Here is a 144,179-nt window from a genome sequence, read left to right as displayed (position 1 = left end):
TACAATGGCGTTTACCTTCCCCCCGTTTTAAAAACCCATCCATCATCCTCATCTTCATTCCACTTCTTCCTTCCCAATATAATTTACAGGTTTCACTTCCAATCTTGCGTGGTTAACATTTCATAATCAACAAAGGTTTCTATCACCGATATCTGTCATCACACAGGGTAAAAGTTAGATTACATAAAGCAAACGACGCTATGCCGCAACGTAGATACGCCATCGGGAGAGCCGATGAAGCCACACACCCAGACTCCGCTCGCGCCACCTTGTCAGAGTTCCTTTCCACCTTCGTCTTCGTCTTCGCCGCTGAAGGCTCCGTCCTAGCTCTCGGTAACTAACAACTTCTATCATTTCCGGTCATCATTGAAAGTTCAAATTTTTAGTGTTAATTTTGATTCGAGTTTGAATGCAGATAGGATGTACGGTCGTGACCATGCACTGGGAGGAGCCGGGCTGCTGCTGGTGGCGCTGGCTCATGCTCTGTCATTTTTCGCCGCCGTGGCCTCGAGTTTGAACGTGTCAGGTGGACACTTAAATCCTGCGGTCACTTTCGGTACTCTGGTTGCCGGAAGGGTTTCTGTGGTTCGAGCGTTGTACTACTGGGTGGCGCAACTCCTCGGCGCCGTCGTTGCCTCATTGTTACTTCGTCTAGCCACCGACGGCATGGTATTAATTCCATTAATTAAACCCGAGTTTCTTGATTACAATTGCTTCTCTAAAAACTATACAAACTGAATCTTCTTTCGGAGTCTGAAGAATCAAAAGCTAGCTGACAAAATGATCGGAATTGATTTTTTGCAGAGACCGATTGGGTTTTCAGTGGCGACTGGTGTGGGAAACTTGAATGCGTTATTAATGGAGATCATTCTAACATTCGGGTTGGTGTACACCGTATTTGCGACGGCGATAGACCATAAGAGAGGAACGTTGGGGACGATTGCACCACTGGCAATAGCGTTTATACTGGGAGCCAATATTCTGGTGGGAGGGCCGTTCTCGGGGGCGGCGATGAATCCGGCAAGGGCTTTTGGGCCTGCGTTGGTTGGGTGGCGGTGGAACAACCATTGGGTGTACTGGCTGGGACCGTTCATTGGGGCGGCGATTGCAGGTTTGATCTACGAGTTTGGGATAATCCAGCCGGAGGCGCCGGTGCATACACACCACCAGCCATTGGCTCCAGAAGATTACTAGGAGGTGGTGATCGTGGTTTTGGCTTCTGAGCCATGTGTTATGATGCTATATATTAGTGTATAAGTAATAAAAAAGGGGGTTGCGTTTAATTTACTTTTGTGTATTTTGTGGTGTTTTCCGACGTTGGTTTTATGTGAGTTTTTTTTTTCTTTTTTTTTTTTTAATGTTTTCTTTTTGATGTGTTGGAGTTTGAAGAAGACAAATAATGCCGCTCACCCTTTCCCCTGGTTTTGTTGAAGTATGTTCGATGTTCACATTTGCATAGGAAATTACATACACGTGTAAAGATTATGATATATTTTACATATATATACGTATCTAATGCATGCATATTAATTTGGCTGTTCGGCATTAACATATCGAATATGTTTCATATCAACAAGTTATAATTTGTTTGTAGAGGTATCAAATTATTTGTGGTAATTCAAGTATTAAATATGCTGTATATAAAATTTAGAAATATATTGTGGCTTACCCCTATTTATGGCCAAGTTGTGCGTGAGCCGTGTGGCCATCACTTCACTTGTTCACTTTTCTGAACGACTTCTCTTTTGGCTTCCCGAACTCGTGGCCAACTTGCACAGAGCTTACACGGCCTCATCGGCTCATCGCAGCTCTTTTTGATGATTAAACCTTATTTCGACAGCTTTTTATTAAAAAATGACTTTTCTTTTGCTGTCTAGATCTGTCAGTTTAGGGGGATGAATCAATCGTCCTTCATTTTTTCCTTGTTTTATGAAGCATGTTGTAGATTAGTAGTTGGTACTTTTGCAACTTAAATATTAGATGTAATGCCTATTTAAGGTGTATATTTCCTTTGATTTAGTAATGAAATCGATCAGCAGTAAATTTTTCCTTTTATAATTAAGACTATATTTTTTCTATCGACAATAGCTAGCTAGCTATTATGTCTCCTGTTTTTCCCATGTCTTTCTCAGCAAATCTGCATTTTTGCTCACTGATTGGAGACCACCGACATACTTTTAACTTTTTACTTCCGAGTGGTATCCGAGTCTAGTTATTGTATTCCCAAGTATATGCCAAAAATGGCTGATTGGCCACACTTGAAGGTGAGGGTTCCCAAAGGAGGGTATTGTTATCGCACTGTCCACTTAGGTGAGGGTGCCCAAAGGAGGGTAGTGTTATTTTGCAGTGTCTAATGCTCATGAAGATGAACTGTTCAGTGTGTGCTATAAAAATACGGGTGAATTTGCAATTTGGGAGTAAGAATGTTGGATGCAATTCAAAACATGGAAGTGGAGGGACGGAAAGATTGGATGGCGCTTGTGGCCGTTGACCAAGCAATTCCGAAGGACGTTCTTCTAAAGATAATTGAGAAGGACACGACTAAGGAAGCATGAGAAACGTTTCAGATGATTCGTATGTGAGCCGATCGGGTAAAGGAGGCTAAAGTACAAACTTTGTAAAGTGACTTTGAGATGATCCGGATGAAAGATGGTGAATTGGTGTAAGATATTGCTATGAGATTGAATACTATTATGACCTATTGTGATCGTTATTCAATATCTAGATGAAAATATCGAGGAGGTTAAGATGGTGAAAAAATGTCTTCGAGCCATCCTGATGTAAATAATGCAAATCCAGATGTGGTTCTTATTGGTGTCCCACACTGGCACTGGCAAGGCCTCACTTCCGTGTATGCAACGCAAAAAAATTTGAATTTTTTTCTACTATTGTGTCACTACTTAAAAAAATGTGCAACTACGTAATACAAAATGTGCCACTATAGGCGATTTTTTTCCGTGTCATACCTAATATGAAATCATGTGTCCACCTCTATGCAAATCGGAAATCGTAGCATCGATCGAGTAATTTGTGGACTTGAAAACATGATGGTGGAAGAAGTTGTGTGTCGTCTCAAGACCCACGAAGAGAGATTTCAACGTTATGGAGAACGAGAGGGTAAACCTTCTCTATTGCTTACACATGCCAAGTGGCATTTCAATCTAAGCAACCCGACGAGGGACACTTGTGATCAAGGGAGAGGAGGACATAAAGGACGATGTCAGGGATGAGGTCGAGGTCGAGGTCAAGGTATGGTTTAGGAGGTGGCCATGAGATGCAAACCAAAATAACCATATGTAACATCCAAAATTTTGGTAAGTCTTAGAACCCTAAGGATTATATTATTTACATAAATGGTCCCTTAAGTACGTTGGGCGTACTTAAGTGTACGCTTAGCGTACTGCATGGATGTGGTCGCGGAGGAATCAAGGTACGCTGGGCGTACCTTGAGTTACGCGGGGCGTACGCGCTAGGGTTGCAAAACCCTAATTATCTGGACTTTAGGCCTATTTAAGCAACCTTATGTTCCTTGGACTAAAACCTAGAGAGCCTCCACAGCCTTCGAACGTCCATATACTCCTGGAAACCTTGTGAGATCATTCTTAAGCCTTAAAGTGTGCATTTGTGGCCTTTTGTGTGTATTTCAAGAAGAAGGGGTGGTCAAGCAAGCTTGGATCAAGTGGGTGCTTCAAGATCCTGCATTAAAAGCATCTTGCAAAACTTCTGGAGCTCGGGAGGCTGGGAATTACTAGGAGGGCAGTATTCGTATTCATCGGACGGAGGTGAGTCTTCTCACCATACCTATGGGTCTACGGCACCAAGGTCGGCCCATTATGTGTACATGTTGTATGTGTGTTATTCATTTATGAATTGTTATGTTATGTGATATTATGTTGGTATGGAAGACCCCGGGGGGAGCCCGTGACATTGGATATAAGACCATGTGGGGTATCCCATGGCATTCCTAGGTAAAGACCATGTGGGGTAGCCCATGGCATTGGATGTAAGGTCATGTGAGGTAGCCCATGTCAGTCCTAGGTAAAGACCATGTGGGGTAGCCCATGGCATTCTTGTTGATTGTATTGCATGGTTTATGTGGCATGTTTGTAGCTTTAATTAGCTATCAGGATATGTATATGTGTTTGCATGTGGTATGCTCTGGAAAACTCGCTAAGCATTTCGCTTACAGGTTGTTGATTTGTTTCAGGTACTTCTGAGCCCAAGGGCAAGGGCCCAGCGTGATGACGTGGCGCGCACTCTATCTCTCTTTGTTTTAAAAAGGAAAACAAAGATGTAATGAATATTAATTTGAAAATATATGTTTGGGAATCTGTGGTTTATGAGATTGTTTTGATTAACTCAAAAGTGAAAAATTTTCTTTGTAAAATTTGGTCGTTACACCATAATGCTCCCTGAAATTATAAAGATAAAATAAAATGTTTTACTTGTAACAAATCCAGTTTTTTCATTAATTATACGTTGGAGTGCTCAAACAAGAATCGAGGTAAGCATGCGAATCCCACTCAAACCAATGAAGAAGAGCCCATTTCGAGGAGAGGAGGCAAATGCGACATCCCCATTTTTCATGGTTAGAAAAGACATTTTATTTATGCTCATTTTAAATTTTATTTGCGGAATTGGCCCCATAAAAGTATTTCCAAAGAAATGTTTTTTTCATTGCTTTATTAAACGTGTGATGTCATAATTGATACAGAAACATAAGCATAAGCTTTGACAAGCCTTACAGTAATTACACTAGTGGCCTACAAACTCTTTTAATCCCTTAGTATATGATTACACTATTATCGAAGTATCTTCGTATCGCCACTAGTGATACAAAGAAACTGAGTGGGTCAGATTGAAAAATCTGGTGAGTACAGAGGTTTTCAACTTACAGTAATTAACCCGAATTACCTATTCCTTTTATTCTCACTTCCTGATCCTAAAACGTTATTAGCAAGGGAATCTATCCTAAAGGATCCCTGAGTGAACAACATTTACTTGGGGATTCCTTGGCAATATATGTTAAACACCCGAACGTCAGGTATTTTCCATTTTGACCTTAAGTATGAAAACGTATTACAAAGTTGGTCCTTACACCATGCGTACTTGGGCGTACGCATGGTGTAGCTCATTAAAAGGGAGTCATGTGCTCATGTGAGTATGATAGGCATACTCATGAGTACGTTGGGCTTATGTGACAAATGAAACCCTAATTTTGGGTTTTGAGCATTATTTAAACATCCTTATCCCCTCAAAACTCTTTCCTTCATCAGTCTCCACCTCCTAAAACGTCCCTTGCTAACCCTAATCCATTGTGTGAGAATTTTTTAGCTTGAGAGTGTGTATTTGTGTTATTAAAGAGAAAAGAAAATAGTGGGATCATCTTTGAAGCTTTAAGAAATTGTAGATCCGAAACTTCCACCTTGCAAGCAACCTCCAAAAGGTATAAAGCTAGAAACTTGATGAATGTTTTCATTGGATCTTACTAGCTCTTAAGTTTTATGCATTTTGGTCCCTTAGTCTTGGTGCTCATGAGTATGGATTACTCTAACCATAAGAGCTATCATTTTCAGACGATTTTAGGTGCTAAGAACCATAAAATGTGATCTTGGTTCTTTTCTTCCCTCCATGCAAGAGTTATGGTGTTTTGGTTTGAGTACTAAGTTAGGGTTTTGGTTTTAGACCACTTCTATCCAAGGAAAGTCCACTACAAGAAAAAGACCCTTTTACGACGCGCAAATCACGACGCTCACTAATTTATGTTACGCAAAAGAGAGTGACAATAAAAACGTGTCGTCTGTTCAAAAAATTTGAGGATTTAGATCACGCATTATTGCGTGCCCTTAAATTAGTGTCTAATGTAAAAAAAAAACACGGAGGGCACTTTATCTAAAACGTGCGTCCTCTGTGATTGTCGCTTTATGATTTTTACTAAAACGCGCGTTCTTGAAAGGGGGAAATGAAATCCCCTCAAAATTCTTAAAATTTTTAATACCCCGCTTCAAGATCCCCTTCGTTCTATTCTTCCCTTTTCTCTACAAACCCTAATCACGATGCCATCTCTGTTGTATACCTCAACAATTCATATATTTGAAAATCATTGGGATAATTTCTAGGGCTTTTTTAAACACTCATTCGACTCTTTTCTCTCCTGCCTCCCCTGTCTCTCTATTTTGTGCTCTGATATCCCCCTTCCATTTATGCCCCGTCTCCGTCGCCATCAAAACGAGGATATGAGACAGTGCTTGATCTACGATCGTCCAGTCGTCGATGCCCGGTTAATAGGAGTTGAAAACATCATAACATAAAAACTGTTCTTAACCTTGCCGGACTCAGAAAAGCCGATGTGGCACATCCACGAGTATGAGGTGAAGAGCGACGTCCTTTTCCTCCCCGGCGTCCCTGGTCCGGTTGAGCGGCAAGATCGGGAGAAAGCGCCGAAAACTTACGGGAAGACGATTCACTTTTTTGGCAGGTGGATAGAGGCGATCAACTTCCCCTAGGTCTCCCAAAGGTAATGATGGCTCTAATTCGTGATGGCTTTACCCTAATCTCGCTAAAGGTACAATTTACATTTCCTGATTTCCGCCATTTTTGATCACCTGCAACTTATGTAGAAACTCTATCGATCGATTATTATTACATATTTGGAGTCTCGCTATGGTGTTTTGTTCAAAAAGGAAAGGGATAACAGGGCGTATATGGAAGGTTTATCCCAAGGAATTCACTCAAAAGCACACGCTGATGGAGTTGGACTCAAAACTATTGTACGAGATATCAATTTGCATTGCTTGGAGACCTGGAAAGGGTAATTTGGGAATATAGTCATCCAATTTCATTACGTCTAGTTGTTAACAATGGTTTATGTTAACTATATATTAACTTTTTTTGGTGTTTTTTGTTTATTAGGTTTGTCCAACTCATTTGCACCCACGCCTAGCTGAGTTTCTTGAGGTTGTTGCTAAGTAACTGGTATGGCGACAAGTATCAGTTATCTTTTTTATAAGTGTCAAATGTCCTTTATTTATTTATTTGTTTTTTTGTTTATCATCTGAATCATCTAGTATTTTTTGATGTTATTTGTGAAGGGCTTAATAAGTCACTGAAAATAGTGCAATCACCCTATGTAGACTTGCATGAGTTTGTCCTCAGCTTGTATCACCTCACACGGAGCATTTTATGCAAGCATGGCATATTGCTTTAGCCATGTAAGTCCCAAAATTTTTACAACTTCAACCTCATTTCCTTTTTCTTAGAATTTTTACTTAAAACATCATTTGACAATACTTAAATTTCTTAATGTCAACAAAATTCGGGATGATATTCAAAAGGAGGATGCTTTTCGAGGTCTCTGTGAAATGGTATGCATCTGCTTTTGTTTGGTTTTGACTTTTGATTTGATTTGAAGTAGAAACTTACTTATGTTTTTTTGGTTTGTAGGTGAAAGTGAACACATCAGTGGATTTAAGTTCACTTGTTTTCTTATGTAGAGCCATTTCTAGTTGGCATGTAAGTTTTTCATTTCAACTATTCTTCAACACACACACACAATATATACATGTGTCAACACCATTTCAGCATGCACACCTGATTTTTAGAGGCTAGTCAATAGTCATGGTCTGTGGTAAAATTGAAGAAATCAAATAAAACGCCATCACCATTCAGCTCTATAACGACACCTCTCTCACAATCAGCTCATACCACAGAGATGCATCCTTTCATTCTCTGATAAGGTTTTCTCTCCTTCTCAGTTCTCGCTGCAAATTCGCTATGTCACTATCTGCGTTTATGATTTTGGTGAGTTCATCATGTATCTATATCCCTTTCCAGCAATCTACGCATACTTTTGTTTAACTTGCCTTTATTTTGTGTTCATACAGCTGAAATTTGCTTTAATGTGTGATTTCACTACATAATTTGGTTATGTAATTATTATACGATGATTTAGATCTCCGATTGAAGTTTGGGCACACCGATTAATGTTTTGGAACGCTGATTTGAACATCATTTGTGCGTTGGGTGCGTCGACTCAATATATGGTAACAAAATCTCACATTTTCCAGCAATTAATTGTGTATATCTTAATTGTAAGGGGTAGCATGTCTTTGACTAAGAATTGGAATCACAATGTTACATGCTGCTAGTGTTAGAAAAAACTCATGAGCAGAAATTCTTTCATTCCCATTTAACCCTTTATGAAGCAACCCCATGAGATCAGGATCCACAGTAATATCAGATTTTATCTTTTTTTCCTTTCATGTCTGCTTCTGTTGAAACAAGAATGTTATAAAATGAAAAAAAGAATGTTATAAAATAAAACTACTAAAAGAAAGTCAAATGTCAAAAAGTCAAACCTGGATTCTCTTTATCCAGAATTGGTGGATTATGATAATGCTTCCTGAAAATAGAAGCTTTTCTGAATTCCATTTTGTTTTCAGTAAGTGTTCTAGTTTGATCAGAAAACACATAACAAATTTGACCTAAATCTTCATTTATACTTAAGGATCTGCATTGAAACCTTGAGTTTGTACTGATATCATACATGTGTTTGTCTTCTATCATGAAATAAGATTGACCTAATCGAACCAATTCCATGGTGATGTATAAAGATATCGGAATCATGATCTGAAACACAATAATAGAACTCAAAAACGCAAAAAACGTCTCCATTGGAATCCCATAGTATTTATACGATTTTCCTGGAAACTTTCCCTTTATAAGATAGCTCTTTCTGTAATAAGGAATCGTATCAATTGCATCCTGATGACTCATCAGCCATAAACACATCCCAATAGCAACAACAAGACACAATATGAATAGAAAAACAGATAACCAGATAGTTTCTGAGTTCATTGCTTGTTCAAGTCTGCTTCTTTTTGAAGGGGAAATTGCACTATTTAGCATAGATTTTGTCTCTTGTTCAGCATACACAACAACACCTATAACCCATTTTGTGTTTTTCACCTGACACCCACGTAAGATAATGTTTGATTGACTAAGGGAAACTTTATGACCATTTAACTCTATTAGCTGTGAACTCATATATGTTTCTATTAGGTTGTTCGCATCTAATTACCCCTGATATTGACCCTAATGGCATTAAGGATGTTTCTTGTCTAGCATAACGTGTCTTTAAATTCGACTCTCCATCTAAATTCATGGCTTGTATGTAAGCAATGCCACTAGGATCACTTGTCCACATCAGCACCATGTCACAAGAGATTCTTTGTTGTTCTCATTTCTGTCTGATCTGTGTCTTCTCTAATCCTCGTATCCATCTTTTATAGCAGTTGCTATGAGAATAAAAAGGAGAGGGAAGAGAGAGACTGTTCTTCCAAAGACTACAAGAGGAGGAAGCTGATTGAGAGTTGCAATGGATAAAAAGTATATGTAAGCCACTTGATGAAACTGAATGAAGAGATTCTTGGGTAGGAAGTTTATAAGTGTGTATTTGCTAGTGGTGATCTTGTTTCCTGCTGAAAGTGGGTTGGTCTCCAAATGGCGGCCTAAGGACCGGGTAATCTGTTATTTCTTGCATTTACCCTGTCACACCCCCAAACCAGAACGGCGAAAACGTTCGGGGGCGGAGGACGTCATATTCAGTATCATAACAGTTCATAGAAAGGAAAGTACACACCACCATACATATATAAAGGTTTTAAAAATGTTTACATCATTGTATTCATTACATGTTCAAAAGATAAATGCATAAACATCTTTCAAAAGAAGTAATTAACGCCAACGCGTTAATCCCAAAAGTTGATTTCCAAACCTGCTTAGCGGTTCCCTGAGAATACAAGTTATTTCAAAGAGAAAGTGTCAACAATTAAGTTGGTGAGTTCGTAAGTGGTTTAGAAACATTGAATGTCATTCCAAAATGAGTGTATGTTTTCCAAGAAAATCCCTTATTTTCTTATAAAAGTATGAAATGCATGAGAGTATTTGTGTTGAAAATGTAGATAGTTGAACCAAGAAAATCCCCTATTTTCCTAATAGTTATTTGGTTTGTATACAGGAAAATCCCATATTTTCCTAAAGTAATAGTTTGTTTATTGTCCAAGACTGAAAATCTGAAAGCAAACCACATGCTTTAGAAGATTTTAAACATAGATTTATATAATAAACCTATCAGAAGATTCCTGTTTGTTAGATAAAGAATAGTTTTATTAGCTACTCGTTCATCAATCAGAAGTACTATAATAATTGTGTATCCGATGAGTTTTATAACCATACTAAACATAATATGCCTGTAGCGACGTTCTTCAGGCGTCGTAGCGTTATGACAAACTGTCACCCCAAAGGACGGACTGTAGCTAACAGTCAGGGCGCGGGATCATGACTTCCCGTATAGATCTATACACATTTGACACGTTCTCCTAACGAGAGACTCTGGTTATAGACAGGACTTGTAGTATTACCTTCTAACAAGAAGGTAGTATTTGAAGATATACACGTCTCATGGATTCTCAACTAAGTCTGTATTAAAGTAATAGTTTTGTATGCAAAGTTTATCCTTTTTCACAATGTTTGACAAAGCATAAATCATGAGTTTTTAGAATGTATAAAACGGATTAGCAACAAAAGATACTTTGAAATCACTAAATACTTTGTATAAGTCTAGTGCATGCAAAGTATGTCAAGAGTTTTCCATAGTAGTAATGAATTCCAAGTGATTCATTTGATAAAAACGAGTGAAGTGAAGCTTTATAAAATACACGATAATAACCGTATGTTTACTTGTATCCCCCCCCCCCTAAAAGAGTATAAAAAGCATTTAAAATGTATTTAAAGTGTGTTTGTAGGGGTATGAACTCACTTGATAGATTGAAGAAGGTGTGACGAAAACCGAGCAGAACTTTGGCTTGAAAAGGCGGATTTTCTCGGGATTCTCGGGAATCTCGGGAGTACAAACGACCTTCGGAACTTGAGCTAAGCGACCAGGGCTTCGGGTTTGCACGGGCACGGAAAACGAGGCAAAACGCAAGAAAAACGATAGGAAATGAGCAAGTTTTCCCGGAACCCTCGCATCCCTTTTATAGGGGCTGGGAGGCCTTGGTACGCGGGGCGTACCCGTGCGTCATGCATGACCGAGTCCTCGACTGCCCCGGAGTTCGGATGTGACGGGGCGTAGCTCGCATAGGGGGCGATGTAGACGAACCGGGGCCAAGGCCTTGAGTACGCTGGGCGTACTCGGGTACGCAGGGCGTACTCGCGTGACTCAGACTTCGGATAATACCGAAGTTTTCAATTAAAAATATATATTAATTATTTATTAAACTTCAAAAATTCATATCTCCTTCATACGAACTCCGTTTTCGACGTTCTTTATATCCACGCGTAGGTGAGACTAAGATATACAACTTTCGTTTAGATTCCGTCGGCAAATTCCGAAATTATTTTTATTATTTATTTTTAAAAGGTCGGGGTAAGAAATTTCGTTAATAATTCATAACTTTTTCATACGATGTCCGTTTTGGGCGTTCTTTTTATGTACGTTTGCAGTTTAACGATATCTATGACTTTCATTTAGTCACCTAAGGTCAAAAAGTATTTTATTGAAACTTTGCGTTTTTACGTAACTTCGTATTGCCGGTTTTTGTCGGAAAACTTAGAATGGTCATAACTTCTTCGTTATAACTCGGATTTTAGTGTTCTTTATATGCTTGGAAACCTTAACACGATATCTACTACATAGCGTACTCCAAACAGAGCTTTTGAATACTTCATTTTTCGATGATATTCTAATAACTTTTTCAAAGAGGTTACAAGACTCGATTTTCAATGACCTGAAATGACGGGTTGTTACATACCCTTTCATCATTTTCGATTTCCTTTTGCATTTTATATGCTTATGAGATAATCTGCTATCAGACAAGGTGTATGCCTTGTTTCTGTTGGACCTATTAGTTTCCCACTATTACTGATTAGATGAGTAGGGTAACCTGTAATCATGTATGCTTGCCACATAAAGCTGTATTTTGCCATACTTGGCTTACTTGCACCAACAGTTATTAAGCAAAAAGCTTGTAGTGGGTGGTTTAGTTTTGTTAGTTGGAGTTCACATGATCATCAAAGTAATTTACTTTAGAGATTTGCTGGAGGCTTCTGTTGCTATATGTTAAACCCAACATGCTATTAGTGTTGTTGTTCTTGTAATTGTGATCATTCGTTGCTAATATAGCTATGCATTTGAAATAAGAAGCTATGATTTGTTGGGTTGTTATTGGTAGTGTATTTCTTTATAGTTAGCTCTAAAATGATGTTTTTTTTAACTGCAGATGAAAACAGGATGTGTTGCTCTTGTTTTATGTTTGAATATCAGTGTAGACCCACCCGATGTTATAAAGATTTCACCTTGTGTCAAATAAAAATAATTATTCCAATAGTGGAATAATTATTTGCATTTGAAATCAGAGGCTATGATGTTTTATGTTCAAATTCATCAAGTCCTTGGCATGAAGTCTTAGATAGAATCTTAACTGCAATCCCCAATCCTTCTAGCAGACCCTAAATATCATTATTGGCCATGTACCAGGATCAACTTGCAATCTAGATAATGAAATTGTATATAAATGAGTTCATTTTTTTTATATACAATTGCATTTGAAATACAAATAATTATTCCAGTTGGCACATAGTAAGATAGATAATGCAATTGTATATAAATGAGTTCATTTTTTTTATAACATTTACTCATTATTGGAATAATTATTTGTATTTGACATATTAGTGAAATGAATTATCTTTGTTATTTATGGTATTTTATTTTGTATTATGAGATTTTTAATGTATTATTTAATTTGACAATTAGTAAATCTATAAATAATACTTTTTTTAAACATTTAAAATTATGATACGCAAAAATGTGTGTCATCTTCATTTATGACATGGCCTTTCTTGACAGGGGCTTTCTTGATACGCATTGCGTGTCATTAACACGCGCGTCATAAGGTTACGACACGCGAATGCGTGTCGTCTTCCTTTATGACAAGGCCTTCCTTGATACGCATTGCGTGTCGTAAATGCGCGTCGTAATTGAGCGTCGTAAATGCGTGTCGTCTATAGACGACGCGCAAAAGTGTGTCGTCTTTCTTTATGACACGGCCTTCCTTGACGCGCATTTGTGCGTCGTCTGAGCCTTCTACGACACGCAATGAGCGTCGTAAAAGGCTGTTTTTCTAGTAGTGGTCATAAAGGTGGAAAATTTATGACTTAGAATGATATTTGGGTCGAGATCTGAACATTGAATGTGAAATCTTAATAGATTAATCACTTAAAGAGAAAAGTAGATTCAGCTTGAGTACGTTGGACGTACCAAGTGGTACTATGTGAGTATTAGCCAAGGGCCCCGTAATTTGGATGGATCGCGACTACGCCCAACGTAGTGACTGGGTACAAGGGGTATATTCAGTCTGTGTTGACTATGACTTTCTGACTTTTGACCTTTGAGCAGGGGTTTGACCAAGTTTGATTTAGGGGTATTTTAGGTATTTTGAGTAGTAGTTTGAGTTTAGCTCATTGTTTATTATATAGGTGACTGGTAGAGACAACAGTTGGAGCAGTGATCTGTTTAGTTACATTTCAGACTGTGAGGTGAGTTCTCCTCACTATAATTGTGGGTCGAAGGCACCAATGTTGGCATGCTAGGTTATCTATCCTAGTATGTAGGATGTTGATATGTTGTAGTGATCTGTGAATCTGTGTGATTGTCTGTGTTGTTATTTGATTTATCGGTTGCATATGTCTACATAGCACGGTATGGGTTGATGCTTTACTTTTATATGCGTAAGACAACAGACCGGGGCATTCTAGTTCAATGACTGATTGGGCCGAGGCAATCCAATCTGATGACTATGGTCCGGGGGTAATCCAACCTGATGATTGTGGAGCCGAGTGTGATCCAGTCCGATGAATGTTGACCCAACATGCATATTTGTATATGTTTTGTTATGTGGGGTATTTTTGGAGAACTCACTAAGCTTTGCCTTACAGTTTAAGTGTTATGTTTTAGGTACTTCTAATGATCGGGGCAAGGCGAAGGTGTGATCGTACACATACTTCGGTTATATGTTTTGGATATTTTATGATACTTTGATTCTAGGGTAGTTGTATTTGATACTTGGTTTATGACTTGAGTTTTTATTGGAAACAATGATTTTACTTAAATTCAAAAATGAAAAATTTTATCGTGATTTTTGGGATGTTATAGCATCCATGGAAGTGAATAGAATCCCCAATGTATAGTTAATTTATACTTGCAGGTCGTAGTCATGTCCGTATGTGGTATTTGAACATCTTCAAGTCAGAGACATGTCCATGTATGTGTTGTTAGCACTTGCATGTCATAGACCTGCTCGCGTTAGATTCCTTAACACATGTAAGTTGTAAACATATCCGTGTAATACTGATAAACATCTACAGGATTCCAAGCATGTCCATGTTCGCCAAGATTTTCTAGTATAGTTTGTGGTTGTCACCTAAATTCTACTAGATGATTATTCCCTAGTACAATAAACTTCAATGTTTGTTATGGCCTCACAATGTATTTTACTTTCCTCAACCCTTTACTACCTAATATAATTTAGGTCAAATAAGTAATTCAATATTTTATAAGGTTTAACCAAGTAAGTGACATTGAGCACAAATATTACAAAATATAGGAAATAGACGCACATAGCATCTAAGCATTTAATATACTTCATATCTATGTGTAAGCTAAAAATAACTATGCTCCCACTTGTTAAAATAGGATGTCTCATAATTTGAGCAGCATTTCGCCTTAGCACTTTGACATTTCCCTTAACGTGACCTAGGTATGATTATCATTAAGTCACAGTCTGATATTCCTTACGATTAATGATAGTCTAGATTCCTCAACAATCCTAATGTCTACATCAAGATCTATCAAATAAGGAATAACCATGTAGGATCATATCGAAGGTATGGTCCTTTTGGTATACAGAGTATAATCTACAATGTTTGGAAATCCCACTTTGAACACCTCACTAAATCCAACCTAGACATTATTTTCATAAGTAGATCAATCAGTATAATTGTAACTCCTGGTTTTAGGTCATTTCTTAATTCAGGGTTGTGGACCGTAATTCAATCATGTAGAGGCTTTAGGCCTTAAGGAAGTTAATTTTAGACCTTATTTAAGGTTGATAATGTTGGCTATGAGATCTAAACCCTTGATTTATGTGTTGGATTGAAGGGTATAAAGGAAAAAAGCTATATGTCACATTTCTTGCATGGACTACGGTTTTAGTTCGACATGTGTTAAGAAAAATGTAATTAGATAGGATTGTGGGGATCTTCAATACCTTTACGTGCATGTAAAGAGCACCAAAAATGAAGTTGAAATGAAGAACTTATGGTTGCTTGAAGTTAAGCTGGAAAGAGGAGTTTGACACTATGCAGGGCGTACACTTGGTACGCAGGGCATAGTGGCTGAAGGGTGGGACAAGTTTTTAGTAGGCTACGCAAGGCGTAGCCTATGTTATGCAGGGCATAACTACGGATAGTAAAAACCCTAATTTTGTGGTTTTAATCCCTATTTATAGACTCTAACCCCTTGAGGTCCTTCTTATCATCAACCTCTACCCTTTTGATCCTCTAACTCGAAACCCTAGCCATCTTGTGAGGATTTTGGAGCATTTGAGGGTTTCCATGTGTGTTTTGAGAAAAAAGAGATCATTGAAGGTGTGTTTGGGAAGTCCAAGTGTAACACTTGATCGAGTATGTTCATATTCAACCCTTATTATTTTAAAACTATTGCATTTTGGTCCTTGTGGCTAGTACGTGGGGCGTACCATAGGGTACGCTTGGCGTACTTGCTGATTTATGATCGCGGGCATCGGCTTCGTACGTTGGGCAGATGCTGGCCAGGGGCAAACCCTAAGTCTTAGGGTTTGTTCCCTATTTAAGCCTCATTAACTCACCTCCTGGGCATTTTAGACTAGCCTCCACCCTTTGAAAACTCTAATGCATTCGTTTGGCTTGTGTGGTGCTCTTGTGCTCTTGTTTTGAACTTTGGAGGGTTTTGTGCATCTTGAAGTGGTAGAAGAAGAAGTTTGAAGACTCATTCTTTGGAGGGGAGCTTAGAGATCCAGCTTTAGTACCTTCGTTTTGTGGCTTTGAGGTATAAAGTTCAAAACTTGTCATCTCATTTCATAGATCTATTCCTTGGCTTGTTTTTAGCTATTTTGGTCCCTTTTTGGTTGGTTTTGTGAGCTAAGGCTGTTTTAAGAGCTAAACCTTGTAGGCATTGACGTTTTAAGGGTTCCTTTAGCATAAAAATGCAAATTTTATGGTATTTATGGACCCATTGTAACATCCATAAAAACTCATAAAATTTAAACTTTTCAAAACAACTCTTTTTCTAAGGAAGTGTTTACAAAAACCATTGTTCCTAAAACATTATTTAAAAATCAGAATCGCTTTCAACATAGTTTCAAAATATATACATTATCAAAGTTTCTCCGAAATCATTTCTTGGAACATAAAAGTGACCCTCTTAAACTTGATCAGACCGCAGCTGACTCTGATCCAAAATCAATCTCATCCGCAGTGAAGTACCGGAACCACAGCCACCGTCATCAGTTATTAGTTCTTAGTTTTAGTTTTTATTTGTTTTATTAGAATACTTACTTTTGTCCAGTGTGCCTTGCATGACCACAGTAGAACAAATAGAACTTGTAATCCTCGAGACTCTATGAATAGAGCTCTCTTTCTGAGTGAAAAATATCTCTAGAATCTCACATCTCACCTTACTCACTTCTTACTCACTTATCTTCATATATCGTCTGAACTTAATTGATCGCAATCTCTCCTCAGAGCAAGTCATTCTTGACTTCATCACTAAGTTTGATTTCACTCACTAACTTGGATTGACTGCAATTCTTGTTAAGAATCAACTTATGTGTATACTTGATATAATACTTGTTGGCATTTATATTTCCTTATATTTTCACATCTAATCATCTAGCTATCTAACTCTAACTTATTATTTTTGTTGAGATTTATGATCCACTTAGTTAAACTTCATTCTGCATTATTATTTGTTCTAACGTTTGTTCAAGTGTGTTACTCAAGTTTTTCTCTCAACATCATAAGTCCTAAACGCGAGGATGTGTACGGTTACGCTTTCACCCTGACAAGATTCGTTGAAGTACCTGAAATCATAAACCAAAACTGTAAGCACAAAGCTTAGTAAATTTCCCCCAAAGTACCAACACCCAAACAGATAATACATACAAATAACATCATGCTCAAATACTCGAGATGGAATACCAGGCATGTCTACAATGGGCCCAATCAGCCTCAAGCTGGAATACCAAGCATGTCTATGATGGGACCAGTTATCCACGGGATGGAATACCCTCGTATCATAAGCAATTTGGTCCAATCAACCATTGGGTTGGAATACCAAACATGTCGGGTCCATTCAACCATCTAGTTGGAATACCCCATACCCATTGACTGACGCACAAAGCAGTCCAGTCTCACCATAATCCATACAATCATATCGGGTCCAATCAACCATCGGGTTGGAATACCCCAGGCCCAATCAACCATCGGGTTGGAATGCCAATAGACAACGGGTCCAATCATCCTCGGGATGGAATACTCTCAAGCCCTCAATACGAGTCTAGCATACTGCCCGGTCCTCAGTTCATATCTGGAATGCTCCTAGGTTTGTTGGCTACTTCACGGAGTAGTACAACCTCAACCTAACACAACATGCCGGCATATAACAGATAAACATATAAACGGTCTACAGGCACACATGCAGATCTACAGATCACTACTCATAGCATCATCCTATAAACCAGTATATTGATCTAACAGATCATTACTGAACAATATCATACTATCACATAACAGGATATCTAATCCAATGGGTCGGCCTTGGTGCCTTCGACCCAAAAGTACAGTGAGGAAAACTCACCTCGAATGAAGCTCCTCGAAAGAAATCCCTAGTTGCCAGCTTCCCGAGCTATCAATACTAACAACACACACAATTAGCAATTAGGTTCCATGATATAATCCATAATCCTTACTTGGGATAAAATGACCATTTTACCCCTGACCCAACATGGACCAAAACCGAGGCCTAAAACCCAAAAGATCCATAAAGGCCTATTAATGGCCCAATTTTCCAAATTAGACCCAACCCCCATATGGGCCTTATCCTAAGCCCATAATTTTCCAAATTACTATTTTGATTACCTCAAGTACCCACTTAGAACAACTTGGTCAAAGACACGGTTAAAAGTCAAGGTCAACAGCCTGAGTTGACCCAACTCGTCGAGTTGTCCATCAACTTGCCGAGTTCCACCATCAACTGCACAAATTGGGAAAAACCAAGTCAGCTCACGGAGTTGACCAAAAAACTCACCGACTTCCTCTATAAATTTGAAAATGTCAAGGAAAACCGAGCCAACTCGTCGAGTTTCTCCATAAACTCGCCGAGTTCGCCAAAAACCCACATCTTAATACATTAAGCACTTAATCCATAAGGACATGACTCCGAAACATAGACCTGACTTCCTTGAGCTGGAAAAACCACGTAAAGTTGCCAACTTTATGTTCATGCATGTCTAAATGAAGCTCTTAAGCTTAGAATGGACTTAATAATTGACTGAATGCATGCATAACACCAAAATCCTCATAAAGTTTGCACCTTTAAGCTCAAGGGTACCATAACCAACACAAATATGAAAGAGAAACCCCTTAAATGAATTTTTTCCATCATCATCCCAAAAAGAGGCCAAAACACAACAAAACCCAAAATGAGAAACTCTAATCATCTACAAATCAAGGTATGAACTTGATACCTTAAAGTGACTGTAACAAAATGGAGTGATTATGGATCCAAGACTTCCTTCTCCAAGCAAGAAACATCAAGATCTTCTAATTCCTTCATAATGCACAAAATGAACACCAAACTTCCTTCCAAGGCTCAAAAACTTGACAATGGATGCTACAAATTGTTTTAGGGTTTTGATAACAGTGGAAGCTGATAAGGAGGCCAGGAAAGGACTTAAGGCCTTTAAATAAGGCGCAAGACCCTAAAAATTAGGGTTTCCTTCCCAGCTGCCAACTCACCGAGTTGAGGCTCCTCAACTTGTCGAGTTGGTTCATTTAATTCCCACGATTCTTCAATCTTTAGCACATCGAGTTGGTCCCTCCAACTCGTCAAGTTGACTTAGAAATAGGGTTATTCTCAACAATTTATTTTCAAGAGTTCGGATGTTAGACCCATGCATGTATTAAGTAATTTGTTAAGCTCTTTTGAGCTCTAAGAGCCTCATTAAGTCATGCATGCACGTAAAGTTGGCAACTTTACGTGATAAACCACCTTAAGGAAGTCATATATGAGTGTTGGATGAAGTCTTAATCGATTAAGAGCTGAATAATGGAAGTTGGCCAAGTTGGTGGAGTACGTTGGGCGTACAAGCAGGTACGATGTGTGTACAAGTCCTAAAGCGAGTACGCTTAGCGTATGAGCTGAGTACGCCCCACGTACTCAACAGATTGGGCTTCATAATTTTTGGGCTCTCGGTCTTGGGCTATATTTGGACTTAGGTGTTTAGAGCTTTATTGGGCCATCAAATTTTATTTGGGCTGGTGTTTCATGTTGGGTTTGATGGGTTTTGAGCACTACAACATTCATATGGTGTACATGCAACCCTAATGCTTTGGATCTCGGTTTTTCTCAAGTTATACATGCAAATTAATTTTCCAAAGCAAGAAACCTAATCTAGCATACATAAAAACCGAAATCTAATCATTTTAGGGTTTAGAAGAATACCTTTCTTGTTGATCAATTTTTATATTCCAAAACTTGAGGGCAAAATTTGAAAATTTTCAAAACTTCTAGATCAAATTTTAAATAATTAAACTAATCATATAATTTGAACATTATCTTAAAATTTGACCATTATCTTTCAGTTAGATGAGGATATCCATTACCATAACAGAATAATCATTTTTAATCAGTTAAAACAATTTAAGGTAATGATGCTTATCTAAATTAGGCTTGAAATCCGAAACTTCTGCCAACTGACAAACCAACTCATCGAGTCAAGACATGGTGGAACGACCGAAAAATTTCAACCAATTTAAAATTTTCAAAAACAATCCGATTTCATTAAATTATTACAAAAAGGTTTTCAATACAATTCATTTAAAGTATTCCCAGAATCACATCACAACATAAACATGAGGAGCGGTACGATCACGCCTTCGCCTTGCCACGGTCTCCTGAAGAACCTGAAAAACAGTAAACCACAACTGTAAGCCCGAAATGTAACGCCGAAAATTTCAAAACAATTTTTCATTTAAAATAATCGTTTAATTCTTAAAAACACTTTATTTAAAGTCTCATTCATAATCGAATTACAAAACATAACTCCATTTCCATTTGCATGATAAACCAGGATCCTCAAAACATGACTCTTTCTCTGGTGTGTACAATCGAGCCGGTGCCGTCCCGTGACACTGTAATAACCTGAAACACACAACACAAACACTGTAAGCACGAAGCTTAGTGAGTTCCCCAAACTACCGCATACAACACATACGCCACTCGAGGCTACTGTATGACCCTCCGGTCGGTGTGTCTCAGCGGGACCTTCCAGTCCCGTAGCTCGTTGGACCCTTTGGTCCGGTCATAGCTCGTTGGGCCCTCTGGCCCGGTCTGAATCGTTAGACCCACCAGTCCGGTCTGTATCGTTGGACCCTCCGGTCCGGTCTATAACTCCGCATAGCATAAATCACAAAGACATCATGCATAGCATGTCACATACAATAGGATAACATAATACTCAATGTAAGCACATACGACCTTCCGGTCACACAATACTACCACTCAAGGTAACGTAGAGTGAGAAGACTCACCTCGCGTATCTCGATAACTCGCAAATCCCGGAAATCACTCGCGCTCGATCCTCCGAGCTATAATCCCCCTATAACACCATAGATCTCTAATTAACACTTTCTCAACTAAGGTTGACTACCCATATCAAGTCAACACTAGTCAACTCTAGTCAACTCCCGCGCGCCTCGCTGACCCTCCCGACAGAGACGGAGACCCCAGTTTCGCCTCGGTTTTAACCACCAGGCTCCAAAAACTCAACACTAAGGCTACTCAAGCCTAAAACTGCTCTGCATCATGCACTTACCAGAGAACACTCCATCATCACACTCTCTTGCCATCTAGTGGGTACTATGGCTTCCCACAACATTACGACAGCCTCTGACTAGTAAGTACTATGGCTCCCCGTAGTATCACAACGCCAACTAACTAGTGAGTACTACGGCTCCCCGTGGTACCACGACTCCCTCCCTCTGACTTGTGAGTACTACGGCTCCCCGTAGCATCACAAAACCCTCTGACTGGCAAATACTACGGCTCCCCGTAGCATCACGACTCTCTCTCTCTCTCTCTCTCTCTGACTTGTGAGTACTACGGCTCCCCGTAGCATCACAACACCCTCTGACTGGTGAATACTACGGCTCCCCGTAGCTTCACCTTATACTCTCATTCTCATTACAACGCCACACTATGTTCACTAACTCATGCACCGAAGACTATCATAGATAGCTACACACACACTTGCCCCGATATGCATTACGGACTCTGGTGGCAACCGCCATAACACAGAACCTCCCTCTGCAGAGATCCACTTCCTTAAATAATCCCTCTTGATGACAATACACGAAGGGCTCCCACTGAAACCGTGGATACATGATACATCACTGGTCATCTTAAGCCCAAGACTCTAAATAACTCTGAAATCGGGACGCTATACGCGGAAACCACAGAACACCCTAACAGAGCATCACAATGTCCTGTCTCTACCACTAATTCCCTTACTCCCAACACCATACACATACAACAATACATTTCCTCTGAATCCCATAACAATTTCCTATATCACTCGATGCGCAACTTCAGTGCATTCAAACACTCAATTGGAATACAAGGAAGGCGCTAACCCTTCAGAACACACTGATGATCTTCCGAAACCCTTTCCACTACTGCTCAAAATCCAAGCAAGAATACACATCCCAGCCCGGGAGTTGGCTACTCGAGAATCTTCTACCCATATTTCAACCCAGAAGTTCTCAACTGCCCATACCATCATTACGAGCCTTCCACTTGAGACGACTCTGACCACCACCAGATTCCTGACCATTGACCACCCGCCGTGAAGACACCCATCCTTCTCTCAGACATATACCACATGCATTATCTCTCCCTGCACCTTTCCTTGATCACCAATGACCCTGATCTCATGAATTCAAGCCGCAGGTTTCTGTATCCAACCCCTAACCGCTCTTGCACAAATCTCCGGGTCTCTCAATAAACCACCCGGTTCTCCCACACTTACGGTTCGAACCATCACTATCTGACACATCAACAACCTCACGAACTATTTTCACCAGCAACAACGCACCTGCCCCTGGAAAGTGCTACGCAACGCCCGATAATCCCCTTTAAGGAAATCAATCGATCTCATAACTCTGAACCTCAGGTGAAATCCTCAAGAACTTCTCGTCACGACTGCCTCTAGTCGTTCCAAGTCTCGTACCAATCCAATACCAAGCAACTCAACTGTCCAATAACATCACTGACTCATAAACTGGACCACGAAATCATCATATTCCCCCACCTCGACTCATCAACCGACGTTCCAACACATGGATCATCCCGAGAACAGGGACCCACTCCCATATTCAATACCCAACATAAATAGGAAAACCACTGCGCTGATTAACTCGATTGGACTCCCCCACTAATACCTCTACAATACTCCCTACTATACTAAAATAGGTGTAACGTGGTCCTCGACTATCTCAGTCCCATCTGACTATCTGCTCATGGTAAATCACTGTCTCGCAGCACACATGCTACCTGATACTCTGATGAAAAATCATCATCAATGACAACCTGCAGGGTTTTACCCCCAAACCCGAAACTTAAACATCAGGCCTCTCATGTTCCGCACACGAACATAAACAGCACCACTCAGGTCATAGAAGGTGACATATCCTCTATCGATTGATTGCTCAACTCAGACCGAAATTCTCCCCTCCCTCTAAATCCTTACCAAAAATACTCTGATAGGCTCTCGACCTCCCTCTCAAGGGATGCCTCTTCGAACTCAATCATGGCCCACGTGCCTAAAACCCATAGTGTCCAATCTCTACCTCATCAATCGTGACCGGATAACCGGAGAACCACAAGCATCATTCACTACGAACCATGGTACTCATCCCATGACATCTCTTCTCAATATGCTCCGGTGTATGGTACTCGAACCATAACATCACTCCTCCATCTGTTCCGATGTATGGTACTCGAACCATAACATCATTCCTTCATCCGCTCTGATGTATGGTACTCGAACCATAACATCACTTCTCAATCCGCTCCGATGTATGGTACTCGAACCATAACATCACTCCTCAATCCGCTCCGATGTGTGGTACTCAAACCATAACATCACTCCTCAACCTGCTCCGATGTCTGGTACTCGAACCATAACATCACTTCTCAATCCGCTCCTTAGAACCTTTAGAATACTCCCTGTATCAAGTATGGGTCCTCTGCTTTCAGTAGTACGGGCCCATACTACCTGCCACATTTACCCATACTTTCCACACGGACTATCCCGGAGCTCCTAAGTAGCTGTTCGACCTTCTCGTTCACCAATCCCATCGCGCGCTCGCTCCCCAGCGAAATTCTTTACTCTGCCAGCGCACTCATCTGGCTAAGGTTATTCTCTAGGCTCTTCCTAGATTCCAACACTTCTCTGCCATCAGCTGCTGAAGAGCTCCTAATGATGCCAGCCATCTACCTCCTGAATATCGTCATATTCGCTTGGTAGCTGACTCCCATCATCGAGAGTTCCATAAAGCACGAAGCAAGCAGCATTCGAGCATCGAATAATATATATGACTCACTCTGGGTGATAACTCCGCTTGCTCTGCTCATCCTCGAAAGTACCACCGAACTCTGCAACTCTTCCCCTCGCGGGTTCTAACTATTCTTTCTCTAAGTACCACGGTACTTATCTAGGCATCTCCCCTAGATTACTCCTCTACTCAAATCCCCTAAAGGATTCCAACTAAATATTCTCACTCATCACATACTCAAAAGCACATCGCATATAACAGCAATCCCTAGGCTAAGGCATCACAAATCAGGCCACTCTAGTCCTAAGATATGAAATACCTAGCCTGTCTCTAGCATACAATAATATCTCATAAATTGCATCATAAATATCTCATGTCACAAAAGTAAGGGTATTTTGGGAAATCACCGTTCGGGCTCTGGCTGATTGTACACACTACTCTTTCTCGCTTTCTCTTTGAACTCTTATTCGCTTTAGAAAATTATTTCTTTGAAAACTTTTCTTACTTCCTCAGTTTGAATCCAGATTTACCCGAAGGCGCATCCGAATCCCTCAAACCAAGGCTCTGATACCAACTTGTAACGCCGAAAATTTCAAAACAATTTTTCATTTAAAATAATCGTTTAATTCTTAAAAACACTTTATTTAAAGTCTCATTCATAATCGAATTACAAAACATAACTCCATTTCCACTTGCATGATAAACCAAGATCCTCAAAACATGACTCTTTCTCTGGCGTGTACAATCGAGTCGGCGCCGTCCCGTGATACTGTAATAACCTGAAACACACAACACAAACACTGTAAGCACGAAGCTTAGTGAGTTCCCCAAACTACCGCATACAACACATACGCCACTCGAGGCTACTGTACGACCCTCCGGTCGGTGTGTCTCAGCGGGACCCTCCAGTCCCGTAGCTCGTTGGACCCTCTGGTCCGGTCATAGCTCGTTGGGCCCTCTGGCCCGGTCTGAATCGTTGGACCCACCGGTCCGGTCTGTATCGTTGGACCCTCCGGTCCGGTCTATAACTCCGCATAGCATAAATCACAAAGACATCATGCATAGCATGTCACATACAATAGGATAACATAATACTCAATGTAAGCACATACGACCTTCCGGTCACACAATACTACCACTCAAGGTAACGTAGAGTGAGAAGGCTCACCTCGCGTATCTCGATAACTCGCAAATCCCGGAAATCACTCGCGCTCGATCCTCCAAGCTATAATCCCCCTATAACACCATAGATCTCTAATTAACACTTTCTCAACTAAGGTTGACTACCCATATCAAGTCAACACTGGTCAACTCTGGTCAACGGTCAACGGTTGACCCAACTCGCCGAGTATGGTGTGGACTCGCCGAGTCCCTACGGGAACCCGATCCCTCTGAATCTCTTCCGACTCACCGAGTCACTCACCCGACTCGGTTACTCAACCCCTGGTTCGTAATCACTGAACAACCCGCACCAACTCGCCGAGTCTGGGAATGGACTCGGCGAGTGCATTCCATGCACAACCCCAAACGACCTTCTGAGGTCAGATCCGCTTCACTAACTCATAGATCCAATCTCCTTAAGCTTATTGACCACGTAAAGTTCAAGTCTTGGTGCTTATTAAGCACCGAATAGCTCATGAATGGTGTTTTAGCCTCAAATACATTGATCCCAAGCCAAAACCTCCATGGATGCATATAAAGCTTTGGTAAAGAGGTGCTCTGGACCTCTATGGGTCCAGATCCAGGACCTTAACTCGCTAAGGGACCATGAGGACACTAGATCTAGCCACAAATGGGTTTAGAAGCCCTAAATCTACATGAACATCACAATAACAGAGAATGATTCATAATGGTACCTCAGTTATGATGTCCTGGACCTCAGTTCTTCAAGAATCCACCCCTCTCTTGCTTCCTCTTGGCTAGATCTCCTCTTTCCTTGCTAGGCAATAGCTCCAAGATCAATAATGGCTCCTTCCCTCACTTGAATCGCTCAAATGCTCTAGGGTTTCACTCTGGGGACTGATGAGCGCAAATGACGGCCATAAGGCCCTTTAAATATGCCTCAAACCCGAGAAATTAGGGTTTCATTAAACAGTGCAGGCTCGCCGAGTCTACCAAGGCGACTCGCCGAGTCCGGTCATCAATCCGGGTGAGAAATCGCGTCTCAACTCGGCGAGTCTACGCACCAACTCGCCGAGTTCTTCCACAGAACTCAAAATAAAAAGAATAATTAATATTCCTGAAATCCCAGATGTTACACGAAAGCTTAGTGAGATATCCCCAAAATACCAACCACACATACGCCCTTCCAGGCTACGACCTTCCGGTCCAAATCATAATGCCTTCCGGCCCATAACATAGTGTCTTCCGGCCCATATCATACATAGCATACATAACATAACAGAACACAGAACAACCATGCACTTCGGGTCTACTGTGAGACTGGTCTGCCGCACCGGCCAACAGTCCACCTGGTCCACCCTCCGAGTCAAGCCATATGCATCGAGTCTACAGTGTGATTGGTCCGCCCGCATCGGGCCTACAACCTACCTGGTCCACTCTCTGAGTCTACAGTATGACTGGTCCGCCCGCACCGGGCCTTCAGTCGGCCTGGTCCACTCTCCGAGCCTCGGCACGTCTAGTCCGCCCTCTTGGGGCCTACAGCCTATCCGGACTGCTCGCTGGGCCTTCGGGTCAACCGGTCCGCCCTGGGTATCTTGGCCTACATCACAAAGCAGGACCCGCCTCAACCCAACTCCAGTCCAAACAACCATGTGCATATAAACATACAATCATATAAGAATTCACAGTCAACAAGCCGATCAAATAGATCACATAACATATCATCATCCTAACCAGGATACCGACCTAACTGGTCACTAGCATAGCATCACCCTACATATCAGGGAACCGACCTTAACCAGGTCTCTAACATATACCATCCTAGCTACCAGGATGCAAACATATCAAAGCAACAACATAACAACAAATACCTGGATCTCAATCCGATAAAGGGCCGACCTTGGTGCCTTAGACCCTGTCGATATAGTGAGGATAACTCACCTCGCACTGCCGAAACTCTGAACTGAAGAGCAGATTCTCGAATCACCAACTCACCGCAAATCCCGAACTAGCCAACATAGCACAAATAAACATTAGGCCAAGCACAATACTCTTCTAAGGGTAAATTGACCATTTTACCCCTAACTCAATCCGACCCAACACTAGGTAAGCTCCCAAACCCACCAATGGCCCAAAGTCCAGAAGTCCAAAACAAATCCCATTATTGGCCCAATTTATTAAATTGGGCCCACCTCACCAAATGGGCCTAAACTCATGATCCTTAACAACCAATGGGCCCAAAATACTCTAACCATAATATCCAATCACGGCCCAAAATCCAGCAGCCCAAATAACAGCCCAAACCCTAAGGCCCAAAATGAAAACCCAACAAAGGGAGTACGTTGCGCGTACCCTCCTTGGTACGTTGGGCATACACGTTGATTCGCAATAGGGGATCGGGGCTCTGACTCGCTACGCGGGGCGTACTCATATGTTACGCGGGGCGTAACTTCGCTACTCATTAAGTCCTTATAACTTCTTAATGGCTTAAGCTCCTAAGCCCAAACTTCAGATCCCTAGGCCAAACATGCCTAAGATTCATAAAGTCTCAACCTTTATCACTTGGGACGTCCAAAAGCTCTTAATCTAAGGTCTTAATCCATTAAGACCTATATATCTCACACATGGAACAACTACAGCCCTTGGGACCTCATTTTTCTCACTCAAGACCTCTCTAAAGGTCTGAAAGGACAGATAATCTCGGCCAACACAAAGCATGAATCAAGATGAGAACTTTGGGACAAGAAAGATGCTAAAACTTCACAACACTTTAGATCTATGCAAAATAAATGGCAAGCAAGAAGCTTTATACCTCAAATAAGCTCCAAAGGATGATATCTCTTCAGATCTACAAGCTCCAATCGCTCCTTTCCTTCTTTGACAACTTCTCCTTTCTTCTTCTAGCTTTTCTTTTGCCAAAATGAGCTTTCCAAGGCCAAACACACCCAACAATGGAGGGAATGCGGGTTTCTAGGGTTTCTGAGGTTAAGGGAGAGCTTATGGAGGCTAGGGTATGCACCAACATGTTCTTTATATAGTGGCTGACCCTAAATTTAGGGTTTTAGAACTCTGAGAGTACGATGGGCGTACTCAACCTTGCACCCGCGTCACTTACCCAATTACGCTGGGCGTAATCCCAGCTTACACTGGGCGTACTCGGCGAGTTCCCAAACTTCATACTTGGCCCTTATTATTCCATTTTTCCCACAAGAAGATCAAAATACCACTTCTCTTAAATCCCGGGGACTCACAATTAGGTACTCTTAGGAACGGAGCGTTACACATGGACTCGTCGAGTTCATCAGACAGTGAACAAAAATCGATTTTGTTTTAGCTTTGGCAAAACACAATAGCATCATATATAACAGAAAACACCCTAAGCTTTAATACCACTGATGGGTTTTGAGCACTACAACATTCCTATGGTGTACATGCAACCCTAATGCTTTGGATCCAGTTTTTTCTCAAGTTATACATGCAAATTAATTTTCCAAAGCAAGAACCCTAATCTAGCATACATGAAAACAGAAATCTAATCATGTTAGGGTTTAGAAGAATACCTTTCTTATTGATTGCTTGATCTTGACCTTCAAGAGCTTCGTGCCTCAGGTGTTGCACTTCTAATGGAGTCACAAACACTACTTAGCAATGGATGAACAAGAGAGAGGAGGAGGCTATAGAAATCGGCCAGGGTTTCTTCTAGGGAATCAAGTGGCCAAATTTAGGAGCCTTGGGGTTCCTTTTATAGTTAAGGCTGGTAGGATTTTTCAACTGGAAACCCTAATTTCCTTGTTTAGGCCCTAAGCAATCCACATACCCCCACATGATAGGCCTTGGCCGAAAACTCTATGGGTTTCCCATAAATTTTCGTCCACCTTTTATCAATAGGGTCTATTAGCCCAAACTTCAATTATTACTGATTTACATAATCAATCCCCGTTCTTTTAATCAGTCTCTTTTGATCACTAAATTAATTCCAAATTAATTTATGATCAATACTAATTAAATAATATGATTTCTCAATTAATATATTATTCTTATAATATATTAATAAATCATTAATTAACCTCTTTCTCCAAAATTCATCCTATCAAATTGCTATGGTGAAGGCAACCCAAAAGGACCATGCTACTATCGGTTCAAGTACATACTAATTAAAGTTATGGGCTTAAACACCTAATCCAACAGGGTTCACGTGGTTGACGGCCCAAAAAAAGGACTTGGGCCCAATTTGGAAAATTAGGCCATAATTGGGCTTTAAGGTGACCAATTAGGTATTAGGCCTCTTAGTGTAGCTGGGTTGGGCCTTGGTCTTGGACCAAGCTAGATAAAGGGCAAAATGGTCTTGAAGGAAACCCAGACAAAGTAGTCACCAGCACAATGGGCTACTTCTACGCCCCTTGATAGCCCTCAGACTGTTGGGCGTCATCATCGGGTATCACCACTACCCCGCCTGGATCGAAAGAGATCGAGGAAATCAAGCGTGCGAATCCACGCCTTTGCATGACACACCTCCCGATCTGGCTAGACCCATTCCCCGGGGAAGGCTCACCCATAACCTGGACAGCTTTCCGCCTCGCCTTAGCACGGCGAACACTCGAAACGATTCCCTCTTTGCTATCTTCCACCATTTCACTTGAGGGGTCCTCAGAAGGTCGAGCGACTAGAGCAGTTAACAAAGGGATGTTCGGAGCTAGCCCATTTTCCGTTGTAGAAGAGCTCCCCAATGGCCACGCCACCAAAGTCAGCGGCTGATTGAGACGACGGCTGGAGGAAGGGTCTCATGTAGATCCACCACACGATGCTCCAACTTCCCTTGGTACCGTTTCCGGAGAACAACATCCAGAGAAACAGATTACTTAGTACCTGCAACCATGATAGCCGTACATGCGCTTATTGTAAAAAAATGGGGGGGAGGAGATAGGGAGTACGGAAATAACAACACTAATGTTGGAGACGGTGAAGAAAACTGGCATTTTACCACAGGTATGCCAACTCTGGCAAGCAACACCTCTGAGTATTCGTCGGCATCCACTTGAAGAGTCTTCAAGAAGTCAGCAGTGGCTTAATTGTGGGGAAAATGTGTATTTGTCACCTGTGGCCCCAAATCGGAAAAAGTACTTGAAGACGAAGAAGTCCGAGATGATACCATTGCCCTGACAGATCATCTCGAAAGCCACCTTTTTGTGAACCATGTTGGGGGTCAACATTTGGATGCTACACCCATTGCGATGGAGGAGCTCCTTCTGAAAGTCAGTCAAAGGGAGGCGGAGACCAGCGTCAAACATTTTCAGGTAAACGTCGATCTTCCCAAAAGGAGGAGAAGTGGTCACGACACCAGAAGTCGGGAACTTCACTCTGTCAGTCGGAGACAAACCGTACGTTTCTTGCAAGGTCTCGAACTCAGAATGATTTGGAATAAGACCCGTCGAAGTCGCCATAGCAGAAAACTACCGGAAAAAGAGAAAGAAGATGAAGTGCAGAAAAAAAAAAGTAGGAAAGGTGGAAGGGTTTTTCCAAGATATAAGGAAGGAGATAAGAGGCAGGACTTTTCAAAACCCTGACACAAGTGAGGTAACCGCCAGAGAGGATGAGTGGTCACATCGCCGAAATCGAAGCACCAGACGAACAAGGCTTTGACGCATGTAGTGGTAGTTAAGTCCAAAACATCATTGCTAGCTAGCAAATGCTATGACTACTGGACTAGGGGACTTGATGACGTGCCCCCTAATGCGGGCCAAGAGTAGAGCCCCCGAGCTGGAGGACCCTTCAGCTAGCTTGGCTAGGCCCAGCATGGTCGCTCCAGCAGGGCTCCAGCCCCCAGGCATCCCTTTAGGGTGGGAAGTCCGTACGAAAGGTCCGAATCCGCCAAGGGGACTCTCCGTGACACGACAAGCATAACGGATCCAGGCGACAAGGAGTATGCTCGGAGCATTATCGCTTGAGCCAATCGTTGGCCCCGACACAACAAGGGACACGCTTAACCAATCCAGATAACAGATCCTGTCGGAATTACAATCCTTGTCTCTCATATGGACCAACGAGGATCCTCAGTATAAAAGGACCTCTAGCCTAATTCTCACCACTCTCACTCGGATATCCCTTACTGACTTGACCGTCGGAGCGTTTCCCGGGACCTCCTCCCAAAGAATGGCCGACGGCCTTGTTTGTTGTGACCTCGCAGATCCCCTCCAACGCAGGAGCGCATCCTTAGAGCAGGTGGTCGGAGCCAAGGTCGCATCAATGGGTAAAGGATATTTTGCCCTTAATACAAACATGGTGTGATGTGAATGTAACTCATGCCACATCAATTGAAGATTTTCTCTCAAGAAAATGCAATTACTTTCAAGTGGCATCCCACCAAAAGGTCTTGCATGCTATCTTTCTAACTGCCTTGCCCTATAAGGAATATAAAGAGCAGGGAATAATTTGATATTCAACAAACTATACTCATCTCTATCTAAGGTCTTTGAAGACATAAAAACATTGGCTTTCTTATGGATTAAAAATAGAGGGAATGGTTTTCTCTTGAACCGAGAATCCTGACGTATTTTTTCTTTGTCACACATGTAATCTGGTTTTATCTCGTTCTGTTTCTTGTTTCTCTGTTCCTCTAGCTTCTTGCTAACGGTTTAATAAATATTTTGTCATTCAAAAAAATTATGACCATGTTTTTGTGACATCTTTAAACCTCTATTTTATCATTTCCAAAAATTCATTTCAAAAGCTTTTTTTCCAAACATCTTATTATTGGCTTTTTCAAAAAGTAAATAATTTAATATTTCAATTTAAAAAGCAATCTTAAACACCTAACTAATCAGCAAACAAACAACTTTGTTGTCTTCATAAACGTTCTAAGTAGAACCTTTTCAGTGATTTGATTGCCTTTATAAAAATAACATATTTCACTTGGTATTTGACCTCCTACTCAGGAAGATATTGAACATATACGAATTAAACCCGATACAAATAATTCACTCACCAATTTCGAAATCGATATTACGAAAACATTAAACGAATTTAGATTGATTCAGAAATGCACAAAACCTCTGATGTAACAATATTATTTTGATTAACAAATGACACAGTTTGAATATAACAAAAAATAATAAATAAAAAACAGAAAACAAAATATACCCAAGAAGAGCTGGTTTTACAAAATTACGATTCTGCCCCAACGCTCTAATATAGTCGAGGCTTTTTGTTCTTTAATCTTTTTTTCCCTTTTCAATTTTCAATTTTTTAATCAAACAAAACACAAAAATGAACAAAAAATCAAAACGCATCCGAAAATAAATTTCCAAGAATCCGTCCGTCTCCGTCGTCTTCAATTGGTCTTTTTGTTTCCCGGTGGCTGTTTTCCGGCCTCTTCCGGCACGAACCGCGGCAAAGTTAACAATGTGTTGACACGTGCCACGCCTTCAAGGGCAGACCAGTCAATTCCACCTTCCGTCTCCATCGTCGACTGGTCCTCGTCTAGCGTTCCCGCCAGCTCGTCATCCGCCAACTCCTCATCTGCATCGGCTCCTTCTTCCGCCGCCGCTGGCGCCAATGCCTCATTCGGTTTCGATTTCAAAGAGATCGGCTCCTTTTTATCCACCAGATCAGCGGCGGAAGCCGTCGAGATATTATTGTTCGAATGCGGGGAAAGAAAAAGGCAAACGACTGCACAATCATCCACTTTAGAAGTCGGATACCTGTACTTCCATGCCCGCACCGCCGCCTCAACCACCGCCCTAGCCGCACATGAACGTGATTCAGCAGAAGCTACAATGTCCACAACGTCTTTATTCGTAAGCACATCCCAGATCTGTCATTTGTTTTCAAATAAGAACATGAAAAACTGATTGAAAATGGTGAGAAATTAAGAAGCTGTAAATTGTACCCCGTCTGATGCTAAGACGACGAATTGATCGTTTTGTGTTAAACGGCGATAGAAGATATCGGGAACGGAGATGAGGCCGAAATCCTTGAGGCAAAAGTCGCCGAATGCACGCGCCATGGCTAGACCTGGTGAATCGTTATTGGGTAGCCAAACCCTAGTCACCTCCGGTTCATCTTGAAGAGCGAAAACACGACCTTTGCATCTACGGATTCGTTCTGCTTCAGCTGAAACAATCAATCAATCATTTTGATTTAAGCTCTCATCAAATTAGCAACTCCAAATGCATTTGATTCTGAATCAAAAACAGAGAAAAGAGAAAGGAACCTGGAAGATTTGGTTTCAAATCCACAGTCAACTGAACAGCAACAAGAGAATTACTTTTATTATCTCTTGTACACAATATCGCTCTTGAGTCTCCAACATTTCCAATTACAAGATCATGACCCTACAACAACAAACAAAAAATCATTCACTATCAATTTCAAATCCAACAAAAAAACTATAAACTTTTTCATATCATACCTGTTTAATCAAAGTCACTGCAGTTGTCCCACTACAGAAGCAATCGATATTTGCATACATTCTGAGTTCCCTATCCATGACTTTAAACGCCTTCAAAAACGTGTCCTTCAAGGCCTGTAATTTCTCAGGATTCTTATTGATTTCAAGATCCATGAGAAGCCTGGAATCATCATCACCAGTTAATGGAGTTTCTACTTCATGATTAAGGTTGACTTCTCGTAGGACATCATTACTTCCCTTTATATTCAGTTCCCAATGTGCACTCAGCTTTAAAGGAAGAGAGTCCCTCACTCTTTTTGCAACCATATGACCAAAAGGCCCATGCCCATCAAAAACACCACAGAACACCGTGTCTGTTCTTGATCCAAAATTCTTTACAAGAAAAAAACAATCAGAATCATATAATCAAAGAAGAATCATGGAAGAGAATCAGAGATAGATAGGGGCAAACCTCCCAAACAATCATGGCGTCCTGATTGGTACCCTTTTTGCCTTGTTGGGTGAAGAGTGATGCGGCCTGACTAGATCCGTTTAAGAACATTCTTCCGGGAATCCGGTGGAGGTGCTCCTCCCTCTGGGAATTGAAAGAAGAGCTCCGGGAGGTTTTTTTCTTAGCGTTTTTCCTCTTTCTGATACTGAAAGTCGGTGATGGAGAGCTTGGGTGAGGGCTCCTGCTTTCTCCGGATAAGCAGGACCCCATCCTTAGGGCCCTGATAATACTCAATATGCACTCCAGAACAGCCGTGCAACCAAACCCCCTATTTTCAGTTGATGGATCCGTTACAGATCCTTTTACAGACACGAAACCCTTCGTGTTTGCGTCGTTCCTCTGAATCAACAATTCATCTACAGATTCCCGTGCATTAAGATACGGATGATTCTTTGGATTTCGAAGATGATACTCATTTGATATCAACAACAAATCAGATGTATGATGAAGAAGGAAGATATATATCGAGAGAAAAGGAGTGTACCGATTCAATCTACCAAGAGAGAAACAGATCCAACATGCAAACAAATCAAATCAAATCAAAACAAATCACCTTTCTCTCCCAAAACCAAAACCATGAGAGATGCAGAAAGAAATGGAATCGATCAATTTAGGTATTCAATCAACAATTCACGGGATAATCTGATTTGTTGGAATTTTGGGTTTGGAGCAATTGGAAGTGATTGAAAACAAGTCGAATTGAAATGAAAGCAGTGTGTACCTCAGATCAAAGGATTGAGAGAAGGTAATATAATGAAATAGATAGATAGATATAAATTACTGGTATGCAGATACAACACAGGTATGCATCTATAATTAATGAGATGAGTGGTCAAATGAGGAAAGTATGTATGTATGTGGATTGTGGATTACATACATATATATAATTTAATGTATAAAGAAAGAAAGAAAGAAAGAGAAAGAAGGAAGGAAAGAGGGCCGGGATATGATTGAATATATGAAGAAGTAAATGTTTGGAAAAGGATAAAATTTGAAGAAAGATCCAAAAATGGGGGTGGGGGTGGGGGTGGGGGTGAGATAGAATCGCAATCGCAGGGAGGGAGGGAGGGAGGGAAGGAAGGAGAGAATTAAGATCGGAAAAAACGCACTGTCATCAATGAGTGAGTGAGAGATCAGAGATGTAAAAAAAGACGAGAATCCTTTGTGAATACGTAGACCGTGTCTCATGGCCGCTAGATGGACTGGATGATGGATCTATCATCTTCATCTATCTAACCCAAAATCCATATATTTATCCTTTATGTAAAAATTATAGGGGGGCATTTCACATTTGTATTGAAAAAGAAAAAAAATCTGTTTAAATCTAAAAAAAAATTCATAAAAAACCATTATATATATATATATATATATATATATATATATATATATATATATATATATATATATATATATATATATATATATATTCCACTATTTTAGCAAGTTTATCATTAATATTATGATGTATATATTTTTCAGTAAAACTCTTAATTTTTATTTTTTGTTTTAAAAAAACTCTTACATATAACACTTTTTCGCCCAATCTCATAACTTTTTTTTGTATTTTTATGGTGTTTTTGATGATTTTTAATATTAAAATTTGATGAAAACATCTGATTTTTTCAAAACAAAAAAAAGGATATCGGAAAATACATATTAAATTTTATTTGCAGAATGTTTGATGATTATAACACGTGAGAAACAACGGTTTAAGTTGGATTGATATTTTAGAATATTTTTGGGATCAAACACAATGACAACTTCCAAACATTGATCTATGTATAATCTTTGTTAGAAATATTTTCAATCTCAAAAATAATTTAATCCATAATAATCTCATTAGATTCATTTGAGACTTTTTTTCCATCAATAGTAACATATATAACAAAAAAAAAATTGGAATGGCAACATGTCTCAACAGAAACCTCATTGTATTATTTCAACAAAGACATCGAGATCAAATCATCCTATAGGGCAGAGACGACCCCATATGAATTCCAAAGAGAAATTCTCCATATGAGGAAATAATTTTTAAAGAGTGTTTGCTTGAGTCGAACTCCCAACCTCCAACCTCATATGGATATAAAACTTATGTCTATTCCCAGCTAGGTTGAAAGTCATTAACATATATATATATATATATATATATATATATATATATATATATATATATATATATATATATATATATATATATATATATATATATATAGACATTGATTAGTGTTTATAAGACTGTTCACTATTTGGATAAAACCGAATTGTCCAATTGGACAATTTGGATCGGACTATTTGGTTCGGATATTCGCATTTTTGGATTAGTTTTTAGCAAAACCGAATTATTATTTTGGATTTCGGATTGGTTTTGGTTTATTAAATAAAAACCGAATTGCAATTTATTACTTTGTTCTTTTTAATATATATCTTTAATAATTTATAAATTTACTAAATTATTCTTTTAGTATATTAAAATTTTTCATCTATTATAATACTTTAATATGTACTTCTTATAAAAAAATTGTCTATAAAGTAGTAAATTATAATATATTTTTCTTGATAGTTATTTATAAGTTTTAATTCACAACTAATTAAACAATATTTTTAGTTTATATTATAATGTAAGTTAATACTAAAGTTACATATTTGTTGAAATGTCTTAATTCTTGAAAACCGAATTGTAAAAAACCGATCCAACCGAATTATAATTTTGTTGGATCGGATCGGATTTGAATTTAGTTTGGACTATTTGGATCTACGTTTTGAAAACCGAAATTAATTTGGATTCACTTGATCGGATCAGATTAAACTGATCTATCCAAACGAACACCCCTAAGTGTTTAGAAGCTGACATTCTATTTTATTCTAAAAATAATCTAAGATGTTAAACCATCTTAATTGTTGTTCTCTAATTGTTATAATTATGCTTGTTCATTATTTGGATAAAACTGAATTGTTTGGTTCGGAAATTTGGATATTTGGAGAGGTTTTCAATAAAGTCGAATTATTAATTTGGATTTCGGATTGGTTTTAGTTTATAAAATAATAATTGAATAGTCTAAAAAAACGAATAACATTTTATTATTTATTTATTCTTAATATATATTGATAACTATTTATTAATTTAGTAATTTATTTTCAAAACCTTATATATTTTCCCTCAAAAGTTTTTTAAAAATATTAAACTTTAATATATTGTTTTAGTAGTTGTTTATGAATTTTAAACCTAAACTATATAATTTATTTTTGTTTCTTTTAAGTTGGTTAACATTCTAATTATATACAGTTTTAAAAATGTTCCGATTTTTGAAAACGGAATTATAAAACCGATCCAACCGAATTATAATTTAGTCGGATCAGATCGGATTAGAAATTAATTTGGATTATTTGGATCCATGTTTTGAAAACCGAAATCAATTTTGATTCCCTTTATTGGATCATCGAGCGCTTTCTCTCATCTGCCTTCTATGTATGCCTTTGTGGTCGTTAACGAGAGCAATCGTCGGATCGAACCGATCTATCCAAACGAACATTCCTAACTATAATCTTTGAGCATCATGCAAGTAGATTTTAATATGTATTTTATCATTAATAACTAGACAAGTCATTTTAAAAATACATATTAAAAAAAACTTTGAGTCAAAGTGAAAAGGTTGGTCCAAATGAGAAAGTTTTGTAAAATGTGATTGTTTTCAAAAAGAAAAGTTCAGAGGTTTTGTAAAAAGAAAAATGAGTTTTTTCAAGAAAAAAAAAATGTGTAAAACTAAAAGGTTAGCGGTAAATATGATAAAGAGCCAAATTGAAACGCAAAAATTATAAGATCTTTTTTTAAATTAAAAAAATGGTTTAAATAGAAGGGTACTATATAAGATCTTTTATACAATTGATTTTATTTGATATCACTTTTATCATAACCTTTTATTATTATTCTCCATAATAACAACAACAAAAACATGTAGATGTAGCGTTGTCATTTCCGGAATGATTCAATATGCAGCATTCTTGCATCAAAGTAAATATCGAAATAGTAAGACACCCTTTATATCAATCAAATCAAAGATATTGTAGTACTGTATGTCAAAAAAAAAAAAAAAAAATATATATATATATATATATATATATATATATATATATATATATATATATATATATATATATATATATATATATATATATATATATATATATATATATATATATATATATATATATATATATATATATATATATATATATATATATATATATAGCTAAAAGGATGTTAAAACAATATTATGAGAATAATAAGGTATTTACAAGATTGAGGGCACCACCTAAAATATGATGCAAGTTACAAACTTAAGAAATTATTTCAGTAGACCTGTTAATGCAACCAACAAAGAGCTAAAACATCATTGTGATTACTAATGTAGGTTTGTTGAGTGTAGAATAATGTCAGCACTCGATGGGTATTCTAGTCTTCTTGCAGCAATATGTGGTGGTGATTATGTGCCCACCAGCTAGAACCAAACCCAACATAATTCAGGTTTAAACAGTAAAAAACATCAAACTTTTGGATTTTTATGTAACCCACCACCCAATCTTGATTTTTAAAAAGTTGCAATAATTATTTCCATAAAAATGTGTCCAAATACTCATTTAGTGGTTTGTCACGTTTTTGTTGTTAATATGAATCGAATAAGTTATAACTATTTATACCAAGACTTATGTTAGATATGTCAAATAATAGGTTAACATATCTTAACCAAGAGAACAATTGTCGACGTCTTCAAAACTCAAAACAAAGGTTACAATTTGCCCTCGTTATAGATACCATTTAATACCTTCCGTTAAATAGGTGTAAAAATACTATTTTAACCTCAGTATTGTACTTTTTTAATCAATTATTTGTATTATTATTGTTGATGTTGATGTGGGCCCCAACCCATATAGAACAAGATGAAAATGAGTTTGAGTAGTAGAGTTTTATACAAAAAGTGATGCATGCATGCATAACAATTGTGTTACCACATGATCAAAAAGGTGCAGAGATAAGAAGTTTGAATTGCATGCATGTAAATGTGATTATTAAAATGCTGCTAAAAGATACATCATCAATCTATTTTTTTTTCTCTCTCTCTCTCTCTCTTTCTCTCTAAAATCTTCCATGTATATAAGACCAAGAAGAAGATTCCACTGTATGTTCAACATAGTACACCACCTTCAATTCTTCCTTTCCCTCTGTTCACAAGTAAAATATAAAAACAATTGTGTGTGACATATACTTTAGGGTTTAGTTACAAGAAATAGCAATGTACTTTCACGCATATATTAATTTCTTTTACTCCTATTAAACACAAAACAATTTTCATTGCTATAATAGACTAAATTTTTCAAAGCATAATAACGCCTTGATAAGAAAAAGTAGAATGACATAAATGGTCATCTAGTGACTTAACTTAAGATACAGAGGTTGATTTGCTCCATATTATTAAAGGGCATTTTGGAGAATTTTTGTTAAGCATGTGTTGGTCTTTTTTGGGAGGAAGGAATATCAGGTGGTGTTGCCTATGTTATGTTAGGATATTATATAAGCTCTTAAAGGTTTATGCTACTAAATTTGTTAAGCTCTTTCAGGTTTGTGATTACCATATAAACAATGAAATCAACTAGTGATAGGATCTAGTGACTAATTTCCTTCCAACTTGAAGTAAAAAATGCCCCTTAATAACAAATACATATATCATATTAGAACCCAAAAATAAAAAATTACAAACATGCAGAGTTCATGTGCAAATAAATGTAGTAGGTCAAAAAGACAGTGTACCCAATATTGAAGAAATGGAGCAATAAATATATCATTGAACTCAGAAGTGATTATATATGCATACATACAAATAATTTTATATTCAAATAATATACTACCCATGGAAACTTGTACTTTCTTATAAATAAAAGAGGGTGCAGAAATAAAATAGTCCCCAGTTGGAAATAACAAAAAATGTGGTTTGAACACATCTATCGAATGATTGAGAAACAATGAATTCACAATATTCAAAGTCCATTTGGAAACAACTACTACTCAACTAAGATCTAAAATCACCTAAAAGTAATATTCTATACCAAGTATCCTAGACAAATCTCCTCATAATCCAGTCTCCAAGAATCTAACCCTTCAACATAAAGAATATGAAACACATCTTAGAATTTCAACCCTTTAAAAGGTTGGGTATAACCCGATAGGATTTAATTTCAAAACCATTTTAGATCAGGGAAGCATGTTAAAAACAAAGTCTAGGTCATAAAAGACTTTACTTTTCGAAAGAAATATATATATATATATATATATATATATATATATATATATATATATATATATATATATATATATATATATATATACTCTTCAACTGCTTCAAGATGGACCAAATACTCAAAATTCAAAATAATGTAACGAATAAACAATATAAAGTAAACAAATAAGTATATACATATGAGTATAAGCATACAAGAGAAGTAAATAAAATCAATATACAAACTAACAAAAAAAGGTGAACAGTGTTTACTGGTGTGAAAAGCATTTACTGGTGCTGTAAATAGTGTTAAATAAATAGATATGCACTGACCCACACAAGAGAAAACATAGAAACAAACAGCTACAGAAGAAAAAGTGATGGACAGACAAATAGATGCTATTTACATCTTCAGTACAGGTACCAATATATATAGGACGAAATAGAAAAAGTGAAAAGGCAGATGGAATAACAAAAAACAGGAATCAGTAATGTGAAAGAAAAAGAAAAAGAAAAAAGAAAAAAAAAAAAAACTGATTTATCTGCTTAGTGCTTAAGGCAAGAGGGCACCACTACAATTGTACAACAGCATGACGCCAAGACAATACCATAACATCTATGGTGTAAGGCTCTATATATGAAATATGCAAGTGCTTTCTAATATAGGGAAGAAGGCAAGTCAATTCTTGAATGAATCACAACTGAGACAAACTGATCAAAGAGACGAAATCAATGAAATTTCGATCTTGCACAACCATAATATCAGATAGACACATATGAATGATCGAAAATAAGTACTTGTCAGGATAAGGTAAGGTGATCACATTCACACTGACCTGTCTTTAGTCAAGATCTTCTTGTCTAGCGTGACCACCACTCCCCTGGTTGGAGTCTCCAGAATTGTTGTTCCCTGCTCCACTATTGCTTGTCTCAGCAGGCGTACTGGATCCCGTGAAAGGCCATGGCAGGTTTATCCTAAACCTCCTCTCCAGAGTCCTTGGTGTCAGAGGATTATCCTGAGAACCACCACCAGACGCTGCAGCGCCTAAAGAACCACCACCGCTAGAAGCTTGGCGTGACCTGTTCTCATAATCTGGGTCGTCCGTAGGCAACTCATACCGGCAAACAGGACAGGAGTTATGCAGCTCCAACCACGGCAAAATGCAATCCTGATGGTACATGTGCTTACATGGCAACTGTTTCGCCTCCTCATCAAGTTCAAAGCTGTCTTTACAAACTGCACAATCGGAGTAATCTGACTCCAACAACTGTTTCGTGATCTTGATATTAGGAAGGTTTTCGACGGCTGATTTTGATGCAGGGGGGGTGCCATATCGATTAGGATCGTTTTCAGCAAGCTGTTGAATCAATTGTTCTAACCCAGGACCAATGAAGTAATCACCGAGATTCGATGGGAGACGAAACCCCGACGGATCTCCATCTGTGTTGTTTTCAATAACAAACTGGATGTTCGCCCCACCTGCTCGTAAGGTGTTGAGATAATTCTGTAGAAATGCAAAAGGATTAAACTCTCCTGGGCTCTGGACACCTCCAGGTCGAGACATCGGACCACCAAAGAGTGCCGATAGATCATTGGGATTCTGGAAATCGCCACTCCCAGCGCCGGCACGGGAAGTGGTAGAGAAAACGAGCGGGAAGCCAGAGGAGAAGGAGGAGAAAGGGGAAGGATCTTCGAAGGCAAGAAAAGGATTTGGGGTTTCCGGCCTAGGGTTAGGGTTTTCGTATTCCTCTAGGAACCCACCGTTGCAATTGGGACAAACGAGTTCGGAGGAGGCTGTAGGCGAAGGTCTGATGAACACCGTACGGTTGCATTGGTAACAGAAGTATAGCTGAGGGGCCGCACCGTCGCCACCGTTGCCACCGCCGCCGCTGTAGACTTCTTGTGACATCGTGTCGATGCAAATTCAAAAAAGGGTAGAGAAGCACCGGCTCTTTATGGTGGAGATTAAGTGGCAATATGTGTATTTAAGTGAAGTATGTGGGCTCTTCGTTAACTTCTTCAATTCAAACTTGGGTAGCTCTTTGGTTTTTTCATTTTTTGAGTAAACTATAATGTGGTTGGTAATTAGTAATTTCTTTAGTTTTGATAAAAAAAAAATAAAAAAAAAAAAAGTAGCTTATTATTTTCAAGGTATATCTATATGACCAACTTCATCAACCCAACGGTATCTAATTTTGTCACGATTGAAGTCTCATCTAAAACATATATGAAATTAAAAGTAGATTAAATTTATCGATTTCAAAAAAAAAATTGTTTGACCAACACTCATGATCAAACCCCCTCCAAGATTAGCCCACGAAAATGTGTAGGATCAATGTGACAGAACCTATGAGATTGGAGGTAAAAACGGTCGAAGCATCCGATAATTAAGATAAGTAAGATATGTTATCTGGAACAAGGTTGAAGCTAATGACGAAGGGACCTACAAAGGTCAACACGTGGGACAACCACGGAACCTATATTAAATGTACATGACAAGACACGAGGATCGGAGTTGAGATGACTCCAGCTTTTTGAAACGCTTAGGGTTATTATATGGACCATTTAGACTTGGAAAGTTGGTATCTTGTGCATGTTCTCTAAGTTATGAATATGGCATGGGTGCGACGTGTCTTTCCCACACGTAGCGCACCTTTTTGAATTATCTGGAATACACTTGTTTAAGCTGGGAAACCTGACTGTTTTGTCATTTAGTGGGCGTGGGGCGTCCTTATGAGGTGTGGGGCGCCTGTTTAGCCAAGTTGTTGACTTTTTAACCTTTTAACTAAGTTTTACTTTAGGTCAAACTTTAAGTTTTTAGTTCATACATTGAGATTTGGCCTTTTAATTAGTGTTTAGGTGGTTTGTAGTATTATGTTTCCTACGAGTTGTGGTGTTTGTCTGCTTTAGCTGTGAGATGAGTTTTTTCACTGTACTATGTTTGGACACGGAGTGTCATTAAATGCTTGATGTATTTGTAACTCTTGCTAGTATGTTTATGTGTTTGTCGGGTGGGCCCTGTTTTTATGTTATGTTGGGTGGGGCCTATTATTCAGGACGGGGTCCAATACTCATAGTGGGGCCAAATACTCAAGATGGGTCCATTATGTAGGATAGGGCCAATTACTTGTGTTGTATGTGATATCTTGGAAACTCACTAAGATTTGTGCTTACAGTTTAAGTTTAAATGTTTTTGGTACTTCTGGTAGCAAAGGGAATAGCCCAACCTGATTGCATCGCATCCTCCAGAGAATTTCGCACTATATGTTTTATATTTTACGCTAAAGTTCTACATGCCAAGACACGATTATATGCAGCGAAAATAAATAACAATTCATATGTGTTCATGCAACATATATGGATCTAAGTTTCATTATATTATTGCAACGACTAAAAGTAATAAGAAAGTTTACATACCTCTGTTTAAGTGAATTATCTCCTGGTTTGAGATCTAGTTCTTGTCACTTTACTTGGATGAGAGGACCCAAAGTAGAATCTCTCTATTGGTTCACACCCAAGAACACTAAAGAGAAAAACAAAAGAAAACTAAGAGAATGTAGGCAGGATCGAAGTTTCAATTTCCTTAAGAAGAGGAATCAAGGGTCAAATTTTCTATGAAGGGATGAGCAATAGGGTTTAATCCCTGGCACCCTATTTATTGGCCTTCGGTTGTTTAGTCCCAAAGTAACTCCAAAACCCTAAATAAACCTTATCAGATATGCCGACCTAATCCCTTAAGGATTATGGAATGTTCCAATTAATTATCATTTTAATTAATTAACATTCAACCCATTTAATTTAATAATTCCCAGTTAATTCCAAAATAGTTTCTAATTAACTTATAAAGCCATGAAATAGTAATAAACTAATTTCTCCTAAATTCTTCTTGTCTTTTATTTTCTCAATTAGATATTGAGGGAAACCCAAAAATGACTCTTCTATTATTAAAAATATTATCAATAATTATGACGTTGAACACTATTTTCAATAATTGTATGCCTCCATGGGAGCTCAAAACGCAACATTTGCACTTAGTTATAGTAAACAATTAGTCTCAACTCGGATATAATAGATAGATTATTACAAACCACGTAATAATTGATTATACAGCATGTGTCAAACTTATAAGTCATGGCAATATGTCTCAATTGCAAAATGTGTGAACATGCAGATGATGGCCAGGTTGATAATTGTTAGAAAATAAAGAAATTTCTTGTAGTCTAATTCATGACAATTAGTTAGCCATATTGTATTTTTTATGCTTCTTGGTACAAGCTTGGTTAGTGTAACATCCGTTTTTCCATAATGGATCAGTGTAGGGCATTAAGGAGTCAAAGGCATGGTTTTTGGGAAAAAACATGATTCACGACGTGACAAGTCAAGAATTAAAATGTGTGTCTGGAGGCTAGTCACGACATAACATGTGTATGGTCACGACATGATAAGGGTTGCAGCCCAAGTCCACGATCTTTTCGAGTTTCTTTCGTATTTAAGCCCCTAATCTCGAATTTAGGGTTTCATTTCCAGCCTCCATCACCATCTAGAGATTTGATCAAACCATAAAAGCCTCATCTTCATTTGTGAGCTTATTATTGGAGTTTTGGTGTCATTGGAATGAAGAAGTAGGCCCCTATGGAATAGAATACCTATTGGCAAGCTTAGAGTTTAAGTGTGAGTTATTTTTAGAGCATTGCAAGTATTCAAGATCCAAACTTTATGATGTTAACTTCTAGATCTAGGCTTATTGTTACTTTTTCTTCATATTGTGGAAATTTGGATGGGAGGATTCCATAAGCTTGGAAACTTTATGGGTCCTTTGTGTTCCTTGAAGGTTGTGTTTAATGGATATGAGGGTTGGCTGAGTTTTGATGTCATTCATGTGAGTATGGTTACATTTCTTCTTCATGTTGAATTTTTATGAGATCAAGACCTGCATTAGACATACATGTCTATAAAACATTGCTTTTTAGGATGCTTTGGAGAAAGAAGGCCTTATGAAAAGTTGGAATGGATAGCCTTAAGGATTAAGGGATGAAAGCATTAAGTGTCCCAATTTGTTGTAGTCATGACGTGACCATATGGTGATCACAACGTGACAATGAGATCTATCTCGATTATTTTGGTTGGCTTAGTCACGACGTGTGTAACATCCTAACAATTCAAGACCAAAAATTTCATTTTTAATTTAATGATTCATAAAACATATTATAGAAAACATCATCAAGATATCTCATTTCATAAAAAACATAGATAATATGTCTCAAAAGCATGTCATAAGATAGTAACAATGTTAGAGTACAAATCCCAAGAATCTCATATGCGAAAAATCGTGTGTGTGATGCGTGGCTACCATGCCGACTCCTTTCCCTTCGAAGAAGAAGGACCTGAAACAAAAACTGAAACTATAAGCACAAAGCTTAGTGAGTTCCCTCATCATACCACATACCATACAATAAACATACTGCCAGGCATATCTGGGTGCCCAACCTACCCTGTTGAGCATATATGGGTGCTTAACCTACCATCGTCAGGCATACCGGGGTGCCTAACCTACCCTTTGCCAAGCATATCTAGGTGCTCGACCTACCCTATCAGGCATATATGGGTGTCCGACCTACCCTACGTTTATTTCAACCGGCTACGAGGACTATTTCACCCCTACCACTACCACATAAAAACATAGCATAACATACTTTCAAGCATATATGGGTGCCCAACCTACCCTGCCGGTATATCTTAACCGGTTCCGGGGACTAGTCCCCTTCCTACTACTATCACATAATTGATGGGTTTTGTTCATAAGACATCCTATGTGCTCATACAAACCCTAATGCTTGGATCTAGGTTTCTCTATTGTACATGCTTTGAATCCAAGACTATAAACCCTAATTCTAGCATATGGAAATCAATATTAACATATAATTAGGTTTATGATATTACCTTGAATGTTATGTAGCAATAACAATCCCAATTCCTTCTTGAATTGACTTTGGAAGGCTTAGAGTCACAAGTGTCACTCCTCTAATGACTTACAAACACCAAGAGCAAATGGAGAAGATATAAAGAGAGAGGAGAGAGGTAGGAAATCGTCCTTAGGACTTATTGGGAAGGCTTAGACGAATTCATGAGCCTTAAGGGGTTTATATAGGTGTAAAGATTAGGGTTTTAGTCCATATCCTTATCTAGTTGCTTGCCCACCAAGCAACCATAAGATAAGTCTTAGAAACCCTTATCCTAGTCGAATTCTAAGGCATTATCTCCTTAAATTCGTTCACCCTATATTTAAGATAATCCTTACCTTATTTTGTAACCATCACATAATTACAATTCAGCCCCTCTAGTTTAATTAATTACACTTGATCATAAAATTAATTCTTAATTAATTATTGACCAATATTAACAAATATGATTTCTCCTTTAATATATTATTCTTATAACATATTAATAAATCATAATAACCTCTCTCTCTCTCTATTTATTTCTCCAATCAAGTTGCTTTGGTGAAGGCAACCCAAAAGGACCATGCATCATCGGGTCAAGTACATACCAAAATAGTTATGGACTTAGACACTAATCCAACAGTCTCCCACTTGGATAAGTCTAACAACTATTTTGCGTATGACTTCAGATCCTGATCTGCAATCGTAGCTTTCCAAAGCCGTTGTCAACTCTGATCCTATCAGATACGCGTGTCCTTAGATAAGGGATCATATATTCCTCCATTCTAGATATCATATGAGATATGATTTCAAATCATTCTCTTTGTACTATATCTCGATTCCCGATTTATGACGACTGACTAGTTGAACAAATCAAATTAGCTCTAGCCCGGCCGAGCATTTACGTTTGTCATTACTAAATCATCGAGGGGCCCAAAGATATCTCCTTTATCCTACTTTGAATAAAAGGAATGGATAAACTTTGATACAATGCTCGCTTGCACTCACGCACCGAATCACACACAACAATATGTTTTATAACACCAAGTTACTAGTGCGTTTACATATTATAAATGTGCAACCGATTCGCAAGATACAACTCACACATCTCGGTTTCAAGAATATAAGATGTTATCGTCTCACCAATCACTCGTGATACAATTCATGGAGTGATCCAAGTGAGTGTGGGTTTAATCCAATGCTCAAATCATATTCGTAAGCACTCATGAACATTGCAGCAAACATTTGTTTATGTCTAATACTTTTCTAGACAATCCACACACCAATTCACGACAGTCTTCATTCATAGCTACTTCCATCATATGAACGACTATGGCCCGTTTGAATAATTCGATTATTCTTAATAAACTCAATTATTCTGGAAGTCAAAACATGCAAATGTGAAACACAAGAATAATACTAATCCCATATGACCTCAACCTTTGAGTATAAATAAAAAACCTTTTATTTATCACCATATCGATTACTCATTATTTATCGTTTCGGGTAATCAACTTCTTACTTGAATTATTACACTTGTCCCATGCTCCTAGCATGCACACAATGTTTACCTATGGTTCTTACTTTTGTGAAATAGATCAAATGGAACACATTTCCAACCATTCTCATTTCACAACTCCAAATCCTTTTTCCTAAGTGAAAGAATATCAAATTCTTGCTACTTATAGAATATGCTAGATTCTAACACTTTACGCAACGATCCTTTCGTAATGTCACTGCACCAAAGTCACAAAGACCATTGCCAATGATATTACAAAGTCTTCTATCAGAGATTGTTACAAGACAATTCCTTAGATATGATGTCTCGCACTCAAAGTACATTCCTTTGAACATCCTTTTGCATAAAAGTTTCTAATCTAGACATAGATTTTCAATATTCAATTCCCAATATAGATACATTTCCATATTTTCCATATGAAAACTTATTTTTTAATAGAATCTTATCTATTCCTAATAATGTCGATATGGTCCATCCAATATGAGAACATTTCCATATCTTCCAATACTATACTTCCAACTACTCACAAGCGACCAATCCTCGTCGAACTTTGGATTGTCCTTTGATAGTTGTTTAATTATTTTAGTCAAAACCGATTCTAGTCCCTTTTCCCTCTAAATGCGCTAGACATTTGGAAAATTTTAGAATGGTCAAACATTAAAGCATTTGCAATCGATCCTATACCCGAAGCATATGGGACACGACGCATAATGCTTTATTTGCTATGTTCTCAAAATTCGAATTGTGAAGAGGAATGCCGTAATCATAATCGAAATTTTAAGAACACACTATGTACCCTTGACTAAATTTATTAACATTTCTCAACCTAATCCTTTAGATTTGAAATGAAGCATAATATTCTCTCCCTTAATTATAGCAAAACAACCTTTCAACTTTGTAAAGTATAACTCTTGTTTTCTATAATTAATATTGCCAACTTGCAATACATGCCTTAATAATCATACAATCATAACTTTTATGCTCCCACTATCATGATGATTATTATAAACATAACACTTATGCTCCCACTAGCTTCGACATGTATTCAGAAACACCTAAACTTCCAGAAAGATAATACCTATTGAATTTCTTAAGTCCATGTTTCTAATACTTAGTGCTTTGATAATCTTTTATCAAGGCTTCTTGAATTTATACACCTTTGCCTTAGATAGTTCATATGTGTGTCTAAACAATTGTCAAACCTCACAATTCAAATTATGGAAAGGGATACCGTAACCATAATTGAATTCGAGAATGCATTTTTACAATCATTATCTTCTTAAAATCTTTCTTAGTGAAAGCATTTTCTCACAGTCATTTTCATGAAGGCGGAAATCTTATGACACTTAGATTTAAACGGTGTATTTGTTCCTATCCATGTGAATTTTTCAAAACCAAAGTTTACGACAAATTCAAACTCATATGGACCGAACTTTCTTAATTTTGATTTCTTGCCTTTTGGTAGCACAGCTGCCCACCATGTCTTCCAAGTAGTTAAGCAACTCACCTTTTCCTATCAATGTACTTTCCATTGATCAAGGTCCTTGCCTTTTATGCATTCAAATGAGAACTCATAGGACTCACATGCATAATTAACTCGATTGGATTGGCATAGAAACAAAATAATGTCTTCACGATAGGTTGTAAACCTCAACTCGTGTGCTAGTGATGATCGATGAGGTTTATTTGATTTGTTCTTGAAACTTTTCAAGACTATTAAGACTCCCACTGACTCCTTGACATATATGATTCTCTTGTCAAAACATTTCTTGACAAACAGATATTCAAGAGCTAGTGTAGCTTTTATCAAAACAAAACACTTCATAATTTTGGTCTTAGTTGGTCTTTGTCTTATCCAAGACATCACAACTTTCCACAATTGATGAATGTTATAAACCTTCTTAATACTATTCACTCAATGTCACAATCTTAACTTTAAGACTTGTTATTGGAATGAAGTATGATTGACTTCTTGATTTTACCATTTCTTCGATTCTTGATTCCTCTTCTTAAACATACAATTGTACTAAGACTCACTTTGAGGATCAATTGAGATATGGTTCTTAATCATTAAGGCTTATCATAAAGCATAAAAGCTACTCTCCCTTCTTCTTAGAATGGAGGAACTTTTATCTTTCTGCCTACTTGATTCTTCTTATTCGTTTGCTATTGATTTAAACCTTTTTAATCAATTCCGAATTACACTTAATCTTATAAGTATAATCATATTTACTAAACCTTTAGTAAATCATGACGAATATCTTGTTACTCTTATGGTGTACTTTGATCAACACACAACTTTGTGTACTCGATCTCCTAGTCATTCACTTGACACTTTGTCAATGAATTAGTCTAATTTCCAAATACGAAATTTCTCATTCATCGTGCATCCACGTTGCATGATTCCAAGTTTCTGTCCAATTGAAACTTGGACGATGAGAAACTCTCCTTATTTGCTAAATTCTCGACTTTTCCATAAACACCATAAATAAGAATCATATCCATTTGTTGTAGAAATATGCAAACACCAATTTTCATAACGATTTCATTGCAAGGAAATAAACAAATAAATAAATAAGTCAAACGAAAATTTATTTTATTTATAAAAGCAGCGGAAAACATTTGTCTTTACAATGCAAAATCCATTGAAAACTATGTATTTCAAAAGAAAAAATTTCTAACAACTCTATCATAACTATCTAAGCTCAAAATCTAATCTTCAAGTCCATGCGATCAAGATCCATTCCTTGTGATTAGATTCATCTTGCTCTTTCACCAAGCTTCCTTTCTTTTCACCGATCCTGCAAAACATTCAAATGCAATCTTATCACATTATGTATTAAGAATCAATGAATAGGAACTTAATGTTGTTAGATAGTGGATTTTACCTGAAGCGCAGCCATACTCTTTGACTCTCCCATCTTCTGGACTCTTCAGGCTCTTTGGGCAGACTTGTATCCAACGCCCTTTCTTTTGGCAGCAAACGCAGGTCGGTTCTCCTAGAACGTCCTCGGAAGCATGGTCGGTTGACTTTCCCAACAAATACGCTCCATTGCTTCGCCAAATCATTTCTGATTCAGCAACAATGAGCATGTAAGTTAGGTCAATGAGGTTGTCATCATGATCCATCATATAATACTTTCTTTTGAACTCATTATATGATTCAGGAAGTGATTGCAAAACCCAATTCACAGCCAAGTCATCTGGGAATGATGCACCCAACATTATCAACCTATCAATGTGTTATTTCATTCCTAAAACGTGGGCACACACGGGTTTACCATCTTCATGTTTCATTTCCAATAGGGCTTTAGTGATATTGAACCTTTCAATTCTTCGATCTTGTGGGTTGGGGAGAACAATAGGAGGAGGAGGAGGAAGTGACGCATGATTTCTCGTTCCTCGATTGAATCGTGGAATACCATCTTCATGTGGAATGCTTGTTCCACGGGATTTGGGAAGACCATAGTTGAATGATTGAGTCCTTAGTAAATCACCCAAATGAGATACTAAGGCTAGGACCCAACACAATATTCTACAACTCGGGAGAGGGATGTCGTAACCCTAATTGAAGAATATTTGAAGGTAAGTGAATGACGATTCACTAATTTCCACCACGAAAAACGAAAAAGAAATTTAAGTTTTAAATCTATGAAAACTCCTAGATCCTTTGAGATTCATTGAACTTTCAATGGCATGTTTAAATCTCGATATGCCCCTCTTGTTTGTGACTGGGATGTCGAGGATCACAAAGCGGGTGTGAATAACCATGCAAACTACATGGTGCCCTCACATGTTACAGTCACCTATTCGATGTGCCGGTAAACCACACACGCTCCACCGAACTATGACAAACATTGAGTCACCCTTTGCTACCTTTGCTTAGAACCATTTAGTGTGTCGGTAAACCACACACACTCCACTAACGTCTTCGCAAGGGCACAAAGTGTAATTTCATGGAATTGCATCAATTCACTTTTGCCTAAGTAACTAAGATTGGGAATTTTATGAAAACATTTAGTTACTTTTATATACTTTATTATACTTATAATGGAAGGTTTCGTCCTATCCTACCCGTTCGGCTAACGACCCTCCACTAGTCAAGAGTGCAGTGGGTAAGAGTGGATACCCATTCAATCGCCATTTTATAGGCAATTTCCTTAAACACCCCTTATAGACTAGCTTCGTGAATGAGGCCTACTAACGGTAAGACTGACTTTTACTCATACATATATATAATGTTAGACTTTTAATGTTATATATATAGTATAGGGTGTATTTTATACTTTCAAAATACTAGGTGGTATAATTTAACAATTATACTTTTAATTCAATTAAATTGTAAACCTAAACTTTTATGGATTTATCAAACCTCTTTTAATTATACACCTTAACTAATTAATAAAACCATAAGGGTGTGATTTGAACTTTTTCAAAACAATACTAGAGTTTTAGAATTTAACATTCCTAATTAAACTTTTAATCAACTTTTAAATTCCAAAACTTGAGGGCAAGTTTTGAAACATTTCAACACATCAGGGTTTAGAATTTAAATATACATCAAAATTAAACTATTAATCAAAATTTAAATTCCAAAACTTGAGGGCAAGTTTTGAAACCTTTTTCAAAACATTTGGGTTTTAACTATTTAAATTTCAAAACAACAAAACTTTTGGGTTCAAATTTAAATTATAAAACCTAAAGGGCAAAATATGAAACTTTTCATAACAACAAGGATCAAATAACAAATAATTCAAATTAACATTTAATCACATAATTATCCATATTTGATTTATTTAATGATTTCTTGCAAAACAATTTATCAATTTAATCAAAATAATTTAAACAATTATCACATAAGGAAACAATTATCTTATTAATTGATAAATATCTTCAATTAGATCAAAAATATAGTCAAATATATCATATAATAGGATTAATATTGATCTAACATGATAAGGTAACCATCCATAATCAAAAACAACAAGAAATCCCGAATATACCTCTGTCTGACGCATCGACTCGCCGAGTCCATCAAGCAGAACACCAAAAATCAAATTTTTTAAACATATCAAGCATCAATACAATAGAAACCAGTCAAGGCTCTGATACAACTGATGGGTTTTGTTCATAAGACATCCTATGTGCTCATACAAACCCTAATGTTTGGATCTAGGTTTCTCTATTGTACATGCTTTGAATCCAAGACTATAAACCCTAATTCTAGCATATGGAAATCAATATTAACATATAATTAGGTTTATGATATTACCTTGATTGTTATGTATCAATAACAATCCCAATTCCTTCTTGAATTGACTTTGGAAGGCTTAGAGTCACAAGTGTCACTCCTTTAATGGCTTACAAACACCAAGAGCAAATGGAGAAGATATAAAGAGAGAGGAGAGAGGTAGGAATTCGTCCTTAGGACTTATTGGGAAGGCTTAGACGAATTCATGAGCCTTAAGAGGTTTATATAGGTGTAAAAATTAGGGTTTTAGTCCTTATCCTTATCTAGTTGCTTGCCCACCAAACAACCATAAGATAAGTCTTAGAAACCCTTATCCTAGTCGAATTTTAAGGCATTATCTCCTTAAATTCGTTCACCCTATATTTAAGATAATCCTTACCTTATTTTGTAACTATCACATAATTACAATTCAGCCCCTCTAGTTTAATTAATTACACTTGATCACAAAATTAATTCTTAATTAATTATTGACCAATATTAACAAATATGATTTCTCCTTTAATATATTATTCTTATAACATATTAATAAATCATAATAACCTCTGTCTCTCTCTATTTATTTCTCCAATCAAGTTGTTTTGGTGAAGGCAACCCAAAAGGACCATGCACCATCGGGTCAAGTACATACCAAAATAGTTATGGACTTAGACACTAATCCAACAATGATATCATAGCATACTAGCACAAATAGCATAACAGATAGTGGCATACCAGACAATTATCGCAAAAACAATCATCTCTATTATAATCAACTACTAGTGGTCCGACATTGGTGCCTTTGACTCACTTATACTGGAAGGTAACTCACCTCAATGTCGCGTAGTAAATGAACTGTCCTTGGCTTTGGGATCAACTCCTCTCAAACTCCTACACATAGCAATCTCCTTTAATTACCTTTTCGTACTCATAATCCCTTTAAGCGTCAACTCTTGTCAATGGTCAAAGTCAAAGTCAACATCCTGGTCAAAGACAACATCCTGGTTGACTTAACTCGCCGAGTTGGGCCATCAACTCGTCGAGTTCCATGATCCATAAAACCTTGAAATCTTGATCCTACTCGCCGAGTTCTTTCATGAACTCGTCGAGTTCCATGATCCATGCAACCCTGGAATCTCGATCCTACTCGTCGAGTTCTTTCATGAACTCGTCGAGTTCCCCTTCATATAGAGTCGGTACATTTCGCTCATAACTCGCCAAGTTCCTCCTTGAACTTGTCGAGTTCTTCAATCTTCAAACCCAAAAACATGTCCAACTCGCTGAGTCATCTCCTAGACTCGACGAGTCTGGCCAGTAACAGAAAAGGTTGGGGAACCACGACCCAACTCGTTGATTTGTATGAACAACTCATCGAGTCCCCCATAGTTTAAATCCATATAGTCGTTTCTATTCGGGTTCAATGCTTCCAAACCATAGATCTGGTCCCCTAGGGTCTATATATCCCGTAAAGTTACTAACTTTACATCCATGCATGGGTAATTTAACTCAAAAGGCCCTAAAAGGTGGTTCACAAGTTGCATGGAACTCCCATGGCCATAAAGTTGGCACCTTTATGCCATGGAGTCCCTCAATGGCTCTAGATCTGAAGGTTCTTTCCATGGTGGATATCCAAATCCCAGAGGCCACCATTATTGAACCAAATCATGGAGAAAAATCCCTAAAACTAGATCTAAACACTCAATAAGAAAGGTAAGAGCTTTATACCTTAGGTGAACCAGAAATGAAGTTCTACTTCCGGTTTTACACTTCTCCTTCACTTCTTTGCTCTCTCCTCAAGTCTCTTCTTCTTCAAAACTTTAAGAAAGCACCAAGAATGGACCAAAACACTCAAAAATGTATTGGGGTTTTGTAGCTAGGGTTTGGGATGATGGAGGCTGCAAATGAGACCACCCTTTGGAGGTTAAGGTGCTTAAATAGGGTGCAAACCCTGAAAATTAGGGTTTCACTTTGGCATCCCTACTCGTCGAGTTGAGGCTTCTCAACTCGTCGAGTAGACTTCAAGTCCCGCGTCCAAAATCCATTTAAACTCGACGAGTTTGGGGCCTCCAACTCATCGAGTTTGATATTGCCATATTTATACATATTTTTAGGCAATATTTATTTACATTTTTATTAATAATTTGGTTATTTGAATAGAATAATGGTACTTATAAGCTTAAATTATATTTTGCAGCAAAATAGAAGCATTTTCGAAGAAAGAGAGTAAAATTGATAAAACATGGAACTTTGGAGACTTAGAGAAGAAAAAAAAAAGAAACCCACGAATCTGCCATATTCACTAGGGGCGAGCATAATAACCGAAAAACCGAACCGTATTAACCGAGCCATTTTAAAAACCGTTGGTTCGGTTTCTAGTTTTTATTAATCGATAACGAATGGTTCGGTTATGGTTTTATAGGTTAACCGAACCAGTTTAAACCGAACCGCTAACTTTATATTTTAATCTATAAAAATAATAGATTATATATAAAATAATATAGTCAAACTTATTCAATACCCATTATAATTTCAAAATATAATCCATTAATCCTCACTTATCAGGAGACGAATGAACAATCAAACCATCAAAGACTGATCACGCAGACACACACAATCTTTCAATCATGCATTAAGCTAGATTATTTATTAATTATGTAATTCCTAATCGGCTAATTCTACAATTTGTAAACATTATTCACAATTAGTTTAATCTCCACACTCATAATCATAATTGAAGGCTTCTCACACCGTTAATCCTAATCAAAGATTGTTTTGACTTTATAGTCCTATTTGAATGATGTTTTGACTATATAATCAAGATTTATAGGTAAGTTAAGTTTTTGGTTCATCTTGACTTTGAGATATATTAAGAATATATTTATTTATATTTTTGGCTTTTTTTATTTACCGCTTTTGACTAAATCACATTGAATGAATATGAGTATTTGGTTTTTTTATCCAGATAACACATAATATGAATGTTTGACTTTCTTTTTTTTACAATTTTTTATTTAATCACATTGAACGTGTATGATGTTTGACTTTATTTTAATGTAAATATAAATTATCAATATATGAAATTATTAATGTGAATTTTTTTAATGGTTTATACTTTTATTAAATGTTTTTGATTTTAATTGTGACTATGTGTTATCTCACTTGAGAATCAAAGCTACAAATTTTATTCTATTACTATAACCTAGGTTACAAACATTGGTGACGAGGACTTTTTTAATTTTCTTTTTATTTTTTATGCCAATATACTTTCGACATTTATATTATTTTGAACATTATGGTTATCCAATATTAACCATTAATCAAAACCGTTGACCGACAAAAACCATTAACCATAACCAATATTAACCATACCTAATGGGTACCAAAATGCATTAACCAATAATAATGGTTATGGTTCGGTTTTGATCAATAACCAAACCAAACCGCTCCACACACCCCCTAATATTCATGACATGAGCTTTGAAGGCTCACGACTTGAGTAGGAGTATTCTAGAAGATTGACATCGCGAAGTAGAGTCCTTAGCCAACACGGAGATCCACTATTCACGTCGTGAGACATATCCATTCACGACGTGAACTTGGAAAAATCAGAAAGTATATATCCTTGTCCATTACGACTTGGGAGACTTTTGGCTGCTTGGAGGGTTCCTGGAGACGATTTGGAGAAGAAGAAAAGTTCTAGAATTAGCTATTAGCATCCAAGGAGAAGAGAGTTCATAATTAGTTCAATCGTTTGGTACTATAATCATGTCTATTACTTTGAATTGTTTTAGTTTGATTTTGAGTATGAGTAGCTGAATTTAGTAACTCCTGCTTAGCGAGATGAAACTTTGACTTATGGTTTAGCTAATTTATTATGGATTTGATTAGTTGGTATTGAACTTGTGTTTGATGAGGGTCAAAGAGGAGGATGTGTAGAAGACCGCGTTTCGGACGCGTTATGGCCATTATGAGTTCGTGGTGATGCCGTTTAGGCTCACCAATGCTCCTGCCGCGTTCATGGACCTCATGAACCGCATGTGCAGACCGATGTTGGATCGGTCTGCGATAGTTTTCATTGATGACATCTTGGTTTATTCCAAGACACAGGAGGAGCACGAGGAGCATCTGAGAGAGGTTTTGGAGACCCTGAGGAGGGAGAGCTTGTACGCCAAGTTCTCCAAGTGCGAGTTTTGGTTGCGCGAGGTACAATTCCTTGGGCACCTTGTCAACCAGAACGGTATACTGGTTGACACGGCCAAGATAGAGGTCGTGATGAGATGGGAGGTTCCGAAGTCTCAATCTGAGATTCAGAGTTTCCTGGGTTTAGCGAGCTACTACCGGAGATTCATTCAGGATTTCTCCAAGATAGTCGTACCCCTGACACGGTTGACTAAGAAAGTCGTGGTCTTTCGATGGGGGCCTGAGCAATAGGCAACGTTCGAGGTTATGAGACAGAGATTGTGTGAGGCGCCAATCTTAGCCTTGCCAGAGGGCGTAGAGGATTTTGTGGTATATTGTGACGCGTCCATTTCGGGGTTGGGCGCGGTACTGATGCAAAGAGGGCACGTCATTGTCTACGCTTCGAGGCAGTTGAAGCCTCACGAGGCGAATTACCCGACACATGATTTAGAGTTGGGGGCGGTGGTCTTCGCCCTCAAGTTTTGGCGACATTACCTCTACGGGGTTCGGTGTACCATTTACACGGACCACAAGAGCTTAAGGTACCTCATGGATCAACTGAATTTGAACATGAGGCAGCGTCGGTGGCTTGATGTGGTGAAGGATTATGATTGTGAGATCCTTTACCACCCGGGGAAGGCCAATGCGGTGGCCGATGCGCTTAGCCGCAAGGCGGCGCCGATCAGGGATATTTGCATGCGGATGACAATGGTGACTTCGCTTTTGGAGCGAATTCGGGAGGCCCAGCAGGAGGCCCTGAAGGAGGAACATCGGAAGAGTGAGCGCATAGTGGGTCAGGTTTCCTCCTTCAACTATGACAGCAGGGGATTATTGACATTACACCGCAGGGTGAGGGTACCATACCTCAGAGGCATGCGCCAGATCTTGATGGAGGAGGCGCACAAATCCCGATTCTCCATTAATCCCGGGGCGACGAAGATGTATAGGGATCTTCGTCTGGATTATTGGTGGCCCTGTATGAAGCGGGATGTGGCTTGGTACGTCGAGCAGTGCTTGACCTGTAGGAAGGTCAAGGCCAAGCATCAGAGACTGCACGAAAAGATGCAGCCATTGGATATCCCGTTGTGGAAATGGGAAGATATTACGATGGATTTTATCACGAAGCTTCACAGGACCACGTGAGGAGTGGATTCTATATGGGTCATCGTGGATCGATTGACCAAGAGCGCCCATTTTATCCCGATTCAGGAGAGCATCTCGGCCGAGAAGTTGGCCGACATCTATATCAGGGAGATAGTGGCGCGGCACGGGGTGCCAGTATCAGTGATTTCAGACAGAGATGTGCGTTTTACTTCCAGGTTTTGGAAGAAGTTTCATGATGAGTTGGACACTTGTCTGCATTTTAGCACTGCCTTTCACTCGCAGACGGATGGTCAGAGTGAGCGGACCATCCAGAATTTTGAGGATATGTTGCGGGCATGCGTGCTAGATTTTGGTGGTAGTTGGGATACCTATCTTCCATTAGCTGAGTTCTCATACAACAACAACTACCACGCGAGTATTGACCGTCCTCCCTTCGAGATGTTGTATGGACGGAGATGCAGGACCCCGATATGTTGGGGAGAGGTTGGCCAGATAGTCATGGGAAGCACCGAAGTGGTGCTCCAGACGACAAAGAAGATTCAGCAGGTCCGGAGCAGGCTTCAAACTGCTCAGAGTCGGCAGAAAAGTTATGCCGACAAGCGTCGTTCAGACTTGGAATTTCAAGTCGGGGATATGGTTCTTCTGAAGGTGTCACCATGGAAAGGCGTCATCCGATTCAGAAAGCGAGGAAAGTTAGGCCCAAGGTACATCGGGCCATTCAGGGTTGTTGCCCGGGTGGGAAAGGTGGCGTATAGGTTGGACCTGCCAGCCGAACTCAGCCAGATCCACAGCACTTTCCACGTCTCTCAATTGCGGAAGTGTTTGGTGGACGACTCGGCAGTGGTGCATTTGGAGGATATTCAGGTCGATGTCAGCAAGAATTACATCGAGCGGCATGTGACAATCCTCGACAGGAAGTCGAAGGATCTGAGGAACAAAAGGGTGGAACTCGTGAAGGTGCAATGACAGCACCGGAAGGGATCAGAGTGGACTTCGGAGCTGGTAGAAGAGATGATGGAGCACTACCCCGAGCTGTTTCAGGATCAAGCAACAGACTTCGAGGACGAAGTCTAAGATAAGTGTGGGAGATTTGTAGCACTTGGTTCCCGGTACGTACTCCTTGTAATTAACATTTTTAAAATAATGCATTTTTGCCTTGGACTCGGCGAGTTGATGGACCAACTCGCCGAGTAGGAGCGGGATAAGACGCGGGGACTGAACTTTGGACTCGACAAGTCAGTTCTCGGACTCGACGAGTAGACCCTGTTTGGGAAAAAACCCTAATCCGGGTGTTTGCACCCTATTTAAACGCTCAATCTTGGCCTCCTTTGTCCCTAACACTTCCAGAGAGCTGAAGAGCGAAACCCTATCCCCCATTTTGTTCTTGAGAGTGATTTTGGCTTTGTAAAGAAGGTTTGGAGCTTAGAAGAAGAAGAAATAGGTTGTAGTGTGCAAGGAGGGGAAGTAGATCCGGAATCTACACTGCAAGAGGCTTCCATTCAGGTAAAAAAGCCCCTACCTTGCTCACTAGTTCTTTAGATTCCCTTTTGTCCCTAAAATGATGGTTTTCAAGCCCTAAAACACCATACTCCTTGTGTTTGTGCTTAATGATCCGAAAGGACTTCAGATCTAGACATTATGGACGTATTAGAAGTATAAAGTTTATGTGGTTAGAGTGATTGAGGTCCCCATTGGGTGTATGACCTCATAAAAATCTTGGATTTTCCTTTTGGAGCTTGTAAGGCCATGCATGCACGTAAAGTTTGCAACTTTACGTGATAAGCATGCCCTAGGAACATAGATCTATGGTTTTAAAGTGTTGCATGTCTCATATTTGGTCTATATGGGAAATGGGTCAAGGGACTCGGCGAGTCCCAAAGTGGAACTCGGAGAGTTCTATGAAGGTGGCCTTAGACTCGGCGAGTTGGATGAACAACTCGGCGAGTCCTATGAAGATTGCGTGGTACTCGACGAGTTGTTCTTCAAACCCGGCGAGTCCGATGAACTGTTACTGAGTGAGAGGGGTTTAAGTGTTGGAGGTCCAACCCTTCGTATCTGTACGCGGAATTAGCAATTTAGCATGTAGCAATAGTCCCAGAAACCCAAAGCCTCAAAAAAGATGCTCTGGTGAGGATTTGGAAGCGAGTAGGAGATCTGCTCGTGGGGACTCGGCGAGTTGTTCTTGGACTCGGCGAGTCGGGTCGCGAATCGGTTCAATCGTCCCAGATAGTGAGTTAAGGGTGACTCAGTGAGTGGGAGTGAGTGGGAAGAAGGACTTGTCGAGTAGGACCAAGTTAGTAGGAGAAGGACTCGGCAAGTCTATGCCATGACTCGGCAAGTCCAGTCAATTGGAAGTTGACTTTGACCAAGGAGTTGACCTTGGACCAGGGGAGGGTCATTCATTTGACCTAAGGGTATTTATGAGTGTCTAATCTAAGTTCATGATTTATAGCCGGAGGATTACTGGTTCAGCAGTTAGGCGCTCAGCAAGCAGACTTTCAGCAACTACTTTCGAGGTGAGTTACCTTCCAGTAGCAGTGGGTCTACGCCATGATGCCGGCCTACCAGTAGGAGTTGTATGATTAGATGATTGTCTCTGTGATTTTCATCTAGGGTTGCTACTACCTGTGTTATGTTTATGTGCTAGTATGATATGATGTTATGTGTTAGTGACAGTAGGGGAGATAGTCCCCGGTTTACCGGTCGATAGGGCCGAAGGGGTAGTCATGCCCAGCCCTGCTAGATAGATTATGTGATATGTGTTATATGGTAGTAGTAGGGGTGAAATAGTCCCCAACATCCGGTCGAGAGGACCAAAGGGGATACCGGCACCCAGATATGCTAGTTAGTATCCGGTCGAGAGGACCGAAGGGGAGGCCAACACCCAGATATGCTAGCTAATATCCGGTCGAGAGGACCAAAGGGGTAGGTCGGGCACCCAGATATGCCTGACAATATATGTTTGATATGTGGTTATATGGTATGTGGTACAGTGGGGGAACTCACTAAGCTTCGTGCTTACGGTTTTTAGTTGTTGTTTCAGGTACCTCTTCAGCCAAGGGGAAGGAGCTGGCGCGGTAGCGGCATATCACACACATGCTCTTGTTTTTTCTCACTATGAGACATTCTGGGATTTGTACTCTGATATTATTATGATTTACGTTTTGGTTTACTGACACGAGACATGTTTTATTAAATGATATGGTCGAATGATATGTTACTACAAACGTTTTCAAATCACTTAATTAAAAATGAAATTATTGGCCCGTATTTTGGGGCGTTACAATTGTTGTCTAAACCAGACATCAACAATGGGAGAAATTCAAGTAAAGTTGATATAAGTCCTTAACATAACACCCACTATGAAATATTAAGGCTAGGACCCAACAAACTGTTTTATAACTTGGAACAGGGATGCCATAATCCAAGCTATAAAATATTTGAAGATAGGTAAATGACGATTCACTAATTTCCACCAAGATAAACGAAATGTATTATTAGGTTTTAATTGGTTTTGAAACTCTTAGATTCTTTTGAGATTCATTGAACTTTTCAATGACATGTTTCAATATCAAGTGTGCCCTGCAGGTTTTGTGACTGAGATGCCGAGGATCACAAAACAAGGTGTGAAGTAACCATGAAAATATACTTGCTACCCTTAATATTTACCCCTCAATCGATGTGCCGGTTAACCACACACGCTCCAACGATACTATGATAAACATTAAGTTACCCTTTTCCTACCTTGTTAAGTCCAGGTTAGTGTGCCGGTTAACCACACACGCTCAACTAACGACTTAAACAAAGTGCAAAGTGTAATTTCATGGATTAGCACCTTATTCACATTTTCCTAAGTAACTAAGATTTGGAATTTATAAGTGTTTAGTTACTTAGTATTTATCATTATACTTATAATGAAGGGAGAACTATAGTCATTGTCCTACCTGTTCGGCTAACGACCCTCCATCGGTCAAGGAAGCGGTGGGTGAGAGTGGACACCCATTAAACTGCCATTTTATAGGCAGTAACCTTATACCCCCTTATAGACCGGCTTCGTGAATGAGGCCTACTAATGGTAAGACGACTTGCTCTTATACATATAATATATTAAACTTTTAATATTATAATAGTATAAGGGTGTATTTTAGACATTTAAAATACTTGGTGGTTTAATCTATTAATTAAACTATACTCTTAATTTAATTAAACTTAAACCATGTCATTATTGAATTATTAATTATCTTTTAATTAAACACACTAATTATCTATTAATAAAGTCCATAAGAGTTAATTGAATTATTCAATAAAAACATCATAATTCTAATTTTTAAATTCAAAATTAAAATCATTTAATTAATTGTTTAAGTTATGAACCCAAGAGTTTTATAATTCAATTCTTTTTTTGTCATAAAAACTTTTTCCAAATTCCAAAACTTGAGGGCAAGTTTTGTAACTCTTGAAAACTTTTGGATTCCATAACTTATGGAGTTTAATGTTTGTTTTATGAAGAAACTTTTCATGTTCCATAACTTAAGAACAAGTTATGGAATTCTTTAAAACATTAAGACCAAGTTTTGCAACTCCATAAAAAACTTTGAATCAATTTTTTTAAAACCTTTTAATATCCATAACTTATGGAGGTTTCAAAAAACTCTTTAGATCAAACTTTTAAAACTAATAAAATAATCATATCATGTTATTTTACTAAATTTGACCTAATTCAACTCATATAGCAAATGATTCAAATTTTACTAAGAATTAGTTTTCCACAAAAACAAGTAATTATCTTAAAATTTCACAACCGTCATGTTTTTTTTCTTTTTTTTTTCAACTTTGAAAATAAAACAGTTGCATCAATATAACAGAAAACAACTCATGACTCTGACACCACTGTTAGGTTTTGAGCATTCTAACACTCATATGGTGTACATGCAACCCTATAAACCTTGAATCTATGTTTTCTTTATTATACATAAAAATATTAACTATTCCAAGGTTTCATCCTAACTATCATATTATGAAGCACCTATACTACAAAGTTCTAGTTATATATATATATATATATATATATATATATATATATATATATATATATATATATATATATATATATATTTTTTGAACAGGCAAATCTAATCTACTCCTAAGCTAACAACACCTATACCACCTATGTCCATGACGGGACTTGAACCGTCGACCTCAAAGAGGGAGGGCACCACCTGATACTGCTGGGCTACAAGCCATTTGGTACAAAGTTCTAGTTAGATGACATACCTTTTGATGTAGCTTGATGTCTTCAAGCTTTAAGAGCTTAGCCCCAATAGTGTGGAAGCCTCAAATGGAATCACAAATCACCAAAACACCTTGGAAGTGTTGGATTAGTGTCTAAGTCCATAACTATTTTGGTATGTACTTGACCCGATGGTGCATGGTCCTTTTTGGTTGCCTTCACCAAAGCAACTTGATAGGATGAATTATGGAGAGAAAGGATTAAATATGATTTATTAATATATTATGGGAATAATATATTAAAGGAAAAATCATATTGTTTAATTAATATTAGTCAATAATTAATTGGTAATTAGTTTTGTGACTAAAAGAGATTAATTAAACTTAAGGGACTGGAATTGTAATTATAAGATAATTGCAATTTGGGCCATGGATTGCCTTTTATTATAAGGTGGACGAATTCTATGGGGGAAGCCCATATGAAATCGTCCAAGGCCTTGAGAAAAGGGCTCCATGGGTTGCTTAGGGCTTAAGCATCCAAATTAGGGTTTCCTTGTTAGATAACCCTAATTGCCTCACTATATATAGATCCCTTAAGGACCAAAAACGTGGACAAGCTTCTTGCTAGGGTTTCACACGAGTTTTGGTAGCCTCCATCCTCTCTCCTCTTCATCCTCTTGCTTATGGTGTTTGTGAACCATTAGAGGAGTGAAACTTGTGACTCTCAGCTTTCTAAAGTCAATACAAGGAGATTTGGGATTGTTATTGCAACATAACGATCAAGGTAACATCTTAAACCTAATTATATGTTAATATTGATTCCCATATGCTAGAATTAGGGTTTATAGTCTTGGATAACTTGCATGTACAATAAAGAAACCTAGATCCAAGCATTAGAGTTTGTATGAACACATAGGATGTCTTATGACCAAAACCCATAAGTGGTATCAGAGCCTAGACTGGTTTCAATTGTATTGATGCATTACATGTTAAAAAAATTTGATTTTTGATGTTCTGGAGGCTGGACTCGCCGAGTCCATAGCTGAACTCGCCGAGTCCAAGCTTGACTCGACGAGTCAACTCGTCAGATGGAGGGTATTTCGTGATTTCTTGTTGTTTTTGCTTATGGATTATTACCTTATCATATTAGATCAATATAAATCCGATTTTTTGATATATATGACTATATTTTTGATCTAATTGAAGATATTTATCAATTAATAAGATAATTGTTTCCTTATGTGATAATTGATTAATTATTTTGACTAAATTGATAAATTGTTTTGCAAGAAATTATTAAATAAATCAAATATGGATAATTATGTAATTAAATGTTAATTTAGATTATTTGTTATTTGATCCTTGTTGTTATGAAAAGTTTTATATTTTACCCTTTAGGTTTTATAGTTTAAATTTGAACCCAAAAGTTTTGTTGTTTTGAAATTTAAATAGTTAAAACCCTAATGTTTTGAAAAAGGTTTCAAAACTTGCCTTCAAGTTTTGGAATTTAAATTTTGAATTAACAGTTTAATTTTGATGTACATTTAAATTCTAAACCCTAATGTTTTGAAATGTTTCAAAACTTGCCCTCAAGTTTTGGAATTTAAAAGTTGATTAAAAGTTTAATTAGGAATGTTAAATTCTAAAACTCTAGTATTGTTTTGAAAAAGTTCAAATCACACCTTTATGGTTTTATTAATTAATTAAGGTGTATAATTAAAAGAGGTTTAATAAATCCATAAAAGTTTTGGTTTACAAATTTAGTTGAATTAAAGGTATAATTATTAAATTTGACCTCCTAATATTTTAAAAGTGTAAAATACACCCTATAGTATATATAACATTAAAAGTCTAACATTATATATATGTATGAGTAAAAGTCAGTCTTACCGTTAGTATGCCTCATTCACGAAGCTGGTTTATAAGGGGTGTTTAAGGAAATTGCCTATAAAATGGCGATTGAATGGGTATCCACTCTTACCCACTGCACTCTTGACTAGTGGAGGGTCGTTAGCCGAACGGGTAGGATATGACGAAACCTTCCATTATAAGTATAATAAAGTCTATAAAAGTAACTAAATGTTTTCATAAAATTCCCAATCTTAGTTACTTAGGCAAAAGTGAATTGATGCAATTCCATGAAATTACACTTTGTGCCCTTGCGAAGACATTAGTGGAGCGTGTGTGGTTTACCGGCACACTAAATGGTTCTAAGCAAAGGCAGCAAAGGGTGACTCAATGTTTGTCATAGTTCGGTGGAGCGTGTGTGGTTTACCGGCACATCGAATAGGTGACTGTAACATGTGAGGGCACCATGTAAGTTTGCATGGATTTTGCATGGTTATTCACACCCGCTTTGTGATCCTCGGCATCCCAGTCACAAACAAGAGGGGCATATCGAGATTTAAACATGCCATTGAAATGTTCAATGAATCTCAAAGGATCTAGGAGTTTTCATAGATTTAAAACTTAAATTTCTTTTTCGTTTTTCATGGTGGAAATTAGTGAATCGTCATTCACTTACCTTCAAATATTCTGCAATTAGGGTTACGACATCCCTCTCCCGAGTTGTTGAATATTGTGTTGGGTCCTGACCTTAGTATCTCATTTGGGTGATTTACTAAGGACTCAATCAATCAACTAACTTGAATTTGTTTTTTCTCCCGTTTTGTAGATGTCAAAGTTTGACAACTATGGTCTTCTCAAATCTCGTGGAACAAGTATTCCACATGAAGATGGTATTCCACGATTCGATCGAGGAACAAGAAATCATGCTTCACTTCCTCCTCCTCCAATTGTTCTCCCTAACCCACAAGTTCAAAGGCTTGAAAAGTTCAAGATCACTCACGCCCTTTTGGCAAGTAAACATAAAGAAGGAAAGTCGGTGTGTGCACACGTCTTAGGGATGAAGTCACACATTGATAGGTTAAGAATGTTGGGATCCGTTGTCTGTGAGGAAATAGTTGTTGATTGGGTTCTTCAGTCACTTCCTAACTCATATAGTGAGTTCGTAAGAGAGTACTATATGATGAACCGTGACGTGACCCTTATAGATCTCACCTATATGCTTATTGCTGCTGAATCAACAATGGTTTGGCGCAATAGAAAAGCAAAGTTGATTGGTGAATCTGCCTTCAAGACCTCTATGGATATAGACAATGGCAACGAAAGACATGCTATGATCGAAAAGTTTGATCATAAGAGAAAGGCAATGTCTGAAGTAGTTCCATGTCAAGTTCCAAAAGAGTCAATTTGCTTTTATTGCCAAGAGAAAGGGCATTAGAGACGAAACTGCCCCATTTACCTAAGAGATCTAAGAGATGGGAGAGTCGAAACGTATGGCTCTAATATAGGTAAAATCCATTAACTAACTCTTTTAAGCTTCTATTCTAGATTCTTAATACATAATGTGATAAGATTGCAATTGATGTTTTGTAGAATCGAAGAAAAGAAAGGAAGCTTAAGGGAAGAAGTGAGCAAAATCTAACCGTGAAGGAATGAATTTCGATCGCATTTCTCGAAGATTAGATATTTGAGCTACTACTTAGAGTTAGAATTAGATTGCTAAGAAAGATGTATTAACATAATTTTTCAATGAATTGCATTGTAAGGACAAAATTTTTCCGCAATAAAATAAATTTTGATTTTATATTATTTATTTATCCTTGCAATGGCGTGTATGAAAAATTGATGTTAAAATGTTTCTATTATTAACAATAATGGATTTGGTTCTTATTATGTTATTTATGGAAAGTCGAGAATTTACCAAATAGGGAGAGTTTCTCATCGCCCAAGTTTCAATGGGACAGAAACTTGGAATCATGCAACTTGGTTGCACGATGAATGAGAAATTTCATATTTAGAAATTAGACTATTTCATTGACAAAGTGTCAAGTGAAGGACTAGGAGATCGAGTACACAAAGGTGTGTGTTGATCAAGTTCACCATAAGAGTAACAATGATATTCATCATGATTTACTAAAGGTTTAGTAAATATGATTATACTTACAAGATTAAGTTTAACTCTGAATTAATTGAAAAAGTTTAAATCAATAGCAGAACGAATAAGAAGAATCAAGTAGGCAGAAAGATAAAAGCTTCTCCATTCTAAGAAGAAGGGAGGGTAGCTTTTATGCTTTTTGATAGGTCTTAATGATTAAGAACCATATCTCAATTGATCCTCTAAGTGAGTCTTAGTACAATTGTATGTCTAAGAAGAGGAATCAAGAATTGAAGAAATGGTTAAATCAAGAAGTCTATCATACTTCGTTACAATAACAAATCTTAAAGTTAAGATTGTGACATTGAGTGAAAAGTATTAAGAAGGTTTGTAACATTCATCAAATGTGGAAAGTTGTGATGTCTTGGATAAGACAAAGATCAACTAGGACCGATTTATGAAGTGTTTTGATAAAACCTAAACTAACTCTTGAATATTTGGTTGTCAAGAAATGTTTATTGACAAGAGAATCTTATATGTCAAGGAGTCAGTGGGAGCCTTAATGGTCTTGAAAGGTTTCAAGAACAAATCAAATAAACCTTATCGATCATCACTAGCACACGAGTTGAGGTTCACAACCTATCGTGTTGACATTATTTTGTTTCTGTGCCGATCCAATCGAGTTAATTATGCATGTGAGTCCTATGAATTCTCATTTGAATGCATAAAAGGCAAGGACCTTAATCAATGGAAGGTACATTGATAGGAAAGGGTGAGCTGCTTAACTACTTGGAAGACATGGTGGGCAGCTGTGCTACCATAAGGAAAGAAAACAAGATTAAGAAAGTTCGATCCATATGAGTTTGAATTTGTCGTAAACTTTGGTTTTAACAAATTCACATGGATAGGAACACATACACCATTTAAATCTAAGTGTCATAAGATTTCCTCCTTCATGAAAATGATTGTGAGGAAATGCTTTCACTAAGAAAGATTTTAAGAAGATAGTGATTGTAAAATTGCATTCTCGAATTCAATTATGGTTACAGTATCCCTTTCCATAATTTGAATTGTGAGGTTTGACAATTAGTCTTAATTATTTAGACACACATATGAACTATCGAAGGCAAAGGTGTATAAGTTCAAGAAGCCTTGATAAAAGATTATCAAAGCATTAAGTATTAGAAACATGGACTTAAGAAACTCAATAGGTATTGTCTTTCTGGAAGTTAAGATGTTTATGAATACATGTCGAAGCTAGTGGGAGCATAAGTGTTATGTTTTATAGTAATCATCATTATAGTGGGAGCATAAATGTTATGATTGTATGATTGTTAAGGAAAGTATTGCAAGGTTAGCAATATTAATTATAGAAAACAAGAGTCATACTTTGCAAAGTTGTAAGAGTTGAAAGGTTGTTTTGCTATAATTAAGGGAGAGAATATTATGCTTCATTTCAAATCTAAAGGCTTAGGTTGAGAAATGTTAATAAATTTAGTCAAAGGTACATAGTGTGTTCTTAAAATTTCGATTATGATTACGACATTCCTCTTCACAATTCGAATTTTAAGAACATAGCAAATAAAACATTATGCGTCGTGTCCCATACGCTTCGAGTATAGGATCGATTGCAAATGATTTAATGTTTGACCATTCTAAAATTTTCCAAATGTCTAACGCATTTAGAGGGAAAAAGGACTAGAATCGGTTTTGACTAAAATAATTCAACAACTATCAAAGGAAAATCCAAAGTTCGACGAGGATTGGTTGCTTGTGAGTAGTTGGAAGCATGGTATTGAATGGACCATATCGACATTATTATGAATATATAAGATTCTATATGGAAAATGTGGAAATGTATCTATATTGGGAATTGAATATTGAAAATCTATGTCTAGATTAGAAACCTTTATGCAAAAGGATGTTCAAAGGAATGTACTTTGAGTGAGAGACATCATATCTAAGGAATTGTCTTGTAACAATCTCCGATAGAGGACTCTGTAATATCATTGGCAATAGTCTTTGTGACTTTGGTGCAGTGACATTACGAAAGGATATTTACATAGAATGTTAGAATCTAGCATATTCTATAAGTAGCAAGAATTTGATATTCTTTAACTTATGGAAAAAGGATTTGGAGTTGTGAAATGAGAATGATTGGAAATGTGTTCAATGTGATTTATTTCACAAAGTAAGAACCATAGGTAAACATTGTGTGCATGCTAGGAGCATGGTACAAGTGTAATAATTCAAGTAAGAAGTTGATTACTCGAAACGGAAAATAATGAGTAATCGATATGGTGATAAATAAAAGGAGTTTTATTTATGCTCAAAGGGTTGAGACCATATGGGATTAGTATTATTCTTGTGTTTCACTTTGCATGTTTTGACTTCCTGAATAATTTAATTGGTTAAGAACAGTCAAATTATTCAAACGGGCCACAGTCGTTCATATGTTGGAAGTAGATATGAAAGAACACTGTCGTGAATTGGTGTGTGGATTGTCTAAAAGAGTATTAGACATAAGCAAATGTTTGCTGCAACGTTCATGAGTGCTTATGAATACGATTTGAGCATTGGATTAAACCCACGTTCACTTGGATCACTCCATGAATTGTATCACGAGTGATTGGTGAGACGATAACATCTTATATTCTTGAAACCGAGATGTGTGAGTTGTATCTTGCGAATCGGTTGCACATTGATAATATGTAAACGCACCAGTAACTTGGTGTTATAAAACATATTATTGTGTGTGATTTGGTGAGTGAGTGCAAGCAAGCATTGTATCAAAGTTTATCCGTTCCTTTTATCCAAAGTAGGATAAAAGTGATATCTTTGGGCCCCTCGATGATTTAGTGATGACAAACGTAAATGCTCGGCCGGGCTAGGGCTAATTTGATTTGTTCAATTAGTTGGTCGTCATAAATCGGAATCGAGATATAGTACAAAGAGAATGATTAGAAATCATGTCTCATATGATATCTAGAATGGAGGAATATATGATCCCTTATCTAAGGACACGCGTATCTGATAGGATCAGAGTTGACAGCGGCTTTGGAAAGCTACGATTGCAGATCAGGATCTGAAGTCATACGCAGAATAGTTGTTAGACTTATCCAAGTGGGAGACTGTTGGATTAGTGTCTAAGTCCATAACTATTTTGGTATGTACTTGACCCGATGGTGCATGGTCCTTTTGGGTTGCCTTCACCAAAGCAACTTGATAGGATGAATTATGGAGAGAAAGGATTAAATATGATTTATTAATATATTATGGGAATAATATATTAAAGGAGAAATCATATTGTTTAATTAATATTAGTCAATAATTAATTGGTAATTAGTTTTGTGACTAAGAGAGATTAATTAAACTTAAGGGACTGGAATTGTAATTATAAGATAATTACAATTTGGGCCATGGATTGCCTTTTATTATAAGGTGGACGAATTCTATGGGGGAAGCCCATATGAAATCGTCCAAGGCCTTGAGAAAAGGGCTCCATGGGTTGCTTAGGGCTTAAGCATCCAAATTAGGGTTTCCTTGTTAGATAACCCTAATTGCCTCACTATATATAGATCCCTTAAGGACCAAAAACGTGGACAAGCTTCTTGCTAAGGTTTCACACGAGTTTTGGTAGCCTCCATCCTCTCTCCTCTTCATCCTCTTGCTTATGGTGTTTGTGAACCATTAGAGGAGTGACACTTGTGATTCTCAGCTTTCTAAAGTCAATACAAGGAGATTTGGGATTGTTATTGCAACATAACAATCAAGGTAACATCTTAAACCTAATTATATGTTAATATCGATTCCCATATGCTAGAATTAGGGTTTATAGTCTTGGATAACTTGCATGTACAATAGAGAAACCTAAATCCAAGCATTAGGGTTTGTATGAGCACATAGGATGTCTTATGACCAAAATCCATCAGGAAGAACTTGAGAGAATATGTATGCACACTAAAATCGGCCCACTCTTATTTTCACACACTTGTGTCAATTTTGTGAGCCAAGGACCCCTTTATATATTATGGAGGATTAGGGTTACATCCATGTAAACCCTAATACCCATGACCTGTCATTTACATAGGATCCATGGGTTAAAAGCTCCATGGACTGTCCATAAAAGCTTAGCCCAACCTAAATGAACTTGGCTCATTCCATATATATAAGAGTCCATATTTAATTAGTTACTTTTGATCACTTAATTAATTCTAAATTAATCCTTGATCAATACTAATTAAATAATACGATTCCATATTAATATATTATACATATTAATATATTAGAACTTATAATATATTAATATTAATCATAAATATACTATTCTCAAAAGACTATCCATATAAATTGTGTCGGTGAAGTGCAACCCAAATGGACCATGCCGGGTCGGCTCAAGTACATACCAAATATAGTTATGGACTTAGAAATTAATCCAACACATAGAACCTCACGACATCTCGTCTCTTCCACTGATCTTCCTGTTCCACAACCTGAAATTGGTCGACTAATCAACTTCTGCCCTTCACAAACTGACTAACAGCCCCATCATTGAACCAAGATTTCTCAACCGACGAACTCACCCTACGAGCCAACCATCTCGAATTCACCATTTGACCTCAAAGAATTTCCGTTCGCTCCAAGGTCTCCGACCAACGGCCAAATGTCGTGGAGACACTCATCCTTTTCAAACGTAACACATTCATTATCTCGCTCTGCACCTTGTCTCAATCACCAATAACCCTGGGCTCATGAGTTCACACTGTCGATCTCTCCGTATCCAGATCCCTAACCATTCTCGATCAAATCTCTAATCCCTTCAATAAAATACCTGGTTCTCCCCCGCTTAGGGTTCGAACCAACCCCACTCGGCGCACCAGCAATTTATCCCACACATTATTTCCACCAATACCATCGCACCGACTCTTGGAAGGTGCTACACAACGCTCGATGATCTCCTGACAGAGATCGAGCAACTCCAATGCCTCGAAACTCATATGAAATCCTTAGAACTTCCTACCATGAATGCCTTTAGTCATTCATAATCTCACACCATTCCATCACCGGACCTCCCAATTGTCCAATATTAATTCTGACTCTTAGTCTAGAAATAATGATATGTCGAACTCCTTATCATCGACTCCTCAATCCAACGTTCCATCACGTCACTTATCATAAGATCAGAAACCATATTTCCACTCTTAATACCCATCAAGGAAAATGAGGGCCACCGCCCAGATATACTCCTCTTGATCGTCCGACGTTGCAGCTAATATGTGCCCTACTATACTCAAATAGGGTGTATCCTGGTCCTTGACCATCTCTGCCCCCACTGACGACCTGTTCAAGCTATATCTTTACCTTGCGGCAAACCTATTTCCATATACTCTGGTTGAAGATCACCATCCGTGCAATCCCACAGGAAACGGAAATTGCACCACTCGGGTCACAGAAAGTGACATCTCCACTATCGGCCAGTCACCCAGCCCAGGCCGTATTCTCCCATAACGCACCATCCCTACTCATCCCCGAGTCTTGCGACTCCAACTGCCATATCATCCACAACCCTCGGAGCTCACTCGATTTCCCCTTTCCAGGGATGCTCCATTAAACTTGTTCATCATGGCCTTCTGGCCCCATACTCATTCGCCTCTGATCTCAGTCTAGACAATCCCCACGGAATAACCGGTAAAAAACCCAGAAACACTATCCGCCACCTAACATGATACTTAACCAAGTGGCCACCTCTCAATCTGCTATGAATCATGGTACCTGCACCATGATCCCTCTTCTCAATCCATCTCAAATCATGGCACTCAAATCATGACATCAACTCTCGACCTGCTACAACTCATGGGACTCGACCCATGGCATAACTTCTCAATCTGTTACTTATCATGGTACTCGAACCATGACATCACTTCTCAATGCTCAAATACCGGCTTATGCGTGCATGCTCAGACGACACGTGCTCAGGGCAAAACAACACCCTCTCGTGAAACATTCGTGTAATCACAGTCACAGACTCCGTCCCCCACTTGAGGGACAAGAATTCCGGTGCCAACCGTTCCCGCTCCACCGGGGGAACATACTCGTCTCTGAACATGGTGGTGAACCTCTCCCAGGTTACCTCCGGAATCTCTACAAAAGTGAAGTTCGCCGCCACAAACTTCCACCAGTCCTTCGCCCCCAAGCGAAGCTAGTTTAGTGCAAACCGAACCCTCCGATGCTCCGGACACGAACAAGTGTAGAATCATCCCTCGATATCAAAAATTCATCTCATCGCAGCAATCGGGTCCTGCGTCCCATCAAACTCTGGGGGCTTCGTGTTGCTGAACTCCCGGAACAACATCAAATCACCCCCTTCGTCGTGGATCATCTGACGAAGCTCCTCGTCACTCACGTCACTGTTCTCTGGTCTGTGTCATGTCTCAACCATGATGTCTCCTAATTACATCATAAAAATATCAGAGACTCACTCGAGTGTACTCGCACTCGATAACTCAGCCCTACTTGTTCCTTAGTACCCTAAGGATTCTTACTTGGATTGCACACTGATCCGGTGTTTCTGGTAGTACGGGTCCAATACTATCTTCCACACCGCATCAACATTCATTCCAAGTCCTCCTCCTAGGATCCCAAATCACAAGTAATCTACATCTTGCTAAGCATAGGCTACCTTTCGGTAGACCTCATAAGCTCCTCACTGCTACCTACTCACTCTCGAAGCATCTCATAGCAACAGAAATCTCCCTAGGCTAAGGCATCACAAATCAGGCCACTATAGTCCTAATATGAACACCTAGCCTACTCTAGCATGCATAACATATTATATCATATCTCATAACACATAATGTAAGGGCATTTTGGGAAATCACCGTTCGGGCGATGGCTGATCGTACACACTGCTCCTTTCTGCTTTTCTCAAAGTCTTTCAGTCTTTTAGAAAAATTGTTCCTTTTTTATGAAAAACTTCCTCAAATCCTCAGTTTGAGTTCAGGTACGCCCGAAGGTGTGTCCGAATCCCTCAAACCAAGGCTCTGATACCAACTTGTAACGACGTAGATTTTCAAAACAATTTTTCATTTTTAAAACGTACTTTTATTCACAAGGTAATACCAAAACATAATGTATCCAATGTTATCATTACAAAGCATATCCCAGAATCTCAAGCACATAAATCTTCATCAGTGTGTACATATTATGTCGGCGCCTTCCCACGATCCTCGCTAGTACTTGAAACACATATCACATAACACGGTAAGCATAAATGCTTAGTGAGTTCCCCAAAATACCACATACAACACATACGCCTTTCCAAGCCATAACTCTGTGGGACCTTCCGGTTTAAGTGTCTCAGGGGACTTCCGTCCCGAATCCTGGTAGACCTTCTGGTCCTACCCGTATCGACCTTCTGGTCCGTAACCTCCTGACCTTCAGGTCCATGTCCTCTTGACCTTCCGGTCCATATCATCTTGACATTCTGGTCCTCATCATACATAGCATACAAAACGCATACATATCACATATCAGCGTATAGCACATACATCTCATAGCATATAAGACCTTCTGGTCACACATAGGTACCCTTCCAGGTACAATATAGTGAGAAGACTCATCTCAAATGAAGTCAGATAACTCTCGTGCTCAACGTCCCGACCTAGCCTCCTCCTATCATCCAAATAACATTCCTGATCAATACTCCATCATAGTCTCATCTCCAAAGTTCTTCTTAGAAGGGTAAAAGACCCATTTTACCCCTCTTATGACTCAAAGATCCAACCATTGACTAAACCCTAAAATTCAACCAAAAGTCATCCCTCTGGGTTACGCTGCGCGTACCAAAACTATACACTGGGCGTACCCGGCCACTCACAGAATCGGGGTGCGCGGCCCCCTACGCTGCGCGTTTTGGGATTACGCCCCGCATAACTCCCATATTAATGCTCTTTGATCTTTGGGTCTTAAACGGTTAAGACACTTATCCAACTTTCAGATCTGGCTTTCCTTAAGCCTCTTATTCCATAAAGTCAGTACCTTTAAGCCTTTGCATGGCTGTAAAGGTGACTAATCACTCTAACACCTCTCCTATTTCCCCATAAAGCTTATATCTCATGCATGACTTAAGATCCACGCCCAAGTTTGGGTTTTTATGAACCCACAACTCATAATACTTTGAAATATAGAAGATCTAGGCTTATGGAGACCTTTTGCTCATAAATTCTCAACCTTGGGACCAAAAACCATAAAATTGGTCGAAGAAGCACACCATAAAAACAACAAGGAAAATTATGAGCTTTTTACCTCCAAGTGAAGCTTTCCCCTCTGTAGAATTCGGATCCAAGCTTGCACTCCAACTTCTAGCCTTACCAAGAATCTCCTCCTCTTCTTTACTAACACCCAAAGGCACTTTTAGCTCCAAAAACACTCACACAAGCTTAGAACGAAGGTTGGCTCTCTTTTAGGGCTTCACTCTCTCAAATGGTGGCTGAGGATAAGGCCATAGCCTTCCTTATATAGGGCTCAAGTCTAAATTAGGGTTTTGATTCTGGACCCGCTATGCCTAGCATAGCTCAAGGTACGCCCAACGTACCAGGTGGAGTCTGCGTCCAAAACACGCCCTTGAGTACGCGCAACGTACTCCTTAGTACGCCCAGCATACTCGATATCATTGGTTCACTTTTAAGGGCTAAACTTGACAGCTTGGAAGAGAAGAAGGGTTTAAGAGATGTTCCTGAATTTCAGGATGTTACAACATGGCCAATCGTTCAGTGACTCATCCTAGGGGATTGCAGAAGACATCCTTGTTAAAATTGGGAAGTTTGTTTTCCCAGTTGACTTTGTGGTTATGGATATGAAAGAGGATGTTAATGTCCCAATCATTCTTGGTCGCCCCTTGATAAATACTACTAGAGCTTTAGTTGATGTTCGTGAATCCAAGCTTACATTGAGGGTTGGTGATGATGAGGAAGATTTTGGACTACAAGATGGATTTCAAGGGGATGATGTTCAAGGAGAGGTGTTCAATATAGATGAAGAAAATGATCTTGAAGAGTTAGAGAAGCTTATGAAGGAGGAAATCAAGACAATTCATCAAGTCAAACACACCAAGCCAAGAGCATTTGTTCCACTTGTTTTCGAAGTGTTTGCTTATAAAACACCAACAACTTTGGTGAGTGAGGAAAACGATGAATTGTCAAGTGATGAAGACGATGGTACATCAAAGGAAACAAGTCCAGTGGTGAAGGAAGAAAAGATTCCTATGGAGCTTAATAAGAGTAATGAAAAATTAGAGACTAAAGGGATCAAACGCAAGCTCGATGTAGATGAGGTGAAAGCTAAGGAAGAGAACTCAAAAAAGGCGTACATTAGACGAGTTCAAGCGTACAAGAGGCATTGGAAAGAGCAGAAAATTCAGGTGGTGATGGACTCCCATAAAACAGCTCAACGAAGGGAGGCACGGAGTCCAACTCACGACTCCATAAAAAAAGAAGCGCTTCTCGGGAGGCAACCCGAGTTTGGTCTGGATTTTCTTTTCTTTTTAGCTTTTGCATTAGTAGTTTTTAGGAAAATCGATCATATCATCTAAATCATTTTGTGCATAGTAGAACACTGAGTGTGGGGTCATTAAGTGGTAATAAATAAGTAAACTTAGTTAATTAAAATTTAAAGTATAAGATAGGATTCACGACGTGAATCAATATGATTCACGACATGAGTCCAGGAAGACTTACGTACATCTGTTTGTTAGCCCAATCCATGCCCCAACCCAATGATCATTCAATTAAATGGCCCAAATTCTCAGTCCACACAAAGTCACGACGTGAATTCCTTCACGACGTGAATCTTAGGAATTCACGACGTGAATTTTGAAATGTCACGGGACCACAAATAAGAAATAGCTTCCTTTTACCCAGCCACTTTGTTTATTCCCCACGAAGTGAGGATGTCTTCTGGTCCCCCCATCTTCCCGATTTCGTCCAAATCCAACTTCTACTCTCTTTTTGCTTACGTAATCAACAATCTAAGGTAATGATTTCTTATTTCTCATGGCTAATTTTGCTTTAATAGTTGCATTTAGGGCTAGGGTTTGGTAATTAGTACATTGTTTATATGTGCCCTAAAATTCGTGATATATCACTTGCATGTTGCTGGATTGTGCTTAGATTTAACATAGGAATAAACCCCAACTAAAATTTTTGGACCGATTCGTGCATAGCTTGACCGATTATGACCTGTCGCGACGAACTCACGACGTGAATTCTAAGAAATTCACGACGTGAATGATACAATTTTATGTTTTCTCATAATTTATGTTGGATTTTTGTTGTGTGGTTGTTTGTTATTTTGTTTTTTAGAGATGGCTAGGGGTGGCTAGTTTGCACCTGTTTTACATCTTCCCAACAACCATGTCCCAGGATGTTTTGACACGATGCAACAACTGGCTAGGATGGTTATATAATCGGGAGACTGTTGTTGCCCCTACCATTAATTCGGAAAGATTGATGGAGGTTGGGCTTGTTGATCAGATGTCCCAATATCTCACAAAGATATTTTTGGGAAATGGATTTTCTTTTACATGCAAGGGTGGCACAATTTTTTTAGAATTCAAGAGAGGGTGTACAAGGAGCTTTGTGTGGAGTTCTTTGCAATTGTGGCATTTCATGAAAATGTCCAAGATCCTACCTTTCAGCAAGCTTTGGTCTTCCATCTCGGGGGCGAATATCCAGAATGTAGTTTGGTGGAGTTCTCTTGGCGTATGGGGTTGTATGAGGCGCATGAGACTATGAATCACGATTTTAAGATGTTTTTGAGGGAGGCTGCCTGAGGATATGAGAATGGAGCATCGGGGGTTGGTTTTTGGAACAACATTGCGTCCGGAGTGTTTAATTCTGGGATGTCACTAGAGAGCAGCATCAAATCTCCCATCCACCGTCTACTCCACCGCCTTATCACCTTTTCCATCCACCATAAACGTCATGGGGACAAGGTCGCAAAGATGAACTTGTTCTATTTGTGGTCAATTTTACAGCCTGGAGTGTGTTGCAACATTCCATATTTCTTGGCCCGTTATTTAGCGGAACATGCTGCAAGTTCCCGTCCCGGGAGCCCTATTTGTGGAGGCTACTTTATCACTCGTTTGTCCCGGTCTTATGGTTTGATTGTTCCCGACATCACACGCTTTTTGACTTGCATGGAGGGGAACGAGTTTACTATGGGATATTTGGAGACAATGCGGGTAGTAAGGAATTATGGAACACATTGGGGGATTATGAATGATAACGATGATGATGATGATGGTGAGCAGCCAAGTGACCAACATGAGCCACAACCACAACCACAACCACGACCTCGGTGGAGTAATGTTAGAGGTAGAGGAAAGAGAGGGCAGCCGGTGCATCAACACACACCCATTGGATGAGCACATTTTGGAGGAGATATGGCAGGGTATTTTGATTAGCTATCATTGAGTGTTAATTGGATCGGGGGTACGATTGAGAACATGGTCCGACATTTCGATATTACGTAACCACCGCATTTGGGGAGTCAATACCCAATTTGCCCAACATGGAACTCTTATCAACATCCAAGGGGAGATGAGACTGGCACTAGTGGGACACGTGATGTGCACAAAAGTACCCACTAATTTTAATATTTATAACCTAACAAACTTAAACTAACTATGCACTTATAGGCAGTGTACCTAGTCAGATTACAGTATAGCTTGGGTAAGTAGGGTGTCGATCACAGGGAACGGTGTTACTAATTAATTTACTTACTATTAAATTAACCTAATTATTAACAAGTTTAAAAAGGGTTTTATCTGATTTTACAAGATCAGACGAACTTAAATCAAATTCGATAAGTAAAAACACACTCTTGTCTAGTTTGAATCCACTTCTTTCTTATGGCTAGCTAATGTTTATGGATCATCTAGTTGGTTTTAATTATATTAGTAATTTAGTTCTAACTTTACCAATAATTAACTAATTCATGTCAAACTATGTATGTTCACACACAATTAAACACATAACTAATTATGAATGTGAATATGTTATATAAGATTTGTTATATAAACGCAATTATAGTCACAATACACATTCTCTAGCACAACTAAGCTTATTTACTCTAATTACTAACTAAGATTGGTCAAACCTAGCTCTAACAATTCAATGTTCACTAAATCACTAGGTAAACAAGTTCATGCAGTTAATGGTCACTAAGCTACACAGAACATGCAATCAAGCAATTAGAGAAACAAACATAAGCATGCTAGGTAATACAAATCAAACACAAGCAATTTTACCAACTAAATAAATCCATAAAAATTAAGCTATTCATAAGTTAGAAGCTTCATCTAGCTAAACAAGAGTAGCTAGATTCAGCTACTCATCATAGCAACTAACACAATTCAAAGTGTAATAAAACATGTTCTTAATTAACAAAATAAACTAAATTATGGACCTTCACTCTTTTTGGTGTTGAAAGCCTCTTCCCAGAATTTCTCTCTGCTCAAAATCGTCTTCTGGAACTCCTCTTTCTAGTCAAAAGTTCTCTCCATTCGTAATGGTCAAGGATTTATATAGTTGCTGATATCCATAAATTCACGTCGTGAATAATAAGAAATTCATGTCGTGAGTTGTAGATAACCGTGCCCGTCAAGGATTCCTTCACCCGCGTACATATCTTCTAGAACCAACTCTTCACGTCGTGAATTCTTTAAGTCTCACGTCGTGAATAATTTTTTTTCCAGATTTTCTTCTCTTTTAATCTTTAAATTCCCAAAGTTTCTTTCTTTAACGCTTTTAGTCCATTTTCTTCAAAATGTCTTCTTCTTGGCTGTAAATAACATTTAAGCTCATAAGTACCATTATTCTAAATAAATCACCAACTTATTAATAAAAATGTACTTAAATATTTCCTAAAAATAGGTATAAATATGGCAATATCAACACGCGAAGATGAAGAAGATGATTGATCATTTTCATTTTTATCTTTGTTTAGTTTGGTTTGAATTTGTGTGGTTTTTGAATTTGTTTGGTTTGTTAAACTCTTGTTACGTTATTATGTTACCTTTATTTCTCTTTTGGTTGTTAAATTTCAGATTTGCTAAGGGAGTCTCAGGAAGGAAAATTGAGTCGAGAGCATATACGTCTAGGCAAGCATCGTTTAGAGTCTAGTGTCGAGAATCGAAGCCCATAATTGGAAATAAGTGTGGGGTGAGACTAGAGAGAGGATACAGTTAGAGAGTCATCAAATACTGCATTTAGAAGAGTCTTAATTCATTAAGACATTGGTTGGAGTGGATAATTTTAGAAGAGGGGCTGGACTATTTAAATTTTTGGTTGCCCACTATTCACGTCGTGAGTTTGGTGAGGATCTTCCCGCGCTTTCACAATGTGATCTTTATTACTCACGTCGTGAGTATTCTATTTTCATAATATTAAAGCCTTTTCATTTCCATTCACTTCATGGATCATCACTACTCTATTTGGAGTTCTTTTGAAGACTGTTTTGGCTCGTTTCCTCCACCATATAATGTGGCGTATGCTTTCCCACATTATTTTTCTTGCTTGGAGATTTACATCACCTTTGTTGAAGATTGAAGTTTCGATTCCATATTTTATTGGCGCTTTATATATATCGCAATGATCAAGATCCAAGTTCCTATTTATAAGAAGTCCATATTCGAAATGCACATTTTATCCGCACGACTGGAGTTCGATCTCGCCACTTCTATCTCAGGGGAGTTTGTTCCTTTTTCTCCCTTTTATTTCTTTTATTTTTTTTATGCATACAATGAGGGCATTGTATGTAATAAGTGTGGGGTAGGGGTCGAAAAAGTAAAACGTAGATTACTAGGAAATTTGGTAAAATTTCAAAATTTAATACTAAATTTCATATAGGTTTGAAAGAATAATCTAGTAATAATGATAGTTTAAACTTAAGTTGCTAGTGTTGCATGGGGTGATCCGATGAGAGCTCAAATGTTTAGTTGAGCCGATATACGTTATAGTGCATTTGTGGCCCCCTTTATTCTAGTGAAAGCATGGCATACACCACAGTCTTCAGCTTGGGAGTTTTACTCTGATATTTTGATATGTGAAAGATATTTTGATACTTTGTGATACATGATACACCATTTTATTTATGACTATGGATGATTTATGGTTTAATAATGATTTGAAAACGAAAATTTTGGATCGTATTTTTGGGATGTTTCAGCAACATCTGTCACACCCCGAAACCAGAACGGTGGAATCGTTCCACGGTGGAGGACGTCATGTTTAGCATCACAACCATTGTATAATAGCAATCATAGTAACACACCCATTACTATGAATATATATGACAAATGTTTACATCAGTTTGGAACTTGTTTTAAATACACCAAAAGTATGTAGAATATAAAAACATGACTCTCATTGCTCCGACTCCACTAAGTCCAAAAAGTACCTGTCTACTGATTTTCTGAGAATACAAGCAGTTTAAGAGAATATCAGCATAAAGCTGGTGAGTTCATAAGCATTTAATTTTTGGTGGAAAATGTTCCTTGAATTCTTTTGAAAAGTGTTCCTCAAGAAAATCCCACACTTTCTTATGAAAAGTAGTGTTGAAAGAGTATCTATCAGTAGAAAATAAAACCATCGGTTTTAGAAATGCCGGTGTTATCCTGGGAAAATCTCATATTTTCCCTAAAAACAGGTTATCCTTCCTAAAGGTAGAGATGCAAGTTTAGAAATCCATGATTACTATCGGTACATATATGAAAGTAGTTTTATTACTAAAAATAAAACAAATGAAGAGTAAAGTTCGTAAACCAAAGTTAGTTTATACTTATTTGCGAGTCGTATAACTATACTTGATCTGACCGAGAGACCTTTACAACGTTCTTCAGGCGTTAAGCTAAATGACATTTGTTCACCCCAGGCATGCCTGTCTAACTGTAGCTAGCAGTTCAGGTATGAGATTGTCAGTCCCGAATAGATCTATTCACAAATCTCACACTCTCCCTCCAGGAGACTTTGGTTATACTAAAAGGATTTATCCTTGTACACCTAAGGGTACAGTATTGAAGTAGAGCCTCACAATTCTGTATAATCTAGTTTACAAGCTAGAGACATTATAAAACAGTAACTATCATTGAATAAATGTACTTTATATTCCTGAGAAAATATATAACATAAACTAAATCTGCCACAATTTATACATATTCATCCATTAAATCTGATTTGGTAGAAACTGCCTAGAGGGTTATCCCAAACTATATCCATTATAGTTTATTAGAGTCGATATGGAAAATGCTTTGTAAAAACCTTTATGAAAGCTATGAATTTAGATTTCCAAAATAAAAGTTTTCCTTATGATCAACATATTACCAAAAAGGGATAAAATATCCAAATATGTTATTAAACGTGGAAATCGTTGGACTGTATTAATAAGTTTAAAACTTAATAAAAAACTTTGAGTTTGGCTTGTATCCCCCCTGAAAACATTAAAACACGGAAAATATAGGGATATGAACTCACCTTGGGTAAGTGGTTTGATTGAAGGATCGATACGGAAAGCCGGGTGTTCAAGTGAAGCCTTGAACACGATTTGATCCTAATTAACACATAATGACACATATAAAAGAGTCAAATGAAGGTATTTCACCACTATATGTGATGGAGAACCACTCTAGAGACTTGGAACTACTTGCACTAAGTGTTAGGACCTTAAAGGATTTCATGAAGGAGGTGTATAGCCACCTTAAAGGTGTGTGCGACCATGGGTGTGCGGCCGTACACTCATGATGAGAGGTGCCTTTTTGGTGTTTTCATGGTCCATACTTGCATCCATGAAGTGTCCCGGGTCTATACTCGATTGTAGTGCAAGTTAAGGGTCCTAGAAGTGGGTTTGTGGTCCTAGGGTGTGTGTGGTCGCACACGGGATTGTGCTGCCACACAAGAGTGTGTGCGGCCGTACACAGGTGTGTGCGGTCATACACCCCACATGAAGATGTCCAAAATGTACATTCCAAGGTGCAATAAGGCTAGGGTCATGTCTATCTCGAGTATGAAAGTCAAACTCTCACTTTGGAGGGTGTTTTAAGAGTGCGCGGCCACCTTAAAGGGGGTGTGCGGCTGCACTCACTTCCAAACACGAAGAACATGACGAATATTGCACACTTAAGGCTTAGATAGAGTGGTCTTTCATGGATATCAAGTTAGAGGATGAATTACTCACGTTCTTGAAGCTTTGGAGGGTTTATGGTTGAAGGAGCTTGAGAGAAATTGTGTTGTGTGCTGCCAAGGTGTTAAAGGAATGAAAGGGAATGGGTCTACCCTTTATATAGTGGTGGGTGTGCTGCCTAGAAGTGACTGTGCGGCCGCACACCCATGTGTATGGTCGTACACTCCCCCTAAGGGTGTGTATGGCCTGATTTTGACACTATACAACTTGCTGACTAATTCCTAAACTCAACATTGGTCATACTCAAGCTTAGAACACTTAAATGAACCCATAAACAGTGCAAGAAGTCAACAGAACAAGTTTAACATTGATTGAATTGGGTACGAGTTACAAGATAAAAGTTTCGGGTTGTCACAACATCCAAGAATAAGGAGAAAAAAAGGACAAAACTCAAGATCTAGCTTCATATAGGAATAAAAATCAGATCATAAACACTTACAAAGGTCCAGAAGTAGGGGTGAGCGCGGTGCGGTTCTGTGCGGTTATTGGCCAAAACCTCACCACTAACCGCAAATGCGGTTAATCCATTTTCAAAATCGCTTGGTGCGGTTATTTTTGCGGTGCGTTTTTTTTAATTATGTTTTGGTTATTAACCACATTGATTTGGTACGGTTATTTTGTGTGTTTTTTTTACCGCGGTTCAGAGTTCAAATTGTTTTAAGAGTTCAAACATACTACTTATAATAATAAAAAAACCATAAGATATAAGACAATTAATTTAAATCATAAACAATTAATATGTTAAAAACATCAAATCACTAGTAATTAACTATAAATATCTTAATATTGTCAAATTTCACCATTTTTCAAAGTTAAACATAACAAAAAACAAACACTAGTAATTAACTATCATGCGTTGGCCCTCACAATCGAACATGGCACCGAAACGGCTCAGCCAGTCCATGCCCACAATCACACAGACATCCCCTATGGGGATATGGATCAAATCGATCAGAAATGATACCCTGAAGATCTCCAGAACACAACCCTGCTACGCCGAAGAACAATAAACCCTATGCTCGTTGGCGATAGAAACTCGCAACGGACTCTCCAACTCCCCTAAGGGCATAGCAAACTCTCTACTAAATGACCGAGAAACAAATGACCAACTCACACCCGAGTCAAACAACACTAAAGCAGGCAAGGAGTTCACTAGGAACATACCTACCAAAGGTACAAATATAAGCATAATACAAACATAATACATAAGATAAGGGATAGAAACATATCGGTCACAACATCTGGTGCTGCTCTGACCTCCTCGACAATAAGCTGGAAAGCGCGACCTCAAGCCCTCGGGGGCTCCGCCCTGCCCTGACTTCTGTTAGTGATCCTCAAAGTAGTCGGCGTTGGAGCCTGCATCGGTTTGGCAGCGAGCGTTGGACAGTTGGCCTTAACATAGCCAACCTGGTCATAATGATAACAAATCCTGGAACTAAGTGTCGGAGCCTGCGGGCGGCACCCGTTCGGCCACAATTGTGGCACCCAGATGATAATCGACAAGCACCCTTAAGTGTCTTGCCGCACTTCCCACAAGTGCGGCCCTTTCGACCCCCATATCTGACATCAGCGGTCTTAAATCGCTTTGGCACAGGATGCGACTGTGGAGGGGCCGACCTCTGCTCCTTCGTCTGCAAGTTAATCTCAATCTCATGCTGCTTGGCGGTCTCCTGCATCTCTAACAATGAACCATAACGCTAAGTAGAAACAAACTGCACGATGTCCGTCTTGAGCATGCTCAAGTAACATGTCATTTGAGCCTGCTCGGATGCAACAAATTCATGACAGAACATAGTTCTTTACGTGAACATCTTGGTGATCTCCATTACCGTCTCAGAACCCTGTCTCAAATCCAGATACCCCTAGGCCAATCTCTCTCGCTCCACCAACGGAACATATCGGGATCGGAACATCTCAGAAAACTGCTCCCAAGTTACAATAGTTCTCTGATCAGCAAAATAGGAATTGGCAGTGAGCCTCCAACAATCCTTCGTTTCGGCCCTCAAAAGGTTCATAACACACTTAACCTTCTGGTCAGTAGGGCATAAACAAGTGAAGAAACATCCCTCCACATCAGATATCCACCTCATGACAATGATCGGGTCCTGAACGCCATCGAAAGTTAGGGGCTTCGTATTGTCGAAGTCCCGATACTGAAAAAACCGACCCGGTCCTACACCAGCAGATGCTACGGCTGCGGAGGCAGTAACAACAGTAGTCTCAACAATGGTTGCGTATTTGTCATCAAAGAACTCCATCATCGCGATCATAATAGAACCAAACAACTCCGATTGCTGATCCCGGACAATGGCTACAACCTTGTCCTGAAGAATCTCCCTAATCCGGGCATCCAACTCATCTGCCCCAATCTGCCTGCCGGCTCCTGATCCCGATCCGGATCCAATCTCAACTCGCCTCGTAGTCACCATATTGAAAATACACCAAGGATGTATCAAATAATACGCATAACATAACAGGGGAACCAACTCCCAACAGGCCTTAGGGGTTGTGACTTCTCTGTTATGCATACGGGTCCTGTGCTTTCAATAGTACGAGCTCATACTACCTTCCATGTCTACCCATAGTTGTCCCAGAGGATCATCACAACAACCCTAACAATACTTTTAGCATACCCAAACTCTCAATCCTCACATCCTAGAGGATATATATATATATATATATATATATATATATATATATATATATATATATATATATATCAAAACTTGTCAGCTGACCCCACACTACTCATCCATGAATCTTCCACCAAACTCTCAATCCTCACATCCTACCCTAAGACCTTCATCTAATAAGAACAGGAAATAACGCCAAATCAAACATTATGAGGCTATAAGATCTTAGTTATGTATGACCATGATACATACACTAAGCAACTACAATAATGATGTCAATTCCATTAGAGATGGACCCTAGGCTATCAGGTATCATATAATCAGACAGTTCTATCATGAAAACATCATGAAGATCCTAGCCTATCGCTAGCATGCTATTCTAACATATCATAATATCAAATAATAATAGGTATTTTGGGGTCTATTTACTGGTTCCGATTGATCGTACACATCATATCATCCTTGATTATTTTGAAAACCATTTGAAAATCACTTTAAAAATCTTTTTCCTTAGTTTGAGATTGGATTCACACGAGTGTTCATCCAATCCACTCAAACCAAGACTCTGATACCAACTTGTAACATTCATAAAATTCTTGGGGTAACTGGAGTCTGTACGCTACGGGACCGATCCTAGCAAGGATCTCGAATGGCTCAATGTATCTTGGGTTTAGTTTTCCACGTTTTTCAAAACTTATCATGCCTTTCCATGGTGAGACCTTCAAAAGGACACGATCACCAAAAGAATTAAAATGACGTTGAGTTCACATAATGTTTCTGAAAGAATTAAAATCTGTCAGATAATTAAAATTATATATTTTGTTTGGTTGGTAGAAAATAGAATTCAAATAAAACTTAATATTCCGTTGGATTTGCATATATGTCATATTAATTTGATTTCAATAATATAAATGACATAATTGTGTTATTGTTTTTTTTCTTAACTTATAAAAATAGTACTGGTGATGATGATGGCAAAGACGGTGGTGGTGGTGGTGATGATGGTGTCGTGGTTGGTGTGGTGGACGACGATCGTGATTGTCATAGTAATAGAGAGTAGTATGGTAATATTCAACATTTTTTTGAAAGAGATTTTAATTATTTATTTATTTTTGATAAAATTTACTTTCCCAAGTTATACTCATTAAGAATTTCAATTCATTTTGAAAGTTTGAAAAAAACATGAGAAAATGATAAGTGTCGATAAAATCCCATCCAATTGCCAAACAAATGAATAAGAAAAGGAAAAAATCATTTTTAAAATGGAACTCATTTCTACGTAACATTTTTTTTTCGTACATAACAATTTATGCTTTAAAGTGTTATATTGTATAACTCTATAATACATAAATTATTGTGTATGACAAAAAATCGTTAAGTACAGATCATTTATCTCTTTAAAAACCCTTAGAAACTAGGATTTCCAACCGGATAACAAAAGGAAAATATCGTTTTAAACGACGATATATATATTTTTGGTTTAAATAAAGAAAATATAAAATTAGAAATTAACCCAAATCCAATTTGACAAATAACTGAACATGCGATAATTCTACAATTGATTTTAGTCGTGGACTCGTGGGGGTAGACTGTGTAGTGAAAGCAGTCTTTTCCCGCCTTCCATAATCTCCCCCGATGGCGAGAGGTGGTAATGATAAAAGTGGCCGGTCGGCGGCGGAGCAAACAAACCCTGAAGCAGAAGAACGGAAACGACTCAGAAAACTTGCAATTTCAAAAAACTTGCTATCTGAAGCTCCGGCGAAAGCTTCGTCGCTGGCTCTGAACCCCTCCAAGACAGTGATCAAACACCACGGTGCAGACGTACTCAGGAAATCTACCCGGAAGAATCGGTTTCTATTCTCATTTCCGGGTTTAATTTCTCCGATTTCTGGTGGCAAGCTCGGCGAGCTCAAAGATCTCAGCTCCAAAAACCCTATTCTCTACCTCGATTTCCCCCAGGTTTGTTTACTTCATCTGGTGATTTGCTTCCGTCTATGCTTACGAATTCAATCCGGTTGAAAGTTGTGAGAGTTTACGAGTCCTCGTGTGTCTGGTAGGATTTGATAGATGTGAAAAATGTAAATGCCCCTTTCAACCAACTATTCAATTGCATTAGAAAGGGAAATAAATGCAAGATCTATCTTACTTGTCTATTCTACTTTACTGTGACTGAAATAAAGTTATGTTTAAGATTATTAATCATGGGGCATATGCCTGATTCATCATAAACTAACTGTGACTGGATCTTCTCTCTTCTGTATGTAGGGTAGGATGAAGCTGTTTGGGACTATTGTTTATCCCAAAAACAGGTACCTAACACTGCAGTTCTCTAAAGGTGGGAAGAACGTGATGTGTGAAGATTACTTTGATACCATGGTTAGTGTTTGTTTACTTCTTATCACCATTCTCTCATGATTTACAGGTCTGCAATTTTTAAGCTTCTTGAAATGTTTTTCTTCTTCAGATTGTTTTTTCTGATGCATGGTGGATTGGCACTAAGGAAGAGAATCCAGAAGAAACCCAACTCAGCTTTCCAGAAAATATGAATATGGTCACTACAATTATTGAACTTTTTCCCCACAATTGCAAATCAGTTCTTGGACATAATCTTGACACATTCCATATTTTCCACAGGGGCAGCAAAAAGAGTATGATTTTAAAGGTGGTGCAGGTTCAACAAGTGAAAGAATACAAGGGGTAACTCCAAGTAGAGTAACTCAGGTCAAAGTCAAACATCAGGAGACTCCTGTACATAAACTAGAAGAGGAATTTTCAGACAGTGAAAATGATTTACAAGATTTGAGTCAAAAAACACCAACTAGGCATTCAGCAAGGACTTCTGGAAAGAACTATAAGTAAGCATTCTTTCATTTATTGTTAATAGGTTTTGTGTTTATAAGCATATACACATAACCAATAACTAAGGATCTTTTTTTAGGTTTGCAGAATCTTCTTCTGCAGATGATGCAATTGATTTGGATATCAACTCTGAATCTTCTAACGAGGAAGAAAATGTAACTGGTGGAAGTCCAATCAGGTATCTTTCTGAAAACATTTTGTTTTAACAAAAATGGAGATTGAAATTTGAAAGTCCTTTTGCTATATATATATATTCTACAGTAAGGATCCTGAAGAAACAGAAGTGATTGAAGAAGCTACAGAAAGTAGTATTTCAGCAACAAAAGTGAAGGATCGTGGTTCTCTTGTTCAAGCCACTATCTCTACATTATTCAAGAAAAAAGAGGAAAAGGTCATACTTTAAATCATGAAATATTTTCAATCGTTATTTCCACCATATACCCTTTTAGAATAATTAATGTGTTAAGTGTTAATGACTTGTTTTATTAAACTTCTGATGTTTACAGATGGCAATAAAGGAAGAAAAGGGAAAAGGAGTTAAAGGAAGAAGAGCTAGTGGTATATTACTATATCATATATGGCTATATGTTATATAATTGTTATTTTTTTTATTGTCTAGTAAAGCATATTAGTCTAATTTATTGGTATACATCTCACTTTAGGTACAAAATCTACTCCAAGGAAGAAAAAGGCTAAGGTATTCTTATTAAATTTCTTTTATAAGATTACTTGCTAGAAATTGTTTTTTTCTTCTAGCATTTTGGATTGATAAATATTTTATGTTCAAGTATATATTTAAAAAGGTTGTGAAAATATAGTGTCATTTTTACATAGTTTGCTGAGAAACTTTATATATCTTTCCTTAATTACTTAACAGAAATATTTCTAGATTTTCGTTTGACAACATTCTCATTTTTTTAGGTTGATGATGATGAAATTGAAGATATATCAGATCCATCCGAGGTAAGATTTTTTATTACTAATCAGCTTTTTACAATTTTTACTTAATGTCACTTATTATATATTCATATGATGAAATAATCACCTCAAGATTCATGTTTATGTGATAATGCAAATTGTGTAATTACACATAGTTTTAGTATAAGTAATAGGGTTAAATGCAAGAAATTGTATTTTGTATTTTGATTGTTGAAAATTTTGGATTCAACTAATTTCATCATCAAATGGTATGTTCAGGATTCAAGTGATGAAGACTGGGGTGCTTGACTTTTCATTTAAGGTCAACTGAAGCTCTTGGGAAGATTCTTCATCAAATGTTGTATGCATATGTTTCAATTGATTTGTGCACTATAATAGTCTTTATGGATTCTATTCATTACAAAGACCTGTTGTTGTCTATGTTCTCCATAGAATTATAGCGTTTAGATTGACATGTAATTTTATTAAAATGTTTGTTTTGTCAAATGTGTAAAACGAAATGGATAGAAATATCAATGTGACATGAAATATCTCAATAAGTATATAGTATCAGAGACAACAACGTATTAAAACTTAAAACGAAAATAAATCTTGAGAAACTTATAAATCGTTGCTTCTTATCATCTTATTTAATCTTACCATTGTTTAACATCTTAGAAATTCTTTGGTGTTTGACTTTGGATTATGAGTTCATATACCCCTTGACATTGGATACTTGTTTATATACCCCTTTGATTTGGATTATTAGTTATTACACCCTTGAGATTTGATTTGTCGGTTATTAAACCATTCTGATAAATTTGGGTCCCTTGTACCCTTGATTTAATATTGTTGATTTTTTGAAAACTTTGTTGGTTTTCTGTTGATTTTGGAGGTTTGAATTGACTATAATGATTGTCATCATTACTTACTCAAAATTAGTCAATCGAGTATTTTCATAAGACATTCCATTGCTTAACTATAATTTGACATCTGTATAGATGAAGGCCTAGAGATAAGAATAGAAGATGACAATGAAAATTTTGAAGGCCAGTTTGTATGGTATTTTGAACTATGCTATGATATAAATTGTAACAACCTTATTATTTCAAACTTTAAACTATGATTATGATATTTGGGACCATTATTTTGCATTTTTGACCTTCAAAATGAGATTTAAAATCAAAAGATTTTAAAAGTTTTTTAAAATTTACCTTAACAATGGGTGTTTCACAAACCTTTATATCAATGCCACTTTAGTTTTTTGCCCACGAAGAAAGAAATAAGTGAATAAAATTTTAATAATCGATAATATAATTAAAAGATACTTGACGAATATTTTTTCAAAATATCACAAGTTTTATACGCTTGCGATCAAATTTTATACCTCAAGTGGTTGAATTTGACTTAAAATATTAGTTGACATTTGCAAATTAAGCGATTAAACTCAACATAATCTTAATTGGCATTGTAAAGTGATTCAAATTACTTATCTCGAGTCTAATCAAATAAGTGAATATTTTTAAAATATAAAATATTATTTACATTGATTGTGTTTGTGTTTGATGACGTTTTACTTATTTTAAAATAATATAAAAAATTCCCAAGCCAATACACTTTTGGAAACTTCACATTGCAATGAGTATTATAAAAAAAAACATCTATCAATTACAACGCGATAATACATTAATACCTCTAATTTTTTGTTAAAACCAATTGGATATCCTAATCCTAAGGTTCCGTTTGATAGTTTCTGTTTGAGAAAGTGCTGTCCGGTAAAATGCTGTCTGAGAAAGTTTTCTGACTGGTAAAGAAACCATGTTGTTTGATTGTACATCTGATTAACTGTGCTGAATGATGAAAAAAAAGTAATAATTCAATAAAAAATAAATTTAAAAAAATTAATAATCCAATAAAGAAAGAAAGAGACGATGTTTGGTGTATAATTGTCTTTCAAGCCCATTCAGCCAGAAAGATATGATTTTGAGGTTTTCTGGGAAAGACATATCTTACCAGGAAAGACCCCTTCTTTTGTGCAAATCAAACAGTCTTTCCGGTCCATTTAGCCAGAAAGATCTGTTTAAACCTGGAAAGATGCGTATCAAACGGAGCCTAACTATTACTTGTTAGCTTTGGTCCCTAGTTTAACACAATGTCTAATTCCACCTCAGGCGCACACAAGAAAACACAATGTCCAGTTTAACATGCTAAATTAGTTTTATTTGTATCAAATTCTTCAAGGTATGATAACAATTATAATTATAATCTTTGAATAATGTTAAAACGGACAGATAGTATGATTAGTCGCTTTCTGTTTTCTTTAGTCACAATTTTATTTCATTCTCATGTGGTTTGAGTATTATTGTTATTATCTTGAATAATTATGAAATTAGAAATTTCTTAGATTAAAATCGGTGTAAATGACATTAATTCAGACGTTATGTAACTTTTTTTTTCGTATGTTCTATAATTACCTTACCATTTCCATGTTTAAAACATTTTACAAAAATCTCGAGAGCTATTTATGATCCAAACAACAAAAAGAAAAAAAAGAAAAAAGAAAAAAAAGGGAAAGGGAAAGGGAAAGGGATTTCCAAGGCTCAATGGAAAAGGTACAAATTGCAATTCCAGAAGTTCCTTTAGCTGCTTTTTGGGCCATGGCTTCCTCTCGCCCTTCTTCTTTCCCATTCTTTCCACAAGCTTCAATTGCATTGTAACATTGTTCTTTCCTTCATTCACTCACTCTCTCTTTCTATCTGCTACTTGAGGGACACCGGCGTTTTCTTCCATGGCAGCAGTATTTGTTGATTCATCACACATTTTACTTCTGTGCTGCTACATCTCTCCAAACAACAAGACTCACACGAGATTCAGTAAATACAGCTCCGGTGAAGTTACCAGTTCTTCTTATCCTTCTAGGGTTTCGTTTGATTCGTTGTCGAGAAGGCGTCAACGACGAATTTTGCTGTCTGTAAGCGGTCGCGAAATTGCTGACGTTCGTGTCGCTGATAATAGCAACAATGTTCATCATACACGATCAGCATTTGTTGAGATACCTGTCACTTGCTACCAGGTTCCTTGTACTCGTTTCATGATTAATTTGTGCCTTACTGGCGTCAATTTCTTGACACTGTACTCTCATATTCACCACTCACAGTTAAATGTATCCTTAATATCAGATTGGCTCTAGATTTGACCAAAACAAGCAGCCAATGTTATTGATTACTCTGTTGCTGTAATTAGTACTATATATTATTGGGTTTAACTGTCTAATACTGGGATTAATTAATCTAATCTGACTGATAGTGGTTATATGAGGGATTTCTTAGTGGTACATCCTTGTATATGTCTCTCTCTGCTTCATCATATATAGTCTTTAGTATTTCTACCAACCACAAATGAGATGACTTATGTTGCCTCTTGTTGAAGACTAGGGTATTTGTGACCTATGATAAGTTAAGATGCTTATCAATCTGAATTACTTACAATGAACATATTGCAGATTCTTGGTATTCCCGATAAATCAGAGAAAGATGAGATTGTTAAGTCCATGAAGCATCTAAAACTTGCTGAGATTGAAGAAGGATACACCATGGATACTATTGTTTCTCGCCAGGTGCCTTTAAATCTATTTTAATATCCCTAGTAACATTAATATGATCCCTTTGTTACAGGATAACAATAAACTCACTACATAAGCATTGATATATAGCTTTGTTTTGCATATTTTCAGAATCTTTTAATGGATGTGCGTGATAAGCTTCTTTTTGAAGCAGACTATGCTGGTAATGTAAGGGAAAAAGTTCCACCAAAGTCATCTCTTCAAATTCCATGGTCCTGGTTGCCTGGTGCACTTTCCCTCTTACAAGAGGTAGATGATTCTTGGAACTACGTTGTATTGTTTTTCATGTTCTTTTTGAATTTCTTTGTTTATATTTAGTATATATATCTAATTTAAGTTTCTTCTAGGTTGGAGAAGAAAAGCTTGCTCTAGACATTGGGCGAACAGCACTACAACACCCTGATTCTAAGCCTTTTGTTCATGATTTGCTTTTATCAATGGCTCTTGCAGAGGTAAGAAAAGGCAAAAAGAGGTTTGAGCTTGCCACCTGTCTTTTCCTTCACATTTTCTTATTATAGCCTTATAGGTGCTTTCTTGAAGTGTGCTATAGCAAAAGCAAACTTTGAAAAGAACAAGATTTCCCAAGGATTTGAAGCTTTAGCTCGTGCTCAGTCTCTTCTCAAAAGCAAACCTTCACTTGAGCAGATGACATTGTTATCTCAGGTGCTTTTTACTTCACTTTCCTTTTATTCAAATAAAGAAACACCCTAAATGGAAATATCAATTACAATATGCATTAGATTGAAGAATCTTTGGAAGAGCTTGCTCCTGCATGCATATTGGAGTTGTTAGGCATGCCTCATACACAAGAAAATGCTGAGAGGAGAGTAGGGGCAATTGCAGCCTTGAGGGAACTCTTAAGACAGGGACTGGATGTGGAAAGTCAATGCCAAATAGAAGATTGGTCAACCTTCTTGAATCAAGCTTTAAATAAGCTCATGGCTGCAGAAATAGTTGAGCTTCTTACATGGGATAGTTTAGCTAATACACGAAAGAACAAGAAGTCACTCGAGTCACAGAATCAAAGAGTAGTAGTTGATGCAAATTGCCTCTATACTGTAATGATGGCCCATATTGCCCTTGGTTTTTCAAGCAAGCAAATAGAGATGGTATATTCCTTTTGGAAACCTGGTACATTTTTTATTTATTTTAAGCTCACATATCTAAAAAAAAAATACATCTCACATATCTGTTCATTAAAGTCTTTTCATTTTATTTTGTAGATTAAGAAAGCAAAAAGTATTCTTGAGTGTTTTGTGGCATCAGAAGGAATTGCTTTAAAACTTGAAGAAGCCTTTTGCTTGTTTCTACTAGGAGAGGTGATTTTCTCTTGTATAGAATGTGTTTAATCAACATATTGAGGGCTATTTTCGTAATTTTGTACAGGGTGACGAGGCTGCGGTTATTGAAAGGCTTCAGCAGGTTGAGTCAAATTTAAATTCAACTTCAAGAACATTGTTATCACGGATGGACATCAAGGATGCTTCAAATGCCAAGAAGTTGCTTGTATGCTTTTGTTTATGCAATTTTTTACAAAATTTCAAATGCCTTTAAATCATGGGTTATGTGATAAATGTAGATATAATCTCACACAAGAATTGTTGCTGGATTGATCAGGAATCATGGGTAAAGGATGCTTTACTTGGTTTGTTTTCAGACACAAGGGACTGTTCTCCATCTTTGGTGAGTTAATACTTGTTCAAAAACATATCTGTTTTTAGTCTTAAAAGAAGCTAATTTTTCAAACAAATTTCTACAGGATAGCTTTTTTGTTGGTGAAAAGAAGGTTTCTGAAAACAAGAATAGAAAAAGAGCACCACAAACATCACCAAGTTTAAACCAGAGACCACTTTCTTCTACTTTTTCATCTGATTGGAGAACTATTGAAGATCATTCATCTTCACCACGTCTTGGGTCAACTGTGAAGCAGTTGACTCCATCAAATCTACAAAGCCCACTAATAGCAAACAATTTGAAACCCGAAAGCTATCCATCTGTTCAATTAAAGAGAAACTTAGGAGTACACTATGATAATATTTGGGAAATTTGGTTGGATCCAAATAACACAATTAGGTATATGAGCTTTGCCACAGCAATGTTTTGCTTATTATTTGCAACCATGGGTGTGCGGTTTCGTGGGCCCAGGAGGGTATCTAGTTGGGCCCTCAGTGGGCCCAACACGGGATCACTTACAGAATCTTCTCATGGTCTTTGGGGATCTGCTTGTGATAAGGGGAATCATATTGCCAAAATGGTGATGTCATTGTGGTCAACGCAAAAGGAAAAAGTCAAGGGTGGAATCGAAGGTGGAGGTGTAAAAGATTCTAGCATGGGTGCGAGTTTAAATTCATGTAAAAAGAGATCAATGCGTGTGGAAGAAGCTGAAAGTCTTGTTAAACAATGGCAAACTGTTAAAGCTGAAGCTCTTGGGCCTAATCATCAACTTCATAATCTTGTTGATGTTCTTGATGGGTCGATGCTTCTTCAGGTAAGTAATGTTTTTGCTTTGGGGATGTTTCTTTTTAACTTAATGGTAACAAAAGGGTAAAATAGTCATTTACTCATGTTCAGAGGGTTCATATGAAACTTTTAAATATTTGTTCAAAACTTATAATAAATCTTTGACTTTTTCAAGGTCTCTGATATTTACAACTTTCCATTAATCTGAACACAGTGGAAGGGTTTAGCTGAGTCAGCAAAAGACAGGTGTTGCTTTTGGAGATTTGTTTTGCTGGAGTTGACTATTCTTCAAGCAGACATTTTGACAGATGGAACAGGTAAGGAAATGGCAGAAATAGAGGCTCTTGTTGAAGAAGCAGCTGAACTTGTGGACTCATCTCATAAAAAGAACCCAAATTATTATAGGTAGATATTTTGCATGTTACAAATTTGCCCTTTAACAATCATTACAAACTATATCGATAACATTAATCATGACTAATTTCAGTACCTACACGATCCGTTATTTGCTGAAGAAGCAAGAAGATGGATCATGGAAATTCTGTGAAGGTGATGTTGAAATCCAAACATGATCATACATACTCATTGTCTGGAGCTCTTACTAGTTTTTTCATTTCTTTGTTCCTTTATTATAACCTTGATAGAACATTGTTGTGGTTTAGTTTAACTGTTTCAGAAATGTACAAAAAATTAATTTTATTAGGTGTTCATATTACACTTTGTGTCTTCCACTACAATGCCAATGGATCTTTAATCTTTATGTGTCGCGATAGTGATGCCATTTTTTGTATCTTTCATGACCTGAAAGCACAGGTCTAATCCTATCAGCAGATGTACATTTCGAACAACAGCATCCTCTTAACTCATCCATGCAACTCAAACAACACCTGAAAAGAAAAAAAATATTTTTTTATGAACATCAAATTATAAAAAAATATAAAATTACGGTACACACTAAAGTTACTTACAGGAATAGCAGATTGCAATCCAGGTTTGCACAATTCCGATGTCTCAATTCCGAGACTTTTGAATTACAAATGTAGCATTTAGCAAACACGACATCATCATGAACTTTGGTTTCATCATGTTTAACTACTGAAGGTGGTGGTAGAGAGAGGCGAGAGTCAAAAACAAATAAATTTCCAATCCATTCCACCGAGCCTTCACACTCTAGATAATGTGAGATTCCTCCTCTCAATGTATACAGCTTTTTGTAACCCCTTTGTCTATCAAATCATATGCACAACTCATTATTCAGACATACATACATATATACATATACACATACATACCTAAGGATAGTGGAATATACGTCGCAACGAATACCACCTGTGCAATACATTAATATCTCTGTATTTTCTTTATTAACATTAGCTAAAGGATCTGAAGCAATGTCCTGTATCAAATGAATAAACATCGAGTTGATAGATACATTTTATAATTTGAAATCTGATATTTGACTATGGAGAAAGTTATATTTATATACCTCTGATTCAGATATCCCGAAAGTTGTGCTCCTGAAACAGTCTACATTTGGTCGTTGAGCTCCACGAAAGTGACCAATATCCCATTCATAACCTAAATACCAAAACCTTATTACTACAATAACAATTAAATAATTAATGTGTTAAATAAGATCAGATAAGGAGAGGGGAGAAGAAAAGTACCGTTTCTGACATCTAATAAAATGACATTTCTATCCTCTAGTCTCTTCCTCCATTCAGATGGTGTGAGAGGCGTTGCTCGCATAGATGAGTCGGTTAAAGGAAGATGTGATACCCCTCCTTCCAACTGAACAAAATTAACACAAATTTAAAAACATTTAGTAAAAAAGAATAATTTCCACCTCTAGACTTGATTCATTTTCCTGACTTTTTGTATTAAGTACTTAACGTCAGGAAAAACCATGTCTAGTAAAAAAAATCAGCTTAGAGGAGTGTGACTGCTTTCTTGCCTGTACAAGAGAAGGTTTATACCGCAGTTTGAGTCTTGGGAAAGCATGCCTGTGAACAGGAGGTGATATCTGAACTAATATATCATTAAATCTCTCATCTTCTTTTAACCAATTCACGTATGCAAGAGCATCTTCCGATGGCCCACTGTACTGCACCACAAATTAACCAAATTAGGGTTCATATCATTCTTCAAATATGATTCAGGCCCAATTTAGATGCCATGCAGGAATCGTTTTTACCTACCTGAGCATTGATTCCTTGTTCATTCATGTATATCCGACCATGTATGTCACGACCCTACAAGTAAGTCATAAGTCATAAGTCATCAGTCATCACCACAACCTAATCATTTCAATTGCACATTCGAACACTCACTAAAACACTTATCAAAATCAACTTCAACATTCAAATAAATTCCTTATAATTGAAAACAGAGAATGGGAACCTGTAGAAACGCAAGGTGTTTGGAGACCTCCTGTTCTGGGTCTTTGATGAACACAAACCGGTAGAAATTAACTACTAAAAAAACCCTTTCACCCTCCTCAAAAACCTCATCGGCTTTATCCCGCTCCCGTCTTACCCAATTGGGTTTCTTAGTCGATGACGATGATAATGTGGAAGAGCATTTACAAGGTTGTAATCGAATTTTGATGCTCCTATATTTAACTGGAACTGAATATGATGGACAAGTGGTCTTTCGAGTGATTATAGTGGAACAATTGAGACTTTTTGGTGGGATACATGGTAGGGTTAGAGTTAGAGAACACATAATCTTACACTCACAGAAAGGAAAATGTGAGTTGCAACTGCCAGGAATTGGGTGTGGGTTTTCCTCAGCTCTTCAGTTTCAAGTTTCAATCGCACGAGCTTATCCTGCCATGCCAGGCACTCGCACTCCTCTATGCTTCGATATCTAAAGGGAAAAAGACACAAGCTTTTGTCGTTGTTTTGGGGCAAATCAACCCGGATCGACCCGAACCTCTCACTCCTTTGGCTTGGACCCGTAAAGAAGCTATTGTCGGATCTTGCAAATACACACAATGTCACAAATTTAATGTTTTTAAAACCGTATTATTGGTCGGTTGGACCATGACGGGAACAATTCAATAGCAATTGGTTTTATGTCAACTTTTAGACTGGATAAAACCAGACCGTTTTTTCAAAAACTAGATTGAACCGGTGTGATGAAACCGGTAAAAAACCATTGAACATGTTTATTAGATTTGTATAGTTAAATTTCACTTAGTTTGTTAAAAAACAACATATCTTAAAAGAAAATTAAACATTTTCGAAGTTTACATAACTTGAAGGCCGACGCACACCACCACCAGATCTAGAAAAATTCTTAGTTGAATCGACGATTGAACTGGTAGTCAAATCGGCGGTCGAAACGGTTGAATCGAAACCAATCATCGAACCGGTACAACTGAAAAAAAACGGCTTTTAAAACATTGGACACAATAACTAAGCATTTTAGATTATGTTCTATAATTATCTTATTTTTTGAGCATTTGACACTTATATAGAATCTAACTTAGCCTTTTATTCATATTACTCGATATACTTTTATAATTTTATGTATAATATTTACACATGTCTCATGTTGCGTTGAAATAACAAATGAATTGAGAGAGCTTGACTATAATTCATCCTGTTTGTAAATCGTGTCACGTCAGCTCATTTATTTTTGTGTCGAGTTTGTGTCCAGAGTCAGGTTTTAATTAAGATTAGACCTTAAAATATGTTGTGATTTGTGAGGTTGAAAAACCAAATATGTTTGAAAGAATAGAAATGAACATACAGAAAGAAAAAAAAATAGAAAATTAGAAAAAGTAGAAGTTGGAATGCAGAATAACTAATACATAATAAGTTTAAAGGAAAAATTAAAAGAGTAGGATTTGAGGAAGATCATGAAGAGGAGGAAATGACCGAGGGAACTGTGTATTTTGGAAGAGAACGAAAAAACTGAAAAACGAAATCTTGATTTAGTCAGCTAAGTTGTTTCCACATTACCAAAACTATTTATTTCATGTATTGGATTAACATGTCGTTATTCTAAATTGTGTATGAGTGAATAAATCACTTGTAATTTATATTATGCTTTAATTTGTATATAATAAAATTTCATTTTTTAAGTATTGTGTATTATCACAATTCCATAATCGAACTAGTTTGTTGTTGTAAATTGTGTAAAGTCGAAGCAATAATATTTGAAAATCAAGAAGGTAGTAGACCAAATAGTTTTCGGTATAAATTTTTTTGGTAATAATAGTGTAAAATTAAAACTTGGCATTTAAATTAGTAACAAAAGTTTAAAATAGAATGAACCATAATATAATTTGATTATTATTTAATAATATTATCGTAAAAATTCCAAAACAAATAACTGTATACTCTATTCTAGGTTAGAAAAAAAATATCGAAAATGGAATAAATGAACATGAAACATGTTACCTCTTAAATAAGTTGAATAATTCATGTAATAAATAAGTAATATAATTGTGGAACTTAATTATTATTTAACAACATTATCTCATATTCTCACAATAACTTGTTATATGCTTTTTAAATGATTTAAAAACTATTTTCTTATAAAAATAATAAATTTCTTGAATAAAGTATTAAAATCTCATATATATTAAAGTCATAAAACATGACTTCAAGTTGTGTGCTCTTCTTGATTATCTTCAATAATAACTTAACGATTTGAGCACTGTAGTCTTAAATTTTACTACTTGGCCACCATGGTTATCTTTCCTTTACAGATTTGGGACCATAGTGATTAGTCCACTCTCCTGATGTTGAACAGCACCTGGAGCATTCGGCGATTAACCCCAAGTCCCAGCCTATCACCATTCTTCTCATTACCCACCACCAACACCCCCAAATTACGCCCAAATCAAACTCCATTTCGTTTCATGGCATCCACAACTCAATTACAGCAACAACAACAACAATCGACTTCCGAGTTCTTGACGCAGAGACCATATCATCCTCCGACATGGGCATCTAAACTCAATCCAATTCCTTCTCACGCCTTCTCTCTTGGACATGTAATTCGTACCCTTTTCCCTCCTTCACTCCCTGTTTTATGCCGTTTTTTATTGTTGGTTTTGTTTGATTTCAGTTTCCGACTCCAATTCACAAATGGAACCTTCCTAACTTGCCCAAGGACACTGAAGTCTGGCTAAAGGTAACTAGCTCATATCCATATTTTGGTTTGTACTTCGTTCAGTATATGGATTTTGTTTGAATGCAGATCGGTGAAAAGTTTTGGTTTTATGCCTAGTTACATGACTTATGAAGTGTTTTTATTGATGTAATTGTTATATGATTGATGATTTTTACAAGTACCTGCTGCTTTCTTTTCTGAAAATGTGTATGGATAGCATCGAATTCCACTAAAACCTAGATGGGTAGTTATCAGTAATACTGGATATCATCATAGTTGATTGCTTTCTTTTTGCAATACTGACACAAAACTCTTCATCATGTAAGCGTGATGATCTTTCAGGTATGCAATTGAGCGGGAACAAAGTTCGCAAACTTGAATTCTTGTTAGCAGATGCGGTTGCACAAGGAGCAGACTGCATCATAACCATTGGCGGCATTCAAAGCAACCATTGTCGTGCGACAGCTGTCGCTGCCAAGTATCTCAACCTAGATTGTTTTCTAATACTTCGTACCTCAAAGGTTTCCTATATTCAAACCATTTCTCAGTTTTTCTTGATCTATAAATTTTATTTTTTAATTTAAAAATCTAATTACCATCCAGGTTCTTGTGGAAAAAGACCCTGGATTGACAGGAAACCTGTTGGTGGAGCGATTAGTTGGTGCACATATTGATCTTGTTTCAAAGGAAGAATATTCAAGAATTGGAAGTTTGGTATGTAATATATTCAAACATTTTGTCAACAAAAATATTGTAGTAAATTACAAAACTTTCTTCCTTTTTGCTTGACTTTCAGACACTTACTAATTTGTTGAAAGAGAAGTTGATAAAAGAAGGAAGAAAACCTTATGTCATTCCGGTTGGTGGATCAAATTCCTTAGGGACCTGGTGAGATTGGATTTTTTTTAAGATATATATATATATATATATATATATATATATATATATATATATATATATATATATATATATATATATATATATATATATATATATATATATATATATTTTTACAAAATATTAAAAAAAAAATTAAAAGGTGAATTCCAACATGTGATGTAGGGGATATATTGAAGCAATTAGGGAGATTGAGAATCAGGTCCAAAACGGGACAATCAAAACAAGCTTTGATGATATTGTTGTAGCATGTGGCAGGTTTTAGTCTTGTTATTATTTCAACTTTTATTGTGATTACTTTTATATTTTAAGCATGATATTATATAAAGTTATCTCTCTCTAACTTCATTTTTATTGTATTTTTATTGATTCTTAGTGGTGGTACAGTTGCTGGTTTGTCAATTGCTTCATGTCTAAGTGAGCTTAAAACAAAAGTACATCCACATCTTTTATTTTAATTTAATTTCTTTCCTTAAAGATTCAAAACTTTTAATTTAACAAAATTAAATTGCAGGTTACTGCATATTGTGTATGTGATGATCCGGAATACTTCTATGATTATGTCCAAGGTCTACTTGATGGACTTGAAGCTGGAGTCAATTCACATGATATAGTCAAAATCGAAAATGTAACAACATAAACTTATTTTCATGTATAATTTTTGACATTTTGATATTTGTTTAATATTTTGTTTTGATAGGCCAAAGGAGTCGGGTATGCCATGAGTACAGCAGAAGAGCTTAAATTTGTCAAGGAAGTTGCAGAAAGCACCGGTGTGATCCTGGATCCTGTTTACAGGTTTGGGCTATTATATTTGCTTTTGAAGCATGGAATTTAAAAAAAAAAAAAAAAAAAAAGGTCATATTTTGGTTTTTATTTATGTGTGTTTTGTAGTGGAAAGGCGGCTTATGGAATGATGAAAGACATGGCAGAAAATCCAAGAAAGTGGGAAGGAAGAAAGATTATGTTTATACACACGGGAGGGCTTCTTGGTTTGTATGATAAAAATGAAGAAATAGGTTCATTGGTTGGGGGATGGCGTAGAATGGAGCTAGATGAGTCTATTCCACGAAAAGATGGCACTGGGAAAATGTTCTAAAAGGATTTCAAATGTCTATGCATTAAACACTTATACAATCCCATTAAACACTTGTACAATCTCACTTGAGATTAATTAAAAAATAACATATGAGATTGAGGAGATGAAACCATAGATGGGTTTGGATGAATTTCATGTCATTTGCAATTTTCATCATGTCAAAAGTACAACCTTTTTTTTAAAAAAAATACTTTTGATGAAATTGCAGTTTGTAAATGTCCAACTGTGATTTTGATGCCTATATATAGGTATTTTTTTTTTTTAAATAATTAGTAAATTTAACTAGATTTATCTTTTTCTCTTTACTTCATGTTTTAATATAATATATTAATGATTAAACTTAGTTGTAAACGTTTTTTTTAGTAAAAGTAAACAAAAGTCTACTCTTAAAATGAACGAACATGCTAGTATATTATTGTATTGGAAAAAAGAAAATATCACAAGAATAAGAAAATGATAAAATATATGATTTAGAATAGATTAATAATGCTTTCATTGTCATCATATTTGTTCATACGTAACTCTAACATGATGTTAGACCACGTTTGTACTTGAAAATGATCATTTAGGATTAATAATAATAATTGGATAACCACCGACAAGAAAATATATACTAAACTAAATTATTCTACTTATATCCATACTGAGACTTGAACCCTCGACCTTAAGAAGGAAGGACAACATGAGATACCGTTGGGCTAAAAGGCCTTTGGCTCATGTTTGTTATTTGAAGTTATAACTCCTAACACCGGATATTTATTGCTTGTTTAATATTTGATAAAAAAGGAAAAAAACAAATATGTTTAATATCATCGATCATTCTCCACGTAATAATGAAAAATATTAGTCTATTCAACAAAATAGTCATCTATTCTACACATATCATCTTCTAAATAATGATATCATCTATGAAATTGATAATGACAATATTATATGATAATTTGGCACATGAATTGATAATATTATTTACGAAATGGTCAGAAAATCATCCGTTTTCCAGAATTAAGTAGGCATACTAAAAAATATCATTATTTTAATGAAATGTAAAAAAATAAAACATATAGTTGGATATAATCATACATCATACATACTTATAAAGCTAGCATTTTTTCTTGAATCTCATGTATTTGAAACCCCCATAAAAATTTGCAAACATCTCATGCATTTGAAACCTCTTATTTTAATGAATATCACTAAAAAGTCTCTTAATAATGATTAAATATTCAAAGGTTTTATAACTTATATAATATATTTAATAAACAATTAATGGATAGATACTCTACTATAAAAATGTCAATCTTTTTGAGTCGACACACAAATACAAATCACATACAAAATTCACAAAGAAAACAAGTTTAAAGTTTTTTTGTGTTGGTGTAACATCCGGATTCCCAGGTACATTATTTTTTCCTTATTTTGGAGGGACTCGGCGAGTTGATGCTTAGACTCGCCGAGTAGAGTCGCGAATTCCATCCGGGTTAATGACCAGACTCGGCGAGTCGAGTAGTGGACTCAGTGAGTCTGCGCTATTTAATGAAGCCTTAATTCCCGGGGATTGAGACCTATTTAAAGGGGCTTATAGCCACCAATTGCGGCTATCAGACCCCTGAGTGAAACCCTAAGCGATCTAGAGCGTTTGTGAGGAAGAAGAGGCCATTTTTGATCCTTGTGTGGGTGTTTTTGCAAGAAGAAGGTGACCAAGGCAAGAGGGAGTTGAAGAGGGTGCTATTCTATGGAGTTCAGAGCCTAAGGACTTCATATTGAGCTATATATTCGATCCTTCTTCAGTTTTGGGTGTTAATCCTTGAGAGTTAGGGTTTCTTTCCCATTTAGAGTGTGAATGATGGTGCAATTGGTCCCTTCTTGTGTTGAGGCTTCAGATCTGGATCCAAAGAGGTCCAGAGACCTTAACTCCTTGATCTTTATGGGGTGACATTGGGTAATATGAGCTTAGGGTGACATATTGAGTCCATTTCTTCAAATAGAGCCATTGGGTCTTTGCATGGGCATCAAGATCTAGACTTTACGTGTTTATGTTGCTTAAAGAGGCCAGATCTATAGATTAGAGGAACGGATCTGACCTCAGGAGGTCATTTGAGCTTGATCATGGCATGAACTCGCCGAGTCCCAAGAGCAGACTCGATGAGTAGGGCTAGGGTTTTCCTATAGTTCACTCAGTGAGTAGCCTGCCGAGTTGGGGGAATGACTCGGTGAGTCAGAGGGAAATAGAGGTGGGACCCTTGCATATTAAATTTATTTATTTATTTAAAAAAAAAGTAATAGAAAACCTCATAAATGGTCCCTGGGTAATGAAACGACAAAAATGCCCATGACTTAACGGCTAAATGGTAACGGAGTGAGTCGGAATGACAAAATGTTAAAAGTTTTGAAACCACAAGGACGATCTGTGAGTTTTTTTGAACTTAGGGACTAAACTTGATATTTTTGAAAACCACAATGACCATTTTTGAAGTTTTGTCTAGAATATAAGAAAAGTTCTTTTTTTATACATGCTTGTAATTTGAAGTTATAACTCTTAACATTCTAATTAATATTTATTGCTTCTCTAATATTTGATAAAAAAGGACAAACAAAAAAAACAAAAAAACAATATGTTTAATATCATCGATCATTCTTAACGTAATAATGAAAAAAATTAGTCTATTCAACAAAATAGCCATCCATTTTACATATATCATCTTCTAAATGATGATATCGTCTATGAAATTGATAATGACAATATTATATGACAATTTGGCATATGAATTGATAATATTATCTACGAAATGGTAAATAAATCATCCGTTTTCCAGATTAAGTAGGCATATTAAAAAAGTAACATTATTTTAATGAAATTTAAAAAAAAAAACATATAGTTGGATATCAATTTAAAATAATTTTAAAAAATTATAATATTTGATAAAAATAATAGTAATTCATTATAAGCATATCACCTTCTATTATTACATACGAATCTTAATTGTTTTTTCAAAGGATTACGTAACACATTTTCGGCAGCTCAGCCTCAGCTCATAAACCAACGCCAATCCACTCACAACAAGATGCCTCATTTTCCCCGATCCCAATTATTCTAACATTTTACTCAGATTCCCAGATATTCAATTTCACCATTTTTCTCATCATCATATTCCCCAGATTTCAGTCCCCATCTTCATCGTCTTTCCTTTAATCTTTCTTTCTTTACGAGTATGGCGTCTTCCCTGGGTTTAACCCATCTCAATGGCCTCACATCCTCCCGCGTCGCTTTACCATCGTCTCGCCGCCGTGTCAGTGGCAGAGCAAGAGTTGGCGGCTTGAAGATCGTTGCTTCAGAAATGAAGCAACAAGAACCTGATCTGAGTGTCAACGTTAATGGCTTACATATGCCCAATCCATTCGTAATCGGGTCGGGTCCTCCAGGGACCAACTACAAAGTCATGAAAAAAGCTTTCGATGAAGGCTGGGGTGCAGTCATAGCTAAAACAGTAAGTCTTCTGATCCATAATGCTCGATCGTTCTTAATTTCTTCAATAACTTTACTCCATTAAAACAGAGTGAACTTTCATAGATTGATTTTAACTGATCACCTCCATTTGAATTTGAAGTCGGATGGCTGTTTGCGTATGTGTAAACTGATTATAATGTTGATTTCCGATATGAACACCGGAATAAACTTCAAATTATCTGATCTCGATTTTTTTAGTTGCTATAATTACTTTTTAACTTTTTTTCCTCCAATCATCCGATCCTGATCCGATCTCGATTAGAAAGGAAAAGAAACAAAGAAAAGTCGTGATCAGAGAAGGGAAAAGGAGGAAGAGTTCATTATTTTTACACTAGTGCCAAATTGTCAAACTACTCTCCTTTCTTAGCTTCTCACGCAACTTAAGAATCTTTCCCCTTTCTCCCAAACAAATCCATCAAAACGCCTACACCGTTACACGTTTCTACCAAAATATGCAATCAAATTGATTTCTCACAGACTGATGAAGTCAAGTTCCAAACAGGCTTCATAAATCAGTCAGAAATCCACTTCATGTCGCAATTATGACTTTTGGGCTCTTCAAATTTCAAAAAACTGACCTTTGTTTCAATCAAGTTCCTAACGTTAACCTGTAATATTCAGGTGTCACTAGATGCTGCAAAAGTTATCAATGTTACCCCAAGATACGCGCGCCTACGAGCTGGAGTGAATGGCTCATCTAAAGGGCAAGTTATTGGGTGGCAAAATATTGAACTTATAAGTGATCGACCTTTAGAAACAATGTTGAAAGAATTCAAACAATTGAAAGAAGAGTATCCAGACAGGATACTTATTGCATCAATCATGGAGGAATACAACAAAGCTGCATGGGAAGAACTCGTTGATCGAGTCGAGCAAACTGGAATTGTAAGTTTTTGTAAAATATTAAAAAATCTAAATTCATCGCCATTTGGAATGTAATAGTTTTAACTTTTTTTTTTTTTTTTAATAGGATGCTATTGAAGTCAATTTCTCGTGTCCTCATGGTATGCCCGAAAGAAAAATGGGGGCAGCAGTCGGGCAGGATTGTGATTTGTTAGAAGAGGTATGTGGATGGATCAATGCTAAAGCTACGGTTCCTGTTTGGGCAAAAATGACTCCAAATATTACAGATATTACTCAGGTATGCGTGTTTGCTTTAGCAGTAAGGAGGTCAGAATCCATAAGTGAGGTGTCGGTGTCGGTGTCAGTGTCAGTGTTATATGAAATGTTTTTTGTTTTTTGTTTTTTTGTGTGTTATAGCCAGCTAGGGTGGCTTTGAAATCCGGATGCGAGGGTATAGCTGCAATTAACACAATAATGAGTGTGATGGGCATTAATTTGAAGACATTACATCCCGAGCCTTGTGTTGAAGGGTTAGTATTATTATATTGTATATCTAATCTAATTTGACAAGTGTTATCTATGGTTTCGGTTGCAATTTGATGGAATTGGAATCCGAGATTCCATTCCATGGTGTGTTTGGTTGCTAGATAGACGAATTCATTTCAGTCAGATCCCTTCAAATTTCATTGTTTTATGGATTCCACCGTTCTCAAGGGCGGTCGGGTGGAAGGAAATCAGCTCTATTCTTTTCTTTTTTATCAAAAGACCAAAATACCCCTCATATATATTGAAATAAAAGATTGAGTAAATTACATTTTTGGTCCACAAGTGCAGATGATTTTTGCAATTTTGGCCCCAAATGGTTCTCTTGCATTTTCGGTCCTTATTAGTTTTTTTGTCCCTAATTCCAAGTAAAATAAGTTATTTTTGGTCCCTGAGTATAGCAGATTTTTGCAATTTTGGTCCCAATATGATCTTTTTCTTGGAACAGGACCATAAACTTTACAAAAACCTCAAATAAGGACCCAAATTGCAAGATGTTTTTTTGGTACCAAAAGTGCAAGAGAAACGTTTGGGATCAAAATTGAAAAAAACAGTTATACTTAGGGACCAAAAATATAATTTACTGTAAAAGATTAAATTATAAATGAAAATTAATAACTTATTCAATCTTTTTTTGTTATTGAATTTCATTTCATTTCCTGCCAACCCAACACACAATACATTACACTTCCTTCAAACTCCATTTCCGTTTCTGATTCCAATTCCTTTGAGAGATTCCATTGATTCCAATAACAATCTTTCACTTGTATGACTCACAGATACTCAACTCCAGGAGGCTATTCTTCCAAGGCAGTTCATCCCATTGCACTTGCAAAAGTAATGAGTATTGCACAAATGATGAAATCAGAATTTCAAGATGGCGACTATTCAATTTCTGGAATTGGAGGTGTAGAGTCTGGTGGAGATGCTGCTGAATTCATTCTTCTTGGTGCAAATACAGTTCAAGTATGTATAATTAATTCACTTCAAGTTAATATTTTATTCAAATAACAAGTCAAACTGCTAAAAATTATTTGTAATTTTAGGTTTGCACGGGTGTGATGATGTATGGATATGATATGGTATCGAAGCTGTGTGAGGAGCTCAAGGACTTCATGAGAGCTCATAACTTCGCAACCATAGAAGAATTTAGAGGGTATGCAGTTGAAAATGTCAATTTGAATTACATTTTATAAAAGAAATGAGTTTTTTGAAATGTTTTATGCAGGGCTTCACTTCAATATTTTACTACGCATACTGAACTTGTGAGAATACAGCAAGAAGCAATTAAGGAGAGACGGGCGATAAAGAAAGGATTGGCATCTGATAAAGATTGGACTGGAGATGGATTTGTGAAAGAAAGTGAAAGCATGGTTTCTAATTGATGATTAAAACATGGATAAAGATGTTTATGAATTGTTTCGTAAGTTAAATATATTTACTGTAATGTTTTCCTTTCTGTGTAAAAGTCTACTCTTTAGCGTTGCAAATAAAGTGATTGTGTTCATATGGGTTACAAAACGGTAGTTATGATGATGATTAAGTCATGATGTGTGGTTAAATGACTTAAATCATCATCATTCAACATTATTATGAAGGTTTGGTTGATTGAATGCTAATGCGATGCTGACTTATGATATGATTTTGGAATCCTACCTTTGGTTATGATTTTTAGTGCTAGATTAGGTTCATTTTGTTTGAAAAAAGAATCTGAAATAGGAGGCGTTACATCGTGTTGACAACTCAAACGTAATTCATTCTTTCATCTAGTTTTTACAATATATATATATATATATATATATATATATATATATATATATATATATATATATATATATTTATCAACTAGCAGCTAACAACTAACTTTTTAGTTATTAACTATATTTTCAGCTAACAATTAATACATCAAACATACCTTAAAGTAAATTACAATTTTGACCATAGTAGCTAACAATTTATTTTATGTAGATATAGATAAATGATTTCACTTTACATCATAACAAACTCACATAAATTAATGATGGGTCAAATAGAGGATGGGGTTTGTTAACAAGAAACCCGTCAATGCCTCACTCTCTCTCCTTAAACTCATCTCAAGAACACAAAAACCTTAGAAAAAACTAAAAAAATTTAAAACAAAATTTTGTTTAGTCATCAAAATGTCTCTTCTTTCCGATCTCGTTAATCTCGATCTTTCTGGTTCCACTGAAAAAATCATCGCAGAATACATATGGTTAGATCTGTCTGCATGCTCTCTTTCTTTTTATTAATTTATATATATACTCATTTTTAGAAGACCACATGAAAGTTGTACAGTTTATTTATTTGCTAATATTGGATTGATTATAAATTAAACAGGATTGGTGGTTCTGGTGTGGACATAAGAAGCAAAGCTAGGGTAAAAAATAGTTTCTTAAATTTTCTTTCATGCATGAATAACTTACATATATAAATCATGCTCTGAGGTTTGTATGCCATATATATATATATATATATATATATATATATATATATATATATATATATATATATATATATATATATATATATATATATATATATATATATATATATATATATATATATATATATATATATATATATATATATATATATATTGTGTTTAATTGCTATTAGACCCTACCTGGACCGGTCTCTGATCCTTCAGAACTACCAAAATGGAACTACGACGGATCTAGCACCAAGCAAGCCCGTGGCGAGGACAGTGAAATCATTATACAGTTTGTTAATTTCCATCTTTCATCAAAACTTATACTTCCAGTAATTAATACGTATATAAATAATATAATCTAAATCGACTAAGTAACACATTTTTATCATGTCTCTAGTCCTCAAGCAATATATAAGGATCCATTCAGGAGAGGCAACAACATTCTCGTAAGTTGTTCATATCTATATTTGCTTAAATGTTCCAAAAACTAGTTGATAACAATTTATAGATTCTAACTAAACGCTAGCTGGTTTACTGATTGGAAAATTAATTCAAGTTGATTTCATTTCATAATATATATATATGTATATTTATAGGTGATGTGTGATGCATACAACCCTCAAGGAGACCCGATTCTAACTAATAAACGTCATAATGCCGCAAAAATATTTAGCCATTCTGACGTCATTGCAGAAGAACCCTGGTATATGTATATGTATATATATAGTTTTCATTTGAAAAACAAAAAACGATTATTTTGATGATAACGAATTAAACCCGAAGATATTGTGTATTATAAAGGTTGCATTGTTATAAATGAAAACAGGTTTGGCATAGAGCAAGAGTATACATTGCTACAAAAAGATGTAAAGTGGCCAATTGGGTGGCCTATTGGAGGGTACCCTGGACCTCAAGTAATGTCTTGATCACCTTTTTCAAACTGTCAAAATATATATAGATTCTATATATAATGATAATTAAATATATCTTGAATGAATTGTTTGTTTTTTTTTTTGGTGTATGTATTAGGGACCGTATTATTGTGGGACAGGTGCTGATAAAGCCTTTGGGCGCGATATTGTTGATGCACATTACAAGGCTTGTTTGTATGCCGGAATAAATATTAGTGGCACTAATGGAGAGGTTATGCCTGGCCAGGTATATATCTTATCTGATATGATCATGCATTCTGATCTATACAAAAATTAAAAACAGACGATTGATATATAAATTTCATTTGTATTTGTAATAAATGGGTGAACTTATGATCTTTAATGTCCTTATGATCATCACCAGTGGGAGTTTCAAGTTGGTCCATCGGTTGGCATCTCCGCCGGCGACCAGGTGTGGGTGGCTCGCTACATTTTAGAGGTATGATTGATAAAGTAATATTATATGCATGTGTTCTTTAAAAAAATCCAAAAACAATCAAGTTTGGTGTTAATTAAAGACGTTATTTTTAATCTACGAATATTATACGCAGAGGATAACTGAGATCGCCGGAGTGGTTCTTTCATTTGACCCAAAACCTGTTCATGGTGATTGGAATGGAGCAGGTGCTCACACGAACTACAGGTACATACATACAAATGGTGCTACATACAAGACATTTAATTTGAGATATATTTACGTGGATTAATGCTGTTATACTTGAATATATATATATGTATGTTGGTTTGTATGTAGTACAAAATCAATGAGATCGGATGGAGGTTTTGATGTGATAAGGAAGGCGATTGGAAAGCTTGAAAAGAGGCATAAGGAACATATGGCTGCTTATGGAGAAGGCAATGAGCGCCGACTAACCGGAAAGCATGAGACGGCAGATATCAATAACTTCAATTGGGTATTTCTTTATAAATATATTTTGGTTGGTTCATGAATGTGTAATTAGGGTTTGGTTAATTAATTACAGGGTGTAGCGGATCGTGGCGCATCAGTTAGGGTTGGAAGAGAAACGGAGAAGGCAAATAAAGGTTATTTTGAGGACAGAAGGCCATCATCGAATATGGATCCTTATGTTGTCACTTCAATGATTGCTGAGACAACCATTATCTGGCAGCCTTGAGTCTTTTGAACACTCATGTTTTGGCATCTTTGTGATCATGGGTTGGATCAAGGATTTCTAGCTAGTAGTGCTTAGTTCTATTTATTATTTATTTTAAAAGAGTTGTTATTTTTCGATTACGTTTCTTGGTCTTTAGGTGCAAATAGTTAGTAGTAGAAGTAATTCTTGCATATATATTATTAGCTTGTTTTTATTTATAGGTTGCAATGAAGATTGATGAGTATAATTTCATTGCATCTCAATTTTTGTTTTTTCTCCAAAGCTTTATACGAATTGTGAATGTGTAGTATAGAGTTCTCCGTCACAACATCGTGTGAGACCCAAAGCTTGTTTTGTGTGCTTTACTTGAATGATTAAGATTTTCTTTCATCGTAATATAATGTTCCAAGTCTAGATTTCGTTTTGTGTGCTCATCAATCGGTTCAGCACCAACACATGAGCCTGAACTAGAACCTGAATCTTCTCCACGAGTGTTCATCGTCATTCTGAAAAACAACCATACAATAATCAAAACATACCCACAAAATTCCTCATCCTACACGCTTCCTAGAATCTCTGTGACTTTCCTCAATTTGAGTACGGATTTTGTGTTTTCAGTAGTACGGGCCCAATACTACCTTCCACACCTATCTATACTTTCCTCCCACTTATGTCAGTTAAGTACTTCATGAATACAATTACATCAACAAAACTTATATAATCCTTCGACTAAAAGATTCAACCCTACAACGATTAGACTCAAACGAAAGTTGTGTAATAGGGTCAAATCAATCACTCTAAGATTACTTAATCTTTGCAGCATGTAACTTAACATATTCACTTAATACTTAACTCACATCATCAAGAGTCCCACAAAGCACAAAGCAAACAACATTCGTGCAATAATACTCAGAACATCCCCTACTCACTTGCTGCTACAATGCTAGAAACTTCCACTAACACTGTCAGTTGACTTATGCATGCAAATTATACATAATATGGGATTAAATAGACTTTCGAATAAAAGATTATACCCTAAGACCACAACCAGATAAGGAACAAAAAATAAGGCTTAATCATTCATTTTTGGGCTATATGATCTTAATCGTATACAATTTTTAAAGCATACACTTAGCGATCACTTCCACCAATATAGATTCCAAATCTAACATAACATCCAATCCCTCCTAGGCTACAAGGCATCACAAATCAGGGCAATCTATCATGCAATTCTTGAAGGTATCGTTAGCCTTATACTAGCATGCAAACATTTCATATAATATAACATATCAACATGTATGGGTATCTTGAGAATCACTTACTTGAGTTCGGTTGATTACATGCATCACACCCCCTTTTTCTTTATAAAAATCTTTTTAGAAAACTTATGTTCTTTCAAAAATAATACTAATTCCTCAGTTTGACTCCAGACACACCTGAAAGTGTGCCCAAATCCCTCAAACCAAGACTTTGATACCAACTTGTAACGTCCCAAAAAAATTCATAGTAAAAATCACAAATAACTTATGCAGAATAAGCTGTGGGGGATGTTGTGCAGTCACGCCAAGTCCTTCCCTTTGGAACCGGAAGTACCCGAAACCATAAACATGAAACCGTAAGCACCAAGCTTAGTGAGTTCCCAAAAATACCACATACCATACATATCATCGGGCCTAGCTCGAATATTGGGCCCGACCCATAATAATGGGTCTAGCCCATCATACAAATGGGACTAGCCCAACATACAATGGGCCTAGTCCAACATACAATAGGCCCAACCTACTCATGCAAATGGGCCCAACCCTACATGCATGCCAATGGGCCCAACCCAACATATAATGCGAGAGTCACAAAGACATCTACCATCCTACATAACTCATTCTAGTGGGTCGACATTGGTGCCTTTGACCCACAAGTATAGCGAGGAGACTCACCTGACTCTCGAATCAGCTAAACTACAACTCAAGGCCTTGCAGCCACTGCTCTAGCACTCCTATCACAACATACAAGGTTCAACCTTAGTCTACACACTAAAACCATCCAGCTTGACCAAAAGTCAACCCATGACAAAAGTCAACAGTCAAAGTCAAATTCAACAACCCATAATGTTAACTATCAAGCATCATGTCGTGACCAACCCTTGGTTACGTCGTGAGAGCTTACTCGACCCAATTCCAAATCGATTCACTCCAACTCAGACACGGGTAACTCACTGAGCTGACCTCACGTCGAGATCCCCAGGAAGGTTCAGCATAAACGAGATCTATCATTCTCACAATGTGACACCTTATGTCTTATGTCGTGACTATAGTCTGAAGCCAAAATCCAAAGATTTAAGTCCTTAATCCATTAAGGCTTTAACTCTAACTTTTCCAGAAGCCAAAGGGGACTCCAAAGGTCCATAAAATGATAACTTGATCGACACGCATGCCGCATGCATGTCCTCCATCCATTCTAGGTCAAAATGAAGGGAGTAACCCAAAATCTTCATGCATGGGATCAATAATCAACCGACTCTTAGATCTGAGCAATATTATACTGAATGAACCCTTAAAAAGCATAAAGTTGCCAACCTTATGTAAGAAATGGGACAATAACTTAGATCTAACCACTTTAAGTAATAAAGTTTGAGTCTTTTCCACTTACAAAGGTCCACAAAACAAAATGAGATGATGATTCCTTACAAGCTCCACCAATAGAACACTTTCTTCTCCTTCTTCTCTTTTTCTTCAAGACAAGAAATGCTCCAAAAGGCCAAGAATCAACCAAGGAACTAGGGCTACGGATTTTCTGAGGTAAAATGGTGTTAGAGGTCGGTAATGAACCCTAAAAATGACTTAGAGGGGCTTAAATACGAAGGAAACCCTAAAAGATCATGGGCTTGGGCTGCAGCAGTTCTCACGTGTGAGACCTTATGTCTCACGTCGTGAGATTGGTCCCAAAACACAATTCTCATGTTACCCTTTTCATGTCGTGACCACTCAATGGTCACGTCGTGACACTCCATTTCTTCCAAAAATCGACCTTTTGACTCCTTGAAACCCTAAATTGATCCATCCTGGAAAACGGGTGTTTCATCAAGGATGTTTCTATCACTAATGTAATTCGATTGCTCACTACTAATAATTGAGACAATAACTTTATTCGATCTTTCTGCATGGACTTTAGAGATAATTTTATAAATGCTTCCGGTAAGACTAATAGGCATATAATTCGAAAGAATAAGAGAGTCTTTCACTTTATGAACAAGGGTAATGAAAAAGTCATTACTCTCATGACTTATGTACGTGTTTTGCTAAAAAATTATAGCCAATAAAATGTTCGAGCATAAAAGATTCTAAAATTTCTTTATAAATTCGAATGTGGAGCCATCCGAGTTAGGGGATTTATCATTGTCACAACTCCAAACTGCATGCTTTACTTTTTTCATACTAAACAGACATGTGCACAAATCATTTTGTTCATTATTCAATTTTTAAATTTATTACTTTTGAATTTCGGTCTATTATTGTCAACTCCTTAAACATTTTATTGAAAAACTCTAATGTCACTCTTTTGATCCCTCCTCTGAGTTTGCACATCGCACACCATTGATCTTGAGACAAATTATTCTAGAGTTATTAAGGTTAGCATTAATATTAGGTGGAAGAAACTCAAGTTCTCATCACCTTTAAGTAACCATTTGCATCGTGAATTTTTGCTTAAGGTCAGCAATCGAGTACTCTCAATTTCTTTTATATTTACAATACATTCTTTCTAACTCTCCTTTAACTAATTATCATCTATGAATCCGACTTTGACAATAATATCAATGACAACAATGTTTTTAGTGAGATCACCCAACAATTTTCATTTCTTTTCTTTGATTTTTAATCTCCATTTGTTTACAGGAAATTAAGTAATCTAACCACAATTTAATGTGTATTGGAGATAATAATAAAAAAATGTTTTTGGCAAAACTAACCACTTAGTCCGGAATGGGCATTCCAGACTTAGAATAAACATGAGTTTTTTGACAAAAAAAACAAAACAAAAACAACAACAACAATCAGACTGTCATTTCGGAATTCCCGAATGAAATTTAAGAGTTCGAAGAAGAAACTCCAGAATTTCAAAAACAAGTTAGAAATCTGATGAACAATTCCGGAATTTCAAGAAAAATTTTTTGTTTTTTACTTAAATCAAACAAAAAGTTAAACAAATATAGTAAATGTGAACTATATATGATATTAGGGCATACAATCATACATTTTATTGAAAAACGATGACATTAAACGTTTCGTAATTGACATTTCAGACATAAGTAGAGAGATTTCTTTGGAAAAAAAAAAACAAAAAGAAACTCTGAATTTGAAGATCAAATATGAAATGAAGCATTCGGAAGCAATGGTCATTTTCTAAAAAATAAAAAGAAACAATTGTTTTTGTAAAAAAAAAAACTTATTTATAATGATTAATTCCTCAACTTCTCATGTTTATATCGGACTAGTTTTAACTAGTCATAACTTACGTGAGAGTTTTTGGATCAAAGAGAGCACGTTGAGGCTCTCAAACTCAATATTCCACTCCCTTCTTACGATGTCTATAATTTCAGGCTCCAATAATATTGTTAAATAACGGGTAAAAATGAATTACTAAAAGTATTCATAATACCTTTTGTTAGAAATGTGGTTTTGTGGCACTTGAAAATCTAAGAATCATGATAATCACTTTCAAATCGAAGTATTTGAGTAGTACTCGCAAATCCTCAATTGGATAAGACTCAGAGAAAATCAGAGAAAAAGAAAGAGAGAATGAGATGGTGTAATTTCGTGAGTACTAGAAAAGTGACTAAAATCGGTTATAAAACTTCCTTGTCTGAAAAAACTGTCAAAACTGTCATATAACAGTTTTTCTCAACAGTCAAAACTGTTATAAATCCGGGTTTTGTATAAGGATTAATGCAAAGTCAAAACCGGGTCAAATATTCAAAATTTAGATTTTCTGATGCATTTTTAATACAACAATATAACACAAATAAAAAAAAATCGGGCTGACCTGGCAGCTCGACCCTTAGCCACTTAGACCCCGCTCCCAGGGGCGCTGCCCCCGGACCCCGGTTCGTTCAGGGGTTTCACCCCTAAATGACAGTATACTTTGATACTTGATCAAACTTAAACAAGTGTGCACACCTTCTTTACTTGTTCAATATTTATCAAGATCATTTTTAGTCAACAAAGTAATCTCATTACATTTAAATAATATTGATGATAACAAATCACCAACACCCTTTGGTTGAAGCTTAAACCCCTTTATGACCAGCATGCTAGTCACGTACTCATGAGAATAAAGAATTTAAATATGTAAGCATTCACGAATCACGCATGTTTTTTCTCTTTAAGTAAGATTAACAAATTAATAATATCATGTTATATTACATATAAAAATGACTAAGTTGAAGATAATATAACGAAGGCATGAAACAGCACCTTTTTTCACATACAAAAATCTAATCTACAGCCTGAACTCATACTTATGTCATAATGAAGTGATGAAAAATGGTTTGGTTAACCCAAAATATATTGTTAAAGAATATACATGTGGCTGTTTTAACGTAGCGAATTAACATATATAACGTTGGTTTTTTTTTAATCCAAATGATATTTAATAGTGAACAAAATCTTAAATTTTTTAATATTCTTTTTGGTATTCTAATCCGAATCTAAAATTTCAGATGTCCGAAGTTTTGGATACCGATTCAGATATTAAAAAAATCCACGCTAGTCTCATGAAAGGCCATGGAGCTGGAAGATTAGGGTTTAAAATTACATGTCTGGAAAATTGAAGGGTGATAATGCAAAAAGATGATTGTCACTTCAAAGTTCCAACTAGTACATACCCCATTCCGATAAACCCTGCTCGGGGACTGCTGAGAAGTATCGAGAAAAATGCTTACAACTATAAAATTAACAACCATGGCGTCGAGCCCTGTTATATTTGGCAGCCACGTCAAGCCCACTTTCCATAGAGTCAACCTGGCCAGAGTCAAGGAACCAGATTCTCTTGGGAACCCTTGTAATAGAAGCTTTTCACCATCTACATTTCAGTGTAATCTTCGCAAAAAATTCTCTACAGAATTGGGGTTTTTTGGGAAAGGGTCACGGATATCGGGTCATAATAGATTTCGGGTTGAGTCCACCTCCAGCGGTGGTGGAAGTGGTGGTTCCGACTCTGGAAGTTCTGGAGGAGGTGGTGGTGATGGTGGCGGCGACGGCGGAAAGAAATGGTCGTTTGTTTCATGGTAAAGGTTCTCAATTTGAATTGAATTTCACATTCGATTTTGCATTAAATCTTCTGGTCATGTCAATTTTAGTAAAGGTATGTAGATGCTAGAACTTGAAGAATAAATCATTAAAGCAATCGTCCTTTTTCAGCCAAAATTCTTTAATTCATCATCATATGCTAAAATTCAAATTGCCAAAATACCCATTAGAGGAACACAATTAAGAAGCTAATTATGCATCCATTATCTCATTACTTTTATACTACTAGGTATTTGACTCTTCTTGAAGCACACCCTGTATGGACAAAAGCAGTGACATCTGCACTTTTGACTTTCGTTGGAGACTTGATATGCCAGGTATATCTTTCTTCTTTCATGGTGAAAACTACATATAACAATATCATAATTCATACATGAACATACATTTTGTTCCATATAAATAAATCCAAAACTTGTATGATTCAGGTTGTAATCGATCAAGTGCCATCTTTGGATCTGAAACGGGTATCTCTTTTCACTCTTCTTGGACTGGTTTTGGTTGGACCCACATTGCACTTCTGGTAATTACATGAAAATCTTGATTTTGTAATGTGGGCATATAATTTCATTAATTTGTGGTGTTTTGTAGTGTAAAAGAGTATAAACTTTTGTGTAGGTACTTATACTTGAGTAAATTGGTAACAATGACTGGAGCTTCTGGTGCTTTTGTGCGCCTCATAATCGATCAGGTGACTTATTTTTATAAAATCATTTTGGGATGATTTTTTTTTTTCAAAATTGTTAGCAAGAGGTCTATTAATATATAAATATTTTCAGTTTATATTTGCTCCGGCTTTTATTGGAGTTTTTCTATCAACATTGGTGACATTAGAGGGGAGGCCATCCCAGGTTATGCCAAAGCTTCAGCAGGTATGCTTTTATATTTTAGTATATTTTATAACGTTTATCGTGACATTTGTTTTTATATAATATAAGAAATCCGGTTTTAATAAAAACGAATAATTATTTATGATTTAGGAGTGGGTATCTTCGGTAATTGCAAATTGGCAGCTATGGATACCTTTTCAATTTCTCAACTTCCGTTTTGTCCCTCAACAATTTCAGGTTTGAGTTGTTAATTTTTATTTTTTTATATGATCAAAATCAAATTTTGTGGTTTTATTAATGTTGAAATTGGTTTGGCAGGTCCTTGCAGCTAACTTTATTGCATTGGTGTGGAATGTAATTCTATCCTATAAAGCTCACAAAGAAGTAATTGCAAAATAGGTATGCAAAAGCCAATTTCTAAATTAAAAGGAATAACTGATCAAGGGCAAATTTGAAATTTTAAAAAGTTGGGACTTAATCGGGAAAGCCTTGTTTCCGTAATTTTTGTATTAAGTCCTTATCTATGCATTAAGTTGAAAAGAAACATCCATATATTCCAGTCTTGTAGTTTTCTTAGCATCTTACATGTTTTATTGAACAATCTGTAGATTTCTCATCAGGGCTCGAATGGTGTATGTTGGCATGCAGCAGCACAGTTTTTTGGTTAATTTTAATGTCTTTTTTGTTCTTTTGTGTCAATTTGAGTTTGCATTTTCTTGTTGATATGGAATCCAAGTAGTAAAATGATTCAAAATACTAATTCGGCCTCTTAACTCTTTATTTGACATCTAAAAAGTAGTTGAGATTTCGTTTTGGAGTCTTTTAGCTTGTGTTTTGTATGCACTAACTGAATCGGGCATTGCAACGAAATGAAAAAAAAAAAAAAAAAAAAAAAAAAGTCATCTGTTTGCTACGTACTACATAGGAATATTCCTCATGAAATGTGATTCCCATTTGAATTTCACTCTTTGGAGGAGGAATCTTTTTTTTTTTCGGTTCCTTGATGGAGGCAACAATAAAATTACCCATAGAAAAAGGTTAACTGGTTACGTTTATTTATATAATTTTCAATAACAATAATATTTTTTAAAAATCTCATAACTTCAATTCAATTATTTCTTGTTCTTTTCTAAAAACAACTAAGAATATCTTTTTTTTTTTGTTATAATTATATATTAAGATTTCATTATATTTGATTTTATTTATACTTTTATTCTTGTAAACACTTCTTTTAAAGTGAAACTTTTTGACTAATTAAAAAACGTGTAGTATATATTTCAAATGATTTATTTAGAGCGCATATTTCAACTTTTTTTTAACTAATACTAGTATACGGTGGTTCATTGGAGATGTTGGGTGTGGTGGTTAAAGAACCATGTGTGGTTGATGACTAATTCCTCATCTTAGACGTCTGACAAAGAAATATAGAGAAATAAGTACGGATTTACATATGGTATTTATCAACCTCAACAAAGATTATGATCAGTGGTGGAGCCATGAATTTTCATATGGGGTACCAACATTGTCAATATATTATATGTAGTTATCTAGTATCGGACATTAAAAAACATGTTATAATCTCGTTAGCTGTGGTACAATAACATGAAACATGTCTACAAATAATATTTTTTATTTATGTACCCCCAACGTCTCATCTAATTCCGCCACTAATTATGATAGTGTACCTCGAGAATTTTAATGACCATAGAAGATCAAAAGTTGCTATGCCAAGGCCATTTGCAATATGTATGGGGTCTTCAACATGGCTCCATCACCGGCTTTTAGCCCGTACATTTTTGCTCTGATTTACGATGAGATCTCATAAAATTCATGGAATGTTTTTCTTTGCTGATGACATTGTATTAGTAATTGAGACAAAGGCAAATCTAAATAGTAAATACTAGATTTGATATTTGGACGAATTTGGAAGATAAAAAGGTTAGACTAATATTTTTGATATGACATAATATTTTAGTGCAATTTTAGCAAAGAGTATTGCATTTGGGAGCAAGTGTTTCTCCCAATATAAGTTTCAAGCATGTTGTATAGAGATTGAATGTTAGCCGCTAATATGACAAGAGGGTTCGTTGAAACTGAAGGGAAATTTTGTTGGTACGACGGTTATGCCAGCTATGTTGTATAGATCTGAATGTTAGTCGTTAAAAAAGGCAAATGCGAGTAACATGGAAGTTACAAATTTGATGATGCTACATTACTTATGGCAGAACAATGTTCGACATAGTAACAAATACAATAATCATAATTTGGATGGTAGTTGTGTCAATCATCGAAAAAATGAGGAAAGCAAGATTATGATAGCGTTGCCACGTCTAAAGGAGGCGGCTTACCGAAGGATACATCAAGGATTGTGGAGATTGTTACTAGCAATAGGCAAATGAGAAGTCTTCGATGAGAAAGAAACAATAAGATAGTGTGAGGTTAGACTACTAAAGGAGATAGGGTGTAGAAGGGAGCGATGACTTAGAATTAGGATACCACGGTAGCATATTGCTTATGATTAGGATTGTGAAGTAGCACATCTCTTGATTTTCTTTTGTTTTAGTAGTAAAACCTGTCTATGTATGCATCCCTCCTTTTACTTTGGCTCTTGTTGTATGTGGCTTGTATCCAAGGTTGTTACTTTCTACTCTATTGCTTTATTGGTCGTACCGATACTTTCTACTCCATTGCTTGTATATACATATTAGCAACTACTTGCTTGTTACTTTATGCTCTCTTGTGTGCATCTACATATTTATGCCTATTTGTTTGATCTTCTACGACTCTACTCACATATGTAGGTAAGACTACCTACATATCTATAACATCTTTCCCAACATATTTGTTATGAGAACTGGGAATATATATATATATATATATATATATATATATATATATATATATATATATATATATATATATATATATATATATATATATATATTCCTTTTTATTTATCACTTTCCTAGTTTTCTTTTTCATTTAGGATTTAAATTAACCAATATTTTTAGTACAAGCCAACCAAACATAATAATGGAATGGAATGGAATAATCCATTCCTTAGTAATTTGATAGAGCTAGATATGTGATGAATGTGAAAGGAAGATAAATTCTGAAAATATAAGTAGGTAGGTAGGTATTTAATGAAAAGTCAAATGATGGAGAGAAGTTACATTACAGAGTCTACTAGCAGAATAGAATATCAACAACACATGAATATGATTAATTATGGAACACAATAAACAAGCAATGTAAAGAAAATACCCAAAAATCATCATCATCATCATCGTCATCATATCTTGAGAAAACATATTTCTTTCTTTCTTCTTTCCTTTCTTACAAAAAGTAAGGTACCCCTGTCCTTGGTCCTCTCATCTGATTGTTTTCTTCAGTTTCTGTGAAAAACTTTACTTCTCTCTCCTGTCACACCACACCCACCACAATCATTAATTCATTATTGATTAATAGTAGTATAATACTCCTAAAAGAAAAAAGTTCATGGCATTATGGGAATACCATGTTTTCACTAAAGCTCAAAATTGAAGCCACGTTACCACACCGATAGCAGTAATTTGGTGCAGACCAGACCTATAACACGAAGAAAGAAAATGGAAAATCAAATTTTCTTTTTTTTTTTTTATTTTTGGGAGTGAAAGAAAGAAAGGGTAAAACAGGAAACTAACTTACAGTTACAAGTCCTTTATCTTGAAACATGTACTTTAAACCTTCCTGAACAAGTTGGTGGGCCCGGCAAACTAAATCAAGCTTGTTGATGTGGTTGAACTGAAACATATAAAAAAAAGGATCACTCAATAGCCTGTAAAAGAGCAAATTACAGTTTTGCCCATTGTACATAATGTCATTTTCATCTGCAAAACTGCCTTTATATTTTTGGGCAAAAACACAAGAAAAAGAAATTACAAACTTTATTGCAGTATACAGAAAAGCACAATCTACTTTCACCATTTTATTGATTTTAGTCACTCAACTCTATTTGTAGTGGTTAAACCATTATTACCAATTACCAAAACAATTAATTCTTTTTTATTACTGGTCTAGCAAAAGAGCCAACATGCTTTCGCTATTTTATTGATTTAGCCACTGAGCTACTATTACTTTAATGATTATTATAATAGTAGTCTAGTGGCTAAATCAATAAACCTGTAAAAGTGTGTTGTGCATTTCTATATAATGATCTACTTGCTGAAAAAATAGTTAAGTGCCTAAACTGATGAAAGTAAAAAGGTAGTTTTTCTATATCTTGCTGTTTTTTTTCATTTTCACAAAGACAAAAGATCTAAAACACTTTGGAAAAGGGTAAAAACGTAATTATTTATTTATTTTTACCTCAGATGTAACTCTGGATCCAAAAAGCCATCCAGCTCCACGAGGACTGACCGCCCATGTTTCAATGTCTTCAGGGTCACTCCACATTAGGTCACAGAATGGACCTTCATGGGGTATCTCACAGTTGCGCTCAATAACTCTAATCTGAAAAACCGTGTTATGAAAAAAAGGCAAAAATAATAATAATAATAATAACAACACAGGATTATTGAAGCCAAGCCACCATATGAAGCTAAATACTGTATAAAACTGTAGCATAGGAAGTCAAACCTGGTCAATGGTCCTAATGTCTGGTGAAAGACCACCATGAACGCATAATACCTGTGACACAATTTGTATTAAAATCACAAATTCAAAATCATAATTGTAACATAATGATAATAATTGAGAAAAAAATAAACATACTGTTCCATCTATTATTGCTGACAAAGTTAGATAATCAAAAACATCTGTGCAGTATCTCCATGCATTAGCATTCCCATACTTTCTCTGACATTCATCGTAGAATCCATACACCTACACAGCATTAATCCAATCCAAGATGACATCAGCAACAAATTAACTCATATCATACTTGTTTTATTTTCAATTTTTACCTGTGTTAACTGCCTGCTTTCATGGTTTCCACGCAGAAGAGTAATGTTTGCAGGGTATCTGCAACCAAACCACATGTAAACATAACACAGTGACATTAAGAATATATATATATATATATATATATATATATATATATATATATATATATTATTCAGTAACAGAGAACATAATAACTAACAAATGACACAACAGGAAAACACAGTGGATGTGGATCACCAGCTTATTAATGTAGCTTTTAACAACATATATATATATATATATATATATATATATATATATATATATATATATATATATATATATATTGAGGAAATGCCAGGAAAACAGAAAAGAATAACTTAGTTACTAACACTTATCAAATTCTTGAAGCACAATTAACATATAAGGAGATGTTTGGGTGTGCTTTTACTGTTTAAAGTTGCAAGAAAACAACCAAAAAAAGACTTCATTTTAAAGAAAGAAAGATGTATTGTGAAATGGAAGTAAAAGTTTCACATACTAGATTAAAAGAAGGGGTAAATAGATACACTTTTGCTTTACCCTTTGACCCCAAAATAATCAGAAGCAGAATCTATTATAATCAGTTCCAACTTTGTAGACAAGTTTTATATTATTAATAGGCTTCATGAATTCCTTATAGTGAAGCTCATTTTGTTAACTATCTGTGGAAGTGTGGTCTTTGAGGCTTCATATCAAAATTCCTACCACTATGTGCATATATGTGTCAATGACTATAGTGTAGACATATATGTGAGTTGTGACAATATTATACTATACCCTTTGCCTAAATATTAAAATTACCTGGCTTTAAGAAGCAAAAGTATTGTGAAAACCTCCAAACTGTTGTAACCACGGTCAACAAAGTCCCCCTGCCAAGGAACACAAGGAAACTTCTAGAATACATATACATATGAATAAAGATATGTGCAGAAATGTTTATACAGCAAAAGTTTACCATAAAAATGTAATTTGTCTCAGGTACATGACCTCCAGTCTGAAAAAGCTTCATCAAGTCATGAAATTGGCCATGAATATCACCACACACAGTAACTGGACTATTAACTGGCTGAACATTTGACTCCTCGATCAAGATGTCCTTTACCTGAAAGTAAAACAATTTGGATTTACCAGAAAGTATAACTATTAACTGGCTGAAATTTTAATATGATCAGATCCTTTCAAAATGGAATCCAAAACCTTAAGAAACTATTCAATATTCATATTATGCAACTAATGTTCTAGCAAAAAGAAAAGCCAACTTCATACACAACTGCCTTCATCCAACATTAGGATTTGCAAGCCCTTTGTTTGTCATGAGATAGTTGAAAGAAACAACCATGGTTATGCTCTATAAATTTCTTCAATTAAGTTTTACTACTATTTACTATTTAATATATGTTTCCAAATACTACTGGGCAATCTATAAAAGTTCAAACCAAGAATCATTCAACTAAAAAGAAAGGAAAAGTAAACAGTTATTTCTTGTTGCAAATCCTGAGCACAACAACAGGTTTTAACCAAGGGGGAGAATTTCATGGATCTTTAATTATATACCCTTTAGCAACATCCCCAGATCCCATATCACAAAACAATTTCTACCATTCCAATGAATATGAAGAGAACCAAAATATTAACACGTAGATAACAAAAACCAGTGTTTCAATCTTGCTGAAATCATACAGAAGTTCTAGATCAGAAGACCACATAACCAATGTTTTTAATTTATTTTGCCACGTAGTACTGACCAACCTATAATAGTTTCAAGTAAGAGTCGTTCAACTAACTAAAAAGGGATAAGACTTTAGTTAGTTATTTCCTGTTTAAAATCTTGAACTCGATAGCGGGTTTTAAGCAAATGAAGAACTCCATGGATCTTGAGTTCTTTACGATATATTATCATTTCCTATCACGAAACAATTTGTAGCACTCAAATGTAGACGAACACGTCCATTTGGTTCACAAAATCTACACATACTACATACTGCAACAAAAATTAGGGTTTTCCATTTTGTTGTACTCATACAAAAATCCTAAACCAAAACACCACAAAACCAAGAAAATTTCCTTAATATTCCAAGTCAATCTCGAAAAACATGAAATCGTAACCTCGAACCCAGACCTAATTCATCCAAAGAAAATCCATAACAATATGAACATCGAAAGAGAGGGGAAATAGAAGCGTACGTATTCGCATAACAACTGCAATTCATCTTCGGACAAGTGCTGTCCCTCTTTGACCTTAGATATCCACAGATCCAAATCCATCGTTCGAATTCCGAACTTTTGTATCTGAAATTATCCGGTGGCCTACGTGTAATACAAGCTTTGGGAGGTTGAGATTCGGCGGTTTAATCTCCGATTGGCGGATCGACGGAGAAACAGAGACGGCCGACGAAATCAGTTTTGTTGGCCTTCTGCTATGGAAGGAGCTCTTGGGTAGGTGCAGTTTCCCCTGTTATATCCCTAGACTCGTTTGCTTGTGAATTCTTTTTAACCATGGTTTATGCAACCGGATCAAAATTGTTTTACGGGTTCGTTTAAAAACTTAAAATGTTTATTGTTTTGTAAATTAGTTTTAACAAAATATGTTTATCAAACTAGATCAAAATTATTTTTGGAAATTTTTTAATAAAATCATAATTTTTTTTAAACAAAAAAGTCTTGATTATTTAATATTTTGTCCAAATTAATGATTTATTTTCTATTTTAACAAAATAACATATTACGTGATTTTTTCAAAATAATGGACTTTTATCTTCAAAATAAAATTTATCAAAAAAATTCCAAGATAACAAGAAAATTCTGCATAAAACCATTTAAAAAACAAAATATCGGGAATGGTTCATTTCACACTCGACGAAAACGGGTTAGGACTCATTTGTGTAGTCCCCTCATAATAAATGAGCTTCATTGCCTACTGGAATGTCATTCCAAAAAATTCTGAGAAATTTTAAACTTGAGATTTAAAGCTTGTTGAGCATAGCAGCTGAACAATTCACATTTAGGATTACATTAGAAGCTTCCTCCAACTTTTTCCGGTTCGTGAGTAAATCCTTCAAGAATTTCACGTACTTACGCATTTAAGCAACGACTTCAACGAAAGGCATGTTGATTTGTAACGATTTTATGCGTCGTGGAACTTCAGTAGTCTTTTAGCAAGTTTTTCATATTCCCGTGTCGTGGAGGTTGACTCTCCACGTCATGGGTCCTGCACAACTCTTTAATTGATAACTATTTCCACTAAATGACCAATCTCCATCAAAATCCCAAAATATCCTCAAGGTAAAAATTGGTCAAAGACGAAGTCAAATGGTCAAATACACTAACCCAATCGAGTCAACTCAGGGTGCGTACACGGGGCGTACTCCTGAGGTACACAAGATATACACGAGACCTCGCAGATTGACCGCCAACGAGGTGGTTGACTGAGTACGCGGGGCGTACCCTCACAAGTCCATAAATCTCGTTAAGAGCTTAATGGCTTAAGCTTTTACATCCCAACTTCATATTTATGGCCAAAATACACTCTAGAGTCATAAAGTTTCTAACTTTATGACTTTACATGCCTATTAAGAGCTTAACTCAAGGTCTTTATCCATTAAGACCTTCTATAAGATGCATGGAGCAAAACTAACCAATGAGACTTCATTTTTATGAATTAGGACCCCTCCTAGGGTCTAAAAGGACAGCTCAAATCGTTAAGAACATGTCGTGCTCAATATAAGACATTTGGGACCAAAAAGCGCATGAAATCAACACATAAGAAAGATCTAATAAACTAGCCATCAAGGTATGAGCTTTATACCTTGAAATGATGGAGAAATGTGCAAAATTTCCTTATCCAAGCTTTACCATCACCTTCTTCTTCTTTTGGAACACCCAAAAACTCACACTCAACCTTCCAAAGACTCTAATGAAGCTAGGGTTTACAAGACAACACGTTTTTGCTAATGAAGGCTGAAAAATAGGGAAAGAATAAGACTTAAGGATTGTAACATCTCGACTCCCAGGTATAAATTTTAAAGTTTTATATTCATTATTAGAGACTTACTCGATGAGTTGGTTGCCCCAACTCTTCGTGTAGAGACGGATATGGCCGCCTGGTTAATGAAACCTACTCGACGAGTTGGAGGACCCTTGTAACGCCCGATTCCTGGTAAGTATTTTAAATAAGAATCCTCATTTTTGCAAAGGGGCTCGACGAGTTTGAGGCCCCAAACTCGTCGAGTAGAAGTGGGAATTTGGACGCAGGTTAAGAAACCTACTCGACGAGTTGGGGAGCCCCAACTCGACGAGTACGACTGCCAGAGTGAAACCCTAATTTTCAGGGTTTGCATCCTATTTAAGGACCTTAACACCTCATTGTGGCCTCCCTCATCACCCCTCAGTCCAGCAAACCCTAATTCATGAGTTTGAGCCCTCTTGAGTGTGTAGGAGTGAAAAGAGAGTGATTCTTTGGTGATTTCTTGAAGAGGTTGAAGTTGGAGTGCTTGGTTGAAGGAAGAAGCTTTGGATCCAGGGGTTCCTCTGTTAAGGCAACCATATTAAGGTATAAAGTCTATACATTGACTATTCATTTGCTAGATCTCCCCATGGAGGAGTTTAGGACTTTTAGTAGCTTGTTGTGGAACCATTCATGGATGCAAGCATGTTTTGGGGTTATGACTTCAGATCTGGACGTCCATGGCCTTATGAGACTCAAATTTGCCAACTTCATTGAGTCTTGGCCCTTCTTCATTCCTTAGATCCCTTTTGGAGCTTAGTTTTGGTGTTTTTAGCTTCTTAACACCATGAATGGACGTAAAGTTAGTAACTTTACATGATATATCGACTTGAGGGACCAGATATATGGTTTGGAAGTGTTGGACTTAACAGAAAGCGACTTAATGGATTAAGACAAAGGGGACTCGACGAGTTGTTCATATGAGTCGACGAGTTGTGTCGTGGTCCCCCAACCTTTTATGTTACTGAGCAAACTCGTTGAGTCTAGGAGATGACTCGGTGAGTTGGCCAGGGTTATGAGTTTTGAAGAGGTGAGGACTCGACGAGTCCAAGGAAGGACTTGACGAGTTCAAATGAAAAGCCTCGATTCTGTTACAGAGAGGAACTCATCAGGTTATGGAAGAATTCGATGAGTTGGATTGCGATTCAGGGTTCCTCATTCATGGAACTCGACGAGTTGATGGACCAACTCGGCGAGTTGAGTCAACCAGAATGTTGACTTTGACGTGGACTTAACCAAGGTTGACTCTTGAAAGGTTATGAAGTACGGAATGGATTCTAGAAGGTTGTCCCATGCAAGGGTTTGGGCCCAATTTGGAAAATTGGGCCAATAGCGGGCCATTAGTGGGTCTTTATGGATTTTGGAGTTTTGGACTTGATTGGTCTTGGACTTGGGCCCTAGTTATGTATCTATTGAGCCAAGGGTAAAATAGTCATTTTACCCTAAGTATGGATTATGAATCATGGTTTAGGACCCAGTTGCTAATTGGGTGATATTATAGCATTGATAGCTTGAGGAGTTTCCAGGATAGCAGTTAGGATTCCTTGCAGTGGACTTCAACAGTACGAGTGTAGTAGAGATGATTGTCTTTGTGATAATTATCTGGTATGTCATTAGGGATGCAAGTTTGACCCGTGGATTCGGGTATCCGTGGGGACCCGACCCTAACGGGGCGGGTATTCCCCGACTTAACGGGTAATGGGGCGGGGATGGGGCTTTATTTTCAAACCCGAAGCGGGTACGGGCGGGGACGGGTATGACATTATCCATCCGTTTAATACCCAGATATATATATATATATATATATATATATATATATATATATATATATATATATATATATATATATAAACGGAAACACAATCCTGTGAGATTCCTTTTTATAAAGATGTCTCATTTTGTTGTTTTCTCGTATATAGCCGATGTGGGATGTCTTTAACCCCTCTGTCTTTATAAGTTTATACATCATACATCATTTTTACTTCTTTTTGTTCTAACTAACGTTAAACCAATTTAAGTTACGTTATCGAACTGCTAATAATAGGTATACTATCGATGCAAGTTTTGAGAGATATTCACATGTTATATTATAAATTATTAAGAGGGATATTGGAGGAAAAGTGTCCATCAACACTAAAATGACAAAAGCCAAAACCTTGGTGACACATTCCAATAACCCTTGTCAACCTCATCCCCATTCCATGCTAACACATTTTTTATATAGTTTAAGATTCCTTTATAGTGTAATTCATAGACTGCAATTAATGATACTAATTTACTCGTAATAGTCAAGAGTAACATTTCAGTTCTTGAATAGATTAATTTATGTACGCTTAATTTTTTTATAAATCTTTTGTTTTCTAAATAAATATTGTAGGCTAAAAAGGCTAATCCCACATTGTCCCAGTAGATACGTGATTTGAAGGGAAACAAATATATATGGGGGAAGATGACTTGTGTAATTATCGTTGTATTTGACTTCCCGTATCGTTTTGGTGATATAAACAAATGAGGGGGAACTCATTATAAATTAAAAGCACCTTAAGTTAATTTTATATTTTGAAGGTGCTTGTTAAGAGTGTTTCTTAGTTTATATAAAACAAACTCAATAAATGGGATTTTAGTGCCGAGTATTTAAGCTTTCTTTCATTTTGTGAGCTAATCTTAAGCTGAGCAGTGGCTTTTTATGCTTTCTTAAGGAAAAAATCTAAAGCGAAAGCCAATTAAATAAGCATTGAGCCATAAAAACGGGTGCCCGATGGGTTCCCCATACCCGGCGATGATTTTTTCACCCGAACCCATCGGGGATTATGCGGGTTAGGGACGGGGATGGTTGTGGGTATCAGAGTTCGGGTTCGGGGATGGGGATTGTAGTCCCCGCCAATATCCGCCCCCATTTGCATCCCTATATGTCACTATCTGTTAAGCTTTATGTGCTAGTATGATATGATGTTATGTGATAGTGGTAGGAGGGGTACGATAGACCCCAGTATCGGTTGTAAGGACCGACAGGGTAGGTCGGGCACCCAGATATGTCTGACAGCATGTTATGTTATGTTATTATGTGATAGTGGTAGGAGGGGTAGGATAGACCCTGATATCGGTTGTAAGGACCGACAGGGTAGGTTGGGCAGCCAAATATGCCTGACAGTATGTATTTTATATTATTATGTGATAGTGGTAGGAGGGGTAGGATAGACCCCAGTATTGTTTGTAAGGAGCGACAGGGTAGGTCGGGCAACTAGATATGTCTGACAGTATGTTATGCTATGTTATTATGTGGCATTGGTAGGGGTGAAATAGTCCCCGTAACCGGTTGAAATAACCGGAGGGTAGGTCGGGCACCCAGATATGTATGGCATAGTAGGTTGAGCACCCAGATATGCTCAGCAGGGTAGGCCGGGCACCCAGATATGTCTGGCAGTATGTTATTTGTATGGTTTGTGGTATGATGGGGGAACTCACTAAGCTTCGTGCTTACAGTTTTCAGTTTTGGTTTCAGGTGATTCTTTTGCAAAAGGAAAGGACCAGCATGATCGCAACGCATCACACTATGTTTTCCGCACATGAGATATTTAGGATTACACTCCGATATTGTTTTATGATAACATGTTTTGATTATTGACACTTTGTTTTTGACATGGGATGTTATTATGAATGTTTTATTATACTGTTGGTTTTATATTAACTCAATTAAAAATGAAATTTTTGGTCTTGAATTTTGGGATGTTACAAGTTGATATCAAAGCCCTGGTTTGAAGGATTCGGACACACTCTCGGGTGTGTCTGGACTCAAATTTGGGGTTTGAAAGATTTTTATAAGAAACTAATTTTTCTAAAAAGTAAAATAAAGAGTTTTGATAAAGAACAAGGTGTATAATGCGTGCAATCAGCCGAGCTCAAGTAAGTTTTCCCCAAGATACCCATACATGTTATGTTACGTTATGATATTAATTGAGAATATGTGAACTGCATGCTAGATTATGGCCAAGGATCTAGGAAGGATGCCTTATATGCCTATTGTACGTGCTTGTAGACCTACATGCTAATACTAACCAGTTAGTGATAGGATGACCTGTTTAGGTTATGCCTGATTATATGAGCTTTATAATATCATGCCATTATAGATTCCTGATAGAGGATATAATGGTTTTATTGGAACATGTTGGTTAGTTTATCCATTGTTCGAATGTTGCTTGCTTTGTGCTTTATGGGAATCTTAGCGATGTGATGTAACGACTGTGACTTGAGGTAATAATTATTTAATATTCTAACGCCCTTAGATCCAGGCTAGTCAATTTAGAGATAATAGGGGTCGAAAACGACTTTTCGACAAATGATTATTTAGAATAAATAATCTTAACCAAGTTTTATAATATGTCTCAAGGGTTCCGTACATATAAAGAACGCCGAAATCCGAGTTATAACAAATAAGTTATGGCCCGTCGAAGTTTTACGGCAAAACCGGCACGACACCGGGAAGCGTAAAAAGTAAATTTACGATGGAGCGACTTTTAGCCTTAGAAATCTAAATGAAAGTTGTAGTATATGTTAAACCGAGAACATACAAAAAAAAAAAAAAAAAAAAAAAAAAAAAAAAAAAACCCGCCCAAATCTGACTTCGTATGACGAAATTATGAATTTTCTAAGATTTGGCTTAGTAGTGCACGACCCGAAACTCGATTTTTAGTTCGAGCAGTTTTTGGCTTACGCGACCTAAATGAGAGTTGAATATCTCATTAATAGGAACTCAACGGTAAAAAGATAGACGAAAACGGAGTCCGTATGAAGGAGTTACGAATTCTTCGCGGTCATTTAGCAGTCTAATCTCCTCCTACTGTTAAATTTAAGATCGTTCGAGAATTAGCCGGCGGAGTCTAAATGAAAGTTGTAGATCTTATTTTTACCTACGCGTGGATATAAAGAACGTCGAAAACGGAGTTTGTATACGAAAGTTATGAATTTTTGAAAATCGACTGATTTCCACCCTGTGTACGATTCCACGTGTCAGCACCAGGCTTTGCCTTGGTGCCCAAGTAGGATCACAACGTGAGCATCAAGAAACTCACAGCGTGAGTGACCCTCCAACCTCCTATAAATAGAGATGCACCCCTCCATTCATTCTCACACCTCCCTTCACTTCCCTCTCTCTAGAACTTCTCTCTAGCCCCGAAACCCCCCGAAAAGCCTAGGGAACCTCCCTAGCACGAGGCGTAAGCCCCGGAGTGCCCGACGAATCCGAGAAGAAGAGCCTTTCGGCTCGGGAACGCTGCTCCAGCGAACCCCGGTTTTGCGAAAAACCCGTTGTAAGTGAGTTATGCCTACCCTATCTTTAGTATAGTTTATGTTTTAATATAGTAACGTTATTAGGAACTTATAATGAGTATTTGGATTATTATTATGAGTTATATAAAAGTGTTTCTTAACGCTTATATAATAGTAATAATATCTAGACTATTAATTAGTCGCGGTTAACGTTAGACTAAACTCTAGTGGTAATGATACTAGGTTTTGTCCGAGGGCAATTGTTTTGAGAGTAACGAAGTGCTATCCGAGTGCCGACTCATCACCTTAGCAGGTGAGTGCATAGTTACTTTCGTCTTACACATATATATGAAGTAGTTAATATAAATTACGTGTTATGTGTTCATATTGTCTCTATACTTGCTGTCTATGCTGGGTAAAAGATTTTTATACATGCTTTAAATGATTTAAACTGTATATATATATATATATATATATATATATATATATATATATATATATATATATTATCTACGAAAATTTTGGGGTAAAACATGGGTAGATGTAATAGATGAAATATGAGTTGTATGATGAGGTGAGAGGTGAAATAGACCATGAGGTGAGGGTGAGAGGTGGACGATGCGAGAAGCCTTGTACCCAAATGTTGGCCCCGTCATCTAGCAGAGTATAGATGACAACCATGGACTATTCTAGACAGTCCAATGGAACACTAGCAGGCTCGCAACCTGTAGGTGTTGTGAACGATGTGTTCACCGGTGTACTCTAAAAACCCATTGGCATGTATTGCGAGTCGATTCTCGGAAACGATAATGTTGATAAACGAGATAACCCTGGCAGCTGCGCCTAAAGGACAATACCGGCAGATGCGCCTCATAGGCAATGTCATAATTATGGCAGCTGCGCCTAAGTGATAGAACTAGCAGTTGTGCTTGACAGCTTTGTCATTGACAACGATGGACTTCGTACCTATTCCTTAAGATAATCCTTAGGAATGAATGAACGAGAAATGGTTGATTCTTAGGATAGATCTTTAAGAGTAAAGAAGATAACGGGGATGGGTAATTAGGTTAACTATTTGATGATTAAACCTAATAATTATATTATTATGGGTTGAAAACCCTATGTACTCACCAGGTTTCCCAACCTAACCCACTCAGTTTATTTATATCATAGGTGTTGATATGAACTCACATTACACTGAGAGATTAAGGAGATATAAATCACTAAAGATAATGAATGTAAGTTATGTTTATGCTTATGTTTCTGTATTGACGATGACATCCCAAATGTTTTAAAACGAATAAAAATACTTTTCTTCGGAAATGCTTTGATAACGTATTTATCATGTTTTACTAGGAACAAATTCCGCAACATTTTTATTAAAATAGGTACTCTGATTTTTATGAAGCATAAACAAAATCGGTCTTTTCTGGCCGAGAAAATGGGGATGTCACAATTGGTATCAGAGCATTAGTTTAAGCGAACTAGGAATAATGATTTATTTCTAGACTTAAACTTAGAATGCTAAGCGATGATCGTGAGAAGTGTGTCTAATATATTTTAGGAAGTACACCTGAATAGACACGAGCACTAGCTCATTTAGGGAAGATGCCTAAATTGCTTTTATGTGCTAAATGATTTCCGATTCTTTATGATGCTATCGTTTGATCGGATCTATGGTCTGTTGCCGACCGGATCTGGAAACTTTATGTGTTCAGATTTCTAAACGTTTAAATACGATATTAGAACTGGCATGTAACTTTTCAGAGTAATACGGAGGAATACGCGTCTAAATCTTCCTCTATCTATATTCTCATCTCGATACACCGAACGCATGTTTTGGTGTATAGAATGTCATGATAAGGACTCATAGCAGATTGAGCAAATGGAGGAAATGATAAGGCTTATGATAGTGAATGATACTTATTGGAAGATATTTTAAGAGTAATATCTTGTCTTTAGAATGCGTCTAATAAATAATACGTCTATTACGGGAGAAGTTCACTTTCGATTAGAAGAAAGAAAGATTTTTTGGTAGAATCCATGAAGTTATCCCATCATCTGACATTTGCACCACCAACCGGGTTGAAACAAAATTGATGATTGAAGATACGCATGGAAGAAGTCCTAGTAGTGTCTAGAGAAAATTATATGATTGTTAGGACACATTTGTATGTGTTAAAATTATTTTGTGATAATAACTTGGAGGACTGCGAGACAATACTTGGGACGAGTATGAGTAGGTGTGAATGGTAGTAGAGGCATATACTACCGGAAGCACAAGACTCACGCTTGGATCAGGGAAAGTCACAAGGTTACCAAGAAGCCAATAATTGATTCCGATTTATTCAAATATGTCGTTACCATTGTTTCAGTAATGACTAAGAAGATTGTTGTTATCCCGACCCTAGTGGTCATATCACATTGAGTCCGACTACGATGAGTATGTTACGTGGTTCAGAGAACCAAGTTCGATGTAACATCTGACTTAAGCCATAGGATTGAAGTAAAAGATGATCGAAGTGATTGGTAGAGGTATCGCGACGGTTGCTTGTAGCTAGAAATGATACCTTTTAAGATGTGATTAGAACATGAAGGAAGGTATAGTTTATTCTGAAATCTGACTCTAAAAGACCTGAGTCCAAGCAATGCATCATACGATGAGAGGTCGTTAGAACATGACCCATCGGTCTATTATGATAATTGAAGGAAGAAACTTATCTCAAGTTTGTTAAAGAAGGAGCCTCCAATAAAGATCGAGATCGTGACATGAAGGTCATGAGATAGAGAGCGGGTCCAAGATCGGGCACCGCATGCAGTCAGGAAGTATTAGAGTTAGATACTCGTTCGAAGAAACATCAAAGTTACGATTATTACTTAGGATGAAGAGATAACATATGGAGTCATCATGTGAGCCCTGTTTCGTTGATGATTCCGGGACGTAATCATCCTAAGGGGGAGATAATTGTAACGTCCGTAGATCCGGGCTAGTCAATTTAGAGATAATAGGGGTCGAAAACGGATTTTCGACAAATGATTATTTAGAATAAATAATCTTAACCAATTTGTAGAATATGTCTCAAGGGTTTCGTACATATAAAGAACGCCTAAATCCGAGTTATAACGAAGAAGTTATGGCTCGTTGAAGTTTTACGGCAAACCCGACACGACACCGGGAAGCGTAAATAGTAAATTTATGATGGAGCGACTTTTAGCCTTAGAAATCTAAACAAAAGTTGTAGTATATGTTAAGCCTAGAACATACAAAAAAAAGAACGCCCAAATCTGACTTCGTATGAGGAAGTTATGAATTTTCTAAGATTTGGCTTTGCAGTGCACGGTCCGAAACTCGATTTTTAGTTCGAGCGATTTTTGGCTTACATGACCTAAATGAGATTTGAAGATCTCATTAATAGGAACTCAACGGTAGAAAGATAGACGAAGACGGAGTCCGTATGAAGGAGTTACGAATTCTTCGCGGTTATTTAGCAGTCTAATCTCCTCCTACTGTTAAATTTAAGATCGGTCGAGAATTAGCCGACAGAGTCTAAATGAAAGTTGTATATCTTGTTTTTACCTACGCGTGGATATAAAGAACATCGAAAACGGAGTTTGTATGCGAAAGTTATGAATTTTTGAAAATCGGCTGATTTCCACCCTGTGTACGATTCCACGTGTCAGCACCAGGCTTTGCCTTGGTGCCCAAGTAGGATCACAACGTGAGCATCAAGAAACTCACGACATGAGTGACCCTCCAGCCTCCTATAAATAGAGATGCACCCCTCCATTCATTCTCACACCTCCCTTCACTTCCCTCTCTCTAGAACTTCTCTCTAGCCCGAAACCCCCCGAAAAGCCTAGGGAACCTCCCTAGCACGAGGCGGAAGCCCCGGAGTACCCGACGGCTCCGAGAAGAAGAGCCTTTCGGCTCGGAAACGCTACTCCAGCGAACCCTGGTTTTGCGAAAAACCCACTGTAAGTGAGTTATGCCTACCTTATCTTTAGTATAGCTTATGTTTTAATATAATAACGTTATTAGGAACATGTAATGAGTATTTGGATTATTATTATGAGTTATATAAGAGTGTTTCTTAACGCTTATATAATAGTAATAATATCTAGACTATTAATTAGTCTCGGTTAACGTTAGACTAAACTCTAGTGGTAATGATACTAGGTTTTGTCCGATGGAAATTGTTTTGAGAGTAACGAAGTGCTATCCGAGCGCCGACTCATCACCTTAGCAGGTGAGTGCATAGTTACTTTCGTCTTACACATATATATGAAGTAGTTAATATAAATTACGTGTTATATGTTCATATTGTCTCTATACTTGTTGTCTATGCTGGGTGAAAGATTTTTATACATGCTTTAAATGATTTAAACTGTATATATATATATATATATATATATATATATATATATATATATATATATATATATATATATATATATATATTATATCTACGAAAATTTTGGGGTAAAACATGGGTAGATGTAATAGATGAAATATGAGTTGTATGATGAGGTGAGAGGTGAAATAGACCATGAGGTGAGGGTGAGAGGTGGACGATGCGAGAAGCCTTGTACCCAAATGTTGGCCCCGTCATCTAGCAGTGTATAGATGACAACTATGGACTATTCTAGACAGTCCAATGGAACACTAGCAGGCTCGCAACCTGTAGGTGTTGTGAACGATGTGTTCACCGGTGTACTCTAAAAACCCATTGGCATGTATTGCGAGTGGATTCTCGGAAATGATAATGTTGATAAACGAGATAACCCTGGCAGCTGTGCCTAAAGGACAATACCGACAGATGCGCCTCATAGGCAATGTCATAATTATGGCAGTTGCGCCTAAGTGATAGAACTAGCAGTTGTTCTTGACAACTTTGTCATTGACAACGATGGACTTCGTACCTATTCCTTAAGATAATCCTTAGGAATGAATGAATGAGAAATGGCTGATTCTTAGGATAGATCTTTAAGAGTAAAGAAGATAACGGGGATGGGTAATTGGGTTAACTGTTTGATGATTAAACCTAATAATTATATTATTATGGGTTGAAAACCCTATGTACTCACCAGGTTTCCCCACCTGACCCACTCAATTTATTTATATCACAGGTGTTGATATGATCTCACATTACACTCACAGATTAAGGAGATATAAATCACTAAAGATAATGAATGTAAGTTATGTTTATGCTTATGTTTCTGTATTGACGATGACATCCCAAATGTTTTAAAACGAATAAAAATACTTTTCTTCGGAAATGCTTTGATAACGTATTTATCATGTTTTACTAGGAACAAATTCCGCAACATTTTTATTAAAATAGGTACTCTGATTTTTATGAAGCATAAACAAAATCGGTCTTTTCTGGCCGAGAAAATGGGGATGTCACAAATATTTATTTAATTAAATGTTGGGGGTAAGTGTTAAATAGAATGACTAATTGAGTGGATCATTAGAGAGTGGACCGAAGTGTTGGGTCGCCCAGAAGACGTACGTTGGGCATAGCCTTGGTGTACGCGGGGTGTAGAGAAGCATTAGATATGTGGGACACATGCACGTACATGCAATGTACCAAGGAGTACGCGAATCGTACATGAGCTGTTTCGAAACCGTAATTTTTAGGGTTTAAGCCATATAAATACCTCATTATGACTCAAACCCTAGCCTCCTCACCAACCCCTCATCCGCATAAACCCTAGATAGCATGGCTTTCTCATTCTTGTGTGTGTTTGGCCTTGTGAAGCTTGTTTTGGAACTTAGAAGCTTGAAAGAAGGAAGGAAAAGATAGTGGAGAGGAACTTAAGTATATTGAGCTCATAGATCCAAGATAACATCAGCATTTGGGATTCATTGGAGGTATAAAGCTTTCAACTTTCTTTTTGAATGCTTAGATCCAACGTAGTGTTGTTTTGGGATCTTTTTAGTTCCAAGAATGAACCTTTATGGCTCAAATTTGTCTCTAGGCCAAGGGGTGCCACCCTCAGTGATATTCATGTCCCATAAGCAGTAAAGTCTCGATCTTTAAGGCCCTTTTATGACCATGCATGAGTTTGAGGTCATTTTCATGGAAGTTAGTTGCTATATTCTAAGTTTGGGCTCACTTGGTGGGTTGCAAGCCACTAAGTAACTGACTTTATGAGTTGAGACGTGTTATTGGACTCAGATCTGTAATTTGGACCTAAGGGAATAAGCAATTTTGAAGAATATGGCTTAACAGAGTAGTATGCTAGGATTACACGCCAGTACGTGCAGCGTACAAGCCATGCAAGTTGTACGCGTAGCATATACAGGAGTACGCTCAACGTACTCTCATATTTTGGGCTTTGCGACATTTGGGTCTCAGTTTGGGCCAATCTTTGGGATTAGCAGTTATTGGGCCGAAATGGGCCATCAGAAATCAGATAATGGACCAAGGATATGTTTGGGCTTAAGGGAGGGCCCATTTGAGAAGTTGGGACCAATTTAGAAAATCGGGCTATTAGTGGGCCATTAGTGGGCTTGGAAAAGTTCGAAGGAATTAGGTCTAGGTTATGGTTCAAATTAGATCATGGGTTAAAATGGTCATTTTACCCTAAGAATGATTATTGGATTATTGACTAAGTGTTATTGTTAATGATAGTCGGGGAGTTGTTGGAGCAGCCATCAGAGATTCCTCATACGAGATTTCAGCAGCCAGCTTGAGAGATGAGTTTTCCTCCAGTAGGAACGGGTCGAAGTCACCAATGTCGGCCCGTTTATGTATATTAGCATATATCGGACTTTGATCCGATGTTGGGGTTAGCCCGATGTAGATTATATGTTTCCGGACTTTAGTTTGATGTCGGGGCAAGCCCGAGGAATGTTTGTATGTTTGATGTCTTCTTGATTCTTGCATTTGTATGTTTCTATGTTATGTGTTGTATGTTCCGGACATCGGTCCGATGTTGGGTCAAGCCGGAGGAAGATTTAGCTTATATGTTATGATATGTGTTTATGTTATATGCTTGTTGATATGTTATATGTATACCGAACTTCCGTCCGATGTCAGGCAGGGCTCAGATAATCCTGTTGTGAGTGACGTATCACTCCCCAATCCATCAGCTATTCCGTCCATTCAAGAAATCCTAAAATACCATTAATGCTTGAGACATTGAAACTCTCTGAAGCACTAAACTACCTGAAACACTTAACTGCTTGAAAACAACATGCTGCCACATGGCTGCTTCCCCAAGGTCCACCGGGACCTCCCTGGTTCCAACTTATCTGAAATGATGAAGTCATGTCCGATTGCTGAGCCAAGAGCAATATCACAGTCTCCCTACCTGCCATTATTTATCTTGCCACTATGGCTCTAACAATCTTCTGATTTAACCACGCGGGTTCATATGTCGAGTCCTGACATCTTCTAAATCCAAGGCTAAAAGTGATTGCTACATGACCAATGGTAGCCTTATATCACAAACGACCTCATACAGTCCATTGCTTTCCTGATCCCATAACTGTAGTGGCGTCCCCACGGTCTCATCACTGGCTCAAACAAGTCTAATTTATCTGGGGAACTCCGTAAACCAATATGTGGATTTGCCACGCCCTCACTACTGCACCCGAACTGGTGGGTACTACTGTTCCTTTGGGGTTGGGTCCTATTTAAAGGACCTTAAGCCCTCGTTTTCACCTCACCAACCACCTTACTCCCATGTTTGAAACCCTAATCATATATATTGAGCTAAGAGAGAGATATCTAATCTTTGGGCATTTTAGTGCACTACTTGAATAGAAGAGAAGAATATCAAGCAAGGAACATGAAGGGACTGTTAGATCTGGTGTTAATTCATCTGTAGCTTCTGTGGAAGGTAAAAAGTCTTCACCTTTCTCATTATGTTGATTAGATCTCATGTTAATGGAGTTTAGGGCTTTTTCCATCCTTCCTTGAGACTTTTAGTGTATTGAGCTTACATAGTGATTAAGACTTCAGATCGGGACTTTGTGAGGTCCCCAGAGTCCAAAGGTTCCAACTTTATCTAGCTATAGAGGAGCTTTTATGCTTAATACCCAAAAGGAACTTGTTTTGGCATTTTAAGCCCTAAGTGTCATGCAGGGACGTAAAGATTGTAGCTTTACGTGGTATATAAGCCTTGGGAGGCTAGATCTAGAGTTTGGGATTATAAATCTGCCTTAAAACGTCTGAATTAGAAAAGGGTCTGAAAGGACTCGCCGAGTCGGTGAGCTGACTCGACGAGTCGGCTAGGGTTTTCCCCGACGAGTATGGACATGAGTAACTCGACGAGTTGATGAGACAACTCGATGAGTTAAGTTGGATTTTTGCGACATTTCTGAAGAAAGGAGGTGACTCGATGAGTCACATAGATGCACTCGACGAGCAGGTCAACATGGACTATTGACTCGAGTATTGACTTTTGTTGACTTTAGGGTTTGGTCAAGACATGGATTATGGGAACCATGGAGGGGGTAAAATGGTGTTTTACACATTCCAAGAGTTAGAGAGAGAAGATAACTTATTTTATTAAGAGTTGTGATTAAAGTGTTAACTAGAGATAATTGTCATATGTGTTAGGCGGAGGCTAAATTCGGTGATTTGTGTATGAGGGTTATTTGCTTGCTTACAAGGTAAGTCTTCTCATTATACTTACCTAGGGTGGTAATCTATGTGTGACCTGAGGGTCTTATGTGCTTATATTGAGTATTGTGATATCCTACATTATGTCTTTGTGATTTATGTTGTGTATTATTCTGTGCTTACTGAGTTAGGACTGGAGGCTCCACCCGAGTTGTGGGACCAGAGGGTTCCATTGAGACACATTGACCGTAGGGTCTTATTCGAGTACAACCATGAGAGGCTAATGAGATATGTGTGGTATTTTAGGGAGCTCACTAAGCTTTGTGCTTACCGTGTTATGTGATATGTGTTTCAGGTACTTCTCAGGATCGCGGGAAGGCGCCGACTTGATTGTACACACAAGATGAAGTTTATGTTTTGAGGATCCTGAATTTTACTAAACAATTAAGGATTTGTGTTTTTAACAATTTTACAATTTTGGTTTTGAGATGTGATGTTGAGAATTGTGTGGTTTTGAAAATGAAAAATTTGTTTGAAAATTTACGGTGTTACACGTTCTGAGCTAGAGTTCCAGGTCGACGATTTTGTCCTCCTGAAGGTATCCCCATGGAAAGGGGTGACCCGATTCAGGAAGCGGGGAAAGTTAGGCCCTTGATTTATTGGTCCTTTCAGGGTGATTGCTCGGGTGGGTAAGGTAGCTTATTAGTTAGAGATTCTTGAGGAGTTGAGTCAGATTCATGACACCTTCCATGTATCCCACCTAAGGAAGTGTGTAGCTGACGAGACGACAATGGTTCCTTTAGAGGAAATTCAGGTTGATGATCTTCTGAATTATATTGAAAGGCCGATAGCGATTTTTGACAAGAAGGTAAAGGTCCTGAGGAACAAGGAGGTGCACCTAGTTAAGGTTTAGTGGCAACATCGTAGAGGTTCAGACTGGACTTAGGAGCCGAAGTCCGAGATATGCGAGCAGTACCCATAGTTGTTTTCAGAGAATGACTTCGAGGGCGAAGTCTGATTCTAGTGGGGGAGAATTTTAACATCCCGAAATGAGGTATGATTCTATGACCTTAATCTTTTATGAAGTGGCAAGATTAGTCCTTATTTGAGAAAAAGGTGGCATTTTAGTACGCAGGGCGTACGCATGTGTACGCTCAGCGTACTCATGTGCGTATCATGAACGCGGAGGCCACCTAGTATGCGGGGTGTACTAGGCTCAAATTGAAAACCCTAATTGCCTTGTGTGTCCCTATTTAAGGAACATGATGGCCTCATTTCCAGCCACCATTTCCAGCCTCCAACTCCCCTCAAACCCTAAATCCCATTTCCATAACTTGTGTGAGCACTTATAGCTTATTGAGTGTTCTTGTGGATTTATTTTGTGAAAAAAGGAGCCTTGAAAGAATAAGGGTTGTTGTCCAAGCTTTTGGATCTGAGTTTCTCTGTGGTTGGAGCATCATCCAGAGGTATCAAGCTCAAAGCTTTCTCATTGTTTGATTAGTTCATGTTTTGGTCCATTTTTAGGGTTTTATGTCCCAAGCTTGGAGCTTTATGATTTTGGTGAACTCCAGAGCATAATACTTGTCCTTTTAGATGTTCTTAGACGTTTGGATTCATAAAAATGAGATCTTGGTCATTAAGATCTCTCCATGCATGAGATATGT

General features: G+C 37.1%; 11 protein-coding genes and 2 pseudogenes across 14 annotated transcripts; 8 read left to right on the top strand and 5 right to left on the bottom strand.

Moving 5' to 3' along the window:
- The first annotated feature begins 53 nt into the window (after nucleotides 1-53).
- Nucleotides 54-1,480, top strand: BETA-TIP (beta-tonoplast intrinsic protein). The gene is made up of 3 exons (XM_079019762.1): nucleotides 54-333; nucleotides 416-669; nucleotides 805-1,480. The coding sequence occupies exons 1-3, from the start codon at nucleotides 201-203 to the stop codon at nucleotides 1,192-1,194; spliced, it is 777 nt and encodes a 258-aa protein (XP_078875888.1). The 5' UTR covers nucleotides 54-200; the 3' UTR covers nucleotides 1,195-1,480.
- Nucleotides 1,481-6,203: 4,723 nt separating this feature from the next.
- On the top strand, nucleotides 6,204-6,943 carry LOC145075753 (oil body-associated protein 1A pseudogene; annotated as a pseudogene).
- A 1,141-nt stretch (nucleotides 6,944-8,084) lies between these two features.
- LOC145075752 (phospholipid-transporting ATPase 1 pseudogene) lies at nucleotides 8,085-30,494 on the bottom strand (annotated as a pseudogene).
- A 1,609-nt stretch (nucleotides 30,495-32,103) lies between these two features.
- On the bottom strand, nucleotides 32,104-34,979 carry LOC145073185 (putative protein phosphatase 2C 33). The gene is made up of 5 exons (XM_079019747.1): nucleotides 33,912-34,979; nucleotides 33,461-33,832; nucleotides 33,263-33,383; nucleotides 32,939-33,162; nucleotides 32,104-32,863 (listed from the first exon to the last, which is right to left on the bottom strand). Exons 1-5 carry the CDS (start codon nucleotides 34,158-34,160, stop codon nucleotides 32,381-32,383), a joined length of 1,449 nt encoding a protein of 482 aa, XP_078875873.1. The 5' UTR covers nucleotides 34,161-34,979; the 3' UTR covers nucleotides 32,104-32,380.
- Nucleotides 34,980-38,874: 3,895 nt separating this feature from the next.
- Nucleotides 38,875-42,192, bottom strand: LOC145073192 (E3 ubiquitin-protein ligase RING1-like). Of its 2 annotated transcripts, none has more exons than XM_079019754.1 (2): nucleotides 41,056-42,191; nucleotides 38,875-39,167 (listed from the first exon to the last, which is right to left on the bottom strand). In XM_079019754.1, the coding sequence occupies exon 1, from the start codon at nucleotides 42,127-42,129 to the stop codon at nucleotides 41,062-41,064; it is 1,068 nt and encodes a 355-aa protein (XP_078875880.1). In that variant the 5' UTR covers nucleotides 42,130-42,191; the 3' UTR covers nucleotides 38,875-39,167; nucleotides 41,056-41,061. The 2 variants fall into 2 exon arrangements, with proteins under 2 accessions (XP_078875880.1, XP_078875881.1); XM_079019755.1 differs by lacking the exon at nucleotides 38,875-39,167 and adding an exon at nucleotides 39,184-40,099 and having other exon boundaries at nucleotides 41,056-42,192.
- Nucleotides 42,193-87,775: 45,583 nt separating this feature from the next.
- On the top strand, nucleotides 87,776-90,563 carry RHL1 (root hair initiation protein root hairless 1 (RHL1)). The gene is made up of 10 exons (XM_079019753.1): nucleotides 87,776-88,185; nucleotides 88,492-88,602; nucleotides 88,691-88,777; nucleotides 88,861-89,081; nucleotides 89,165-89,263; nucleotides 89,347-89,476; nucleotides 89,592-89,643; nucleotides 89,748-89,782; nucleotides 90,007-90,048; nucleotides 90,283-90,563. Exons 1-10 carry the CDS (start codon nucleotides 87,862-87,864, stop codon nucleotides 90,310-90,312), a joined length of 1,131 nt encoding a protein of 376 aa, XP_078875879.1. The 5' UTR covers nucleotides 87,776-87,861; the 3' UTR covers nucleotides 90,313-90,563.
- A 2,010-nt stretch (nucleotides 90,564-92,573) lies between these two features.
- On the top strand, nucleotides 92,574-96,800 carry PARC6 (plastid division protein). The gene is made up of 12 exons (XM_079019743.1): nucleotides 92,574-93,076; nucleotides 93,506-93,619; nucleotides 93,737-93,874; nucleotides 93,973-94,077; nucleotides 94,166-94,288; nucleotides 94,366-94,734; nucleotides 94,849-94,944; nucleotides 95,012-95,131; nucleotides 95,243-95,308; nucleotides 95,385-96,113; nucleotides 96,300-96,490; nucleotides 96,573-96,800. Exons 1-12 carry the CDS (start codon nucleotides 92,792-92,794, stop codon nucleotides 96,655-96,657), a joined length of 2,421 nt encoding a protein of 806 aa, XP_078875869.1. The 5' UTR covers nucleotides 92,574-92,791; the 3' UTR covers nucleotides 96,658-96,800.
- Nucleotides 96,688-98,964, bottom strand: LOC145073189 (Rhodanese/Cell cycle control phosphatase superfamily protein). 2 transcript variants are annotated; one of them, XM_079019750.1, is made up of 8 exons: nucleotides 98,486-98,964; nucleotides 98,284-98,337; nucleotides 98,040-98,189; nucleotides 97,753-97,876; nucleotides 97,572-97,663; nucleotides 97,378-97,481; nucleotides 97,054-97,311; nucleotides 96,688-96,972 (listed from the first exon to the last, which is right to left on the bottom strand). In XM_079019750.1, the coding sequence occupies exons 1-8, from the start codon at nucleotides 98,807-98,809 to the stop codon at nucleotides 96,843-96,845; spliced, it is 1,236 nt and encodes a 411-aa protein (XP_078875876.1). In that variant the 5' UTR covers nucleotides 98,810-98,964; the 3' UTR covers nucleotides 96,688-96,842. The 2 variants fall into 2 exon arrangements, with proteins under 2 accessions (XP_078875876.1, XP_078875877.1); XM_079019751.1 differs by having other exon boundaries at nucleotides 98,040-98,184; nucleotides 98,486-98,625.
- A 1,825-nt stretch (nucleotides 98,965-100,789) lies between these two features.
- Nucleotides 100,790-103,338, top strand: D-CDES (D-cysteine desulfhydrase). The gene is made up of 10 exons (XM_079019748.1): nucleotides 100,790-101,093; nucleotides 101,168-101,233; nucleotides 101,539-101,733; nucleotides 101,816-101,926; nucleotides 102,009-102,100; nucleotides 102,275-102,367; nucleotides 102,486-102,543; nucleotides 102,624-102,737; nucleotides 102,810-102,907; nucleotides 103,004-103,338. The coding sequence occupies exons 1-10, from the start codon at nucleotides 100,839-100,841 to the stop codon at nucleotides 103,206-103,208; spliced, it is 1,287 nt and encodes a 428-aa protein (XP_078875874.1). The 5' UTR covers nucleotides 100,790-100,838; the 3' UTR covers nucleotides 103,209-103,338.
- Nucleotides 103,339-106,190: 2,852 nt separating this feature from the next.
- PYD1 (pyrimidine 1) lies at nucleotides 106,191-109,738 on the top strand. Its single transcript, XM_079019749.1, has 7 exons — nucleotides 106,191-106,693; nucleotides 107,335-107,598; nucleotides 107,684-107,854; nucleotides 107,974-108,086; nucleotides 108,879-109,065; nucleotides 109,146-109,255; nucleotides 109,328-109,738. Exons 1-7 carry the CDS (start codon nucleotides 106,418-106,420, stop codon nucleotides 109,482-109,484), a joined length of 1,278 nt encoding a protein of 425 aa, XP_078875875.1. The 5' UTR covers nucleotides 106,191-106,417; the 3' UTR covers nucleotides 109,485-109,738.
- Nucleotides 109,739-110,117: 379 nt separating this feature from the next.
- Nucleotides 110,118-112,769, top strand: GLN1;5 (glutamine synthetase 1;5). Of its 2 annotated transcripts, none has more exons than XM_079019757.1 (11): nucleotides 110,118-110,332; nucleotides 110,458-110,497; nucleotides 110,737-110,840; nucleotides 110,949-110,997; nucleotides 111,148-111,254; nucleotides 111,378-111,465; nucleotides 111,581-111,709; nucleotides 111,848-111,922; nucleotides 112,035-112,126; nucleotides 112,238-112,397; nucleotides 112,467-112,769. In XM_079019757.1, the coding sequence occupies exons 1-11, from the start codon at nucleotides 110,259-110,261 to the stop codon at nucleotides 112,617-112,619; spliced, it is 1,071 nt and encodes a 356-aa protein (XP_078875883.1). In that variant the 5' UTR covers nucleotides 110,118-110,258; the 3' UTR covers nucleotides 112,620-112,769. The 2 variants fall into 2 exon arrangements, with proteins under 2 accessions (XP_078875883.1, XP_078875882.1); XM_079019756.1 differs by having other exon boundaries at nucleotides 110,949-111,022; nucleotides 111,146-111,254.
- Nucleotides 112,770-118,472: 5,703 nt separating this feature from the next.
- On the top strand, nucleotides 118,473-120,535 carry LOC145073198 (Peroxisomal membrane 22 kDa (Mpv17/PMP22) family protein). Its single transcript, XM_079019761.1, has 8 exons — nucleotides 118,473-118,878; nucleotides 119,130-119,217; nucleotides 119,326-119,420; nucleotides 119,516-119,588; nucleotides 119,677-119,769; nucleotides 119,878-119,964; nucleotides 120,046-120,126; nucleotides 120,336-120,535. Exons 1-7 carry the CDS (start codon nucleotides 118,526-118,528, stop codon nucleotides 120,124-120,126), a joined length of 870 nt encoding a protein of 289 aa, XP_078875887.1. The 5' UTR covers nucleotides 118,473-118,525; the 3' UTR covers nucleotides 120,336-120,535.
- A 2,302-nt stretch (nucleotides 120,536-122,837) lies between these two features.
- Nucleotides 122,838-127,149, bottom strand: LOC145073197 (phytochrome-associated serine/threonine-protein phosphatase). The gene is made up of 10 exons (XM_079019760.1): nucleotides 126,856-127,149; nucleotides 125,627-125,773; nucleotides 125,473-125,540; nucleotides 124,671-124,728; nucleotides 124,480-124,590; nucleotides 124,345-124,395; nucleotides 124,075-124,218; nucleotides 123,415-123,510; nucleotides 123,244-123,315; nucleotides 122,838-123,147 (listed from the first exon to the last, which is right to left on the bottom strand). The coding sequence occupies exons 1-10, from the start codon at nucleotides 126,934-126,936 to the stop codon at nucleotides 123,064-123,066; spliced, it is 912 nt and encodes a 303-aa protein (XP_078875886.1). The 5' UTR covers nucleotides 126,937-127,149; the 3' UTR covers nucleotides 122,838-123,063.
- Nucleotides 127,150-144,179: the final 17,030 nt, after the last annotated feature.

Source organism: Lactuca serriola, chromosome 9, assembly GCF_051521515.1.
Source record: "Lactuca serriola cultivar US96UC23 chromosome 9, Lser_US96UC23_V15, whole genome shotgun sequence".
NCBI lineage: Eukaryota > Viridiplantae > Streptophyta > Magnoliopsida > Asterales > Asteraceae > Lactuca > Lactuca serriola.
This window is presented reverse-complemented; position numbering and strand designations above follow the sequence as displayed.

Bases quoted from the DNA above. Each gene is read 5' to 3' on its own strand.
- BETA-TIP (XM_079019762.1), top strand. From the start codon at position 201: ATGCCGCAACGTAGATACGCCATCGGGAGAGCCGATGAAGCCACACAC. The intron at 334-415 runs GTAACTAACAAC...GTTTGAATGCAG, and splicing joins AGGCTCCGTCCTAGCTCTCG to ATAGGATGTACGGTCGTGAC. The intron at 670-804 runs GTATTAATTCCA...GATTTTTTGCAG, and splicing joins GTCTAGCCACCGACGGCATG to AGACCGATTGGGTTTTCAGT.
- LOC145073185 (XM_079019747.1), bottom strand. From the start codon at position 34,160: ATGGGGTCCTGCTTATCCGGAGAAAGCAGGAGCCCTCACCCAAGCTCT. The intron at 33,384-33,460 runs GTATGATATGAA...TTGTTGTTGTAG, and splicing joins CAGTGACTTTGATTAAACAG to GGTCATGATCTTGTAATTGG. The intron at 33,163-33,262 runs GTTCCTTTCTCT...TGATTGTTTCAG, and splicing joins TTTGAAACCAAATCTTCCAG to CTGAAGCAGAACGAATCCGT.
- LOC145073192 (XM_079019755.1), bottom strand. From the start codon at position 42,129: ATGTCACAAGAAGTCTACAGCGGCGGCGGTGGCAACGGTGGCGACGGT.
- RHL1 (XM_079019753.1), top strand. From the start codon at position 87,862: ATGGCGAGAGGTGGTAATGATAAAAGTGGCCGGTCGGCGGCGGAGCAA. The intron at 89,477-89,591 runs GTCATACTTTAA...TGATGTTTACAG, and splicing joins TCAAGAAAAAAGAGGAAAAG to ATGGCAATAAAGGAAGAAAA. The intron at 89,783-90,006 runs GTATTCTTATTA...TCATTTTTTTAG, and splicing joins CAAGGAAGAAAAAGGCTAAG to GTTGATGATGATGAAATTGA.
- PARC6 (XM_079019743.1), top strand. From the start codon at position 92,792: ATGGCAGCAGTATTTGTTGATTCATCACACATTTTACTTCTGTGCTGC. The intron at 93,077-93,505 runs GTTCCTTGTACT...AACATATTGCAG, and splicing joins TACCTGTCACTTGCTACCAG to ATTCTTGGTATTCCCGATAA. The intron at 94,945-95,011 runs GTGATTTTCTCT...AATTTTGTACAG, and splicing joins GCTTGTTTCTACTAGGAGAG to GGTGACGAGGCTGCGGTTAT.
- LOC145073189 (XM_079019750.1), bottom strand. From the start codon at position 98,809: ATGTGTTCTCTAACTCTAACCCTACCATGTATCCCACCAAAAAGTCTC. The intron at 98,190-98,283 runs GTAGGTAAAAAC...TTTGTGGTGCAG, and splicing joins AACAAGGAATCAATGCTCAG to TACAGTGGGCCATCGGAAGA. The intron at 97,877-98,039 runs GCAAGAAAGCAG...AATTTTGTTCAG, and splicing joins ATAAACCTTCTCTTGTACAG to TTGGAAGGAGGGGTATCACA.
- D-CDES (XM_079019748.1), top strand. From the start codon at position 100,839: ATGTTGAACAGCACCTGGAGCATTCGGCGATTAACCCCAAGTCCCAGC. The intron at 102,544-102,623 runs GTACATCCACAT...ATTAAATTGCAG, and splicing joins TAAGTGAGCTTAAAACAAAA to GTTACTGCATATTGTGTATG. The intron at 102,738-102,809 runs GTAACAACATAA...TTGTTTTGATAG, and splicing joins ATATAGTCAAAATCGAAAAT to GCCAAAGGAGTCGGGTATGC.
- PYD1 (XM_079019749.1), top strand. From the start codon at position 106,418: ATGGCGTCTTCCCTGGGTTTAACCCATCTCAATGGCCTCACATCCTCC. The intron at 107,599-107,683 runs GTAAGTTTTTGT...TTTTTTTAATAG, and splicing joins GAGTCGAGCAAACTGGAATT to GATGCTATTGAAGTCAATTT. The intron at 107,855-107,973 runs GTATGCGTGTTT...TGTGTGTTATAG, and splicing joins ATATTACAGATATTACTCAG to CCAGCTAGGGTGGCTTTGAA.
- LOC145073198 (XM_079019761.1), top strand. From the start codon at position 118,526: ATGCTTACAACTATAAAATTAACAACCATGGCGTCGAGCCCTGTTATA. The intron at 118,879-119,129 runs GTAAAGGTTCTC...TTATACTACTAG, and splicing joins AAATGGTCGTTTGTTTCATG to GTATTTGACTCTTCTTGAAG. The intron at 119,218-119,325 runs GTATATCTTTCT...TGTATGATTCAG, and splicing joins TTGGAGACTTGATATGCCAG to GTTGTAATCGATCAAGTGCC.
- LOC145073197 (XM_079019760.1), bottom strand. From the start codon at position 126,936: ATGGATTTGGATCTGTGGATATCTAAGGTCAAAGAGGGACAGCACTTG. The intron at 124,591-124,670 runs GTAAAAATTGAA...AATGCTGTGTAG, and splicing joins AAAGCAGGCAGTTAACACAG to GTGTATGGATTCTACGATGA. The intron at 124,219-124,344 runs GTTTGACTTCCT...ACGGTTTTTCAG, and splicing joins ACATTAGGACCATTGACCAG to ATTAGAGTTATTGAGCGCAA.